Below are 144,179 nucleotides of genomic sequence, written 5' to 3'. Positions count from 1 at the left end.
CCCCTTTAACCATCAAAAGACAAAAAGTTATGGCAGGATGACCTTTGTTAAGTTGCTTATATATCATAGGGGCTACTCTATTTGCACAAGGTGGGGTGAGTCCGGGTGGTCAGGTGACTGAGGCTCTGCTGGTAAGGGGCTCCTATGAGGTTGGGCAGGGAAGATGTTGGCCAGGACCTAAATGGTGTAGTCTCTGGCCGCAACCATTTCCAAAATGCTCTTGAACAATGCATCGAATTCTTCCTTGTCTCGAGCTGACCTTTCTGCCTTTGAGCACCTGGTGCCCGAGCGTCTGTTGGGGGCTCGTGCAACTGGTGTTGCCACGCCTTATGTGCTTCTTTGAGCTTCTATTCCTCTGGCATGGGGATTCTTCGGCCTACTTCCAGGGCGGTGTCGCTTGGGACCTCACTTCTTTGCATACCTTTTGAGGCTAGGCACGTAGCGCACCGGCGGAGGAGCTTGTGCTACATGTTCCCTTCGTCGGTAGAGAGCGTCTTTACAAGCCAGCTGCCCTGGGTGCTCCATGTCGTCCATGTAAGGGGACCTGCAAAATGTGAACCCAGGATTAGGCCTTGAGACAGGATAAAACCATTCGCATGGAAGGGATTTATGCAGTGGGTTATCAAGCGCATATGACAAGGAGGGAAGAGGTGAGGCATGCAGTGGTTGTAGTAGAGGGATGGCCCCTATGATGATGTTCGTTTGGCCTCCAGCCATTAGCAGATCTCAGCTTATGCTAAGTTGCGTGGACTGGTTGTCAGGGAGTGGGGCACGGCTTATCCTCGAAAGGATAGACCATCAAGGGGAAAGGTGTATGGGAAGGGACGATACCCTATCCACGCCCTCAGAGATGTTGGTCAGAGCTTCCTCTCGTGGTAATGAGGGTTGCATGCCCTCCACTTGGAGGCGGTAATGGTCACACTTCTAAATGTGTGATGAGAGGAGGATCTGAGGAGCTTAGCCCGTTGAACCCAACTCTTCTCCCTGCGCTTGACTATCATTGCTTGTGTGTATTGGCATTGTCTATACAGGGTCACAAAAGTCATTGTTTATTTATATAAATATCTACGAATCCCTGTCAGTTTATGAGGATAAAAGCCAATTGTAGAACTCTAGTTCGTACTGGAGCGTGGCACAGGCATCTAGTACTCGTGGTAGCTTACTCAATACTGATAGATATTTGGCAACATCGAGTAGCATGGAACCTTGTCCGAGTCTACTGGCAACATGTAACTCCTCCTCAGTGAGAACCTTATCAGACAGAGAGTTCTCTTGGCTAGTTTCAGCTAAGTTCGTACCTCGGATGGCAGTCAGCACTCGAAAGGAAGTTGGTGCCATATAGGTTGGGTCTCGTTGAGACTGCCATTTGGCCAATCGCTCCTCTGAGACTGTCATGATCTAGGCTCCTAGTTCGACCAGTGCAACGCGGTTTTCACACCAACATTGTTCAAATTGACTTCGACCCTCTGATAGTCGCTTTAGTTGCTCTATCTCTAAGAGATTTGGTCGGCAGAGCACATCATTGAATGTGGCAGTTAAGTGTAGTTTGTCGGTCTCCTCATCAGAGATGAGTCGCATGCATTCATACATGAGCATATTATAGTGCTCGTCAAGATGTTCTTGCTCTTTCCAGGATAAGGGAAATGGCAAGTTTTCTTCAAGCTGCTCTTTAGGGAATGCGCCCATGTCTACCAGGACATAGACACGTGGGAACACTTTGAGCTTAGCATCCAACTCGGTTAAGCATTCTGTGACACTTCTATGTTCAACGAGGGCTTGCTCGGTTGCTATCTCATGCAAGGTTCTAGGGGTTTTCCTAGGCCTTAGCCTAGCTGGGGGCCTAGGCCTAGAAGAGCAAGTTTGGCCAACGCTAGGATTTCTTATGCTCTTGGGGTTTCCATGATTCTCCTGAGGCTTCATTATTGCATCATGGTTCTCCTTGGATGTGACTGGTATAGATTTGTTACCTTGTGACAGCATTGTATCCACTCTTGATTGGTCAAGGCAAGTTCTATTGTTGGTGGATAGAGTGTTGCAAGCAGCCATTGATGGTAACGACTGCTTTGATTTTTCAAAGCACACGGATGTGTCTGAAGTTTGACTGCTATTAGGAGAGGCATCAATGGGTTCATTGGTGGATGGACTCGATGCTTTATTCCTCAGCTCTCCAGCACTCTTGGTGTCAATGTTCTTGGGATCCACAACCACCTGTGACTGTTGTTGTCTTCGTTGTTTTCTCCTCTTTTTCTTGGTCAGTGAAGGTGCATCTCTCAATGACTCAGGACCCTGGACTAGGTTAACCGTTGATGTGCTTGGTTGGCCCTCAGCATTCTCTTTCTCTAGTGTGTCCTCATGGGACATAGCCGCGGCCTGCTGAATAGCCTTGCTAGGTTGTGAGGGTACACCTGCCTCCCTTTTTGGAGAGTCTAGCTCTTCAGCCAATTCCCTTGTGTTTAACTCCTCCAGCCTAGGCTTTAGGCACTTTGGAAGTGCTAGAGTTATCAAGGAAGTTGGTTGTGACACCTCCTCCACAGGTAAACTACTAAGGACAGGTTCCGCAAGGGGCATTGTCACGGCCAAGGGCTGTGACTGCTGTGATCCTTGATTGGAAGTAGTAACGGCTAGTCCAGTGGGCTGGCTACACTTGGTGAATTTCAGTGTCAAGTCCCTAGGGTGATCGGAAGTGGTCGTGTCTTTTGTTGCCCTTTGAGCACTCGCTTGCGTAGATCGAGCATGAGTTGATCTAGTCACATTAGGTTGCACAAGCGTACCGTTGGACTAAGAGCTATAGATGGTGTCACGTCCCACCTCTTAGACATTTGGAAGCTTAGATGGAGATAGAGATTGGGAGTGAGCAACCGCCCTTGACGACCACTGTTGTGCTTCCTGCGTCTGTTTGGAAAAAGAGGGTGTAGGAGATCTAGGACTCTTAGGTGGGCTGGGCACTAGCTGAATGATTTGCTCAAGGCTATTAGACGATTGTGCCATTTGCTTTGTTGAGCGATCAGCCTTGCCATGAGCAATGTTGTGCCTATGATGCTTGTTATCCTCTTGGAAAATCAAAGGCTTTTTGGGCACTAATGACTTTTGTGCACGCTCAATGGTTACATACGACATCTGCTTATTAAGCATGCTAGGCTGAGGCTCTTTCTTTCGAATACTTATGTTTGGTTTCTTGCCTTGAGACTTGGAGTTTCTCTTAGATTTCCTCCTATGCTTCGTTGCTTTTGATACGATCTGGCCTTCAACTGATAGAGGCGGTTTAGAAGGGGGTTTTGTATCTAAATCCATCGGTTACTTGCGTAATACCCTTGAGCACGTAGCAACGCTTTGGATATCCATCGCGGCGTTGTGCTGACCCTCCATCGATGCCTTTGTCTATAAGGCTTGGGCTTCTTTTGGGGTCTTTTATGATATTTATAAGTCCAAAGCCCGTCCTTGGCATTGTCTCTTGACCTTCTTATTTTAGGCATGGCCTCACTCACTGGTTCTCGTTGTTCGACCTGTGCTTATATCAACTCTTCCAACAAGTCCTTGCTCTCATTAGTAGGCTTGACAGTTATGTCAGCACCTTTCTTGCCTTTCCCTCGAGGTTCGATGAGGCCACCCTTGCTAAAGGTTGTGACTATCCTCACACTCGATAGTGTCAGGTGTATCCTTTGTGATACATAGTCAGCCTCACACTTGGTCGCCCTTTTGAAGAGTCTTCCTAGGAGGGTTTCCTTCTCGTAATTAGCACTATTTGGAGGAACATGAAATAGGATAGGCAAGCTTTCAGTTTCAATTTTCGCAAGGATTTTGCACTTCCCTACGAGTGCTTGTGAGTGTCCCCCATAAGGGCTAAGAGTTGCATTAGTCGATGTGAGCTCTGGTTGGCCTAGTAGGGTCCATGATTCATAGGTCAAGATATTAAAATCTGCTCCTTCATCAATCAGAGCATCGATAGTATACTCTCTTTTTGCGGTGAGTTTGACCCTAAGATAAGCAGGTGGTACTATGTCTTCGTCTTCCGCGTCTTGGCTTGTAAATTTTAGCCTTCTGATAAATGCCCTTGAGTCCCCAACTGCACAACCAGATGTGGATTCTCCACCGATGTCTTGGGTCATCTGAGCAGTGCTGCTCAAGGTACATCTCTCATCAAGAGTGTCATGTCTAGTCATCTTCGCATTTGTAGCTTACTAATGTTGCATTTTGCTCTGACTAGACACGGTCTGAACACAATGTCTTTGTGTTCTCGTGGTGTGGCCTTTTTTCCCTTGATGGCTAGATTGGCATGTTGAGGTTCTAGGGTCTCTTTTTGTCTTTGTTTGGGTGTGGGCTTCTCTTTGCTGCTTTGTAAGTGAAGATCTATGCTTGTGTAGAGCCATTACTACACTAGGGCCTAATCCAGAGGACCTGTCACGACGCATGTTTTCCCTCCAACCTACTTGGGGGAGGTGCGGAGAGAGCAGAGCCCCCTCTGGGGGGGAGGGGGGCAGTCCCCCCAGCCCACAGGGTCGTTACGGTAAACACCAGGTGCAATTTGGAGGATCGTTTATAGCCAAATTTTGAACTACTTGCTCTAAGTTTCAGCCCAATGATGGACCCGTGATGTGCTTTTAGCTCTACGTAGCCTTTGGGTCAATTTCGGAGTTTAGATGTGTCAAAATTTGTGTCCTAGATACCTGTCCGATTCTCAGATGTCCGATTTTCAACGGTCCGATTATCAGAATCGGACGTCCAATTTTGGGTTGGTCCGATCGGCCCGGTGGTCTGATTTTGGTCACGTCCCATTTCTGGAATCAGACGTCCAATTTTGACAGGCGTCTAATTCTGAGTGGTCCGATTCCTTGTGTCCGATTTCCAAGGTCCGAGTGTTCGATTTTCAAAATCGAACCGATCAGACAGGCAAAGATGGTCCGATTCTGGGATTGGTCCGATTCTCGGATTGGTCTGATTCTGGGACTGGATTAGAAAGGTGGTCCGATTTTCAGAGTCGGACGGTTTTCGGAGAGGTCCGATTTTCGAGGTCGTACAGTCTAACTCCAAAGATAGGGCAATCCTATTCTGGGACTCGGACTACTTCTCACGCCTATGAATGAAGAAGAAGCCAAAAGCCCACATATTGGTATGTTTGCCATCTTGCTCCTACTTTATGCAGATTATGTGGTCTTCTTTACATATACTGGGGAACGTATGCAGCAGTTCATAGGGATTCTCAAACAGTTTTGTCAAGATAGTGGTTTGACAATGAATGTAACAAAAACAAAGCTAATGGTTGTGCGCACCAAGCAATCAAAGACCCCACCAAAAGTACATTATGTGGGATAGTCTATAGAGGTAGTATCTACTTTCAAATACTTGGGGATTGAGATACTTGCAAACCATAGATGGCATACATGTGTGGAGTGGCGATTAGCAGTAGGAAAAAGCAAGTATTATCACTTTGAAAATGATTGCAGCCATACAGATACTAAATGCTGGAAAATATGTTGTATGTTTTTCGATGCATATGTTCTACAGACGGTATTATATGGAGTGGAAGTGTGTGTTGGGGGGGGGGGGGCATCTCCTCATCTACATGGAACGACTTTGAGAAGCTATAGAAAGCTTTTATTCGTAGACATTTGGGCATCAAAAGCACCACACCATATGTACTTATGCTTTTGGAAACTGGTCGTCGGCCAATTGAGGTACATGCTATGATTCGAGTACTAAGATATGCCACCCGAGTACGTCAAATGGATGACAGTAGGCTCCCCAAATGGGCATGGGATGCTAGCACACGCCTACAGAAAATATGGAAAAGTAAAGTGCTTTCAATAGGATGGGTGCTAGATATGCAAAAATGGTTTAAAGAGTGGGGAGTGGATAGATATCTCGATATGGCATCCAAAGATATATGCATGGACATATTTCAATCAGACCTCTTACAAGTATACCAAGCAAAACATCAAAGCAAGGGAGCAAATGGCAAACTTGCTTATTACAATATGCATATATATCCTTCATGTTTGGAATCCTACAATGCAGGCAGAGGCACATGCGCAGCCATACATAGCCAACCCACTCTCAGTGGTATTTAGACGGAGTATTGCACAACTTCGAACTCGATCACACACTTTATTGATCAAGACAAGTGCATGGAGTGGATAGGAAAGGTGGACAGGCAAGAGAGACGAGGTTATGCAAGTTGTGTGGACTACAAAGTGTAGAATCAGAGGAGCACATGATTACGACATGCCCAACATATGCACACATACGAGCTGACTTTGATATCCCTTTATAGGGGCCACTTCACCAGTTTCTGACCACTACTCCTATATTGAAGTAAGGGACTCTCATCACCCGCATGTTACACTTTCGAGAGAACCATGCTGCATAGATCATTCTTTCACTGTAGCTATCCTTTCCTACCATAGGAGAGGAGAATCATTCTATATCTGGAAAGGTCCCATGGGTCATAATTTGGCCTTTCGACGTGGATGATAATAAACTACTCTACTCTCTCTCTCTCTCTCTCTCTCTCTCTCTCTCTCTCTCTCTCTCTCTCTCTCTCTCTCTCTCTCTCTCTCTCTCTCTCTCTCTCTCTCTCTCTCTCTCTCTCTCTCTCTCTCTCTCTCTCTCTCTCTCTCTCTCTCTCTCTCTCTCTCTCTCTCTCTCACCCTTTTTCATAGATACACAATAAATAAAATAAACAAAATTAAGCAAACAAACCATAAGCATTTATAATTTTTCTCTACCCCCTCTGTCATATAATTTACACAATTAGGGAGCGAGAATTTGAGTAAAACAACATACATTGTCATTTTTTATCTTCCTCTATCACCTTCAAGCCATGGTTTTTTGCAAGAAGAGTGTGTGTAGAAGAAAACCAATAAAAAACTCAAAAAACATGAAAATAGATGGAAGGCACTCTTATCTCAATGATTTGGCCACATTCATTTGCTCTATTCATTCTAGAATGAGCAAATAGAGTGAAATTTTTAGTTGTAAGTATTTTTAGCATTGTCGATACTAGCATTGGAATCATTTGTTCTAGTGTACTATTATTGTGTATTGATGTACAAGCGTGATATATGAGACACATGTAGATGGAAAGTATGAATTTTTAAAATAAATAATGCATAAAATATGCTCATTAATAAAGAAAATATGGAGCATTATCGTGTACATCCAAGCACTGAGTCAAAGAACATAGCTTTTTGCAAAATAGTTTGATAATCCAATGGATTTCCTCTATCTTCCCTAAAAATGCTAGAATTTGAAATCTGAGACCAAGGATATTATCCATTGGTGAGGACCATTTGCACAGCTTGAATATGGAATTGTTCCTATGCCACCGATATGCTTGAGAGTCACTACTCTCAAAGAGTTAAATAGGACTAAAGTAGCTTCATCTTTCATTGCTTGGTCTCCAAAAAGCATTGTCTTCATAGTGATGGATTCTTTAAGGTTGCCATTCTTTAGCCATTGCTTCACATGGTTCCAAACCAATCTTAGCACCATATACAAACTGGAGGTGCCTTAACAATCTGGAGGCACCATATACAATATGGAGATGGGTTATGGTTTCTTCTTTGCTCTTGCACCATATACAATATGGAGGTGCCTTAACAATCTTAGCAACCCACTCTCTAATAGGGAGTTTGCTCAATGTTATTCTCCACGACAGGCTATTGAGCTTATTGGATTTAGTGGCCTTTCAGACCTACTTAAGTTGCCTCCTCCATGTCTTCACACGAATCTATAGAAATTGCTTCCTCCATGATGCCTAGGTCTTCATTGAAACATGGGATGACGACCTTTGGATTTATATGTTCTTTCTATAATGCCAAACACTAATTCTTGTTTTTGTGACAAGATATTTAGCAATATGATTAGGTTGAGGCATTACTAAAGTTGGGTGATTTCATTTGAGTCAATCGATCAATACGAGGAGCCATTCCACCTCGTGATCATTCTGTCCAATCAAGCCTTAGGTCCTCTCTAATAATTTTGGGTTGTATCCCAAAGTTTAAGCCAAGTCTTCACCCCTTTTGCATAGATCCTTCTGGCCAATCTAGGCTTCTCCAACATCAAAGTAATCATGGGATCATAGGGGGAAGGAGAAAGCCAATTATTTCATAGAAGGGACATCTCTCCCCTTGTTTGGGATTCTTTTGTCCATTGTAGCTCCTTATTTAGGGAATTCAAAGCTTTGATTGAGTCTTGTGCCACTTGTGACTAACGCATTTTCACATTGAGGTCACCCCCAATGACATCATACTAGTTGGCTCCTTGCCATATGGCATCATAGATGTAAGCAACAGTGAGCCATTCTCTTAGCGGCATAGCCCATGGTTGACCAACCATAATTATTTTGAAGATACCATGGCACAAATTTTGAGACATCGAGAGCATTGACTCAAGCTTATAACCTCCATCGCTTCTATTAGCTGTGAGTATGGTCCATGGGATTTAGACTATGGTTTTCTTGTTTTCTTACCTCCAAACGAATCTTTTGAATATTTTGTCAAATTGCTCCTCGGAGGAGATGCCAAACAGAAGCATTGATGCCATTTAAAATGTCAATGAGGTGAGCACAGATTTGACTATGACTAACCTCCCAATTAATGTAAACTATGCCTTTTGCCACTGGAAGGAGAGGGAGAGAGAGAAGAAGAAGAGGAGGAGAAGAAGAGAAAAAGAGAAGAAAAAGGAGGAGAAAAAGGAGAGAGAGAGAGAGAGAGTTGGTGAGTAGAGAAGGTGTCGAGGGCCGTGTTCTAGAAGCCACTTTTCAAGCCACCCCCTCATCGGCGAAGGTCACCTTACTCATGACCTTTCCTTTCCCAAGCCTATCATCTTGAAGGTCCGTTAAGGACAGGACTATCCAAATTCCGCGTGGTAAATGGCTCCCAAAAAGAGAGTTGCAAGAAGTGTAAGTGCTAGAGCTACCAATGGTACCGGTAATGCGGGAGAGGCAAGCGGAGCGACCAACGCAACAAATGCCCCTATGATCACGAATTAAACCCAGGTTCTTTTGATATTCTAGGCTTATAATTAATTTTGGTTAAGCATATTCCGTATTATTTCAAGAAGAAGAAATAAAGGGGTAGCTACATGCATGGAACAAGAACAAGCCTTAGGATTTTTTTTTTACTCCAAGTGATAGGTTGCATGCATGAAATGGTAGAGCGTGGAGTTCGCATAAGTTTATATGCATAGAATGATAGCTTTTACACACATAGAATGATAAGGTTTTCACATTATTTCACATAAAATAATAGTTTTTGATCCATTTCAATGCATGAATAGTCATCTAGAATTCATGCTTCGCAATCATGATTAAAATAAACACATGAAATGTTAGTTTCCGTTCATAGGATGCAATTGTACCGATGGATAGAAACCTAGACTTTCATATACGCAAGTCACATGAGATTCGGTGCATTAGGATTAAGTATTCGTTGCCAGGTATGAAGAGGGTTAAAGGTCGCTTAGGATATACTAATATATTAAACACACCATGTGCGTGATGGGTAAGTTTGATTGGAAACCTCTGCATAGTACCGCACTAAGAGGGATGGAAGGGACGCATGCATCTAGACTATATCTCGAAGGCCTAGATGAAGAGTCTTGCATTGTCGAGTGTGTTAACTGAACTTGGCTGGAGGGAGATGAGTAAAGAATTGGGTGAATAAAAGACCCTTGATTGGGTTGCGAATAAGGCATGTCCGTTGCCTTGGTTGACTAGTTAATGCTTTAAGTTAGGGTTAAGATACCATAAGGTAAAACCCAAAGGGGAAGAGCAAGTCAAAATAAGTTAACTTACCAAGAACATTTTCTTGCATGTTCTTGTTTGAGATTATTGGGATCTCACCAAGTCGCGAACGATCCAGGATCGGATGCTGGGAGCATCCAAGAAAAATGAATCACATCTTAGCAGTTGGTCGTACAAACAGCCTCTGAAATGTTCATGATTATACACTTAGGTACATTATTTGTACTCCTTTGCTCAAGGAACTAATTCAAGGAAAAACACTTAATGATTTGGGTTAAAAGCCTAGAGGAAGAGGCAAGAACAATTACCCCCGACTATCTGCCTGGCCCTATCCAAGGGGGTTGTTAGCCGCGCCGGGTATATGAACCTAACCCACCGCAAGAGATCTCTCTGTGGGTGTTGCTTGGAGCGGGAGGACACTTGGGTGCCAGGGGAGGCTCTGGCTATAAATTCCTTGCCTCCGGATCCCGCACAAGAGGCCGACATGACTCGAGATGGGATCTCGAGGCCCGTGTACTAGTCTACAGGTAGAACTTGGAGCAACAATCCTGTAGATTGCTGGGATAGCCATCGGGCATGATACTTGATGTACTCCAGGATTATGATAAATAAAGATCATATATTTGAGAAAAAGAAACTTGCTTGACATTGTTTTTGTGTCAATGCCCAAGTTACGTGAAGAAACCAGTGATTAAATTGATTAATTAAGGAAGTTGTTTTTGCATGTCAAATGTAATGTGGTAGGTAATTAGATAACTAAGCAAACTAAGAAAGTGCGGTGGACGTGACTTGGGTCTGTCCTATGAAAGGGTGGTCCCGGTTAGCTGGGAACTTTTCTCAAAAGACGAGATAACGAGACTATGAAGACCTAGCATCAGTAGAGTTAGAATCCCGATTTATGATGTTTTAGGGGAAAGGAATGGGACTATGCCTTATGGCAAAGAGGTTGAGCTTCACATCCCTCTCGTTTCCCATTCTCCATGAACCAAGTGCAGCATGAATCCGCTTCGACTCTGTTGTTCCTACGCAAACTGGTTCATCTGGAGCTCAACGCTAGCTACTTCCCAGAGACCTTGCTGATAGGAAAGGAACCCTGACTTCAGGTCGATTCTAAGTGGGAACGACCGAACACTTCCGCTCGGGGCAGACTCGGGAAGACCTAGATCGCAAACCCTGTGACATTCCTTGTGAGTGCCAGGCGAAGCATTCTAGGCCCTCTTCCCGACGGGCTGCTAAGACCTGTCCCACAAGTGGACGAGCGGACACGTTACAGTTGGTATCAGAGCAAACCAACGAGATCTAAAGATTACAAGGGAATTTAATGGAGGGGAAAAAAAGGGAATAAGGGGATAAACAAGGAGCGGTGAGTAGAATGGTCGGAGTAGTGTTTTCTGTTGAAAACATTTCTTTACTCACTTATGGATGCTGGGTTGCAGAGTCACAAAGCATGGAGCAAGTTCTTGGTGTTCTAGGTCATGTTCATGACTGAAATGCATGCTTCGAATTATCGCCAGAGGCTTGGCATGATGGATATTCTGGATCGCATCTACAATCCTTTGCCCCTGTATACGGAACGGAGATGGACGGGAGACTCAGGAATATATTACATAGCAGCCCACCGACTTGCGTACCTTCAGACCAACTTGAAGAGAATCAAGTGGATGGAGGATTTAAAGATCGTGAAACTGATCATCTTTGTCAAAGCTCACGTAAACGCAACTTTGCATTTAGCGGTCAGCAAGTCAAGCAGAATAAGTATGTCTATGAAGAAGTGACCCGGGTAATCTCTGTCAACAAAATCAAAGTGTTAGGGCACTATGAGAAGAACAATATCAAAGGAAGGGATACCCCAGGCTTCCTATGACTTATTGTTTCCTGAAAATCTATGACCCCACTCCATATTACTATTCCGTCCATGTAGCCGATTGTAACACAATCCTATTTTCCCCAAACTGATGTATCAATCAACTTGTTCTACTTATCCAAAATGAATGTACTCAAAGGGTTATGCCCTCATGAATAAATAAGATGTTTACAATTGTCTATCTTGATTGTAAATGTTAGCTAAGGTGTTAAGTGATTAAATCGCTTGGCTAAAAGTTGTGCTAGTCGTATTAACGTGATATGGGGAACGTTTGATAAGATGTTAACATAAAGAATCTTATTGTCCAAACGCAACCCCAAGTGCAGGTTCCAAGTCCGACTCCTGCACTAAGTCCAGCTGTAGTTTAAGAGAAGAAGTTCCTTCTCAAACAAATTAAGCCACTTGAGTTTGATGGCAAGGGAATGACTGTTCAAGCCAACGCCGAGATTTGGATTGAGTCCATGGAGGACTATTTTGAGGTATCAAGAACTGCACCTGCTAACCAAGCCATGCTCACCAAACTTAAGCTTACAGGCGAAGCGAGACTTTGGTGGAAACAGTGGTGCAGAGACCAAGCGATCTCGAAGGGGACAGTCACTTAGGATAAGCTTAAGGAAGCTGTGTGAGGGAGGTATCTGCCACCTGCCTACTGCACACAAAAGATAAATGAATTCTATGACTTGAACCAACTAGGGTTATCCTTGGAAGCATATTATTCAAAGTTCGTTTCACTCCTAAAGTACACGCCTCCAATGGATATGACATAACAGGTGTCAAAATTCTGTACTCGGTTGAATCCACCCATAAACACGTGATTGGAATCAATGCGCCCAACGAACCTACAAGATGCACTCATTCGAGCTGCTCCAATAATACAGGAGGTGCAAACCAAACCAATGAACAACATGATTTGGCCTTACAAAGATCAAAATAAGGGTATGTCTAAGGCTCAGACTAAGAGAGTGCAGAGTCAGAATCAGGGCCAAAGAAAGAAAGATAGGGCCAATGTTGTCAATAACTTTGTTCCTACACAAAGTAATGATCGCAACCCACGTTGCTTCCATTGCAAGAAGCCCGGACACTTCAAGAGGGAGTGTCCCAAGCTTAGAAGAAGGCATCGCCAAGGGCAATTCCAAGGTCAAAATAGACGCTCATAGCAAGGAGCCAGCGTTATGGCCAGAGGGAGAACCTCCAGTGTTTCCAACAAAGAGCTAGACGATGAAGAAGATCCATCCATGGATGCTGACATTGAGAGGGCAACGATTCACGTCACTCTTCACAAGAAGGATCCGAATCGCCAATTCTCGGTGATTCAAACTCCATCAGATTATCAAGGTAAAAGCTTCAAAACCCTAATTGACTGTGGCAGTAACCATTCCTTCATTTCACCAATCTGTGCAAAAAGATTAGGGATAGCCACAATAGATGCACCTACTTTACTTGTGGAATTAGCAAATGGTCGTGAGGTCACTTGTACTAGGCAAACTGCTAAGGTGAAATTCCTATTGGGTAGGAAGCCAACTTCGATGAGATTCAAGGTAATGAACCTAGGTGTCCATAAATGTTTACTCGGAATAGATTGGCTAATACACAATGATGCCCACATCCACTGTGGGAAGGGCCAAGTCTCCTTCCAAAATTCTGAAGGGGAACTAGTCACGACTTAAGGAGAGGCTGGTAAGCCAAAAATACAGTTGGCAAAAGCAACACAGATAATAAAAGGTGTTAGAAAGGGCCTACCTGTCTATCTAATTAAACTGAATAAGCTAGATCAAAATCAGGAGTCTGGGGAAGAACCTTCATGGTTAAAGGAATACGCAGACATATTTCCTGAAGATCTGACAGAACTTCCTCCTCAAAGGGAAGTCAACCACGAAATCAAACTTGTGCCAGGAGTTGCGCCAGTCGCAAAGAGGCTGTATAAGATGTCCATTCTGGAAGCTATCGAGCTGAAAGAGCAATTCAAGCAACTGTTAGACCAAGGCTACATCCATCCTAGTAGTTCACCATGGGGAGCTCCAGTGCTGTTTCAAAAGAAGAAAGATGGAACGCTTCGTCTGCATTGACTGCAGAGGGTTGAATCAATCAACCATAAAAAATAAAACCCCATTCCAAGAATAGATGAATTACTTGACCGTCTTCAAGGAGCGAAGATCTTCTCTAAGATAGATCTCATATCTGGATATTATCACATAAGGATCAAAGAAGAAGATATCCCGAAGATTGCATTCAGTACAAGGTATGGACACTTCGAGTTCCTAGTGATGTCATTCGGGCTAACGAATGCTCCTACTATCTTCAACAGGTTAATGCAGGATATTTTTAGGCCTTATCTTGATGACTTCGTACTCGTCTTCTTTGATGATACCCTAGTCTACTCAAAACAGGAAAAGGATTATGAATCCAGCTTCGCATTGTTCTTGAAACAATGAGAGCACACGAGCTTTGTGCCAAGAAGAAGAAGTGCATATTTTTCAGGCGACAGATTGAATATATGGGATTCATTGTATCAGCGGAAGGAATTTCAGTAGATTTAGCTAAGGTCAAAGACGTTCTGGAATGGCCAACACCAACTTCTATCAAAGAAATACGTAGTTTTCTTGGGTTGATAGGATGATACAGGATTTTCATCAAAGATTATGCTTTGATTGCAGCACCTCTGATGACTGATCTACTAAAGAAGCAAGTAGCAATTGTATGGTCACCTGCCGAACAGACCAACTTTGACAAACTAAAGCAAAGCTTGGTATCAGCACCCATCCTAAAACTTCCTGATCTTAGTAAGGAGTTTGAAGTGGTAACTCATGCTAGCACACTTGCTTTAGGATGTGTACTTATGCAAGAAGGTCATCTTGTAGCATATTCTTCAAGAAAGTTAAAGAGCCATGAAAGGAATTATGCTACCCACGATCTAGAGCTGTTGGCTGTCATCACCCAGAATGAGCTCAATATGAGGCAACGCCGATGGATTGAAGTGTTGGAAGAATATGATTTTGAAATCAAATATAGACCTGGAAAAGAGAATGTAGTTGTCGATGCACTCAGTCGCAAGGCATTTCTAAACTCTCTTATTTTGCAAGATCCATCAACTGCAAGGTCTCTAGCCACAAAGGTATCAATGCCAAACAACCCGATTCTTGAGCTAGCAAAAGAAGGGGCATATCATGACCTAGTCTATCAGAAAATGCTAAGGAAAATTCCCATCAAGGATCAAGACCCAAAGCTAAAGATGAAGTATCAAAAATTCTCTGTCAGTAGTGAACTTGTCTACTTTAGGACAAGATTATGTATCCCTGCAGGTCAAACTCTCAAGTAGAAGATACTGTGGCAAGCCCATGACTCCCCTTTCTCATGACATCCTAGTTATGCCAAGACCCTTAATGCGGTCAGAAAAAGCTATTATTGGGAAAGGCTCAAGGGTGACGTACTCAAATATGTCACGGAATGTTTGTCTTGTCAACGCATTAAGGCAAAACATGTTAAAATGCCTCGGAAATTGCAACCACTTGACATTTTCCAAATGAAATGGGAATTCATTAGCATGGACTTTATTGTTGGCCTACCCCAAGTTCAAGGAGGATATAACTCTATTATGGTTGTAGTGGATATGCTCACCAAGGTCGCACATCTCATCCCTGTAAAGACAAACTATAAAGCTTCAGACATCGCAAGATTATTCATCAAGGACATATTCAAACTGCATGGGTTACCCAAAAGAATCATTAGTGATCGTGACTCTCTCTTCACATCACACTTCTGGAGGGCTATCTTTGAGGCTATTTGAACTCAACTCTGTTTCAGTACAACTTACCATTCCCAAACTGATGGTCAAACAGAATGAGTCAATCAAGTCATTGAAGATATACTTAGGGCATACTGCTATCGCGAACCCAAAAAGTGGATTCAATACTTACCACTGGTTGAGTTTGCCTACAATGCTTCTTACCAATAGAGTATTCAGATGATCCCTTTTCAAGCATTGTATGGGCATGATTGTCGTACCCCTTTGAACTTCTCAGACCCAAATTTTAGGGTTGAAGCTTCAAAACAGATGCTGGAAGACATGGACAATCAAATCAAATCAATAAGACAAGACATTCAAGCTGCTAAGGATAGACAGAAGGCTTACTCTAACTTTAAAAACGGCAAGACAGATCCTTCGTCAAAGGTGATATGGTCTTCATTCGCATATTCCCTAAAAAGAGTTCATTGTCCTTGGGAGAGTACAAGAAGCTAAGTTCGAGGTATTGTGGACCTTATAAGATCACTAAGTGCCTAGGGCCTAATGCTTACAAACTATAGTTGTCCACAACCCTAAAGATTCATAATGTATTCCACATTAGCCTATTGAAAAAGTATCTACCTAATCTGAATCATGTACTTGATGACCAGCAAATTGTAATGCCTAGCCAAGGAGTCCTTGAGCTACGGCCTGATAGAATCCTGGATGTTAGGGAGAGGCATTTGAGGTCAAGGACCTTGAGAGAATGCCTCATCCAGTGGAAAGATTATCTGGAAGAGGATGCCACCTGGATAGATGAAGATACTCTCAATCAACAATACCCCCAGGTCTTCTCGAGATGAGAACACTCCGATTCCTCTAAGAGGGAGAGGATGTAATATACCCCCCCTTTAAAAAGAATTTAATTTTAAAGCAAATTTTTTTATCCCTCTCTCTCTCCCCGCTGACAATACGTCAGGGAGAGAGAGAGAGGGAGTGAAGTGAAGTGATAGGGGGCATGCAGCCCCCCAAGTGGGAGGGGTGGTGGCCATACCACCCTCCTCCCTCTCCTTTAAAGGATAGCCCCCCCCCCCCCCCCCCATCGACTGGCACAGCGTAGCCCCCCTCCGCCCTGGTGATCACGCCGCCCTGCCTTCCCTCATGGCCCGTACAGTGTAACCCCCCCTCCAGCTTCGCGGCAGGCAACAGTAGCTCCCCTTGTGGCCATCGTCTGAAACCCCCCTGACCGTGATCAGAGAAATCCCTCCCCCCCCCCCCCCCCCCCCCCCCCCCGTGTTTAGCAAAGGAGAGAGAGAAGAATGAGAAGGAGAGAAAGAGGGAGAGAGAGAGAGAGAGAAGGAGAAATAGAGAGGAAGAAGAGGGAGAGAGAGAAGGAGAGGAAGAGAAGAACAGAGAGAGGGAGAGAGAGAGAGAGAAGAAGAGAAGAAAAAGAAGGAAGAAGAGGGAGAGAGAGAGAGGAGAAGAAGAGAAGAAAAAGAAGGAAGAAGAGGGAGAGAGAGAGAGGAGAAGAAGAGAAGAAAAAGAAGGAAGAAGAGGGAGAGAGAGAAGGAGAATAAGAGAAGAAGAGGGAGAGGGAGAGAGAGAGAAGGAGAAGAAGAGGAAGAGAGAGAGGAGAAGAAGAGAAGAAAAAGAAGGAGAGGGAGAGTGAGAAGGAGAAGAGGAGAAGAAGAGAAGAAAAAGAAGGAGAGGAAGGAGAGGGAGAGAGAGAAGGAGAAGAGGAGAAGAAAAGAAAAAGGAGGAGAAGAAGGAGAGAGAGAGAGGGAAAGAGAAGAGGAGGAGAAGAAGAAGAGAGAGAGAGTTGGTGAGTAGAAAAGGTATCGAGGGCCGTGTTCAAGAAGCCACTTTTCAAGCCACCCTCTCATCGGCGAAGGTCACCTTACTCACGACCTTTCCTTTCCCAAGCCTATCATCTTGAAGGTCCGTTAAGGACAGGACTATCCAAATTCCGTGTGGTAAACGGCTCCCAAAAAGAGAGTTGCGGGAAGTGTAAGTGCCAGAGCTACCAATGGTACCGATAATGCGGGAGAGACAAGCGGAGCGACCAACGCAACAAATGCCCCTACGATCACGAATCAAACCCAGGTTCTTTTGATATTCTAGGCTTATAATTACTTTTAGTTAAGCATATTCTGTATTATTTCAAGAAGAAGAAATAAAGGGGTAGCTACATGCATGGAACAAGAACAAGCCTTAGGATTTTTTTTTTACTCCAAGTGATAGGTTGCATGCATGAAATGATAGAGCATGGAGTTCGCATAAGTTTATATGCATAGAATGATAGCTTTTACACATATAAAATGATAAGGTTTTCACATTATTTCACATAAAATAATAGTTTTTGATCCATTTCAATGCATGAATAGTCATCTAGAATTCATGCTTCACAATCATGATTAAAATAAACACATGAAATGTTAGTTTCCGTTCATAGGATGCAATTGTACCGATGGATAGAAACCTAGACTTTCATATACGCAAGTCACATGAGATTCGGTGCATTAGGATTAAGTATTCGTTGCCAGATATGAAGAGGGTTAAAGGTCGCTTAGGATATACTAATATATTAAACACACCATGTGCATGATGGGTAAGTTTGATTGGAAACCTCTGCATAGTACTGCACTAAGAGGGATGGAAGGGACGCATGCATCTAGACTGTATCCTGAAGGCCTAGATGAAGAGACTTGCATTGTCGAGTGTGTTAACTGAACTTGGCTGGAGGGAGATGAGTAAAGAACTGGGTGAATAAAAGACCCTTGGTTGGGTTGCGAATAAGGCATGTCCATTGCCTTGGTTGACCAGTTAATGCTTTAAGTTAGGGTTAAGATACCATAAGGTAAAATCCAAAGGGGAAGAGGAAGTCAATATAAGTTAACTTACCAAGAACATTTGCTTGCATGTTCTTGTTTGAGATTATTGGGATCTCACCAAGTCGCAAACAATCCAGGATCGGATGCTGGGAGCATCCGGGAAAAAGGAATCACACCTTAGTAGTTGGTCGTACAAACGGCCTCCGAAATGTTCGTGATTGTACACTTAGGTACATTATTTGTACTCCTTTGCTCAATGAACTAATTCAAGGAAAAACACTTAATGCTTCAGGTTAAAAGCCTAGAGGGAGAGGCAATAACAATTACCTCCGACTGTCTGCCTAGTCCTATCCAAGGGGGTTGTTAGCCGCGCCGGGTATATGGACCTAACCTGCCGCGAGAGGTCTCTCCGTGGGTGCTGCTTGGAGCGGGAGGACACTTGGGTGCCAGGGGAGGCTCTGGCTATAAATTCCTTGCCTCTGGATCCTGCATAAGAGGTCGATGTGACTCAAGATGGGATCTCGAGGCCCATATACTAGTCTACGGGCATAACTTGGAGCAGCAATCATGTAGATTACTGGGATAGCCATCGGGCATGATACTTGATGTACTCCGGGATTATGATAAATAAAGATCAGATATTTGAGAAAAAGGAACTTGCTTGACATTGTTTTTGTGTCAATGCCCAAGTTGCGTGAAGGAACCAGTGATTAAATTGATTAATTAAGGAAGTTGCTTTTGCATGTCAAACGTAATGTGGTAGGTAATTAGTTAACTAAGCAAACTGAGGAAAGTGTGGTGGATGTGACTTGGGTCCGTCCTACGGAAGGGTGGTCCCAGTTAGCTGGGAACTTTTCTCAAAAGACGAGATAACGAGACTATGAAGACCTAGCATCAGTAGAGTTAGAATCTCGATTTATGTTGTTTTAGGGGAAAGGAATGGGACTATGCCTTATGGCAAAGAGGTTGAGCTTCGCATCCCTCTCGTTTCCCATTCTCCATGAACCAAGTGCAACATGAATCCGCTTCAACTCTGTTGTTCCTACGCAAAGTGGTTCATCTGGAGCTCGATGCTAACTACTTCCCGGAGACCTTGTTGATAGGAAAGGAACCCTAACTTCAGGTCGATCCTAAGTGGGAACGGTCGGACACTTCTAGTCGGGGCAGACTCAGGAAGACCTAGATTGCAAACCCTGTGACATTCCTTGCGAGTGCCAGGCGGAGCTTTCTAGTCCCTCTTTCCGATGGGCTGCTAAGACCTATCCCACAAGCGGACGAGCGGACACATTACACTAATCCATTCACCATTACAGAAGCTATGTCATTATTGAAAAGAGGTCTTACCATATTGATGAATATAAGACCAAAACTAAATGCCTAGAGTGTTGAAATGATGAAGCGCTAACTGATCCTATCATAGGCCTTGTCAAGGTCCATATTGACTAGCATAAAATTTGCATCTAATGTAAGGGCGTGATCAATTGACATTACAAGATTGAGGGCACCATCTTGAATATTCTTGCAAAAAAAAAAAACCAAATTGATGGGGCTGGATGACTTTAGCCAAGAGAAATTTGATTCTCAATGCAAGTACTTTAAAGAAGATTTTGTAGGTGAAGGAGAGCATCATGAGTGGCCTCTAGTGTCATTTAGTTTTGTTCAGAGACTTTGGCACAAGTTGGATTGATCTAATGTTACATTCATTGGGTAAGGCTCCAATTTTCCTTACATAGTTAAGTAAGTCTAGGAGATCATTAGAGCAAGTATTCCATGTATCCTAAAAGAGTTTTGGTAGTAGTTCATCCATCCTTGGTGTCTTACCTCTCTTTAGAGCATCTAGGGCAAGCTTTGATTCCATCTTTGGTGAAGGGTCTCTCAAGCAAGAGAGCCTCATTAGTCTAAATTAGCATCACCATTCCTTGCAGAAATTGGGAGGCTCTCTTGTTCTAGTCCTCCCCTTCATCCGATTTGCTCCCCATGATCAGGGATAGATGCTCCTTAAAAACTTGCACAATTCCCTAGTCATATGCAATTATGTCCCCTTGTTGATTTTCAATGTCAGCAATAAGTTCTTTTCTTCATTTGTTTTTTAAGGCCTAGGGAAACAAAGGGGAATGTCCATCACCAAGGAGTTCCCATGATCATGTAAATTGTATCTTGGCAACAACAGTTCTACTCTCTTCAAGCTCCTTATATGGTGCTCTACCAACATCAATGTTCTTTGCATTTACTGATCGTCCAAGTTGTTGTGTAGGGTAACTAATAGTGAAGCTCTAGCTTGGATAGCAAGATTATTCTCTTGCTTTCTCTAGGATGCTTTTCCTTACCATGTCTTATAGTAAGATAAGTCACTACTACATGCATTTAACCCACTTGAAGTCTAGAGAGGTTGCCTCATCAATTGCACATGACCATACCTATTTGACATTAGTAAGGAATCTTCTATCATCCAAGAATGATGTATTCAACTTGAAAATTTTGGTTTGGGGGGGGGGGGGGGGGGGGGGGGGGGGGGGGGGTCGAGTACTAGTTCTACCTACAGTGGTCATCTTAAAGATGAAAATAATTTGGTGAGTGATTCAATGTTGCCTCTTGGACAAGTGTTCTAATCTAGTGTTGTTGCCTAGCGCCCACCAGACATCCAAGTTGGCATAGACCCTATTGAGTTTGCTTGCCTTTTGAGTTTGTCCAGAGTGCCTATTAGGCCAAGTGAAGGGGATTGCGTCTATTTGTTGAAAAGCTAGTGCTAAATCTCTTAAATCATCAGAGATTTCAAGCTCCATGCATCTTTTTGTGTAGTGATCATCGTGCATCCTCCATGAGATTTGTTAGCCTAGCTAGATGTCATGTTCCAGTCTCCCACCAATAAGGTGGAAGCATTATCTAGCTAATTTTTTAAGGAGCCCCATGGCTATTCCTTTTAGCAAAAATATTCGATGCATAGATTGACACTAGGGTAAGTTCTTCCCCATAGATGGTGATCTTGACAGTTGCAGTGGTATCGTCTTCTTTCTTCTAGCACAACTTCAAATGGAGTTCCTCTTTGACTGCAATAAGGGCTCCCCCTTTGCCTTTGCAACATGCATTTGGAAATTATTGAAATCTAGGTGGTGAGAATATACTCAACCCATCCACATTCAATTTAATTTCTTGTAAAGCTATGGCTACTAGCTTGTGTATCCTATAGCATGCTTTTTCACTAGCATCAAAGGCAAGTCCCCTTGACATACCAGGAAAGTAGGGTTGTCTTAATGGACTATTTGTGAACTACAATGCTATTCATCCACTTCAACAACAAGATCCCCAACTCCTTCAAAAGCCACATAGACATTGTGGTCCAAGAGTAGTGTTTGAGTAAGTTGCTTAAGCAATATCTTTTGCTGCTTCTTCTTGCTCTTGCTACTAATCCATCCATCATTGGGGGGAACATTCTCTTTGTGGGGAAGTTTTCTTTGCCATGTTTCATTCTTCTTCATGGGATTATTCTCTTTCTTGTTGTTGTTGTTGTCAATTGACTAATTTTTTTTCGAAGTAGATGCTTGTGGAGTTGATTCTTGCTTTCCTTTATCCATCTCCTTGGCTTTGGTTGGCACTTGTAGCCCATTTGAAGTGGAGCAGAGGGAGCTTCCTTTGGTTTCTAAAGGTCACCACACTCTTCATCAGTATCATGTACCTAAGACCTCTTGGGGCAATCTCTTGCCTAGTGACCATTTTCCTGACAATGGTAGCAAGCGTCAAGGAAGGGAGAAAAACAAACTTCCACCACAATCTCAAAGCCATTTGGGTCTTGGATTTCCAGAAACATGGGGGTTTGTTTTTGCAATCTCAAAGGACACAAGCCCTTTGTTCTACTTTGAGCTTGCCTAAAAGGGTGGTGGGTGTTGGTATGTACAAAACCTTACCAAGTGCATGTGCAAGCTTATCAACTTCTTCATCCAATCATACTAGAAGGTTGGCAAATGTGACCAACACTGGGCATTCATGTTGCAGTACACCTTCAAAAGTGCATGAGATTACCTCTATGGCCAACAACAAATGCCAATGTTTAGGTATTCTTTGTGTGAGAGCCCACCAGCACAAGCTACTCCCTCTTGCATGTGTGCAAGTTGGGAGAGAGAAGGCATGTGTTGGCATTTGCTCCCTTGTGACAATAGTAAATACGTTCCTCAATGGTTCACATGTGGGAGACTCTAGCTCGCCTCCTTCTCTTCTCCTCTAGCCAAGTTTCTCAAGAGCTAGAAAGTAGAAATTAATGGTAATTTGTTGAAGTGGATCAATCATTTGATTTTAGCCAAATAAAAGAAAGTTATTGAAGAAAATAATTAAAGTATTCATCTCAAATAAGCCAATAAGTTAACAAACAAGGCTTTCTATCTAAAATTTTAATGAGTTATTCTCTTCAAGGTCATAGAGATTAGAAGATAGCCCTTCTCCAAACATATGCCTATAGCATATCATGGCTTTGATTTGATTCTCTATTCTCATGAAAAGTCTACTTAAATAAACACTTTTCCAATTTGATTAGATGCAAAACCAGGTTACTTGGTATATTTTAAGATGTAGTTCTCTGTCACATTTGCACGTTAAATATTATTTACAACCATGGCCATTTTGGTTACTATCAAATTCTCAATATATTGCATTCATGTTCTTAAAGACAAGCTATGTCTTAGTACACGTTGGGGACACAATGCATCTCTAAGTTGAGTTAGAGGACCTATAATACTTAAAACTTCAAGCACCAACCTAAGCAATAAGTAATGGATTCGAAATATATCCTATATCTTTGTTTGACACAGAAGGGTAATTAGTAGGTCTCAATTGAAGCATAAACAAGTAAGGTGAATGCTAACTAAGAAGCCTCTATAAATAATTTTCAAGTCCCTTATTGCATATGGAAGATTAACATTACATCAATAGCCTTTTTAGCAAGCGTCTACTTTTGATAAGGTCATGTAAGAGAGAAACATGGATACACTTTGGTGTGTGTGCATGCATGGACACACACATGCACACACACATACACATGCATACCACCACAATCTCAAAGCCATTTGGGTCTTGGATTTCCAGAAACACGGGGGTTTGTTTTTGCAGTCTCAAAGGACACGACCCCTTCATTCTACTTTGAGCTTGCCTAAAAGGGTGGTGGGTGTTGGTATGTACAAAATCTTACCAAGTGCATGTGCAAGCTTATCAACTTCTTCATCTAGTCATACTGGAAGGTCGGCAAATGTGACCGACACTAGGCATTCATAGTGCAATAGACCTTCCAAAGTGCATGAGATTACCTCTATGGCCAACAACAAATGCCAATATTTAGTTACGCTCTGTGCGAGAGCCCACCAGCACAAGCTACTCCCTCTTGCATGCATGCAAGTTGGGAGAGAGAAGGCAGGTGTTGGCATTTGCTCCCATGTGACAATAGTAAATAAGTTCCTCAATGGTTCACATGTGGGAGACTCTAGCTCGCCTCCTTCTCTTCTCCTCTAGCCAAGTTTCTCAAGAGCTGGAAAGTAGAAATTAATGGTAGTTTGTTGAAGTGGATCAATCATTTGATTTTAGCCAAATAAAAGAAAGTTGTCGAAGAAAATAATTAAAGTATTTATCTCAAATAAGCCAATAAGTTAACAAAGGCTTTCTATCTAAAATTTTAATGAGCTATTCTCTTCAAGGTCATAGAGATTAGAAGATAGCCCTTCTCCAAACATATGCCAATAACATATCATGGCTTTGACGTTATTCTCTATTCTCATGAAAAGTCTACTTAAATACACACTTTTCCAATTCGATTAGATGCAAAACCAAGTTACTTGGTGTATTTTAAGACATAGTTCTCTGTCACATTTGCAGGTTAAATATTATTTACAACCATGGCCATTTTGGTTACTATCAATCTCCCAATAAATAGCATTCATGTTCTTAAAGATAAGCTATGTTTTAGTACATGTTGGGGACACAATGCATCTCTAAGTTGAGTTAGAGGACCTATAATACTTAAAACTTCAAGCACCAACCTAAGCAATAAGTAATGGATTCGAAATATATCCTATATATTTGTTTGACACAAAAGGGTAATTAGTAGGTTTGAACTGAAGCATAACCAAGTAAGGTGAATGCTAACTAACAAGCCTCTACAAATAAATTTCAAGTCCCTTATTGCATATGGAAGGTTAACTTTACATCAATAGCCTTTTTAGCAAGCGTCTACTTTTTATAAGGTCATGTAAGAGAGAAACATGGATACACTTTGGTGTGTGTGCATGCATGGACACACACATGCACACACACACACACACATGCATGCCACCATAATCTCAAAGCCATTGGGGTCTTGGATTTCCAGAAACACGGGGGTTTGTTTCTACAATCTCAAAGGACACAAGCCCTTCGTTCTACTTTGAGCTTGCCTAAAAGGGTGGTGCGTGTTGGTATGTACAAAACCTTACCAAGTGCATGTGCAAGCTTATCAACTTCTTCATCTAGTCATACTGGAAGGTCGGCAAAGGTGATCGACACTGGGCATTCATGTTGCAGTACACCTTCCAAAGTGCAGGAGATTACCTCTATGGCCAACAACAAATGCCAATATTTAGTTACGCTTTGTGCGAGAGCCCACCAGCACAAGCTGCTCCCTCCTGCATGCATGCAAGCTGGGAGAGAGAAGGCACGTGTTGGCATTTGCTCCCTTGTGAAAATAGTAAATAAGTTCCTCAATGGTTCACATGTGGGAGACTCTAGCTCGCCTCCTTCTCTTCTCCTCTAGCCAAGTTTCTTAAGAGCTAGAAAGTAGAAATTAATGGTAGTTTGTTGAAGTGGACCAGTCATTTGATTTTAGCCAAATAAAAGAAAGTTTCTAAATAAAATAATTAAAGTATTCATCTCAAATAAGCCAATAAGTTAACAAACAAGGCTTTCTATCTAAAATTTTAACGAGTTATTCTCTTCAAGGTGATAGAGATTAGAAGAAAGCCCTTCTCCAAACATATGCCTATAGCATATCATGGCTTTGACTTGATTCTCTATTCTCACGGAAAGTCTACTTAAATACACTTTTCCAAATTGATTAGATGCAAAACCAAGTTACTTGGTGTATTTTAAGACGTAGTTCTCTATCACATTAGCAGGTTAAATATTATTTACAACCATGGCCATTTTGGTTACTATCACATTCCCAATAAATAGCATTCATGTTCTTAAAGATAAGCTATGTTTTAGTCCATGTTGGGGATACAATGCATACTTAAAACTTCAAGCACTAGCCTAAGCAATAAGTAATGGATTTGAAATATATCCTATATATTTGTTTGACACAAAAGGGTAATTAGTAGGTCTCAATTGAAGCATAAACAAGTAAGGTGAATGCTAACTAACAAGCCTCTACAAATAATTTTCAAGTCCCTTATTGCATATGGAATGTTAACTTTACATCAATAGCCTTTTTAGTAAGCATCTACTTTTGATAAGGTCATGTAAGAGAGAAACATGGATACACTTTGGTGTGTGTGCATACATGGACACACACATGCACACACATGCACATGTGTGCATGCATGCTCACACACATACACATGCATGTGCATGCGCATGTGCGCAAAGAGAGAGAGAGAGAGAGAGAGAGAGAGAGAGAGAGAGAGAGAGAGAGAGAGAGAGAGAGAATGCAATTACCCTCCTAAGCAAGTAATAATGGACTAGTGTTCCATGTTCATGAAGGCGAAACGCTAGGCCATTGCACGGTAGCTTTGCTGCCTTAAAGCAGCAAGCGAAGTTGGGGTGGGCTACATCTTCGCTCAACAATCCATTTCTCATCTTTCTCTCTCCTCTTTTCCCTCTTTGTTTCTAATTTTTTATTTACTCTCTCTCTCTCTCCCCCCAAATTCCCTATGTCTAATTCTGTCTCTTTCTCTCTCTCCTTTTTTCTCTTCCTTCTTTTCTCTCTCTTTCTCTCTCTCTGTTCCCTTTTCTTCTCCCCTTTCTCCTAATTTTCCTTTTTTTCTTCTCTCCCTCTCTCTTTTAAATTTTATATTTTTCTTCTCTCCTTCTCTCTTTTAAATTTTATATTCTCTCTCTCTTTCCCCCTCTATCCTCTCTCCCTTCCTCTCTCACTCAAAAAATATTTAAATTTTAAAAAGACTTTTCTCTTTTCTCTTTTTCCCCATCTCTTTTCCTCTTTTCCTCTTTTCCTCTCTCTTATTCTTATTCTTATTCTCTCTCTCTCTCTCTCCTCTCTTTTTCTTCTCTCCTCTTTTTTATTATTATCTCTTTAAATTTTTTTCTTTTCTCTTTCTTTTAAATTTAATCTTTCCTCTCTATAAATTTCTCACTGTGTTTAAATTCTTTCTTATTTTTCTCTCTCTCCCCCTCTCTCCTCTCTTTTCCTCACTCACTCTCTCTTAAATTTTATATTTTCTCTCTCTCTAATTCTCTTTCTCTATGTTCCCCCTCTCTCTTTTCCCTGTCTCTTCATCTTTTTTCTTTCTTCTTCTTCTTCTATCTCCCTCTCAAAGTGTGTGAAAAACTATATCAAAAAAACTTTAAATTAAAAAAACTTTTAAAATATTAAATAAAATATTTAATCAGAGAGAGAGAGAGAGAGAGAGAGAGAGAGAGAGAGAGAGAGAGAGAGAGAGAACCTAGGGGGAAGGGGGGAGGAATTTAATTAAAAAGGGGAGGGGGAAAAGAAAGAGAGAGATTATAAGTGCGAGAGAGGGGAGGGGGTCTTAATTAAAAAAGAAAGGGGGGGAGGGAGCTTTAATGAAAAAAGGGAGGGGGTAGAGAAAATGAGAGATTACAAGTGAAAAAGAGGGGAAGAGAATGGGTTTTGATTGAAAAAGGGAGGTTTGAAAAAGGGGTAGATTCGGGAAGCCCTTTGGAGGTTTGGGGCCTTTTGAACCTACAATGAAAATAATATAGTAGTAAGAGAGGGGGAGGGGAAGAAAAAATATTTAATAAAAAAAAGTGTGTGTGAAAAATTATGTTTAATTTTTTTTAATTGAAAATAATAATAATTTAAGAGAGAGAGAGAGAACCTAGGCCCTACAAATGAGAGAGAGAGGGGGGAAAAATAAAAATATTTAATTAAAAAAGACTATTCTCTTTCCTCTTTCCCTCCCTTTTCTCTCCATCTTCTTCTTCTTCTTCTTTCTCTCTCTCTCTCTCTCTCTCTCTCAATGTGTGAAAAACTATGTTTGAGAAACTTTAAATTAAAAATTTATTTTTAAAATATTTATTTGAAAAAATATTTAAATTAAAAAGTTGAGAGAGAGAGAGAGAGAGAGAGAACCTAGGGGGAGGGGGGAGGAATTTAATTAAAAAGGGGAGGGGAAAAAGAAAGAGAGAGATTATAAGGAGAGAGAGGCGAGGGGGTTTTAATTAAAAAATGAGGGAAGGGGGAGCTTTAATAAAAAAAGGGAGGGGGTAGAGAAAAGGAGAGATTACGTGTGAGAAAGAGGGAAAGGGAAGGGGTTTTGATTGAAAAAGGGAGGTTTGGAAAAGGGGTAGGTTTGGGAAGCTCTCTAGATGTTCGAGGCCTTCAAAACCTACAACGAAAATAATATAGTAGTAAGATGTAACACATATCATGTATAGCTATTTGACATAGAAAAGGTAATTAATGGGCCTTTAACTAAGCATGACTTGCAAGGTAAATGGTAGTTAATGAGTATTTGGAGATAACTTCAAAGTCCATCATTAGATGTACAAGGTTAAGTTTACCTTGAGTCTTTTTGAAAAGAGTTCATTTAATGTGAGAGAAAATTTGCAGATGATTTTGCACATCATTGCACGAGTGCCATATTTATGTTTCCTCCTCACTATGCATTATGAATCATTGGAAGGTGAGGTTTTTTGGGTCAAGAAACAAATCTTTTGATCAATTTCAAAAATTTAGAGCAAAGAAGCTATGAAGGCACAACCAAATTCGCAATCATGCATTTTCACAAAAAGCATGATTAATAATGAGCAGCCATTTTAATGACACTAAATCATGCGCCGTTTAAATGCTTTAGTACAGTTAAGATAAAATCTGTGTTCAATATCTAATAAATTATACCGTAATTTTAAGTAACCTAATAAAATACATAATTAAGCACATAGCATGTCATTTGTTGCATGTAAACACATTATTTGATTAAAGTTTTACTCAAAAAATTATGAAGTAAGTGAAGCGTAGCGTAGCCTCACAAGCTTTGAAAGGATGCCAACAACTGTGCAAAGTATGAGTATAATAACACACACAGAACGCTAGGCCACTTCGCGGCAGCTTTGTGGCAAGCGAAGTTGCACGGCCGTGCTATTGTACATCAACTTTGCTCAATAATCCATTTCTCATCTTTCTCTCTCCTCTTTTTCCTCTCTCTCTCTCTCTCTTCCCCCCTAAAAATTCCCTATGTCTAATTTTCTATCTCTATTTCTCTCTCTCTCTCTCTCTTTCTTTGCCTTCTATTTTAGTTTTTTTTTCCTCTCGGTTCTCTCTCTCTCTCTCCTTTTTTCTCTCCCCGCTTTTAATCTCTCTCTCTCTCTCTCTATCCTTTTATTCTCCCCCCTCTCTCCTCTCTTTTCCTTCTCTCCCCCTCTCCTCTTTTTTCATTTTTTCTCTCTCTCTCTCTCTCTCTTCATTCTCTTTTAATTTTTTTTTATTTTCTCTCTCTCTCTCTCTCTCCTTTTCTTCTCTTTGCACTTTTTTTTTCTCTCTCTCTCTCTCCTCTCTTTTCCTTCTCTCTTTCTCCTCTACTTTATATTCTCTTTCTCTTTTTAAATTTTAAATTTTTCTCTCTCTATAATTCTCTCTCTCTTCTTCTTCTTCTTTCACTTTCTTTCCCCCTCTCAATCTCTCTTAAAGTATGTAAATTTTATCTTTTCCTTATATACAATTCTCTCTTTATGTTTATATTCTCTCTCTTCTCCTCTCTCTCTCTCTTTGTCCCCTTTTCTTCTTCTCCCCTTTCTCCTAATTTTCATTTTTTTCTTCTCTCCCTTTCTCTTTTAAATTTTATATTTTTATTCTCTCCTCTCTTTTAAATTTTATATTCTCTCTCTCTCTCTCTTCCCCCCTCTCCTTCTCTCTCCCTTCCTCTCTCTCTCTCTCTCTCTCAAAAAATATTTAAATTTTAAAAAGACTTTTCTCTTTTTCTCTTTTCCTCTTTTCCTCTCTCTTATTCTTATTCTCTCTTTCTCTCTCTCTCTCTCTCTCTCCCTCCCCTCCTCTCCTTTCCTTCTCTCTCCTTTTTTTTCTTTTTTTCAAATATTCTCTCTTTAACATTTTTTCTTTTCTCTTTCTTTTAAATTTTATCTTTCCTCTCTCTATAATTCTCTGTGTTCAAATTCTCTCTCTTCTTCTTTTTTTTATTTTCTCTCTCTCATTTTCTTATCTCTGTCTCTATCTCCCCTCTCTCATCTCTTTTCTTTTTTTCTTTTCCTCTCTCTCTCTCTCTTAAATTTTATATTTCCTCTCTCTATAATTCTCTTTCTCTCTGTTCCCTTCCTCTTCTCTTCTTTCTTTTTTGCTCTTTATACATTTCTCTCTCTCTCTCTCTCTCTCTCTCTCTCCTTATTTTAATTAAAAAGAAAGTTTTTTTTTAAATTTTATATTTCTTTTCTCTATAATTCTCTCTCTGTGTTCAAATTCTTTCTCTTCTTCTTATTTTCTCTTTGTGTCTCTCTCCCCCCCTCTCTCCTCTCTTTTTCTTTTTTCTTTTCCTCTCTTTCTTTCTCTCTCTCTTGAATTTAATATTTTCTCTCTATAATTCTCTTTCTTTCTTTTAAATTTTATCTTTTCTCTCTCTAAAATTCTCTCACTATGTTCAAATTCTTTCTCTCTCTTATTTTCATATCTGTCTCTCTCCCCCTCTCTCCTCTCTTTTCCTCTCTCTCTTAAATTTTATATTTTCTCTATAATTCTCTTTCTCTCTGTTCCCCCCTCTCTCTCTCTCCCTCCCTCTCCTTTTCTTTCTTTTTTGCTCTTTGTATATATATATATATATATATATATATATAAACTTTTTAATGTAAACTTTTTGTTTAATTAAAATAAGAAGAGAGAGAGAGAGAGAGAGAGAGAGAGAGAGAGAGAGAGAGAGAGAGAGAGAGAACCTAAGCCCTACGCATGGAGGGGAGGTGTGTGAAAAAGTATGTTCGAAAAATTTTAAATTAAAAAAGCTTTTAAAATATTTAATTAAAAAATTTTAAATTAAAAAGTTTAATTTATATGAGAGAGAGAGAGAGAGAGAGAGAGAGAGAGAGAGAACCTAGGCTCTACACATGAGAGAGGGGGGAGGGGAGGCGGGAGGAATTTAATTAAAAAGGAAAGGGGGTTTTAATTTAAAAAAGGGAGGTAAGGAGGGGAGGCTTTAATGAAAAAAAGGAAGGGGAAGAGAAAATGAGATATTACATGTGAGAAAGAGAGGAGGGGAAGGGGTTTTGATGAAAGAAATGAGGTTTGGAAAAGGAAGTAGAGGCGGGAGGAATTTAATTAAAAAAGAAAAGGGGTTTTAATTTAAAAAAGGGAGGTGAGGAAGGGAGGCTTTAATGAAAAAAAGGAAGGGGAAAAGAAAATGAGATATTACATGTGAGAAAGAGAGGAGGGGAAGGGGTTTTGATGAAAGAAATGAGGTTTGGAAAAGGAAGTAGGTTCGGGAAGCCCTCTGGAAGTTCGGGGCTTTCCGAACCTATAGCTAAAATAATATAATAGTAAAGTAATAGTAATAGTTGTAAGATGGTGAATGGTAAACGTGAAATCACTTGGGTTAAACCTTTTTTTTTGGTAATGTAAGATTATTATATTGAGATGCCATATATATATATATATATGGGACTTACAAGCTGTGTGAAGTATGAGTATAATAAAAGATAGTGGATGATAAATATGAAATCACCTAAGTTAAATGTGTTTTTAGTAATACGAGATTATCATTAAAGTGCCAAGACTGCCCATATGGGACGAAGGAGATAAAGACCGAGATATCCTAGTGATTTGAACTTGGCCCGAACGGCGAACACGGACGCACGCAAGGGGTGCTATGGGTTCATTGGCACCGATTTAAGACGTAAAACGACCACGCCTTAGCTCAAAATCGGAAAAATGAAGATATTCAGAAAGTGCTCTCGATCAGTCTAGTCAACTGAACTTCGCCTCACTCTCTTTCTGACAGGAAACGGCCCTCTTTTAACCCGGTGCCAAAAGGAAAATCCGAGAGAGAGAGAGAGAGAGAGTGTGTGTGTGTCTTTTCTGCCGCGTACATTGGTCCTTTTTTCCTCTCAGGCAGTACGTGTTGTAATTCTGATCCCGCCATTGCTTTGCTACCGTTTCCCCCCTCTCCTGTTGCAACGTTCCGCGGGTGAGGCGCGTGATCGATGCAGTTGGTTCCTGGAGCTTCGAAGCGACATAGCACGCAACGAAATAGCCTTCTCGAGGTTTTTGCTATTCCTCAATTTTGCGAACCACCTACGTCCTTCCATTTAGCTGCGTTCGCTTCTGCCGGTCGATGCATCAAGTAGCTGAATATCGTGCGATTTTCATCTCATGCGCTCAGATTGTAATTTGTGCAAGATACTTTTGAGCCAGTTTCATGACATTTGCCAGGAATCATCTTGTTGAGAGGGTGGACTCGAGAGGGAAAATGGAGTCTCTAGAATCACAGAATGTTCGCATGCTTTCGCACATAAGCAATGCTTCGTGTCCCCAGCAAGAGAACGTAGGAAATTACTTTGATGAGGAGTGCCCCGGAGATGAGAGTGGAACAGAAACACTTTTAAGTGCTTGCTCACAGTCTGAAGGTGTTATCGAGCTGCTCCACGAAGAGGATATGGAAGGGCAGGACTCTCAGGAGGAGCATACCCCTGAGAAAGCTATGATTCAAATTGAATTGCCGGACATGGATACTGTTAATGAAGGTAATCACTTGGGCTGTACCACTATGCCTATGCGTGAGAAGGTTTCTGGTACTGTTGAGAAGAACCAGGTAGTGGCAGACGAAACTGCGTTTGAGAACAATGTTTTTCAGCACAATGCTTTATCAGTGAGGCTGCAAAGGGCACTCTTGCACGAAAGCACGACAGAGTCAAGCTTGGTCAGAATGTTATGGAGGCAACTAGAAAGTCTTGCTCAAAGAGAGAAAGAGGTAGAACGTACTTTGAGTAATGAAAGGATAGAAACATTAGTTTCCAAGGTCGAGGAAGAGGTTGAGTTTGAAGGCATTGTGGAGGACGTGTGCTTAAGGCTAAGAGCAGAAGGTGAATACATGGACATGGAAAGACGTGAGAAGGAATGGGAGAGAGAGAGGCGTGAGGTAAGGCTTGAGGAGGAAGTGGAACTTCTGAGAAACAAGGTTGACTCTTTGGAAGAGGAAATAAAAATAGTCAATGCTGAGAAGGACTTCGCGTTACAGAAAAAGCAGGACGAAATTGATGACCTTTTGTGCAACGTGCAACTACACTCACAAGGAGTTCAGAAAGAAGAAGAGTTCACAGACATACACATGAGACCTAGGGAAGCGTTGAGAGACTCCCAAGAAGATGCACTTGCAGCTCTCAGAAAAATGCTCTGCATAGCTGAAGAGAAAGCGGAGCAAGAACATAAAGCATTAAAGGACCTGGAGGAGACTTTCCAAAATGATGAACAGAGATGGAATGATATGGAGCAACAATATGAAAGTCAGATTTATGCGTTGGAGAAGGAATTGAATGGCATGAAAGTCTGTCTCAAAGAAAAAGAATCTGTCATCAGCATAGAGAGAGAGAGGAGAAGGCAATATGGGTTTGAGATTGACAAGATCCTTGCTTTTTGGAGGGAGGAAAGTTCAGTTTACTACAATGTCTGCCAGAGATTAAAGGTACTTGAAAGCCGCTTAGATGATTTTAAAGAAAGAGCAATGCAGTTGAAGCTGTTGCTCTCAGCAGGGGAAACAGAGATTGAGGTTTTGGTGGCTAACCTACTAAAGGATTTGGAAGAGTTTGAAGCTGAGGATCACAAGTCAGTAGATTCTTCAAAGCAGCAACAGTTGTTTGAATGGGAACTTATTGAGAGGTGGAAAGCACAACGGGATCTTTTGGAGGATGAGAGAGATAAGCTTGAAGAAAAGCTTGATTTGCTGACAAGGCAGAAAAGAGATGATGAGAAAGAAGCTGAAGCAACTTGGCAAGAAAAGGAAAGATTCTTGGTCCAGAAACTCAAAAATGTGGAGGCTAAGCTCAAAAGCCAGGAGTTGGTTTGGAAGAAGAAAAGTGCAACGCTTCTAAAAGAAAGGGGAATGTGGGAGTTAGAGGCTGATGCATACAGGAAGGATTGGGAATTAGAGAGGGAGAAATTACAGGCAATGATGGTGGACAGAGAACATTGGATGGAAGAAAATGCTAAAGAATGGTCAACTCTTCTAGATGCAAAAGAAGAGGAGCTCTGTACATTAAGGTCTTTTCAGAAGAGGTTGGGAGAGATGTTATCCAGTAGTAAACAACATCTTGTTGACATCAAGAAACAGCTCAGGAAAAGAATCCATCGTTCAAAAAGGTTGAGATCAAAGGTTCAAAATGGGTTTGAAAAATCTGAAGAAAGTGAGGATTTGTGCCCAGGTGAAAGTGACGCGGATACAAGCTGCTCCAAGGACAACCGGGGCAATTCTGAAGTGGAAACTGGTGAAATTTATCTTTTGGACATTGAGCAGTTAGCAACTCATGTTGCAAAAGAAATCAGAAACCTTTCAAAGGTCATAGCAAAGGAGCAGGAACAGTTGGAAAAAGAACGAACAGAAGTGAGGATTGGTACGGAGCAGTTGAAGGATGAAAGAAAAGAGTTGGAGCAAAAAGTTTCAGACGCACTAAATCTTATGGAAGACATGAAGATCCAGATTAAATCAACGGAGGGTCAGATGGAGCAGGAGAGAAAACAGATGGAGTTAATTTTAATGGACAAGATAGAAGAGGTGGAATGCTTGAAGAAGACTCTGAGCACAAAGGAGCAGGAGTATGAAACATGCACTAAAAAACTTCAAGATGAAATTCTTCTTATAGAAAAGGAGATTGAGAAAGAGAGAAAAGAGCGGGAAGAGGTCATGGACCTCCACTTTACTTCGAGGAAGAAGCTAATGAAAGAGATGAAAGATAAAGAAGCTAAATGGGAAAAAGAAGTTGAAGCTATGGCACAAGAGATGCAGGATCTAAGAAATAAAATAGAAGAGAAGGACAATCAAATACTACGATTGAGAAAGATGTGTGGTGGATCTGAAAGTCATCAAGAACTGGACTTAACAGAGAGTGCCGGTCAAGAACCAAATCCAGGGTCTGCAGCCATGCTGAGTGGGGATCCAGCTTTGAGTAGCATAGTTAGGTCCAGTGTGGAAATGAAAGTCTGTGGTGATGGATATAGCAGTATATTTTTCAACAGCAGAGATGTTGAATGGCAAGATGTCATAGGTAAAATAGCTGGTTTTGACAAGCAAATAGCAGAGGCCATGGTTGCAATACAGAGTCTGAAAGAAGAGCTGAATGTTAAGGAAAAAGAACTTCAAAGGGCAAGATTGGAGCGGGAGCAGGAAATGAAGGAATCACAGGAGAACCGGCTGTTCGATACACAGAGAGAGTTTGATTGGGGCGAAAGAGAGCGAGTGCTTTTGAGGGACAAGGAAGAGTTGATTAAGTTGCTAGAAGCTGAGAAGGCTGACACTGCTGATGCCATGTCAATACTTCAGGGTGCAGTGCGAGAGCTGCAATGGACATTAAAGCAATACAGAGGAGTAGATGATAATGGTGAGGATCATGGTGATGATGATGCCAGCCCTGAACATGGGACAGAGATAATGTTGGAAACTCAAAAATTTTCAGGTAAAGATGAGTTGGTGAAAGTTCATACTTCTCATTTGGAGGAATTGGACCGCTTTATCCTTGACCTGAAATCACGGGCAGAAGAGGCAGAGAAGAGGGCAAGAGCTGCTGAAGTGGCCCTTGCTGTACAGGCAGTAAAAGAATCTGCAAAAAACACGGGCTCAACTTCAGCGCTAGTCAAGTTTAAAAAAGGGTGGACTGAGAATGATCTATCATCACAATATAAAGGGTCCAGGAGATCTGCTGATAACTTGCCTGACAGTGGTAGTACTAGTTTTCGAATGTCAAGACAGGAGCAAAGGTGGCAATCAGGATCAATAGAGCAAGGGCACCTATGGGATGTGGGCGCTAGCAGGTAACAGGCCTTTTTATACAAAATTCTTCAAACTTTTGGATTCGCCCTCTTAAATTTTGTAGCAAGGAAGCTAAAAAGGTGCATGTTTGATACTGGTTGCCACATAATATAACTGGTGTTTGGAAAGGTGATTTGTTTATCATTTATGTTGCATGTTTGATAACTATTGCACACTACACACTGTGCAACTGTTTGTTTAAATGTGAACGCGAAATATCAAAGACCCACGCATATGAAGCTTTTTAAAGACATCTACAATATGACCTGGCTCTCCCAGACTGGGCAGACTAAGCATCCCCTCTCACCCCAAGATGTCAATGCTGAAGGAGGGAGAAGAAACACCCAAAGAAGAAGAGTGAAGCATGTGTGGAGCTGAAAACATGTAAAATGAATGGCCTCCATGGTGGTCTCATGGAAGGCTGCAACTCAGCCTCAGGAGAAGCAGCCTCCATGGTGATCTGGTAGTGTGAAGCCCAACCGAAGAGATATCACATTGACTGGGAATTCTAACCCATAAACACCTGCTTGGTGGATTTTGGCTCCATCTTATCATGCTCCTTCTTCAAGATGTAGACATATGTGCACACCCAAAAATTGTGGAGTAAGAGATATTAGGCTTTTGACCAAAATATACCTCAAATGGTGGCTTACTGTGTGGATGATCTGTTAGGGATGTGTATAGTTGTGGCCACCATCTTTTCCCATAGAACTTGGGTTACGTTTTGATACTCCAACATACTCCTTGTGCAGGTCAAAGACTCGATGTGGGAGCTTTTGAGGAGATATTTAGAGGGAGAGACATGGTTTTCTATAGAGAGATATATCAAGGGCCACATATCACACTCCCACGAGTGACAACATACAGATGGAAGTCCGCATACAAGAAGGAGACATGCACAAATCATAGCGATCGGGGGTCAGGAGTGGTGATGCTATTTAGAGAGGAGCTTTAGTAGATGATCCACATGGTTCGCAATGATGGGTAGGCCAGGTACATGTGGGTGAGGGTGTATAGTGAGAAGCATACGCTCTATATCGCCATATGTTGCTTTCCCCCTATGATATCAAGATACGCACCACCCAAGGGGCAATCACCTTATGTAGCCCTAGATAAGGATATTTGGGATTTTTCAAGGTAGGGAGATATTGTCCTAGTGGAGGACTTTAATGCTAGGATAGCTCACAACAGGTGCCTTTCTTTGATGCATTTGAGGGGATGTTACAGGAGCAAGATATATCGGAACTGCAAATGGAGAGGACTTCTCAAGACACAAGAGGTGTGACAGAGTATGGGAGATACATAGTGGAGATGGGTAGAGCACATGGACTAGCCATCCTTAACGGCCTAGCTAGATACCCCCTATTAGGCGCCTTCACATGTTACCGCCATCGACGCGGCACTAGCACGGTAGATTATTTGCTTGCACTGTTGACGCTCATACCCTATATTCCGGCCCTTTGAGTCTCGTTAAGTCTTCTTGGAGTTGTAGTAGATGATGTCTATCTATACGATCAATCTCCAATCCATTGAATTACAAACTCAACATACAATACACCGATACTTGAGATATTTCTTCTCCAGGGAGACAAAGGACATCTATGATGTGGAGATCCTTAGACTCTTAACGATGGAGTGGTAGTAGAGCACTAATTCATGCTAGGGACTTGGTGGCAGGGTTTCTAGCTTCCATGTTTAGTAGAGCCATGTGTGACGGCCTCCTAAAGAGCTAGAGCACAAACACTATTGTGCGTATTCTCAAATCAGGGGATCCTACTCTATTGTAATTATTAGACTCTTATGATTGGACATACATTGGCTAAAATATATGCGTCCATTCTTGAGCATGAGTTGTGTGGTTGGGCAAAGAGATGGGGTCTAAGAGCACAAGGAAAGGCTAGCTTTAGGAGAGGGTTTTCTACACTTGATCACTTTCTCACACTTAGAGCGATATCAAGGGGCAAATTAGATTGAAGACTTGTTGGTCATTTTGGATAGCAAGGGAAATTGGAATACTGAAAGGGATTGGGAGAATCCGAGTGTACATTAACTTCTTGTTCAATTAGGTTAAATAAATACCGAAAGGGGTGCCAGTTTTGGGGCCAACAGGGTTTCCATTATCCAAGATTATAAGTAATTTGCATTTTTTAGTTTTTGTAATAAATGTTACTACTGTAACTAAGCTATAATTAGGGAATTACCACCCATCCACACGGAAGAAAGACTGGTTTTAAGGACTATGTGCGTTTGTTGAGGAGAGCTGTCACTTGATCGAGGAACATTGCGTTTGCAATAGAAGACAGTTGCCTCCAGTAGGAGAGGAAGTGGGCAGCAAAACCAGCTTGGGGTGGTCTTCTCCATGAGAAGTCAGCTCTGTGTCTCTTAGACAATGATACCATGCTTTGATACCATGTGAGAGTGCATAATGGAAGGAACTTGGAACACACACACACACACACACACACACACACACACACACACACACACACACAGAGTATATCTGCAACCTTTTACGAAAAAAAAAGAGAGTATCTGCAAGAGAAGAAAAGAAATCTGCATTGAACAAGGAACAAATGCTGAATATAGGAGGAGTGATTAGTCCTTGCACGTAGCCCACAATGTTAGTGAGGGCATCAGATTAGGCTGATGATGACGGCAGCATTGAAGACGGAGGAAGATGGAGTCGGAGAGTGCACCTACCAAGGAAGGAGGGAAGATGATAATCTATGTGATTGCCAAGTGGGAAATGGCTATAAATAGCCAAAAATCCCAAAAACAGGCCAACTTGAAATCTAGGGCAAAAAAATATGGCCTTCCAGCATTTAATGCTGGTAAAAATGTCAGAAATACTCAAAAAAATCCCAAAAAGAATGGACAATGTCCAACAATTGAGGCGGGCTGAAGAATGCAAAAATTGCTCGGGAAATGCACATAAAATCTTGACTGGAGGAGAAAATGCATTGAAATGAGCTACCTCCTCTGTCAAAACAAGCGATAGACAAATCAGAGCTCCTAAAGTCCTCGTCTAGCTCAGACTGAGGCTCATAGACAAGAGATGACAAGGCATGGCAAACATGACTGCTAACAGAGTCTCCATAGGGGTTACAGATAGAGACATTTGGAGGCATTGCATTCTTATGCACTGGATAGTGGGCTCTTAGTGATCCTCGGTAAAACCAATGTGATGGTATCTAACACTACATCATAGTGGGTTAGGAGATTAGCAACGAAATTCACATATGGACAAGATGAGCTGGAATATGTAGACTCTTATATACCTGGAAGTATTATTTATAGATCCCGCTTTCTCTTTGAGAGAGAATAGATACTAGAGTGGCTAGAGGATACATAACACTAGGTGGTTTGGAGAGAATGTGCTCATAGGTACAGTTTTTAGGAACCTTATACTAAGTTGTGGCTCTCTGATACACTAGTCATGTCCACTCGTTTTATGGAGTGCAGGTATGGGGGCCTAGTCTTGATCACTATAGCTGGTCAGGTCACACTCATGATGGATGGAGATCGATGGAGCAGCCACTTGTATGCATAATCTCTAGGCTGTAAGGTCTCGGTCCCACATGAGATCACCCAATCAATCACATATATATACAGCTTGTAGGGCCTATCGAGACAGAGATATGCCTAGCTTGAGTCATCTCAATAGCTTGCTAGAGAGAGTCCTACTGGTATATATAGATGTTAGACTAGTTTTAGCTACATGGCTTTAGTATGGACAGACTACCCCCCTTCCAGTGTTCCCTTGATGCACCATCTCTTACTTTGAGCCACTCAGAGATTGGCCAAATTATTGGAATGGATCTCACTCAGCTGGACACAAGTGAACAGGGCAAGGACCAGTGCAAGAGTTAGGCATGAAGATGGCTTTCTACAGAGAGCATTTTCTACATACTACAAATGATGAATTTATTGTTTGCCCGAAATATATGGACACTCATCCCTCACATGGGATCAAATGTGCTATTGGTCAGTTGCGTACCTCCTCACATTAGTTAGAGATTGAGATTGGTAGATACAGATCCATACTAATAGAGCAGCGCATATGCCAAATATATCAACTTGAGCCAGAGACAGAGAAGCACTATATATGCCGCTCCCTAGCATCCTATGAGATCCAAGGTTGATTTCACTACTTGTTAGAGATGGCTTTGGCCCACTTGCTAGAGTCATGGATTTATTGATCAGCTGTGCCTTGGCCTTTTCCTCCTTGAGATACGGCCACTTTGAGACACTCTTCTTAGGAGTACAATAGCTACAAGACATTGAGGGCCTACCTAGAGGAAGCTTATAGATTTCTTTAGGAGGGAGACCCAAGAGGCTTCAACACAGTCATAGCCCTAGCCATCTACACGTACATGAGGGATACTGATTGATTGTGCTGTCCAGCTGAGCCCATCCAGGTGTCCTAGATCTAGACATAGATGTTGGCGACACCTCCATAGGTGGATACAAGAGATCATTGCTCGGGTTAGAGCTAGGCCCTCTACACCTCCATGAGATTGTATCCGTTAGAGCTCTCTATTTGTTAGTTAGCTTATAGCTTTATTGTGTTGTTCAGTACACTTTTCATTTATTGTTATCTTTGAATAGTTGTATCGTCATGTAGATAATTGTAACTCATGGTTTCATAGGTCACTTTAGCCTTTTACAGATGTTAATATCAAACATGAGACAGCCATGTACAATAGTCACTGGTTGCGTAGGCACTAGCACTAGGGTATGCATTAGAATTTGCAAGTGATGACTGATAGATCGTGGAGGAGGAAGACTACATATATAGCAAGAAATAATGCCAAAAATTGGCCAGCATTTGGCCTGACCATAAATGATGGTTGGCTAGATAAAATGCCAAAAAAGGGCAAAAATAATGGCATAGAAAATGTCAGGCTAAAATGCCACATGCTTAGCCCACTCTAGCATGCATAGACTCACACATGAGCTGGCAATGTTGCTGACATTCCAGGCTATTATGGACTATAAGGTTCACGTGTTATTGGCTCTTTTTGAAGATTAGAAACTTGATGGGGAGAATTACTGAATGTGGTGGGTAATGATGTTTGCCATCTTGGAGTCTTATAATTTGGCATGGCTAGATTGAGGAAATAGACCGTCCTATAGCCTGTGACATATCTAGGCTTTCTTTCGACAAGAAAGCTGAGTTGGCAAAGGTTTAGGCACATTGGGACGAGTTGAATGCCTTCATCCAATTGTTTCTATTTCTCTCATACACACCATCCATGATAGCCCACATAGAGCATTTGACTATTGCTTAGGATATATGACTGGAATTGAATTGGTTGTACAATCAGCACGTTGAATCCAAACAAGTTTGCTTTCATGCAGGATCATGTCAATAAGCTTTAGCAATTGTAGATGCATGTTTAGCATGCAGGGAAGGTGATTGTCTCGTAAGACATGGTGATAACTTTTCTCTCACAGTTATCGCCTTGAGTTAGTGCATTCTAGTCTGCCTTGATTGCTTCATGGCAGATAGACACCCTTAAGTTAAAGGAGTTGTTTCGATGGTCTTGGGTCAGGAGGAACAACTCAAAGGACAGAACACTCCAAAGACGAAGGTATTGATAGGTCAATCTTTCCAAATGAAGGGGAAGAACAATAAGAAGAAGATGGATAAGAAGACCAAGCAAGACAAAGCAAAGGATTCTACTTGCCACATTTGTGGCAAGACAGTTCATTGGAAGAAGGACTGCCTTGAGAAGGACAAGGAGGACACCAAGAAGAAGAGATCTACAAGGACTCAGAAGTGGTGGCTGCTCCTTCATTAGTAGCCTTTTTACATTTGAAGGTGATTGAGGATTCGACACTAATGGCTTTTGATATTGCAATGATGGCCCCAAAACCTCATGATTTATCACAGGGACATAAAGTTTTAAGATGCTTTAATCTTGCTGATAACATTTGATTAAGATATTAATCAAATGTGCAAGGTTGTTTAGCACATGTGATGCATATGGCTGTTATTTTATGGTAACAGGCCAAGGATCGAGGATGGAGTGGGTGCCAAAGGCAAAAGTTGTAATAAGTTATGTCTGGCAGGTACTAGGTGGTACTTGGTGTTAGATTTGGGTCTAGACTAATTTATTGGTCATTAATGTTGGTGGTGACATTAGAGACTAGGCATCGATCAATTAATTAAGGCCGGTCCAAGGGCTAATAATTGCTCAAGGATACTTGGAAGACCAAATGGCCTAGCCAATTTAATTTTTGGTAGGTGAAATTAATTTTTTGAGCACTAGAATAATTATCAAATTAATTTTTAAAAATAATATTTTAAAAATTAATTTAATAAGCTGGATAATGCTGGAAAATGAGATTAGAAGGCTGTCATTTAGCAAAACTTGCCTATGCAAGTGGAAAAAACGTTTTTAGGGGCTAGTGGAGTTTATTCTAGCCATTGTGAGAGAGAAGGAGGCTATTAGAGAGCAAGTAGAGGTTGCTAATGTGATTTGTAGCCACCAGGGATGAGTCCTAGTGCATGTGACAGCAGTGTGGAGAGAGTAGATGACAACAACTTAAGTTCCTTTTGTGCAAATGAATGGCATATAGGATGGGGCAGTAGTCTTTTTGGTGGTCCTAAGCTATAGGTGACAACTTTTCATCCCCTAGCCTTCTTTCAAGTTATCTTAGCATTTTTCAGCAGTTTGAGCCATCAGAGGAAGAGATTTCAGTCAATTTTTGTTGTAAATCCCAATTTACAATGGAAATAGGGTTTTGACAACTGCCTCAGGATATGTGCTCAGAATTGAGGGCCTAGAACTTGAATTCTAACAAGTGAAATTGAGGAATTTTAGGGAGATTCAAGAGGCCAGCTAGCCAATATTAGATTTGGGACTGAATTTGTCTTTCAAGGAGCAGGATCAAGGCCAATCCCTAAACCAAGGGGCAAATTGGTTTGGAGGCTTGTTGGTCAGTTTTGACAGCAAGAGGCACTTGGATTAGTGGAGGAGATTAGAGTGTTTGAGTTGTACTCCTTCCATTTGCAATATAATATAAAGAAATACCACAAGGGATGCTAGTTTTGGGGCCAATAAGGTGCTCAATATCCAAGATCAAAGTGGTAAAGTGTGCATTTTCAGTGTATGTGAATTTTATGCTTGCTGTAATTAGTACTTAATTATGTTATTTACCATCCTATTCAAGATTATTAAGGCTGGTTTTAAGTGGATTGTGGATAGTGGTGCTTTCCACCACACGACTCCTTCTATAGATGATATTGCTCATATATGTCTGATACATGGGCAAATTCTCATTGGTGTCAGCTCTTTGGTTCTTATCAAAGGTAAAGGTGATACGTAGTTGATTCTGGATGGACATGGTGGTGCTTACATGTCGGAGGTTCTCTATGTGTGAGGCTTGGGATATTATTTACTTTCAATGAGCAAGATTTGTGCACTTTGGCCTTATGATTGAGTTCGATAAGGACTTCTTTCGAGTTCTCGATGGAGGTTCGAGACAAGCTCTTTGTGTAGGTCACAAGGAGAATGGAATCTACAAGATGTGGACTTCATTGGCCTTTACCTTTCTTCTTCTTTCCCCACAAACATAGACAGAGCTATGGCATGCTCGGTTTGGCTATCTTAACTATGAGTATCTAAAGAAGCCGGCTCATGGTTAGCTTATTCGTGGATCACCGTAGGTCGAGGTGAGCCGCTTGCCATGTGTGTCTTGCATTTGTGGCAAGTAGCATAGAGATGCAATTGCCAACAAGGCTTTTGTGATGGGCAAAGGAGACCTTAGAGGTTGTTTTGATAGACTTATGTGGACCAATGAGGATGGAGTCCCTTAAGGAGGCTTTGTGTTTTATGCTCATTGTTGATGATTTTAGCAAGATGAAATGGGTATTTTTCTTGAAGTCTGAAGCATTGTCAAATTTCAAGAATTGGTCGATCTTTGAGGAGAATAGGTCGAGTAGGAAACTTAAGACCTTGCAATCAGACAAAGGAGGAGAGTTTATCTCCAATGAGTTTGCGAGGTTTTGTGTAGATCATGGTATTCACCAAGAGTTTGCCAATACAAACACACCTTAGGAGAGGGGCATATTGGAGTGGAAGAATAAGAGCATGTTTGAGATGGTACGGACTATGATGAAGCATTGGTAGACACTAGTGTCTATTTTGTCCACATCCTTAAGTGGTTACCTACATCGGCTGCGGTTGGTGTGATACCTTTTGAGGCTTACTTTGGTCACCTACATCAGCCATGGTTGGTATGATATCTTTTGAGATGGGGGTGAGGAGTATCTTGTACTTGGAGATGTGGGCAATAGTTGGTGATAGTTGGGCACCTAAGTCAGTGCCTTTGACGATAGTTGGGCACCTAAGCTAGTGCCTTTGAAGCCTATGTCTCGTGAGGCTCCCCCATCAGTGGAGAATGAGATTGCTTCACCATTGGATTTATCCATAGAATTAGCACTAGTGGATGTTTTAGAGACTTCATCAGAGAGGTAGAGTGATGAGGGCAGTACTAGCCTCCTTATTGGGCATGTGACACACTTCATGATGTAGGGATTGAGGGAGTTCCTAAGGAGTTGCAACATCAGGATAGTCCATGGCAATCTTGGAGAAACTAGGTAGCTTGTTTGAACTAACTATTGTTTGATGACTCGTGCCATATAGAATTGGGAGCCCACCTCTGTGAAGGAGGCTTTGTAATTACAAGATTGGCAAAAGGCTATGGAATAGGAGCTAGAGGCTATAGAGCTGAATGACAATTGGAATCTTGTGCCGTAAAGACTATTAGAGTAGTGATGGAAGTTTGGATAAGCACAAGGTATGGCTGGTTGCTAAAGGGTTCGCGTAGTGGCCAGGAGTGGATTTCCATGATGCATTTGCATCTATAGCTTAGATGGCTACCGTTAGGGCCATTCTTGCCATAGCCACTTATAGGAGATGGCTGGTTTATCAGCTAGATGTGAAGTTTGCCTTCCTTAATTGTGAGTATTGAGTAGCCTCATGGCTTTTTCTCATTAGATGGCCAAGTTTACAGGTTGAAGAAGGTCCTTTATGGCCTCAAATAGGTTCCATGTGCTTGGAACAGGAAGATAGACTTGTTCCTCCAACCAAGGGAAGTTAGGGTATCAATGTTCCACGATTGATTTTCCAATTATACGTCCGTACATTAGTTGGAGGGCGCACTTTGTTTGTGTTTTATGTGGATGATCACTGTTGATCCCTAATTATATGTTCGTACATTAGTTGGAGGGCGCACTTTGTTTGTGCTTTACGCAGACGATCTCATTTTGATAGGTGACCATACCTAGAAGGTCAAGCAAACAAAGGAGTCACTAATGAGAGATTCGAGATGACGGTTGTGGGGCTTCTCCACTTCTTTCTAGGTCATGAGATTCGGTAGACTTCGAGGGGGATTTTCACCTCTGGGCCGTAGCATGTGCATGAGCTTTTGACCACCTTTTGGCAGAGTGCAACAATGGGGAAGCGTAGGACAAAGATTGAGAGAGAGAGTGAACACAGAGAGGAGAGAGAGAGAAAAGGAGACAGTGTAAACGCAGAAAATCTGTGTAGTATGTTGTATAAGAGTGTAGAGATACACAAGGGGGCAGAGGAAATATCTGCGTATGTCTCTGACTTGATGACCTTGATCTCCGTCAGCCCGAGCACAGCCTGTGTCTCAACCAACAGATCTCAAGATTAGCATCTGAAATCACTGAATAATATGCCAACAATGTGATGGAGGACTGCTATATAAAGTAGACTAAAAGGCATAAAATAAACAGGTCAGCTGCATTAAATGCAGCTGATTGCAATACAATAATGCCAAAAAAACTGTCCGACTGCATTGTAGGCTGCCACGTAGCACCTGCGCAGTCTGCTGACGTGGCACTATACTCTATCTGCTGTTGACGTGGCACTGTACTTTGTCTGTTGCTAACGTGGCTCTGTAATTTGTCTGTTGTACCAAACCCTAACTGTGTAGGAACCCTAACACAGCTTGTCCAGGGGATGACTCAAATGCTAACACCCCCTCTTAGATCCTGGATGAGGCATCAGATTGAGGGATTTGGACATTAATTCCAATCCTTGTTGTACCATCGAGGGTTGACCCAAAACCTTGAGAAGACTCATCACTCGGGCCTTGCCTTGGATGTGAGAGGTATGCTCTCAAGAATCCCCTCTCCCTCTATTGGCCAAGCCAATTTTCCAATGTTTGGATTATCAAGCTGTCCTTTGTAACTGGCAACCACAAAGTTCAATTTGCCCCTTGATTCCACAATCAAGGAGACTCAAATCGAATCCATTCTTGTTGCATGCAAATCCACCCAGATGTAGATCGAGGGTCTCACCCATTTTGTTGTCTACTAACCCATGTTGCCATGCAAACCTTGATCCAGGAAGAGAACCCCATACAATCATGCGAATTAGGCATATAACTCCTTTGTGAATTGGAAGGAAAATAAATATAAATAAATGCAAGTCATTTTGGATTAAAATTTGAGCAAAGAACCCCATAGAATCATGTGATGGAAAGGTCTTAGTGCATGCATGAGCATGGCTAGTATCTAATTCCAACTATCTTTTTATATTTTGTGTTTTATATTTTATTTGATATTTTTATTGATGATTAAATTATTCTTATTTAAGTTTTTATAATGGGATTAAAATCTCTCCTCAATGTAAATCTCGAGGACAATGTGGTTGATGTTGACTGCTTGTGATGGAGTCGCCAAGCATTGGACTCTTGACACATTATTTTTTTGCCCAATGTCGAAGACGAGCGCTCGAGGGGTTGTAGATGTGTCGTTGGATGCCTTGATTGGATGCTAGAGGGTGCCAACATAAAAAACCCCAAATTTGATTGAGTAGACGTTGACGAATTTCGATGCAAGTCGAGATGCCCCAAGTTGCATACACGAACAACTCTTTGTTTTAAAAAAAATGACTTTAACTAACTAAGATTTTGTTAAAAACCTTATTTGTAGATAGTTGTGTCAAGCTTGATTTGACGAGATAATGCAGCTTCAAGATGACCCATTGACGAGTAGTCCCTTGAATAGATGAGGTGGTGGAGTTGCAGGCTATGATAGGTTGGGGGTAGTTCAATGTACTCTAGGTGAGGCGTTTAATACTTGATGTGGGGTGGCAATTGGGCAAACCTTCCAAAGGCTAAACAAGGTGGAGTTGAGATAGGCGATGGGGATTGCAGTAGGAAAAGGCAATGGATAGGGCAGATTTGACAATGTAGCTGAAGACATAGTTGGGGCAGCAGGTTTTATGATGACGCTTCTTGGGCAGCACTTAGTAGGAATGAGTTAGGCTAGTGCATCATCATCATCATCGTTGTCGTCATCGTCGTCCTCTTCTATAGTTGCTGTTACTTCTTTAACAACTTTGTTTAAACTAGACTTTGCAACAACAATATACTTCTTGGGTTCTCTTGCTCTAATACCATTGTTGCGTATGGAGCTTGTGTATGTAACCAACATGCCATGGTGAATGGAAATCTATGGAGACACACACACACACACCCACCCACCCACCCCTATTGGAGTGAGAACGAGGTTCTAAATGTTGATCTTTGTGTCGCTCTTCGCAACAATTTGACCTATGGGACCACCTACTGAAGGAAGACTGAACGGTCTCCTCATCTGAGTGATCAAACCTGTCCAACTGGTACAAATAGGCCTACAAACATATAAAAAACTCTTGCATTTTGGGGTTGGGCTGACCTAAGAGAGGGAAAATCAGCTGCTTCCTGCAAAGAGAAGCTGTAGATGCCCCACACACTTCATAGAAGTCCTGAACAATGTAGAAAATCCGCGTTCGTCGATTGTGATAGATCTGTTCCAAACAATCTGAGTGTGGTCTTCTCTTTGTGGAACCTTTGAGTCCTCACTTTGGCTTTGATACCAATGACCATGTGAGAGTGTGCAATGGAAGAGGAAACATGAACACAAAGAGAGAAGGGAAGAGAAGAAAATCCGCACTAAACTCCAAAACTATGCTGAATGCAAAGAGGATTCATCACTTGGTGCATGCAGCCCAAGGCTTGTTGTGAGGGGGGGGCTGTTTGGTTGTGGTGTTGTTGTCGGTTGAGGAGCTGTTGTTGGTGGTGGATGCTGCTGGCGTAAGGCATGTAGACAATGACGTTGGTGTCGTGTTAGAGGGTGCGGAGGAGGAATTCGATCTGGATCTTGGTGAGGTGACGTATTTTTATGTCTGTTTGTGTGTGTAGCTCTGTGTGTGTGTGTGTGTGTAGCATCAGGACCAGCCACTATGGAATGACTATAAATAAATAGCCAATAAATGCTGAAATTGGTCGATTGCTCTTCTGCCAATTGGTGTACTAGATGTTGGCCGGCTTGAATAAGATAATGAGAAAATGGTGTTGCCTACAATGCTGGAAAATAAGTCAATCAGCGTGAACACACCTAAAACCGATTGAAAAAGAAATGCATGCTCTAAATAGAGCTGCTTCCTCCATCAAAACACACAATAGACTGAGTGTTGGAGCTCCTAATCTCCTTGTTTGACTTAGATTGAGGCTCACAGGCAGGAGATGGTTGTGCGTGACACATGACTGTGAATACACCACCCCTTCACAATTCCTCTTTGGCAGTAGAGAGTCATGAGGGATGATAACACCACAAGGGCTAGAAAGCTGAAGAGGCCAGTGTGATCTTGAGAGAGGTGCCTACTTGATTGATGGGTATCATTTGCACCATTGAGGTTGTGCATGCTTTGTGATTCCCTTCTTTTGTGATTGTAGCTATGTGTTTTTTGTAGCCTTTTGACTCATGATGTTGTTTTCTACCCATCTTTGAGTCGGCTTGGTTGGCCAAAAGGCCCTTTCTAAATACTTCAATTTGTTAGTTAAATTGCAGAGAGAGAGAGAGAGAGAGAGAGAGAGAGAGAGAGAGAGAGAGAGAGAGAGAGAGAGAGTGTGTGTGTGTTCAAGGACACATATCTAGGCTCAAGGGTCTTTTGCATTTGCAGTTAGATCTTGTTCAGCATGTTGACATCCTCCCTAGGGAGGACTTGGTTTCTTGGCACATGGCAAATTCTTCTGTTCCTTTGCCATGACTTTTGTATTCCTTATGTGATTTGGTATTATATAAAGAGAGAGAGAGTGTGTGTGTCTTCTTTCTTGGCACACAGTTGTTTCCTTGGTTCCCTTGTTGGTCATATGACCATTTGTTCTTGTAGCCATGTTGTACTTTTGAATTTATATTTTATTTATTAATAAAAATACCCTTCACGAGAGAGAGAGAGAGAGAGAGAGAGAGAGAGAGAGAGAGAGAGAGAGAGAGAGAGAGAGAGAGAGAGAAGTGATGGCGTTGTCTGCGAGCCTAGCCTTGCCACCGGTCGTCTGACCTGCGGGTCGTGGTCACAGCCATCGCCCGTCAGTCCTACGGGTCCGGGTCCCTGCTGTCGCTATTAGACCTATGGGTCGTGGTCCCTGCAGTTGCATGTTAGACCTGCGAGTCGTGGTCTTGAATGCCCTGTTGGATGGTGCGGTGTTTTGTTGCGCCTATTTGCTGCCCCGTCACTTTGCCACGCTGCAAACGCCCACTTTGATTCGATTATTGTGCTGTCCTTTGGCCCTGCTGCTCGCGTTTGTTCATTTCTGTAGAGGCGTTGAGCTGCTGTAAACCCTAATCTCGACGGTCATCAAAGAAACAGAGTCTCGATCAGACTGTGGTAGCAGGTCTGTCATTGTGAACGTGACTGCAAACTGAAGACACCTGTGACACAAGATGACAATAGACTATTGATCTGTACCTATTTGTATTTACGCACAGAGAGAGAGAGAGCGCCCTGCAAATAGCTTCAGATCTCTTGTTAAAGTGGTGATACAACATGGCTGGTCTGGACATGGCCTTTATTGACCAAACGGTGGTAGCCCTTGGTCTGGATTTTGAAATAGAGAAACCAGAGGATATGGTTCCTTGCACATAGGAGATACCACTTGGTCTTGACTTCCAGCTTGTGGGCAAACGCACTAAGCATACTTCGGAAGATACAATGGATCATCAGGAATGTTCTTATGCTCAGGTTGCTTCTGATTGTGTGGATTCTCAGGATGTTGACTGGGAGCATTTGTTGGAGTTTGCCAACACTTTGCTTGGTGATTATGTTCAACATAATCATGAAGCGTTTTCTAACTCTAAAACTGAAGATATTCTGGAAGCCACTGTGGATTCTAAAAATGTTTTGCACTCATTCGCAGTGTTTTATGAACGTGCTATTATACTTTTCTTCACTGGTAGGATCCCAGTGCTTTTCTATATTCGCCAGTGGCTGCAAAGTCTACTATAAGGGGAGTGTGTTGAAGAGATTTTTGTTGGGCCCCGAGGCTTTTATGAGGTACTGTTGAAATCCGAGAAGCATCGTGCCGATCTGTTGACTAAACTGCCATTGTTCTTTGATCGCTGTTTGGTCCATGTTGTGCCATGGTGCCCAATGGCAGATGTTCAACGCTTGCTTCAACACGAATGCCCGATGTGGGTTGAAGTGGAAAACTGTCCGGCTGTCTATTGGCCACTGTTAAAGGATGCCATGGCCGTTGTGGGCATTGTTTTGGTTCCCCCGAGCCTAAGGGCCACGAATCGTAACCATTTGTGTATGTTATGGGACACTGCTCGGAAAAGGCCTGCTTGGTTACGTCTTAATTGCTTTGGCATGCATCCTTTGCACTTTCGTTTGAAATGGGGTAACTTTGCAGGGCATTGTTTTTCGTGTGGAAAATTGGGGCATTTTATGGCCGAATGTCCAGCGTAGCAACCGACTTCAGATGCTGAGCATGTTTTGCCTCCCATGGAAGATGTGGTGCTTGATGCTCTGTCGCATGATGCGACCCAACCACCTAAAGTTTTGGATAAAGGCAAACATGTTTTGGGTTTGGATTCCCGTGACAATGACTGGGTATATGTACGTGCCATAAAAGGTAAAAGGCTTGATGCTGGTATGGCGGATACTATGCCTAATGCTTCACAAGATTTCTTGCGTATTTATATGCGCAGGAAAGACATGTTGTCTTCAGAGCACACTGCTCATGCTATGGTTTCTTCTGCTCCTCGCAATCAGTCCACTAGGAAAGTATATACGGATGGTTCGAAGGGCCCACCTGCTAAGTTGGCTTGTGATACTAGAAGTAAGGTGATTACCCCATGGGATTGTCGTTATCCCTTTTCCATCCCCAAGACAATGGATACACCGTCTACCTCTAAATCTGGTCGTCAGAACTCTTTTGCTGTGTTAGCTGATTTTTTGGATGAGGGAGTCCTTGACATTCTAGCAAAAAAGGTTAAATCGAGGCAAGCTTTGCCTTGTTCCTGATTTTATTTTTTGAATACACATGAAGATAGCCACGTGGAATGTGCGAGGCATTTGTTCTCGCAATAAGCAACATGCCATGTGGAGTTTATTGCATGAGAATCAGTGGGATGTCTTGTGTGTTGTTGAGCGTAAGAGTCACGGTGAAGCAGGAAAAGTTGTGGATTGCCGTGGGTTTTGCTTGTTTTATGCAGGGACACATTTCGTGCATTATTCTGGTGTGCTTATGATTGTACATGACAAATATCAGCCTGTTCTTATTAAAAATGATGTACATGGTCGTTTTGTGGTGATTGAAGTTTTATTTGAAGGAGAGATTTTATGGTTACTTGGGCTCTATGCTCCAAATGACCCTTTATCCCGACGGGATCTTTGGAATACTTTAAAATCCTCCTTGTCACTTGGCAGACGGGGTTTTTTGATCAAGGATTTTAATATGTGTGTTGATCCTTCACAGTCCACATCAGAGCATTCGGTGATGGACGCTCCAGAAAGCCGTGCGTGGAATGCGTTTGCTCTTGCCGTACTTAAGCAAGACCTCTGGTCATGGCTACACCCTTCTTCTACAGGGTTTACTTTTCATTCTGCGCGGTATACAGCTACATGGTCGCGGTTGGACCGCATGTACATCATGCAGGATGATGCTTTTCTTCCTGAGATGCTGGAAATGAAAGTGTTGCAGCAATATGCCTTGTTGGACCATTTTCCTCTACAGCTTGAGATGCTTGTACAACCCATTGCACCTTTTAAGCAATTTTTGGATAGACTCCCTTTGCGTTTCAACTCGTCTTATTTGAAGCATTCAATCTTTCAGGGTTATATGCAGCAATTGATTGATAGATTTTTATTGGACTTCTCCTCTGAGGGCAATGCTTCTTTTGAACGATTGCTCTCTAATGTGCAGCGGGTTGTTCGGGAGTATGGGATCCATCATGCCTCTCTTTGTTGACGGCGTCGACAAGCAGCGGAGGAATTACTGGCTTTGGTTTGTTCTCTACTGGTGGAGACTCCAGATGATGTTTCTGGTGCCATTAGCTATGCGTTTGGCTGATCTTATTAAAGAGTTTCAGCTGAAATCTTATCAGCAGGCCAAATTGTAAAATTTGACTGAGAATTTGCAAGATAGTGCTTGTCAGACTCATAAGTTCTTTCAAGTTCTCCATGCATCTCCTGCTTGAGAGAATATGACTGGACTCCAGGATGCAGAAGGTCAAATGGTCATTGATCCTCAGACTATTGTGAATATGTGTAGGAATTATTTTCTAGACCTTCTTGGTTCTACTCCTTCACCTTCTGACCAAATTACTCATGCCCGCTCAGTTTTCTATGATTTGGTCCGCAATCAGGTTCCACATGACATGCAAACTACTTTGGAGACAGATATTCGTGAGGCGGAGGTTATGGATATCTTGTTACACTTGCCCAAGGATAAAAGTCCTGGTTAGGATGGTCTCACCAATGAATTCTTTGAGGTTTTTGCTACCCGATTGATGAAACCATTGACAGCTATGTTTCAGTAGGTTTGGGAAACGCGGTTCATGCCTTCCTCATGGAAAGGACTTATCAAATTGCTTCCAAAAGTTTCTTCACCGTCTATGTTGAAACATTGGCGACCAATTTCTTTGATGGGTTCTATGTATAAAATCTTTTCCAAAGTGATGGCGAATCGGCTCCATAAACATCTTCGTGCCATTGTGCATCCTCTTCAATATGGTTTCATTAAGGGCTGAAACATTTTGCATAATGTCTTAAATGTGCAAATGGCTATTGACTATGCAAGGCACTCTAATCAGGAGGTGGTGTTGATTCAATTGGACGTGGAAAAGGCTTTTGATTATTTAGACTGGTCTTTCATTGCAGAACTTATGTCTACTATGGGCTTTGGTACTCGGATGTCTCGTTTGATCTACACCATTAGTGCTGCGGCTTCTTCGCGAGTTATGTTGAATGGTGGTGTTACTGAGCCATTTGTCCTTGCATGCTCTGTGAGATAGGGTTGCCCTTTGAGTCCTCTCTTTTTGGCCCTTGCTCATCCGGTTCTTTTGATGTTATCTCATATGGCAGCTTCTACTCAGTTGGTTGGATTGTCTCTTCCTTTTGGACAGCACTTCATTAGTCAATCCTTGGCTGATGATAGCTTTATGATTTTGCGTGCGGACAAGGATAATCTTCGCAAAGGATTAGATGTTTGGACTCTCTTTGGTCATGCTTTTGGTCTTCATATCAATGCTTTGAAATCAGCCATTCTCAGTTGCATGGAGTTAGATTTGCAGTCATTGGACTAGCAGGGAATGGTTGTTCCCCGTGGTTTCATTGTCAGGCATCTTGGGTACCCTTTGGGTGTTGATGTTCGGCCCAAGCAACTACTGGAGTGGATTTTACAAAAACTAGTTGCTAAGTTTCTGTATTGGAAGTCACAGGCTTGGCCCTTCCATGTTCGTCTCAAAGTGGCTCAAACAATTATGTTGCCAATGCTCACATATTTCTTGCCATTGCTGCCTTGGACTACTACTACATTGAATGCTCTTACTCAGTACATTCGTTTCATGTTATGGAAGAAGGACTCCTTGCATGCAGGCATTTCATGGATTTCTTGGTTGCATGCATGTACCCCCAAACACATGGGTGGTGGGGCTATTTTGGATGCCGAAACTCATATGTTGGCACTCCGTTGGTCTCTTTTTCGTGCCATGTGCTTGGATCATCACCCGTGGGTCTTTATAGCCCATTATTTTCTTGAGGATCATGGGCTTGTGCATGGTAATACCCAAATTTGGAGCTCCTGGTGGCATGTTCTTAATGCAGACTCTTGGTTTTCTAGTCCTTCATCCTCCTTGCTTGCTTATTTGGTATGTTCCTGGAAATTGGTTCTCCAGAAGGCTCAGTGGCATCCAACGGAGGACCTCTTAGCTACTAACTCTTTTCAACTGGAATTGTTGGCAGCCTCGCGATTACTTTCTTGGGAAGGCAAACATGAGCTCAGACCAAAATCTAACCGCGTGGCACGTTTGGGCTTGACTTCAGTTAGATGCCACCCTTGCCTGTCGCAATGTGTTGATGTCATTTCGTACAACCAGGAGGCTTTTCAGGATCCCTCGTGAATACCGTGATATATAGGGACAGCTTTTGATGGTGCTCTATTGTAGACAACCCTTTCCTGCCCTTGCTTCGGATCGTCCCTGGCAGGATTGGGACCTTGCAAGCCGGCTGAATTTGGAAAAGGCCTTAGCTAACCAGGTGTATCATCTTTTGATTAAGGATCATCAATGGTTGGTTACTAAAGCTAATATTGTATGGGGATTGCGTAAATCTCAGTCATGGTGGAAGGTAACTATGATGGAGGGCTGGTTGAACAAGACACCTTTCAAATGCAAGGTCTTTCTTTGGAGGGTGATGATTGGTGGTCTTCCTCTTGCTTCAGCCTTTTCCAAGCGTCGAATATTCAACGCCAATTGTTTCTTTTGCACCACTAGTGTGGAATTGGCCCGTCATCGATTTATTTCTTGCCCTCTTGCTAAGAAAATCTGGTCACTCTTGCCAGCGGTTTGGCGAGTAGTGGTTGGTTCCTCGCTAAGCCCTTTTGATTGGGTTTTTGTGCGACCCAAATACCCCACACCGGCACAGTTGCATATGAAGATCTTGTTTCACTTTCTCAAATACTGGGGCTGTTGGCACAATTGGACCATTCGGAATGCTTTTCTTTTTGATTCAGCCTCTAATGTTTAGGGACATATTGCTAGGCTTAAAGGTCTCTTGCATTGGCAGATAGATCTCATTCAGCACTCTGACTTACTCCCTCGGGAGGACTTACTTCCCTGGCATATGGCAATTTCCTCTGCGTCTTTGCCATGACTTTTGTAACTCTTTTGTCGCTTAGTACTTTATAAATATAACATCCATTACGAAAAAGAGAGAGAGAGAGAGAGAGAGAGAGAGAGAGAGAGAGAGAGAGAGAGAGAGAGAGAGAGAGAGAGAGAGAGAGAGTGTGATGACGGGCTGTTGCTCCCGCGCCGTGCCGCCCTGCCATCGCTAGGTCTGGCGCGACCTGCGGGCGCGTTTTCCTGCGCCGCCGCCGCCTGCAAAACCCTACCTGTCGCCACCCCGCGTTTGCCTCAGGCGCGTCGTCGCCCCTGTTCGCCAGGCGTTCGAGTTCGTCACCGACATCCCAGCCTGTCCCGTCCTGATGTGGAGACCACCTGGCCTGTGTTTCGCCTGTCTGCCCCTGCACGGAGACAGGTAAACCTCGGTTTTCATTAGCTCTCCTTGCTGAGTGCACCCCTGGACAGCGCCTCGGTACAGGAAAAAGGGAAAGCGAGAGAGACGGCAAAACAGAGGGTCAGTCCTCATTCGAGAGCAAATCATCATCTACGATGGCTGGTTTGGATCTGGACTTCATAGATCAAACAGTGGCAGCACTGGGCCCGGATTCTGATGCGGAGGAACCCGAGGATATGGTTCCATGCAATGAAGAGATGCCCCCTGGTCCTGACATCCAGCCTGCGGGGAAACGTACCAAGCATGCTTCGGAAGAGATAGGCGTTTCTCAGGATCGGTCTTATGCCCAGGTTGCTTCGGATTCGGTGGACTCTCAGGAAGTGGACTGGGAACACTTGCTGGAATTTGCAAACACTTTGCTGGGCGATTATGTTCAACATAATCAGGAAGCCTTTCCCGACTCTGCAACTGACGATGTGCTGGATGCCACCGTGGACCCAAAAACGGTCCTACGCTTCTTTTCGGTATTCTATGATCGCGCTGTGATACTTTTCTTCACTGGTCGAATCCCGTTGCTTTCTCGTATTCGCCAGTGGTTGCAACATCTGCTGCAAGGGGACTGTGTTGAAGAGATTTTTATTGGCTCCCGGGGTTTTTTTGAGGTCCTGTTGAAATCAGAGACGCACCGTGCTGCTCTCCTGTCGAAACTGCCTTTGTTTTTTGAACGCCGATTGGTTCATGTGGTTCCATGGCGTCCAATGGCAGATTTTCAGCGTCTGCTGCAACGTGAATGCCCGGTCTGGGTCGAGGTGGAAAACTGTCCGGCTGTTTATTGGCCGCTATTGAAGGATGCTATGGCCGCTGTGGGCACTGTTCTGGTCCCTCCCAGTCTCCGGGCTGTGAATCGCAGCCGCTTGTGTATGCTATGGGACACTGCAAGAAAAAGGCCTGCCTGGTTACGCCTCAATTGCCCTGGCATGCACCCGTTACACTTTCGATTGAAATGGGGCAATTTTGCAGGGCATTGCTTCTCCTGTGGACAATTGGGGCACTTTATGGCCGAGTGCCCGGAACAGCAACACACTTCCCATAATGGCCATGCTGTGCCGCCCATGGAGGAGATGGTGTGTGATGCTCCATCACTGGATGCTACTCATCAGCCCCAAGCTTTGGCCAAAGGTAAACAACAGGTTGCGGGTCTGGATTCTAGCGCCAATAATTGGGTGGAAGTAGGTGCAAAAAAAGGCAACAGGGTTGTTGCGGCCATGCAGAACAATGTACCTACTACATCTCAAGATTCCATGCGTACATACATGCGAAGGAAGGAAATGCAGTCGGCTGAGCGCTCGGCTCCTGCTATGGTTTCCTCTGGCCCCCGTTATCAGTCCGCCAGGAAAATGTCTTCGGATCGTTCTAAGGGTCCCTCTGCGAAGCTCGCATTTGATACCAGAGGTAATGTCATTACCCCGTGGGACCGTCGTTATCCCCGGTCCATCCCAAAGCCAGCAGATATGCCGTCTACTTCCAAATCTGGTCCGCAGAACTCTTTTGCAGTGTTGGCAGATTTCTTGGACGAGGGAGTCCTGGACATGCTCGCTGACAAAGTCCAATCGAGGCAAGCAGTGCCTCGCACCTGATTTTGCTTGGAGTATACATGAAAATCGCCACGTGGAATGTGCGTGGAATTTGTTCTCGCCACAAGCAACATGCTATGTGGACTGTGTTGCATGAAAATCAGTGGGATGTCCTGTGCGCTGTTGAGCACAAGAGTCACGATGAAGCCGGAAAAGTGGTAGATTGCCAGGGCTTTAGACTGTTTTATGCTGGGTCACAGGCCATGCATTATTCGGGTGTGCTCATGATTGTCCATGATAAATATCAGCCTGTTCTGATTAAAAATGATGTTCATGGCCGTTTTTTGGTGATTGAAATTATATTCGAAGGCGAAATCTTATGGCTACTTGGCCTCTATGCTCCGAATGATTCCATATCTCGTCGGGCGCTTTGGCAAACTTTGCAGGCCTCCTTGGCGCTTGGTAGACGGGGCTTCTTCATGGGGGATTTCAATATGTGTGTGGATTCCTCCCAGTCCACATCGGAGCATTCGGTGATGGATATGCCGGAAAGTCGTATGTGGCAGGCGTTGGCTCTTGACGTCCTCAAGCAAGATCTCTGGTCCTGGTTACACCCGTCCTCTACAGGGTTTACTTTCCACTCTGCCCAGTATGCAACAACATGGTCGAGATTGGATCGTATATATATCATGCAGAATGATGATTTTCTTTCTGAGCTGCTCGAAATAAAAGTATTGCAGCAATATGCCCTGTCGGACCATTTCCCTCTACAGCTTGAGCTGCTTGCACAACCCATTGCCCCATTCAAGCAATTTCTAGAGAGACTCCCTTTGCGTTTCAATTCGTCTTACCTGAAGCATGCCCTCTTTCAGGGCTATATGCAGCAATTGATCGACAGATTTCTCTTCGACTTCTCTTCTCAAGGCACTGCGTCATTTGACCGATTGCTCGCTAATGTGCAGCGGGTTGCGCGGCAGTATGGGATCCACCATGCCTCTCTTTGTCGGCAGCGTCGCAAGGCAGCTAAGGACATGCTGGCTTTGGTTCGTTCTTTGCTGGGGGACACTCCGGATGATGCCTTTCTGCTCGCACTGGCCATGCGACTGGCGGATCTTATTAAAGAATTCCAATTGAAATCATATCAGCAGGCCAAACTGCAACATCTGACAGAGACGTTGCAAGATAATGCATGTCAAACCCATAAGTTCTTTCGAGCTCTTCACGCCTCTCCTGCTAGAGAAAATATGACCAGACTTGAGGATGCAGAAGGTCACCTTATCATGGATCCGCAGACTATTGTGCAGATGTGCAGGAATTATTTCCGTGACCTTCTCGGCACCACTTCTCCACCCTCAGATCAAATCACTCAGGCCCGTTCGGATTTTTATGACCTGGTCCGCAATCAGATACCGCAGCACATGCAAGCTATTATGGAGTCGGATATTGGCGAGGCAGAGGTTATGGACGTCTTGTTACATTTGCCCAAGGATAAAAGCCCGGGTTGGGATGGTCTCACCAATGAGTTCTTCGAAGCTTTTGCTACCCAACTGGCGAAACCATTGCAGGCCTTGTTTCAGCAGGTGTGGCAAACCGGGATCATGCCTTCCTCATGGAAAGAAGGCCTTATTAAACTGCTTCCAAAAGTTCCTTCGCCATCTACGTTGACACAGTGGCGCCCCATTTCTTTGATGGGTTCAATGTACAAAATCTTTTCCAAAATAATGGCGAATCGGCTTCATAAGCATCTCCCGGCCATTGTGCATCCTCTACAGTATGGTTTCATTAAGGGCCGAAATATTCTGCACAATGTATTGAATGCTCAACTAGCTATTGATTATGCAAGGCATTCTAACCAGGAGGTAGTACTGATTCAATTGGACCTGGAAAAGGCTTTCGACTATCTGGATTGGTCTTTCGTCGCTGAACTTATGTCGGCTATGGGCTTTGGTCCCCGGATGTCTCGTCTAATCTACACCGTTAGTGCTGCGGCATCTTCGCGAGTCATGCTGAACGGAGGTGTTACTGAGCCATTTGTACTTGCCCGCTCCGTCAGACAAGGATGCCCTTTGAGCCCGCTATTCTTTGCCCTCGCAACACATCCAGTTCTTTCCATGTTATCCCATATGGTAGCCTCTTCTCAGTTGGCCGGTCTGTCGCTTCCTTCAGGCCAGCACTTCATTTGACAAGGACAACCTCAAGCGCGCATTGGATGTTTGGGGCATCTTTGGGCAAGCCTCCGGCCTTCGCATCAATGCGCTCAAATCAGCCATTCTCAGCTGCACGGAGTCGGATTTGCAGTCCTTAGACTGGCAGGGTCTGGTTGTTCCTCGTGGCTCCATTGTCAGGCACCTTGGGTATCCTTTGGGTGTCGACGTTCCACCAAAGCAGCTTCTGCAGTGGATTTCTCAGAAAATGGTGGCCAAGTTTATGTATTGGAAATCTCAAGCCTGGCCCTTCCATATTCGTCTCAAAGTGGCCCAGACAATTATGCTGCCAATGCTGATATATTTTTTGCCATTATTGCCCTGGACTACTACCACTCTCAATGCTCTTACTCAGTCTATTCGCTTCATGCTATGGAAGAAGGACTCATTGCATGCAGGTATCTCCTGGATTTCGTGGTCGCATGCCTGCACCCCTAAATGCATGGGTGGCGGAGCTATTTTAGATGCCCAAGTTCACATGCAGGCACTCCGTTGGTCTCTCTTCCGCGCCATGTGTTCGGATCATCATCCATGGGTCGATATAGCCCGTCATCTCCTTGAGAGCCATGGGCTTCTACATGGCAATACCCAAATCCGGACTTCTTGGTGGCATGTTCTTAATGCTGATTCGAGGTTCTCCAGTTCCTCTTCGTCGCTGCTCAATCATTTGGTATTTTCCTGGAAACGGGTCCTTCTAAAGGCTCAGTGGCATCCAGCGGAGGATCGCTTGACTACGAATTCTTTTCAATTGGAATTATTGGCAGTCTCGCGTTTACTTGCATGGGAAGGTAAAAATGAGCTTAGACCACAATTCAACCGGATGGCTCGTTTGGGCTTGTCTTCGGTCGCGGATGCCACCCTTGCTAGTCGCAATGTGCTTATCTCATTTCGTACAGCTAGGAGGCTTTACAGGATTCCGCGGGGATATAGGCCTTTATGGGAACAGCTTTTGCGGATGCTCCAGAGCAGACAACCCTTTCCTGCCCTTGCTTCAGATCATCCCTGGCAGGATTGGGACCTACAAGGCCGGCTGCCTTTAAGCAAAGCTTCTGCTAATCAAGTTTATCATATTCTGATCAAAGATCAACAATGGTTACTTACCAAAGCCAATGCTTTATGGGGCCTACGAAAATCCCGGTCCTGGTGGAGGGCAACTGTGATGGAGGGCTGGTTGAACAAGACCCCCTTCAAATGTAAAGTATTTCTTTGGAGAGTGATGATTGGTGGTCTTCCGCTTGCGTCGGCTCTTTCCAAGCGACGAATTTCCAATGGCAACTGTTTCTTTTGCACCACTGCGGTGGAATCAGCCCGCCACAGATTTATTTCTTGCCCTGTCGCAAAAAAAATCTGGTTCTTTTTGTCGGTTGTTTGGCAAGGAGCGGTTGGAGTCACGCTGCGCCCCTTTGATTGGGTTTTCGGGCAGCCCAAATACCCCACTCCTGCACAGCCACATATGAAGCTCATGTATCATTTTCTTCGATATTGGGGCTGTTGGCATAACTGGACAATTAGGAATGCTTTTCTTTTTGACTCCGCCTATAATGTTCAGCGACATATTGCGAGGCTTAAGGGCCTTTTGTATTGGCAGTTAGATCTTCTCCGGCATTCTGATTTGCTCTCTAGGGAGGACTTCCGTCCCTGGCTTATGGCTATTTCATCTGCCCCCTTGCCATAACTTTGTAACATGTAGCACTTAGCCCCTCTTTACATGATGGCCTGGATTGGCGTCATGTATCTTGTAATCAAGCTATCTTGTACCTTTTTTCGTAATTAATACAATTACCTTTTACGAAAAAAAAAAGAGAGAGAGTCTTATGTGCTTATTACATAACTTGTCTTTGGGTCTGCTTGGTTGGCCTAATATTTCAATTCATTAGTTGAAAATTCTTCATGAAATAAAGAAAGAAAGTTGTACACACTTATTGCATTACCAGTCTTCTAGTCTCTTGGAATTACAGCAATATTGACTTGCTTACAGACAGACATCCTTGAATTAATCACTAAATTTTAAACCTAAAAGTAGGATTAGGGGAATGTCTCTGTGAAGGTGGAAGGAAAGCCATGTCATTAATGCATTTGTATGTGGATTTTGAATTGAGATGCTTGAATTTCAGTCCTCTGTTATTGCATTGGTATTAGTTTTGTCATGTTTGTAGGTGTCTCAAAGGCAGCATTAGACCTTGGAGATTGTCAAATGAAGAAAGAGTTTTTTCCAGGTTCAAGTGTATGGATGGCTTAAGTCAGTTTTGGCATTACAGTTGTAGTTCATTATAGAATACACTGTCGATTTTCTATCTAACTCTTTTCATTTACAGTCCAGGAATTGATGGCACCTCAAGCAGTGGTTCAAGCAGTTGGATGACTGTTAGAGGTTCTGCCGATGACAACTTTGTCATGCACGACCCATTTCAGCAAGGAGCTCTTACCCTTGCAGTGTCTACACCTCCACCTAGAAGTCAAAGGAGGTGGCTGGTAGATGCATCATGGCTGGAAAATGTTCGAAAGGTAATTCAAGACTTTACATGATATGCACAAATCAAGCTTCGGAACAAACAGTCTTTATATAGAGATTCTTGCAAATGAATTAAAAGAAACATACCTAGTGTAAAGGTTTCTATAGCTGAAAATGTACCAATGCCATAGCTTGTATGAAGAGGTAGGAATGTAGAACACTAAAGGGACTAATGCTATAACTTGTATGAAGAGGTAGGAACACAGATAGATTGCATACGTAGGAATGCAGAAATATATAGCAGAACTTGTTTTGTGTTTCTTTAAATAAATCAGGCTTTTATGGAGTTTAATTTGATGATTCAGGCATCTTGCATAAAGTAATGATACTGTTGAATGAACTGGCAAGGCCAGTCTGGGTGTGCTTCTTGCTTACCTAGTCCTGTAGTATTTCTGGGCATGCTTCTTGCTCACCTAGTCCAGTGTGGGTGTGCTTCTTGCTTATCTAGTCTAGTATTTCTGGCCATTAGTTTTCAAATAAAGTTTATGTTTTCTACACAAAAATATCTCTGGCATTAGTTTCCAAAGAGACCAGGCTTTTATGGAGTCTTAATTGATGATTCAAAAAGTTTGCCATAGTCACAGGGGACGGCTGTCCTGACCCTTGGGACACGGAAACACTGTCCCTGACTCTTTTTTTTTTTTGGGGGGGGGGATGCTCATGTCCTGAATGGAGGGGATGATCCCTATCCTGATGTCCCTCACAACTGTCCCTCCGTCCCACGTCCCGCGCATCGTTGTTGTGAGGGATGCCTTATAGCCTATAGGGGACAGAAGTTTGTTTTGTTTTTAAAAGAAATTTATAAATATTGGGGAGTTTTAAAAAATTCAAGAAATTTTCTCAAAGAAAAAGTTTCAATTTGTCTTCTTCTTGTCATACAGACACATACACATGTACTCAAGTCCCACACCCCTACAAAATCAGACCACATCTTATAATCACACATACAAAATCAGCAGTTGAGCAAACATCTCTCTTATAAGAAAATTGTACACTTTTTTGCTGCACAAATGTGCACGTACAAAGACACTTTCTGTGTGATCGTTGATAGACCATATTGTAACAATAAATTGTAGATATATACATATGAAAGAATAGTACAATCTCTAACAGTCCACATCATAAATGGCAAACGATAGACATCTGGTGAATATAAAATGCTATTTATGCATGCTCTCCCATCCTGCTGTCCCCATTTCCTGCTTTTGCCTGTCCTTGTCCCCATCTTGGTTTCTGTCGTCGTCCCCCATCTCATGTGACTGTGTAGTCTGCATACAAATAATTATAGAATGAACTGACAATGCAAGTGTGGGTGTGCTTCTTGCTAAGCTAGTCTGTAGTATTTGTGGCGCCCATGCTTGAGTGAACTTTGACTGTCAGTTGGAGACTGGAGTAACTTCTCTTAACTTCACGTTTGAATCTGTTACATACATTCACTCACCCTTTTCACTGTTACATCCTGTAGTGTTACTTTTATCGTGAAGGATCTAATCTAGGAAGTGACTATTTGGGGTGTGATTATGTAAGTAATGGCCTTACAGCTTTATTGTGCATAAAAATGTCCTGGCACTTCTATACAAAAGATTGTAATATGCAAAAATGTAATATGATTAAACTGAACTTGAGACACATGCACTCACCATGAACATATGCTGACTGCATACCTAGAATGACTAGTGAGCGCTAGTGTTATGCAATACTAGCATCAGACATTGTCCATGATTATATAGGATGCCAAGATGGTTCGACATTTGATCTTTGATCTTGAGAATTTCTGCACTTGCCACAGTGACTCCAGTGCATATGTCCATGTATTCTACAATTGAGGAGTCATTGCCTGAGGAAAGCAAAATTTTCAATATCCTTTGGCATTTTTATTGTGTATTTAAAGTGGATTAGCTCATAATGGGAGTAGTGACGTGCCCATGGCATCATTGGAAACTCCAATAAAAGAAGTATTACAGTGATGAGTATGCTTCAGCCATGGATGTTAAGATGGTCCCATGTGTTCTTTCTTTACTTCTCCCATATGGTTTTATACTCAGGAGCAGGCATCATTGAGGCAACAGTTGGAGCTGGAGCGACAACAGGTGTCTTCACTGAGACAGGTAAATGTACATGATGATGCACTTTGTTTATGCTTGCTGAGCTTCAGGTGCTACCTCAATATCTCTGGATTTGTGTATTCGCAATGTATTTGGCATTTGCCAAGCCACTCTGTTTTTCCAACTCTCTGTTTTCTAGCAGGCATAATATGTCATTTCTAGTAAAGTGCAATGGTATTTTCAAAAACCTTGGCTTGAGTTTGTGACATTTTAGATTTTTCTCCTTGCCAAGGCAAAATACACCACAACTTCAGATTTAGCAATAAGCAAACCACTTATAATGAGAGGTGGTTTCAATGTGGGAGGTGGTGGCTTTGACACAGAAGAGTGAGAAAGAAGGGACTTTCTAGAAATGAGAGTGATCTAATGTGACGTCTAAGATGAGTTACTCGTAGTTTGTTTCAGGCATCTGAGTGCACAATAGTTTGTATATTTGGCTGGTTTTTGGTAACTTTGTAGAAGTATGAAATGCCAACAGACATTTTGCACTATGCCTGGTTCACTTGATTCTTGATTCATTGTTATGATATTTTGCATGTATTGTAATCATGTTTTTTTTGTCTCAGGTAGAAGTAGAAAATAGGTGGATAAAAGAGACAATAATGCAAGCATTGGAGCAGAAAAGAGAGAGTGACACCAGAGTCTTAGAACTTGAAAGAAAGGTTTGTGCTTTGGTCATAGAGAAGAGCTTGGCCTTGCTTCTCAAGGCTGTTTTCAGTTGTTTTGTTCAACAGGTTGCAACTTACAATAAATGAATAATTTATGGGATCAGGTTGCTTTCTTGGAAGCCATGATCACCAAGAAGGGTGGAAAAGACCGGTCACCTTTGTCAAGTCCCTTTTACAAGGGTCTGAAAAGCTAAAGCACTCTTTCAAGTAAGTGAAACATCTTGTTTCAGTTCTTTACATGATTTCCTTTCCAAACTATTTTATGTTAAAAAAGGACTTGCCACCACTATTCTCCTTATGGCTGTGGACTTGATATGAGGGAGTTTCATTTCTGGCTTCTATTCTAGTGTTTTCTGCTATGCATCCTTCTCATCCAAGTTGAGGCATGCTAATACATAATCTATTACCTTGATGATCAGTCATTGAAATGCAAAAACATGGAAGAATTTCAAGTAGTAGTTTTGTTGTGTTATCTCGCCTTTAAAATTTGTGGGGAGAGTCACTAAAGAATGAGATAAACTGAAACAAGGTTCTAGCTTTGTAAAGGTTTACATTCAGGATTTGAAAAGGTAAACTCTTCCTGATGCCTTCAAAGGAGCTGTTTAAGAGTGAGCAAGTAAGTTCATTGTAATTTGTTTGTTGAGAAATATATAGACTTATATCTGCTTTTCAGCTAACCAATGGATTCAACTTGTATGCTTTGAAGACTCAGTGTTACACTTATTGTGTTCCTCTTGGTCGTTCTAGTGGAATGGAGAGCAAACCCCATAAACATTCCAAGTGGCAATCTTCATATAGTAGCAAAACAAAAATCAGTTTCGAGGCTGATCCTGCTTCGATTGAACTTTTTCTATTAATGCCTTGAGCACCCCATGGTCTAGAAAATCAGCCAACATTACAAAGGCATTCTGCCCATGATGCTCAGACTTGGATAAAGAGGCCTTATCCTCATTTTTAGAAATGGAGCACGGGTATTGGTGATCGCAAGGAGTAATCACCTTACCTTGCTTATCAAATGCGAGATGTGTAGGTGGATCTTGTGATCACTCAGCATGCAATTGCAAATGTGCAGGGAGCTTAGAATGAGAAGTAGCCTTAGTAAATGCATTTGGCACATGTGAGACTTATCATTTCGATGCACATACGTACAGAAGGAGTCTTAGGAGCATGTCAACTGGACTAGCTGGCCACTCAACAACAACCTCTTGCCTTTTTAATTCTGAACATTAATCCATCGGGATACATAAGGAACCAAAGAGAGTACAGGCTGCTTGCCCTTAGGTAAATCTTTTTGGACATGTTGTTTCTTAATGGCCGTGTCAATTCTTACATCCATTTTTTTTGGGCACTCATCCATGAAGCAACAAGCTTGCTATAGGAGAAATAGTGAGTGACCAGCAAAGCTGTCCCATTTAAGTCTAAGCCACAATAGATGCATAACATTGCAATTGAAATGCGACTGATTGGGCCTTTTCCATGTAGTATCCCATAGCATGCACATGCGATTTCTATTTGCTACCCTCATACTTGGACCTACCATTGCATCCTTTAATAGTGAAACCAACCTTCCTCTTCAGATAGGGTGGTAATAACTTGATTTAACAGTAAGTACAACAAGTAATTAATTCACATAAATTGAAATGCACACTTTACCTCTTAATTCTTAGAAAATGGACAGCTTGTTACTCCCAAAATTGGTGCTCCTTTTGGTATTTTTTAATCTTTTATTGCAAATGGATGGTGTACATTTGAAATTCACTGATCTCCTTCGCTAATTCAAGTGCTACTTGATGTCATTAATGACCAGCGAGCTTTCAAACCAATTTTTCCCTTGGTTTACTCGGGGATGGACTTTCACCCTACTCCTTGCGAGACAAATTTAGTCCCAAATTTGATATCAGTTGGTTGGCCTCTTAAATCTCCTTGAAATTCCTCAACTTTAGTTGCTGGAATTCAAGTCTTAGGCCTTCAATCCTGAACACATTCTGAGGTAGTTGTTAAAACCCTGATTTTTGTTGTAAATCAGGGTTTAAAGCACATATTAACCAAAATCTCCACCTATGATGATTGAAATGGTTGGATTTTGTTGAGATAATTTGAGAGATGGTTGGAGGATAATAGAGAATGCTGAAGAGAGAAAATTCACAGCTCCATCACAAGAAAATAGAAGAAATTAGTGTTGCCATGTCTAGACAACCATACCTTGAATATGATGTAACATGTTGCTTGGCTGAAATAACCCTTAAACGGTTGACATCTAGTGCTGTAGGTGTTCAGATAGCTGTTTCCAATTTCAAGGCAAGTCTCCAATGCTGTAGAAGAGTTCAACAACCTCTCCTCCCTCTTTGATAGTCTCTTCCGCTCTCACAATGGCTGGGATAGACTTCCACCAGTCCCCAAAAACGTTTTTCTCACTTGCATGGGAAAGTTTTGCCAAGTGGTAATCTTCTAGTCGCATTTTTCAGCATTATTCAGCCTATTAAATTAATATTTAAAATCTTAATTTTTATTAATATAATAATAATTATAGTATACAAAAAAATGGTTTCACCAGCCAATAATTAAATTGGCTAGGACAATTTGTCTCCCAAGTGACCTCGAGCAGTTATTAGCCCTTAGATTGGCATTAATTAATTAATTAATGTCTGTCTCTAATGTCACCACTGATATTGGTGGCCAATAAATTGGTCTAAGCTAAAATATGACTCTAGATACATGTTAGGGTTAACTTATTACGGCTTTTATCTTTGGCATCCCAGAGTGTGAAACAATTAACTTGCATCTTACATGTGCAAGTCACATTAGCACATTTGATGAACTTTTAATCAATTGTGAAGCAAAGCAATAAAATTTTACGTCCTTATGATTGACCACCCCCTTGAAATCCTTGCAATCACCCTCGATTGCATTGCAATTTGCTATAAGCATCCATTGCTACTACTAGAAATACATATTGGTATCTTAGTCAAATAATATGTACACCTAGTGCTTGACTATGCTCATGCCCTCTGTATGTCAGAAATTCCAACCACTTAAACCGGTTACGAACCACACATATGAATTATAACCACTGTCAGAACCATAAGGGAAACATCCACATACCAAAATCCAACACTATTCTAACCACCAAGGCATTATAATGCATAAATTGAGCATAAATAATATCTCATAGCAATGGTGTAGCATATGATAGTATATATCAATTGCAAACGACTTATAACTTATGTAATTGTACTTCTCTTGCATTACCCAGAAATGTATAGTGTATACTGTCCATGTATCCTATACATGCCTTGCAAATATACATCCCATTCAAATGTACATTCCATGTATTCCATACATGCTAGCAACCTTGCAAATGTATAGTTTTAGAGCCTAGGTGCAAACCATACACATATACATACCAACTCATAGTGACTAGTACATTGAATAGTGATCCCAATGGTAGAAATACTGTTAGCATACAATACCTTGGATGCAAACCAAGTACATCCGAGATCCACTACATAATTGAGCTTATCATCATTAGGATAGTGGAGGTGCAACCTTCCCCTTGAGCATCCGATGATACTATTATTCATAGGGACGTGAGATATTGAGATACTTTAATCTTACTAATAACATTTGATTAGGTTATTAATCAAATGTGCAAGATTGTTTAGCACATGTGATGCACATGGCAGTTATTTCATGGTAACAGGCCAAGGACCCCAAGGATGCAGTGGGTGTCAAAGGCAAAAGTTGTGATAAGTTATGTTAGTTGGGCTTTGGGGGCTAGTTGGTATCAGTTTTGACCCTAGGATAGTTGTTTGGCCAATAAGTGTTAGTGGTGATACTAGGGACTAGCATGGATTAATAAATTAATGTCAATTTAAGGATCAACAAAAATTGGAGATCACTCCAGGTTGCAAATGGCCTAGCCAATTTAATTATAGATGGACACATTTAATTTTGGGTAGGGTGAGAAGGGTTGAAATTATTTTTTGAGGTTATTTAATTCTAAAAATTAATTAAATGGCTGGATAACTCTGAAAAATGGGTTCAGAAGGTTGCCACTTGGCAAAAATACCCATGTAAACTCAGAAAACGTTTTTGGGGGGTTGGGTCTCAGCCATTCAATTAATTTATACCTTGAGAGAGAGAGAGAGGGGATTGCTTGTCCATTTTCTGATTAGAGAACAACAACTTGCTAGAAGAAGAAGTCATCTTCTATACCTTCGAGACAGCAAGATGCACCGAGGGTAATGCTAAAGCCTTCACTTGAAGTTCCCAAAGATGCTCATGAAGCAAAATGGTTGCTACCTACGGGCAAGGAATGCAAATGCAAGGCTATCATGGAAGTGCCAATCTGATGGATTTCGGGCAGCTAGGCATGCATGCTATGATGGGGCAGCTAGGAGACTTTGGTGGTAGCATATGATTTTTCATGCTATGGTTGGACAAGGACTATATATAAGAATGTTATGGCACAAATCCCTGTGGTATGCAACAGCCAATGCATGGTGTGCAATGCCCAATGTATTCAAGTATGGTTGGAAATATGCAAAATCCTATGCATGGCAGCATTGGCTTGATGCTTGGGGCACAAAATAGCATGTTTGTTTGGTAATGTATCTACACCTCCGAATGTTTATGGGGTTTGAGAAATGAGTGCTGATCAAGCAAATGATTTAGAACCTAGTATACGACAACTTGACACCCAAAGGGGCACAAAAGACTATGATGAGGGTGGAAAAGCAGTGAAGTTTGAGTCCTTTAGTGGCGCACAAGATAGGCTGAAAGCTTTGACTTTCATTCAGTAGTTTGATGCAGCCTATTTAGGGGAAAACTTTATCAAGTCTTTGAAGATTCGAAAGGCAATTGCTTTCTTGAAGGGGAATGCATTGTAGTGGTGGTCCACTCTTTTGATGCAAGATAGAGGTCCATCAATGTGGGTACAATTCAAGTAAATGTTTGCATCAAATTGATTGACAAGTACCTTTGAGGTGGATATCATGACAACTTGGAATAAGCTAGATGCTAAGGAATGTAAGGATTTGGAGCAATACAATAAGAAGTTTTGGGATGTATTGTTGCCTGTTAGTTCCTATTGCTCCGTACCCCTTCATGAGCATGCGGAAAAATAAGTTCATGGGTTGCCTAAACGAATAAGGGATTTTTGCATTAAATCCACCGTCTCTAGCTCATAGAGACTGTTGCTACAATAGATGCTTTGCTGTGGGGAAAGGATTGGGGCTTCCTAGAGAGTGGGAAGAAGCCGAATAAAAAGTTGTTTAAGGTCGAGAAAAGGGATAGATCTGAAAATCAGCCTGAAAAGAGACCAAAACAACAAAGAAAGGGCTTGAAAGCATAGCCACAACGTAGGGAATTGATGGCTGCAAATAAATGTTTTATTTGTGGACAGGAGGGTCATATTGCCCAGATTGTCCCAATAGGCAACAACTGGAAAATCAGAAAATCAAGGAGATCTTAAGGGAAAGAAGCCCAAAACATCAGTGAAATTGGTGCTCGATATTGTTAATGATCAGCCTAATGATGATACTATTGAGTTGTGTAGAGTGTGGAGTAAAATTAGAGATTAGCATGCGTTGTTTTTTTTGATAATGGTGTATGAGCCAACTTTATCTTTGTAGACATGGCAGCCCAGGCTAGGCATCAGAGAGGATGAGAGAGGATCCATGGTGGAGGTTGGAATGGCATGTAAAGGCCATGCAGAGCCTACTACACCACTCATTGGAAAGCTTTGGTTGCATATACAGGGATATGTGGACAGCGAAGAGTTTTTCATTGCTCCACTTAAGAGTTGTGATTTATTGCTTGGAATGCCATGGTGTCATTGTATGCAGGGAGTGATTTATTCTCTTGCAAAAGAGATCACTATTCAGCATAAGGAAAGACACTCACACTTGATGTAAATTGAAAATGAGAATCTATCCTTGTTGTATTTGTAGCTGCTATTTCTAAAGCAATGAAAAATCATATTTCAACGTACTTGGTTTCTACTAAGGATAAAGATGATAGTGAGAATGTTGGGAACATCTCTAAGTTAGAGAAGGATGGCATGCCATTTCTGAAAATGTATGTTGATTGCTTCTCTTAATCACTTCTAGGGTAGCTACCGCTTGAAGATCATGGCATAGTCTTATCCCTAGAAGTAGCCCACCTAATGAGCCACCCTACAAAGTTAGTGCAACCTAGCAGGAGAAGATTATAAGTTAGGTGAATTAGTTGTTAGAAAAAGGGCTGATTTAGCCTAGCTCATCTCCTTTTTGTTCTCTAGTGCTTTGGTGCAGAAAAAAGATGTTTCATAGAGTACGTGCATTGGCTATCGTGCTCTTAACAAGATTATGATAAAGAATCGATTTTTGATTCCTCGGATCAATGATGTTATGGATAGATTATAGGGGGCAACCATATTTGGCCGTAAAGATATGAAAAGTGGGTATCATCAGACACACATTAGCTTGTAGGATGTGTCTAAGACAGTTTTTATGACATCTTTTGGGTTATATGAGGTTTTTGTCATGCCTTTTGGGCTTACGAATGCTCTTGTCACTTTCAATCGGATGATGGATTGCATTTTTAAGTCACATAGAGGATTTGTGGGTACTTTCTTTGATGACATGATCGTCTATTCAAAGAATAAGGCAGAGCATAGAAGACACTTGGACATTGTGTTCAATGAACTACGTAAGGATAGGTTGGTTATCAATGGCAAGAAAAGTGAACTCTTTCTGCATGAAATCCACTTTTTGGGACATATTGTATTAGGTGATGGTATTTGCATTGACCCTGCAAAGGTTGAGGCACTATGATCGTGGCCACCTTTGAGAAATGTACATGAGATCTGTAGCTTCTTGGGTTTATGTTCTTACTACTGGAAGTATGCACACAGTTTGTTGAAATTGCATCTCCGTTACATGCTTTACAGAAGAAGAATGTGCCATTTAGATTGACAACAGTGGAAATTTCAGCATTTGAAAAATTAAAGAAAAAGATGATTTTAGATGCTATGCTTGTGTTGCCCTATCTAAGAAAGTCATTCTTGTTCAGTGTGATGCATGTGGTAATAGCATTGAGATTGTTCTTATGTAGGATGACCGTGTTGTGGCTTATGAGAGCCGAATTCTCCACGGTGCAAAGAAGAATTTGCAGGTCTATGAGAAAGAGCTCTTAGCTGTAATTCATGCACTGTTTACGTGGAAACATTATTTATTGGGGGCTGATTTTATAGTGCAGATAGATCATCAAACATTGAGGTACTTTCTGACGCAGACAAAGTTGTTAAAGAAACATATGAGATGGGCTAATTTTCTCTCCATGTTTCATTCTCAGATTGTACATATTGATAGTAAAAAGAATGTGGTGGTTAATGCACTGTCACGTAAGCTATACATTTTAGGATGACGATATCCTCCCTTTGCGATCTTATGCGCAAGCTCGTATTCGTACCAATGATGGCACTGCCTCGCTCAAGCAAGCGAATGCTGTCGGGAAGCAGTGTTTGCTTGAGTCCGATGCGACACCACCTTTGAGCCGACGCCCAACCTTGGGGTATGGCATCCCTTTGAGGGAACCCGCCTGGATCGGCGGTTTTAGCTGGTGAGAGTCCAGCACTACCTGGACCTTTGCACTGGGGTGCTAGGTGCCTACCCACGCTCCAATCTTTGAGAGGAGTCTTCCAAGAACTTTGGTTCTGAAGGAAGTAGCGAAATCATAAGCTAGTGGCACAGGGTTCCGTCTTTGAGTCTGCTTAGGCACCCGGCTCAAAAAACAAAAACAAAAACAAAACTATAAATTTTAGCCGTCAACATGGTTCATCACACTAAGTTGGATGCCATGAAAGAACAATGTGCTATTGATTTGGACTTTGCTAATGTTTGTGAGCAACTTTGCAATAGCTAGAAGCATGAGCACTTTGTGCTTAGAGATGGATTTTTGATGATGCATGGACGATTGTGTATCACAAAGCAGTTGAGGCCTAGAGTTATCATTGAAAGTCATGCTCCTTTGTAAGTAAGACATAGATGTATTGATGCCACAGTCAAGGCAATGGAGCATTTCTTTTATTGCCAGCTTTGAAGCATGATGTATATCAGTTTCTCCAGACATGCATCATATGTTAAAAAGTAAAGCATGATAGGCACAATATGCTGAGCTTAGGTCTGGGCTTAGGTCTGTCTCATGGGGATGTGAAAGTTTGAGATGCTTTAATCTTGCCAATAACATTTGATTAAGTTATTGAGCAAATGCACATGGCAGTTATTTTAGGGTAATAGGCCAAGGATCTTGAGGGTGTAGTGGGTGTCAAAGGCAAAAGTTGTGAAAAGTTATACCAGTTGGTGTCAATTTTGACCCTAGGACAATTATTTGGCCAATAAGTGACATTGGTAATTAATACTAGTCTAAGGATCAAGAGAGATTGGGGGCCACTCTAGGTTGCAAATGGCCCAACCAATTTAATTATGAATGGGCGCATATAATTTTGGGCAGAGTTAGAAGGGTTGAAATTAATTTTTAGGATTATTTAATTTTGAAACCTAATTAAATGGTTGGATAATGTTGAAAAATGGGTTTAGAAGGCTGCCACTCAGCAAAATGCCCATGTAAATTGAGAAAACTTTTTTGGGGGCTGGGTCTCAGTCATTCAATTTGTTTATAGTCCGGGAGAGAGAGAGAGGGGGGATTGCTAGTCCATTTTCTAATTAGAAAATAGCAATTTGTTGTAGAAGACAATCATTTGGGGGCCTTAGTAAGCAAGGGATAGTAGGGAGACATTCTCTAAGGGTTGTTAACAGCATTGTTAATTAGGTGACATCATTTTAGAGCTGCTTGGAAGTAGTTGACTGCGTTAAATGCAGGTTGGAGCAGGTATCAGACATATTTTGAGGTTTTCTTGTGAAAAAAATCAGATTTCTCTCTCATCTTGGCTTTCTCTGACTTTCTCCAATCAATTCTCAAAAGATCTTAGCATTTCTCAGTCATTCTTAGCAGATGTTAGAGAGATTTGGTGGACAATAGGAGGTTTTTGTTGTAGACCCTAAATTTTTGCAAAGATTAGGGTTTAGTAGCCTCCTCAGGACCCATGCCAACAGGATAAGACATCGTACATTGAAATCACCACCTGCAATTTGCTGTATTAATAGGGATTTTAGATGCCAGGCCATCCATTGTGAGCTGGGGCAGCATTTGGCTAGTTGATGGTTTTGTTTGTGCAAGTCCTGGGTAAAAATCAAGGGGAATTTGGTTGCTTGCTGATTGTTTATATAACAAGGGGCTTTTGGATCAGCCAAAGAGATCGGAGAATCTTAGCTTATAATTGATCCATTGGGCAATTGAAGTTAAGGAAATACCAAAAGAGGCGTTAGTTTTGGGGTCAATAGGGTGTCTATTGTCCAAGATTGTTAAGGTAATGTGTACATTTTAGTTTATGCTCAATTATTTATTGCTGTAATTAAGTGCTTGATCAGGTTTTACCACCCTATACGAGAAGGGAGACTGGTTTCAAATGCTATAGACCTTCTATGCTTTGCTGAGCTTGAAAGAACTCGATCCAAAATTGGCTCTAACTGAAACACATCAAGGTAAAGTGCATCATCGAGGATGATTTCTCACGTCACCCTCCTCCATTTAGCTGCATTCTTTCATAGGTGAAACAATATTAAAGCTTCACCAAGAAACACATGGAAACTTTACCTCTACGTTACTTGCCTTGAAATCTCCACTAGGTTCTAGGTCTCTATCTCTTTGGAGGGCACAGATCCTTGGAGCTTTCACATCGCCACAATTCTATCCAACCAACATGAAGCCTCACATTTGGTTGACTAGCCCCTCATGTATACTTGACATGCTAGGAGCACTAGATGCATTCGGAAACATATTTGTTTGTATGCATTCGGAAAATTTTTGTTTGTATACTTTAGACCATTGTAATTATGATTATGTATGGGAATTTGCATACTACCAGCCATACCAAGATACATTTTTCCATACTTTGATTTTTTCCTCATGACTAGTACTACATGGAGCATTTGTGTAAGCAACATTGATACCACAAGTTCCAAATACAATGGGCTTTATATATGCATTGCCAAACTTTTCACTTTGTGTCTCGACATCATGGCAACATTGCTATACATGGAGCTATGAATATTACTAGCCATACTTGGAAACATTGGGCCTTGCACATTATGCATTGGTTATTGCATACCATAAGGAGTTGTTCCATACATTCCTGTATGTGGTCCCTGACACACCATGGCATGGAAACTAGTGTCACCACCAAAGTACCTTGATTGCCCCATAATTGCATGCATGTCTTGTTGCCCAAAATCCATTCAATTGGCACTACAAAAATGGCCTTGCATATGCATTAATTGCTCCACTGGCATCATTTGTTTATGCTCACTACCCACATTTGGAGCATCATGTTGCTGTATTGGCTCTTCCTTCGGTGCATCTTGGTGTCCCGAAGCTCTTGAATCTTCTTCTCGCCTTTGTTGCCCTCCTTTAAGGGGTTCAAAAAGTGCATGAATTGAGAATCATTTGCCAATTGCACAAACATTTCAATTGTTGTCCTTGGCTGATCTTTAAAGTAGTCCTCAAATTCCTCTTCGTCTTGCTGGTCATTAGCTTCAAGAGACCTAGAAGGACCCCACATTTTGGTCTAAACCAACATTAGCAACTTGCTACCCATACTACGTGCCTTGTCCAAGATGAGGCATTGCATTTCCCCCAACACTTTGTGAATTTTTAGATTGAGAGCCATCATTCTTACTTGATCCTAGCTCACTATCTAATGACATTTTTGGTGTAAATGCTCAGCTGAATGCAATTTCAACACCAGAGCAAAGCTTTTGATCTTCAATCAAGTGCCTTGGGTCCACTAAGTCAAGGGATATGATGGTATCTCAGTGATGGAACCATGAAACTGGTCTTCCTCCTTGGATAGGGTGGTAATAATTTGATTTAATAGTAATTACAACAAGTGATCAATTCACATAAATTGAAATGCACAATTCATCTTTTAATTTTTGGACAATGGACAGCTTTTTTGTCCCAAAATTGGAGTCCCTTTTGGTATTTCTTTATCTTTTATTCCAAAAGGATGGAGTACAAGTGAGATTTACCATTCTCCTCTACTAATCCAAGTGCTACTTGCTGTCATTAATGACTAGCAAGCCTTCAAACCAATTCGCCTCTTGGTTTGCTCGTGGATTGGTCTTCACTCTACTTCTTGCAAGACAAATTTAGCCCCAAATTTGATATTGGTTGGTTAGCCTCCCGAATCTCTTTGAAATTCCTCAATTTCAGCTCAATTTCAACTGTTGGAATTCAAATCTTAGGCCTTTAATTCAGAGCACGTCCCAAGGTAGCTGTCAAAGCCCTAAATTTTGTTATAAACTAGGGTTTATAGTAGAGATTAACCAAAATCTCCACCTCTTATGACTCAAATGGCTGGATTTTTTGAGATAACTTGAGAGATGGTTGGAGGATGAGAGAGAATTTTGAAGAGAGAAAATTCACACTTCCATTGTGAGAAAACGGAATAAATTAGCCGTTGCCGTGCCTAGATGACCATGAAAGTTGTCTCCACTGATGGAACACCTTGAATATGATATTGCTTGTCCGAAACAATCTCCAAACTATTGTTACCTACTGCTGTAGACATTCAGATAGCTGTTTCCAGCTTTTGGGTAGGTCTCCAATGTTTTCTCTTACAATGGTTGGAATAGACTTCCACTATTTCCCAAAAACGTTTTTCCCATTTGCATGGGCAAGTTTTGCTAAGTAGTAGCCTTTTAATCCCATTTTTCAGCGTTATCCAGCTTATTAAATTAATTTTTAAAATATTTATTTTGAAATTAATTTAATAATTATTTAAGTATCCAAAAAAATAATTTTGCCAGCCAATAATTAAATAGGCCAGACCAATTTGTCTCTCAAGTATCATTGAGTAGTTTTTAGCCCTTAGATTGGTATTAACTAAATAATTAATGCCTAGTCTCTAATATCACCACTGACATTAGTGGCCAATAAATTGGTCTAGGTTAAAATCTGACATTGGGTACCACTAGGTACTTGTCAGATATAACTTATTACAACTTTTGCCTTTGGCATCAATGGATATTTGGGGTCATGGGTCCCACAATGTGCAATAATTAACTTGCACCTCACATGTGCAAGTTACATTAGCACATTTGATTAACTTTTAATCAAATGCTAAGCAAAGGAATAAAATTTCACATCCTTGTGGCAAGCAGAGACCAATAAACTACGAGGTAGTTTCCAACCTCAACCCATATCGAACATTCCTCTTTAAGTAAGTGTTGAAAATCAACCATGGATTTTCACGGCACCACATGCACTGATTGTCTATCAAAGGAGAGGCAATGTGCACAAAAGATCATCTTGGTTCTTTATTGATTTTAACATGACCTCATAGAAGCCTTGGGGACCCACAAAGATCTCTTCCACACAATTCTCCTGCAGAATGGAGATCAATGATTGGCAAATCCAAGAAATCTTTGGAATCCTATTAATGAAAAAAAAATTGACTCCATACTTATAGAAGGCAGAGGAGTAGTGAACCACATTCTTTGTGTCCACATGGGTGTCCAAAATATCCTTATCACACGAAGGATGATTATGATGATTATGTTCAACATATTCACTGAGCAAGGTGTTGGCAAATTCTAGTAGGTAATCCCAATCTTGATCTTGGGAACCATTAGATTTGGTAGTGACATGCACACAGGAGGCCTTGAAGGGATAGTATCCTCAGAACCTCCCATGGGTTCATTTGCAACATGTTTGTTGTGTTTAATGGCTGGTTGTACTTTGGTGCATGGAACCATTTCCTCTTGTGCTTCAGAATTCGGTCCCAGGGGTACCACTGCCTGATACACTGCCTGATATACGAAGGACACATCAAAGCTCAGACATGATGTATGAAAATTGGAAAGCTGTCCTAATACTCCACAATCCAGTTGTTCGCAGCTCTGATGGGTTGCACAGGGGGTTTGCCAGGTGGTGTGAATCTGTTTACAGAATTCGTGATGGTTTTGACAGCCCTTGACTCTAGGGCTCCATAGCTGTGAACCTAGAACCACACACCTGCTTGCAGTAAAACCCTAGGTCTCCACGCTGTCAAAAATGTGTGGAATAGGACATTCGTCTTCCTACTCTCTCTCTCTCTCTCTCTCTCTCTCCAGAGTCAACCTGACTGGAAGTCCATGGCACAGGAGAGCTACACGAACATGGCTGCCCATAGAATCACACAGGTTACACAAGTTGAGTTGATCAGCTTGTAGAGTCAGAATCGTTACATTGATCTACCTGCAGGGTCACACAGGGTGTGTCATGCCCGACATGATCTCTCTTTCTCACACACACACACACACACACACACACACACACAGAGTTGTATCTATTGTGTGAGACTTTTGCACCCAATGCCATAGTGGTATTAGAGCACTTACCTAGTCATCTAGTTGCCTGTCTTCATGTGCTTTCAGCCCATGCATTGAAGCTCACTACAACTCCCATCTGTTGCTTTTGCTGCATAACTGGAAGAAACAAGAAAAGAACAGCCATCGGTCATTGCACATCAAGTGTTGGTGTCAGGCTGGTCAAGAAGTGTGGAATCAAGCCAAGGTATCGGTCTCTAGTTGTTGCATATAGCATGTGGTTTCATCTCTAGTGTGCACACCATGTCATCGATTGAACACTGTGTGTAGATACCCTTTGCTTATCTCCTCCTTGATTTGGCTTACCTCTCCTCTCTATCAATCATCTTTTCACTTATATAGTCTCATTTATAAAAAATCAAACTACTTATCACCCTTTCACATGCAATTAAATCTGCCCCAAAAATTCTTTTCAATTTCCTATCGAATTTCTGTTAAATCTTTGCCAAATTGTCTTATGTATTAGAGACAAAGTTGAGGCGTATAGGCCTAGCTGTGCAACAAAAGCAAGCATCTTCAAGTGGCAAAGAATTAGATGTCACTAGTTGTTTGTCAAGCTCAGCACTTATTGGTCCTTGTGCCCCTAAACCAAATGAGATGGGATGGAAAGGTTGCACAATTACACACATTGATTGCCCTATTGTGCAAGAGGTAGGCCATCCCTCATATTCATTCGCTTTCTATGGCCAAGTAGGCTTGGGATATACTTACATCATCGTATTGGGTGGGCAATGATGTACAGGTCATATACTTGCATGTTTGTGGTTGGAGATAGAGCAGATGGCTTAAAGAGATTCCGTGGATTCCTATATAATGCGAATCAAAGATCTCAAGGAGCATTTGGCCAACATTGATGAGATTATTGTAGATGCATAACTTTTCTTGGGATGACATTGTAGATGATAATTGTCTTGGATGGATTGTCAGATCCTTATCAAAACTTTGCTATTACTCTTCCCATGGTTGCCAAAGCATCAATAATGCATACTCATTTGATGAGTTGGTGTCCTTAACTCCTAAAAGAGGAGCAATCATGTGTTAAACCAACTAGGCATGGTTTTAGAGATCAGGCATCTATAGTCTACCATAGAGGCAAGGGAAAGTCATGTCAACAATCAGGGCAAAAGCTTGAAGGCAAGGCAGCCTTATTCTCAGGCTCGCGTTTTGTAAGGATTAGAAAAACAAAAGGAAGAGATGTGACTATTATAGGAAACTTGGCGAGCCCATTGATGAATGTCGTGAGCGCTTTGCCAATGAGAAAAAAAAGCAAGCAGGTAGGTTATTCATGGAGAGCACATCTAGTGCAAAGGATGAGGCAACAAACATAGCTAGGTTAAATGTACAAATAGATTATGCCGTTGTGGTCACATGCTCTCATCAGCCTTGATTGCATGTAGTACTTGTCAGTGATTGAGGCCAAGAATGCGTAGTACTTTGATAGTGGTGCTTCTAAGCAAATTAACTCTTAGAAACATTGTTTTAATGCAGTATTATGCATCCAAGAAGGGGGGGGGGATCAATTGTTGTGTCATTAATGCATTGTGTGCTACTAAAAGGATTGGAGAGGTTGCACTAATAATAGTTAATGGGGGTACAACGATGTTGAAAGATGTCTTGTATGTGCTAGAGATTAAGAAGAATCTATTATTAGTCTTAGAGATTGCATGTGTTGGTTTCTTGATCCATTTTCATATGGATAGATGCATTGTGCATGATTATTGTTATGGTGATGCAATTGGTGTTACATGCAAGTTGTACCATTGGCTATATAAATAGGATAGCTGTGAGAGGAGTGTATTTGAGGATGCTATGGTAGTTGATGCCTGAGTTGTTGACACTAAGTTGCGACATGCTTGCTTTGGTCATTTTAGCTGTGGCAATTTGTTTCACATGCAAAGGCATGATTTGGTGCATGATTTGCCCTCAAAAATGCCAATCAAGCATGTATCTTGTTAGAAAATGCGACGATGCAGAGACAGTAGGGTTTGTGGGGAGAAACACAAAGTGTGTACGACAAACACTGAGAGAGAAGAGAAACCTAGAAACACAAAAGAACAAGATGATAAAGCACCAAAAACGCAGGTACCTAGGGCTGTAGAAATTGACACCAAGTGTGGAGGTGACATCAGGCAAGAAGTTTGTGATGCCTAGCTAGGGAAGGTGAGGTGAAATGTGGAGGAGGGCTCCAAGCTGAAAAACGCAGGTGAAGGTGGAGCTTGAAGGAGAAGGGTGTTGACGCTAAGCAGAGAGATGGTGATGCCTAGTGGAAGATGCTCCAAACGCAAAGGGCGAGGGTGCCTAAAGTTGAAGGAGAAGATAGTGATGGGGAAAAGCCATGAGCTACGAACTACAATGTCGTCCTGAAGGAGTAGTGGAAGGGCTAGAGAGAAGAAAGTGACCAAGAGATGGAATGAACTATGTGAGGGGTGGCCTATATATAGGCACCCATCTATCTGGGGTGGCACCCCACTGATCACTCTAGGATAGCACCCTAGAATGTGGGTGCCCAGTGCTTTTTGGGGTTGTTTATGATGAAACCCTAATTGAAGCAACTAGACTGAAAGCGTGGTTTCTCAACACTTCCTCTCAAGCCTAAAAAGGGATGAAGAAAGAGAAGTGAAGAGAGGTAAGGAGAAGATGTAGAGGATCTCGGAGATCCAAGATTTCCACTTGAAAGGTAACTTGTAGTAAGGAACAATAGATTGGATGAACTATAGCACCTGACTCCACTTGAAAGAGAAGTGAAGAGAGGTAAGGAGAAGAGGTAGAGGATCTCGAAGATCCAAGATTTCCACTGGAAAGGTAACTTGTAGTAAGGAACAATAGATTGGATGAACTATAGCACATGGTTCCACCTTGGGAGAAAAGCCACTAGCTTCGGAACTCCATGTTGGAAGCAATTCGAAGGCCTCATCACCAAGTTGTGGTTGAACCTCCATGGCCTTGATCTAAGTGATACTTGAAGTTCTTGGGTATCAAGAGGAGAAACAATTGCTCGAAGACAGCCATCCCCAAAGAGTAAATGGTGGGTGAAGAACTTCATGATGAGGAGGGACCCCCTCGGAGGATGGAGGTGTAGGGGTCCCCTTTGAAGCCAAAGAAGAAGTAGGAGCCCTCATAGAGGGCAAGGAAAGTACGTCCCTCTTTGAATCCCTCTTTGCAAGAGAGATAGAATCTAAAAACTCATGGATCATAGACTTCGAATCATTTGATGACGTGAAGGAAGTGCCACCAGTTGTGCCGAAGAAGGTATCTGGGGTGCCAAATGTGTCAAAGAACTCCCAAAGGTAGCCTCTCGAACTTGAGTAGTCAAGGGTGGGGAAAGAGGAGGCTCATGCGGAGTTGAAGGTGGGCAACAGTCGCTGTCTCTCAATCGAGTGGATTGTGGAGCCAAAGTAATGGAAGGTATTGAATAGCTACCGTCTCTCAAAGGAGCGGATTGCCGAGGGGACAGTAGCCAACAATCATTGTCTCTTAGTGGAGCGGACCATAGAACCGTGGGTTATCGAGGTGGCATTCCTAAAATGCTAGAAGAAGTAGAAGTGACCTCCATAGTGCATTGCGGTGGTCGCAAGGAGGTTGAAGTGCCAAGTGATACTTGTTTGGCTTGAAAGGGCTTAGTGTGCATCGAATGTGTCTTATTGCCTTGAGCATAAAAATTTGAAAGCCGGTGTAGAATAACTTGTGTGGCCCAAAAGGAAGAGGTGGCACAACAAGTACTTGGGGGTAGACGCATATACTTCGAGGGTGTAGGGAACAAAAGTCCATGTTGGCAAGCATCGGTGGGAGGTCTAGTGATGCCAGAAGAGGAGCACCTAGTGGTTCATTTGCTTGTGGAGAAGCCATAGTAGTGGAGTGTCAACTTGTAAAAGGGAGGGTGGGAGGGAGAGGAAGAGAAGGGTATCTTTGTCTCTCGATGATGTAGCGAAAACGAAGGGGAAAATTAGGAGATGTTGCCGAACCCGCAACTTGTCTTTGCCTTCTTCGATGAATAGGATCTTTAGCTCTATGAGCTCCTACACTCTGATATCATGTCAAAAGAACAGGTATGCTTTGGTACCATGTTAGAATATGTGGCAATGCAGGAGACAATAGGGTTTGTGGGGAGAAACATGAAGTGTGTATGGCAAACACTAAGAGAGAAGAGAAACTCAAAAACACAAAAGAACAAGATGATGAAGCATTGAATCATGCTATGTGAAGAAAAGATGATATAGTGGAGTTGAAGCTCTAAAGATGATTACAGTGTCTTGTCTAAATTGGGTGATAGTACCTGTAGGGAATCTGCACAGTGAAGGGAGCGAAATGCAGTCCTCCAGGAAGTGGGCTATCAAAGTCATCATTGGAAGGTGAAGGATAGTTGTTGAGAGAGTGAACCGTAGTCCTTAGATGCTGTTAGGAAGGAAGAAGATGATCACAAGCTGTTGGGGGAGCAAAGCGGAGTCCTCGGACGCTAGGAGGTGGGCTAGGGTTGCAAATATAGATGCCAGAGGCCTGTATGAGCTGATGCTTGATGAGGTCAAGGTTGCTAGATGCAAGACCACTTATCAAACCAAAAACGCAGTTACTTAGGGCTGTAGAAACTGATGCTAGGTGCGGAGGTGATGGTAGGTAGGAAGATGCCGATGCTTAGTTGGTGAAGGTGAGGCTAGATGTGGAGGAGGTCTCTAAGCTAAAAAACGTAGGTGAAGGTAGAGCCTAAAGGAGAAGGGTGTTGATGCCAAGCAAAGGGATGGTGACGCTAGTTGGAAGATGCTTTAAATGCAAAGGATGATGGCGCTCAAAGTTGAGGGTGAAGATGATGATGGAGAAGAGCCACGATCCACGTGCCACGTGCCACGAACCGCAATGTCCTCTTGAAGGGGTGTGAGGGTAGCGGAAGGGTTGGAGAGAGGAAAGTGACCAAGAGATGGAATGAATTGAGTTGAGGGGTGGCCTATATATAGGCATCGGTTTGTCTAGGTTCGCCCCATTGATAACTCTAGGATGGTGTCCCAGAATTTGGGTGCCTAGCCCTTTTTGGGCATGTACGTGATGAAACCTTGACTGAAGCGACTAGATTGAGGGAGTGGTTTCTCACATATGTGAGTGTTGGGTAATTGATAGGATGCTTTGGGCTTCATTTCCTAAGGATCGACCTATGCGAGCTTGATGTATTGAGTCAGATATGGATCCCATCATAGTGGGATACTTGCCCTTCATGACTTTCATGAGTGATTTGACCCATTATGATGGGGTTTATCAAACGAAGCACAAATCAGAGGTGTTTGCTTGTTTTGAAAGCTTGGATGTGGCTGAAAATTGCAATTGTTGTAAGCTTGTTACATTGCACACTGATCGAGGGGAGAGTAAATGTCACATGAGTTCAATGCATTTATGGTTGAGTGGGGTGTTCTCCATCAATGTGTACCACCATACACACCTCAAAAGATGGTGTGGCTGAAGGAAAGATTGGTCTTTTATGGAGATGTCAAGATGTATGCCTGCCCCACTAAAGCATTGAATTGAGTTATTTTGAATGAGGCTTGGAATGGACAAAAGCTAGGGGTGTATTGAGCCACAAAAATTAAGGCATTCATTAACCTTACATTGTAATTTATTACTGCCCAATATTGATCCTTAAAAACAGACCTAAGTAGCTTTAGTTATGTTAAAAGGTTGTTTATCTGATAGTAGGACAAATCCCCAAAAATCTTGTATAAAAGGGTTGTTGTTGGTATCCTTCCCATCAGTCATTGATCACTCTCTCAAATCTTTCCCAATACTTTTATTTTCTTCATCACCCTTCACTTCCAGGTGCCCATGTGCTGAACACTGCAGTCGCCAGCCATTCTGGAGGTCATCACCAGCTGGAGAAGGTGCCTCCTGCTACTGTAGTCCAGTTGCCACTGGCCCTGCTATCATCATTGCCCAGCTGATCTGCTGCCTCCCAGCCCAATCTGGATTTACCCAGCCAATTATCTTCACCTGTTGGCTTCTGCCTCCACTGTCCTCTACACTAGCCCATGTTTCCATTCAGTAGTCTGTGTTTTCAGCATAGGGAGGTAGCTAATATTCATCATTGTTAACATCTTTATCATCTGCATCTGCTGATCATGGAGTTTGCAGTTTCGGACAGCAGAACTTGCATTTTGCTGTCCGAAGTCATTGAGGACATCCTGCTGATTTGAAGAACTGCATTTCACTCGCTTCATTGCTGCCCACATCTATCTGGTGTCTTCTTTGACAATCTCATGGCCAAAGGACTACCTTTTACTCCCTTCACAATGTACACTCATTCCTCTATGAGTGTTACTGCTCTTCATCTATGGGAAGTTGGGACAGTGCATTCATCTTGAGCCACTCCAATGTTACTTACTCCTTAGCCTCCTCAGCCCCTATCCTAGAGGCATGGAGGGTTGAGGGCATTATGTTATCATTAAATTTCATTTATCATCATTCACTCTTTGAGTTTCTAAGTTCATTCACTACCATTGTTTGTTGTCCATTCTATTGTCTCCATTGTAAACCTTATTGTTTCTTTATATAGTACTAGACTAGAGGTGGTCTTTGAGTTAAAGATCCTCATGCTCCATGAAGAGCATAGGTCCTTGGGAGTGACAAGACCATTGTTTAGTGTCGCCTCAAATTTCTTCACTCCATTTTGTTGTGACATTTGGAAGACAATTCTGTCTTCTACCCCCATCCCACTTGCCCGTTCAGGACTGCCACACTAGTGCTACGGCTTCAACACCTTGGGTTGCATCACGAGCCATTGGGTGCATCTATTGTGGCAAGACAAGTCACTCCACCTCAGCTTGTCGTTGTCGACCATTGCTTCCCACCCCACTAGAGTATATGTGCACCCTCGAGGCTCAAAGGAACCCCCGTTTTACCAACTTGTTTTGGGATAATGGATTGCTTTGCATTGGTTGTTAATTGCTGACCTCCTATGAGTTCGAGTATGAGTTCTTGCATCACGCAAGATTGCATGATTTAGTCCATAGGAAATCTTCCACACACTTATATTCAGAGAGGGGTCTGGTTGCCTTTTCTTCGCAAGGGAAAACTGGAGGTGGCTAGAATCCACAAAATGTGAAGGTAATTGAAAACAAAGGTGACACCCTGTATATGTAGGCATATTGTATAGAATATATACGCTTCACATTGCTACTCCATCTGCCCCCACAACTACTGGACATATGGCATGTAGCTGGCCTCAGTAGCCTATGCCTTTCAGTTGTCTTGAAGGATTAGTTGATTGGTTTGTTGGCTCTCCATCCATTGCACTCTTTGCATCCATTCCTAGGTTATCCTTTGCACCTTCATCCACGACCACTTCTCCACCTCATCAGGCGGCGTGCTGATGCACATACACGATGGTGGCTCCATCTTTAGTTTTCCCTTCTCAGTCTTCTACTACATTCACTCATCCATACACACACACTCATTGCATTGTTCTTTCATTTAGATTTCCTTTCCATTTTGTTTTGCTTTGGAGCATCTCATTACCAATCTCTGTTTTGAAGATTCTGATATCTCTTGTAGGGTTTTGTATTTTAGCGTAGGGCTAACATGTAGGTTTACACCAGTCTTTCTTGGGCTGGAAATAGTGCTGGAAACATGGGATGTGCCTTGTTCCTTTCATGGTTTCATCTTCCTAGGAGCTTTGCTTTTCTACTACCATGGAGGCTTTCCCTCCCGAGACGGATTGTGCAATGTCTCTCTTGATGCTATCATGGTGTTGTGTTCTACCTTGCTCTTCCAATCAGGGTGCTTCATCCTCATCTTCATTTTCATCTCTCCTCATGGTTCTCAGCACCACATGAAGGTTGACATTAGACTCTTTCTCCTTCGGTATCGATATCTAGGGTTGAGAGGTAGTACCTATCCTTTCATGGTATTCTATAGGTTTTGGCACTTGTCTTCCACATTAGCCTCCCTTCCATGTTGTATCTCTCCTTTGCATTGCATGATTTCATGATCTTTGTAAAGGGTGCTTGGACAAGTGAACAAATTTCCCACGAGGGATACTGTCCAAGTTGCACTTGTTGCGTGAGCGTTCTCAACATATAGCATATTATGCATCTCATTGTGGAGAGCACCCCTGAGCGGATCTTGAGTTGTCTCCATCAACGTTTCTTCCATCCCACCACCTTACTCCTCCATCATCCTTTTCCCTCATCATCGGCACCTTTGAGTGGTTGGGTTAGCTTGTTTGTTTTAAGTTGTGTTGAAATTGACTATCCCTTTTCATTCTTCCATATGGTCATAGTTACTTAATTCACTGCAAACCATCTCTAATCACACATTTTTTAAACTTAAAAAAAAAAAAACATTCATTGTGGTTCTATCCACCTTTGTTAGACTTGATAGGCCATTGGGTAGTCGACATGTACACTTTGTCCCATGCCTTGGCTTCTCTGGGTTGACCAGTTGGACTCCCTTGGTAAGTTAACCATTGCCTTTGTAGTCTTGGTTGGCCCCTACGTAGTCGACGGGCACCCTTTGTTTGATGTGTTGGATGCTTTGGTACGTGATGCCTTAGAGTAAACACAACACCAAACAAATTTTGGGTTGGTCTTCCTTTTTAGCCTTGTTTTGGGTGCGAGAGGGTGTATTGAGCAAAAAAGTGCATTATATGCTGAGTAGCCTCTTAAATATCCCCTAAAACATGCTTAATTAATGAAAAATCCTAAAAGAGGGAGTGGTTCGAGAGAGTTTCTGAAGGGTCCATCCACATCTATAAATAGACAAGCTGCCCACTATTCAGTCTCATCCCTTTTCTATAGGTTTCTCACTGAACCGTGCATACTTCAGTCATCAACCACCTACCAGCTACTATCCAACCATCATCGACTATAGCCCATCACCATCAAGCCCTAGGCGGCTTGTTTCTAACCATCACCCTTTGTTTGGATATCTCCATTTGCTACATCATCATAGCATCTAATCACCTTGCGTTTTCAGCATTTGGTGCTAGGCGATAGGCTGCTGCCATCTCTCCCATCAGGTGACTGCTGTAGTACTTCCGTTTTTGCTGTTCAAGTTGCCACCTACATTAGCAAGCACTCTCCAATTGTTGCCTTACAGTTGTTTGCCTATGATGATCAATCTTCAGCTTCCTTTGGTGCTACTTTGCTGTGTTTACTAGATTGCAGCCTCTGATTGCTATGTTTTGGTGACCAGCCTACTGCCCTTCATAATTCAGCACTCTCTTATCTTTGACTGGTGGTTACAACATTGAGGATCTGTCCTCAATAAATGTCACCTTTCGGCACTCTGCTGCTCTGCCCTTAAGCATTTTGTATAGTCTTACATTCATTTATTGCATTGATTCATTCACTTTAGAGTTCTCCTTCTCTCTTTGCTTGTGTTTGTGTTTTGGTGTTTTGACTTTTGTGTTTAGGGTTTGAGTTTTGGATGTCACTATCTGTGTCTTTATGTCTTTGTTGTGGTTGTACACTCTGTGTTTCCTCAGTGTAGACCCTAAAAGTTTCTTCATAGAGCCACATTGCCTCCATGTCAATTGAACAAAGGGCGTGGTACTCTACTTGTAGAAGAAAACAACCACAATAGGTTGCTTGTTATTGCTCCACAAGGTAGCTCCCAATCCTAGGGAGAAAGCAAAACGTATAGTGGATTGTCTCGAATCCACACCACCCACCCAATCAGAGTCACTCCATCCAGAAAGAGTGGTCCCCTGTCCATAAATGATTCCATAGGATCGAGTCCCTTGTAAATAGTGCAAAAGCAGTTTACGAGTGAGTGTGAGTAGGAGTTTTCGTGAAAGAAGACAGCAATGCCACCACAAAGGAAATATCTGGTTGAGTGTGAATAAGCTAGATCAATGAGTTAACAATGCACATGTATCGGGTAGCATTGGGAAGGGGATCACTTGCTGCCAATAATTTAGTCTCCACGTCCATGGGGAAAGAAATAGGCTAACACTCTGTCATACCAAACTCCTAAAGTACCTCGCAGATGTACATGTGTTGAGAAATGAAGATGTCTTGTGCCATTTGATAAATCTCCAAATCAAGAAAGAAGTGAAGGATCCCAAGATCTGTCATGTTGAACTCCTGTCGCAATATCTTCGGAGTTCGATGAACCTCTTGTGAGTCACTCCCTATGATAATAATGTCATCATCACACAAGATAACCAACACACACCTATCACCCTCAACCTTGTAATAAAGGTTGGGGTCATGATTTGAACGATGGAAGTCGCTCTGGAAGAAGAAGTGATCAATCCTCTAGCACTAAGCTTGAGGAGCTTGCTTTAGGCCATAAAGGGTCTTTCACAACCTTTAAACATGGTCCTTGCATAAGAAAACTAGAAGATTGTGAGACATAAACCTCCTGCTCCAAGAGGCCCTTTAGAAAGGCTGACTTCACGTCCATCTGATAAATCGGCCAATGGTGATGAGCCACTAGAGCCAAGATAGCTCAAATAGTGGATATCCAAGCTATAGGTACAAAGGACTCAAAGTAATCCAAGCTTGCTCATTGAGAAAATCCCTTGGTAACAAGCCTTGTGTTGTCCAAGGATCCATTTACAAGATACTTGGTCTTATAGACCCATTTGATCCCAATCACCTTCCATTTCTTTGGACAAGAAACTGGCTCCCAACCCTAGTTTTACTTGATCGAATTGAGCTCAGCCTACATAGCATTGTACCAAACCTCTTGTGCAAGAGCCTTGTCAACTATAGTAGGCTCATGGTCTTGAAGAATTTGACATAAGGATATAGTTCAAGTAGAGTGAACTATCCCACCAGGCCTAAATCGTGGATGATCTGCGTGGTCCAAGAGGTGTCTGAGGGAACTAAGTAATCCATGAATCTTGCATGAGACGTTGATACCACCTAGGGATGGTGATATGCGCATTTGCTGCGAAGGAGACTGAGAGGCCTCTAGCACTTGTAACGCACATGTCTGTGGAAGGGACTCCCCCTCACTAAGGAATGGTAAATCCTCCTCATCCAATGAAGAAGGATCCCCCTCTAATTGCTCAATCCCCTAGAAGAAACGTGAGGAGAGGGTGAAGGGGTAGAAACACTCGATGACAAGATAGTAGATGAAGAAGTCGTTAAGGGTCAAAGGGAAAAAGGAGAGGGAGAAGAAGAAGGAGAGGGAGGAGTCGTAGACGATGGAGGGGTGCTGAAGAATGGGGAAGGGTTGATGGCCTCAAGGGATGGGTGGGTCAATCGATGAGACAAAGAACCATCTGTAATAGAAGAACCATTAATCGATCTTTGGAGGCTGTAGCCTCATTGAAGATCACATCCCTGCTCACCTCAATCTTTTGAGTCTTTGGGTCATAGAGCTGAAATCCCTTTGTGGTTGTGCTATAGCCTAGGAAGATAAGCTTCTTCGACTTGGGGTCAAGTTTGCTGCCTCTTTTCTTCTTGTCCATATGGACATATGTCTTGTACCCAAAGATGTGAAAGTGGGTTATGGAAGGCTTCTTCCCAAAGGAAGCTCATAGGGAGTCATATCCTTCAATGCCGAAATAGGGGACCTATTGTGGATATGTACCGTGGTAGCCACGGCCTCACCTCAAAGGGAATATAGGCTTCTTCCCAAAGGAAGCCTCATAGGGAGTCATATCCTTCAATGCCAAAATAGGGGACCTATTGTGGATATGTACCGTAGTAGCCCACGGCCTCACCCCAAAGGGAATGGGAGAGACTCCTATGCTTCAACATTGATTGGGCCATTTTGAGCATGGTTCGATTGTCATGCTCCACCACACCATTCTTGGATTGGAACACTCCACTCGAATATCGTGATCCTTGCAAAACTAAGAAAACATGTTAGAAGAAAACTCGCCGCCATGGTCTCCTCATATACCGGGAACTTTGAAAGAAGTTTGTCTCCGCAAACACCTTCCACTTGTAGAAGTGGGAGTACACCTCACTCTTGTACTCCAAGAAATAGGGCTACACATAACTGTTTTAAGTCTTTAATGATCAGCATGAGATACTTGGCCTTCCCAAGGGAGGCTGTGCCCATAGTTCTGCAAAGGTGTATGCTGCTTGCCCCTCAAGCATGTGGGGCATAGATTGTGAATGGGAGGGAAATTTGGAAGTCCCTCCATCATCTTATTTCGAGAAGCTTGTCTAATAGCATCAAGGTTTAAACGCGCATAATGAGCATGCCAAAGCAGTCCAAGCTCGTGTGAAGACTACCTAGCAAGGGTTGTGAGCGTGCAAAGTCCACCTTCTTGTGTACTTGTTCAAAGAGCAGCATGCATCCTCCACGGTGACTGCATGCTGGGTGAAAATGACTCAGGTGCCGAGCTGTGTAAGACTGTAAGACCATAAACAGACAAGAGGCTAAGCCCAAATCATTTGGTACATAAATGACTTTAACTGAAGAAGTATGCTGATCAAGCAATAGGGAAATGGTCCCCACTTCTCGTATGGGGACAAAAGAGTTGTCACCAATGGTGATGGATCTCCCTTTGGATCTCATGTCCTAAAGCTAATCTTGGTGGTAAGTCATGTGGGAAGAGGCCCATTATCCACGAGCCAAGGCTTCTCCTCCTAAGAAGAAGAAGTAAGAGCTATATTCTCCACCTCGAACAAGTCTTTGAAGATGGATTTAGTGGTAGTGGGTATAACCTACAAATCCTTGGACCTCTCCTTGGGCTTCAAATGGGGGTACTTTTGCCAGTAGTTCTCCTTTGGATGAGTGCCCTTGCCACAATGGGGGCTTGGGCCTTCCCCTTCTTCCCGCTCTCCTGAACTTGCTGTAAAAGCCTTTATGGAGCTGTATCCACCGGCACCTATATCTCTAAGCCGCTCGTCATGCTCCTAGACGAGCAGGGCAAGGTCCTCCCAAAGAAGAGTATCTCGGGTCCTCGAAGTTAGAAGATTGTGTAGAATACATCGAACTTTGGAGAGGGAAGCGGAGTCAAAAGAATCATGGCCATGTCCTTGGAAGATATAGTCCGTTCGAGAGATGCAAGCTCATCTCTCACATTTCCAATTTGTTGATGTGGTCCTTCATGGAAGAAGAATCATTGACACTAAGCATCCAAAGACACTAGCTTCTACCACTCCTCTACAACAATCTTCAATCTTCGAATATGCACTAGGATAGAATTCCTTAAGCTCATAAAAAGAAAAGATCTAGCTTGAGAGTTGAGCCAATCCCATAGGGTAGCATGGTCCATTGTTGATTCCACTTTGGTATCCTCCATGGTACGGGGTATAGGATGGGAAACAAACTCCCAAAGGTCAAAGGTTTCGAGAATGCACGCCACCTTACATGATCACAATAAATAGTTAGAACCATCCAAGCAGTCCTCTTTGGGCAAAGAAGGAAGTACGGGCACTTCGCACTGATGGTCTGATAGGAGGCATCTTAAGACCAAGGTGATGAGTTTTTTGGGAAACATGGAGGGAGGGGGAGGAGAGGGCTGTTGTATAAATGGACTTGGTGATCTCAGTTCTTCTTGGTCTTCATGAGAATCATTGCGATATTCTCGCCGCCTTTTAGAGGAATGATGAGAATGCTCATCCTTTGAATCATCAAATCTTGCAAATTGATGATAAGACATCTTCTATGTTTTTTGTAGACAGCCCTTCGAACAGTAGAAATCTGCTATAGGATCTTGATGGAATTGGTGTAGATGGTCCACCTAGGGAGAAGAAGCAATTGCCTGCAGAAAACAGGCTGCATTTGCAGCAAAATGCAAACGTGGAAGGCTGTGTTTTAAGCCTGGAAGGGTTGCCTCAGCACCGGTCACACCTGTGTCCTCTTGTTTGGCGGATACCATGTGAGAGTGCGCAATGGAAGAAGAACACTAACACAGAGAGAAAGGAAGAAAGAGATAGGAGGAGAAGAAAGAAAGAGATCTGCACTGATTAAAAAGAATGCTGAAATCAACAGTGTGGACTGATCAGTCTCTACAGGCAGCCTGAGGTGTCAGTGAGGGCATCGGATTAGGTTAAGAATGATGATGGCAGCAGCACTAGAGACGGAGGAGAATGCAGGAGACAAAGTGTGTTCTTGATACCTGCAGAAGAGAATGATCAGCCAAGTGGAGAGGGGCAGCTATAAATAGCTGAAAAGCCCCAAATTTTGCAGGCCTGCATCTGGCCATAAATATGGCTGATCTGCCAATAAATGCCAACAGGCACCAGTAAATGCAGTCCGATTGCATAGAAATACTGTACAAATGTTGACGTGGCTGTACGGATGCTGATGTGTAATATAAATGCTGACATGGCAGTTTGTAGCATTCACCATGTGCCAAGGAACAATAGAGTGACTGTAAAACCTTAAGAAAACATGGGAAAAGCACACCAAACTGTCAAAGCTCCACTGTCTCCGTCAAGACTTTGACAGGAGGTCACAATGAGGAGGTGATAGACTGACAAACCCCAAAACAGGCAGGCTAACAAAAACTGCTGCAAATGCAAGCTTGATGATGATGCTAGGTGAGGAGGGCTGATGCCAAATGATGTAGGCTACAAAATGCTAGGTGGAGAACGATGCAGAAGCCAAAAAGTGTAATGTCCTCTTAGTGGGGTGTGAACCATGGTGGAGAGGATGGAGAAAGGAGAGAAGAATATGGAAGAGAGTGATAGAGTGTCTAAAGGAATGAATGCGTGGGATGATAGAATGAGGGAAGTTAGTGCCATATTTATAGGCTAAACAACAATCTGGGACAGTTTGGAGTAGTTGCCAGCAGCTGAGAGCTGTCGCCTACAGCAATGGACAGGCTGAAGATGATGTGGCTGTAGTTGATGATGGCTGGACAGCAGATGGAGGCGGGCTGTAGGTTGGAAACTGGGCGCCAACAGTAGCAGAGGGTGTGTGGGCTGGTGTAACTTGCAAACAAGGATGATTGCTGAATGGGAGCAGCCTGTCTATTTATAGATGTGGAAGGGCACCCCAAAAATTAGGGTTTCCACTAAACTTTCTTGAACTGCTCCCCGTTTTAGGATTTAGGGTTTCTACTGAACTCTCTCGAACCGCTTCCCGTTTTAGGGTTTTACTCTAAAAGAGCATTTTTAGTGTGTTTTGGGGCTGTTTAAGAGGCTAATCAGCAAGTAATGCATATTTTAGCTCAACAATCACTCCCACTGCAAAGGCAATGCCAGGACGTGTAGTAACCATAGCATCCATCAAACTGCCAACAGCTGAAGCATATGGTATCTTTGCCATTTCAGCCTTCTCATCATCAAATGTAGGGCTGTCCTTTGCACTGAGTTTCACATATGGAGGCAGAGGTCCCCCTCAAATACCGAAGTATTCTCTGGGTAGGCTACCAATGCACCGTCTGAGGTTCACTCATGAACCCCGCCAAGAGACCAATAGCAAAACAAAGATCAACATGAGTGTTGAGGAGCCAAGTCAATGATCCAATCAACTGACGATAGCGGGAAGCATTCGCCAAGGGAGAATTTGAATGTGAAGTGGCCTTTCAGTTCGAATCCATAGGAGTAGAAATGGTCCGACAATCCTCCATCGCAAAAGAAACCAAGAGCTCCTGTACATATCTCTGGTGAGAGATGAAAATCCCCCTCTGAGACTGATAAATCTCATGGCCCAAGAAGAAGTGGAGTAGACCCAAGTCCATCATCCCGAACGCCTGATGTAAAGCTGCCTTCGTCTCTTTGACCTTCTGTGCATGATCACGTGTGACAATCAAATCGTCAACATATAACACAAAAAGTACACAACTAGCCTCGAAAGTGTGTACATAAAGTTGCGGATCGGCCTGGGAGCGCCGATATCCCAACTGTGACTGAAGGAACGAGTCAATCTTCTCGTTCCATGCACACGGAGCCTGCTTGAGGCCATACAAGGCCGCCTTCAACCTGTAGACTTGCCCGTCTGAAGATCCAAAGCCAGGAGGCTGCTCTACATAGATCTTCTCCTTCAAATCACCATTGAGGAAGGCTGACTTCACATCCAACTGGTAGACAGGCCATCTCCTATGGCCAGCCAAGGCAAGAATAGCTCGAATAGTCGCCATACGAGCAGTGGGGGCAAAAGTGTCGTGACAATCAATCCTTGGGCGCTGTGCAAAACCTTTAGCAACAAGGTGAGCCTTGTGCTTGTCCAAAGAACCATCGCTAAGGTACTTGGTCTTGAAGACACATTTGACGCCAATCACCTTCTTATTCGAGGGGCGAGGCACGAGAGACCAAGTGCCATTCCTCTCAATAGCCTCCAACTCGGCTTCCATAGCTTTCTTCCATGGTGCGGACTGTAAAGCCTCCTTCATGGAGGTGGGCTCTCGATCTTGCATAACACGGGTCATCAAACAATAGTTAGAGCAAACAAGCTCCGTAGAATGTGCTTGGTGCCTCTGTGATCGCCGCGGACCATCCTGCGGTTCCCATTCCTCAGGGACCCCCTCGATCCCTGAATCTCAGAGTATGTCATGGGCCCAACGAGGAGGAGGTCGGACCTCTTCTTGTCTCTCTCCATCAGCTGAAGACTCTGGGATATCCACCAGTGGTAACTCCTCGGGGGTAACCGGTGGAACAGTAGACTCTGTTTCGGAAACAGAATCGGAATCAAAAGACGCTGGCTCCAAAGTAACTGTCTCGGGAGCCCAACTCTCCCCTGGATCTCCAAGAACGAGATGCTCCTCACCCGTTGCTATGGCCGGAACCTCCATGAACCGCACATCTCGAGTGGTGTACACATCCCGCTTGACGGGATCATACAAACGATAGCCTTGGGACTGAGAGCTGTAGCCAACAAACACTTGTCTATGGGAAGCCGCTTCAAATTTATCACGATGAGTCTTGGGAATGTGAACATAGGCATCACACCCAAAAACCCTAAAATAAGAAACATCAGGCTTAGTCCCAAAGTAAGCCTCAAAAGGTGTCATCCCATCAACGGCCGAAGTGAGGGATCGGTTGAGGATATGGACTGCAGTAGCCACAGTCTCGGCCCACAGAAACTGAGGTGTCTGTCGGTGCTCCATCGTGGTGCGCACCATCTCGATCACACTTCGGTTCTTCCGTTTAAGAATGCCATTTTCTTGAGGAGTGTTGGTGTTACCAAACTCCTGGTGAATACCTTTATCTACACAAAAACGAGCAAACTCATTAGAAACAAATTCACCACCCTTGTCGGATTGCAAGGTCTTCAATCGCCGGCCTGATCGGTTCTCCTCAAAGAGAAGCCAATCCTTGAAGTGGGAGAAAGCTTCCGACTTCAATGCCAAGAAATAGGCCCAAGTCATCCTGTTATAGTCATCTACGATCAACATGAAGTACGAGGTCCCTTTCAAGGACTCGTTCCACATAGGGCCACAAAGATCCGTAGATACAAGCTCCATCGGGAAAGTAGACTGCCGCGAAGCTTTGTTGGGAATCGCATCCGTATGCTGTTTCCCACGAATGCAGGAGATGCATGGCTGCTGGCTCACCACTATGTCCGGCAACCCTCGAACAAGCTGTCCATGTGACGCCCTTCGAAGATAATCATAGTTGAGGTGACCAAACTGAGCATGCCATAGCTCTAACTGTGTCTGAGAGGTAAGAAGAAGAGTAGGGAGAGCGGTAGTAGACGTCAATTTGTAGATGCCATTCTCCTTATATCCTGATGAGAGAACCTTCCTTGACCCACGATCAAGGACTCGCACCAAATCACTGTCAAACTCCACCAAAAGTCCAAGTGAACAAATCTTATGAACCGAAAGTAGATGATACCCTAAACTTGGCACATCCAAGACCTCTGAGGTATGAGTACCACCATGTCCATCGGGAATAAGCTGCATCTCACCCCATCCTGCAATAGACACCGAAGAGCTATCTCCGATGAGAATCTGCCCATGCGAAGGTCGCAACTGGGCAACACCAACTGATGAAGGAGTCATGTGCCGGGAGGCACCACTGTCAATGATCCACTCTCGAGCCTGAGGAGCTGTCATCGCAGCATCAGAAGCCTTCGGTGTAGAGTCCTCAATGATTGCTAGATGAAGAAACGCAGTTGATGAGGGTGCATCCACTGCTCCAGAATCCTTCGTATCCTTCTTGTTGGTGTCCTTCTTGTCTTTGTCGGGGCAATCCTTCTTCCAATGGCCGGTCTTACCACAAATATGGCATGTGGATTCTTTTTACCTTCAGTTGTTCCTCTTGGTTCAAGACTATAGGAACCAACTCTTCCCATTGAAAAGTAGACTCACGCCCCGAAGCAATAAGGGCAGAGTAAAAAGCACCGAATCGTGGCGGCAATTGGGACAGTAGTGTGATCACCATGTCTTCGGAGAAAATCGGCTTCCCCACATTCTGAACCTGCATCTGAAGTTGTCTAAGCTTGTTGATGTGCTCCCGCAACGAAGAAGACTTGTTCACGGACAAGGTCCGCATCTGCACCTCCAAAGAAACCCGCTTCATAAGGGTCATCCGGTTATACATCTGGTCAAGCTCCAGCCATATCTCCCGAGCCACTGTCAAGTGCTCGATATGGGCGATGACGGCTGTAGTACAAGACAGAAAAAGAAAAGAACGAATCCGGGCATTCAGTTTATCCTAGTGAAACTGAGCCTTGGCCAACTCCGCAGGAGCATCAGAAGAGAGTTTGGACTCATCTCTCACCGAGGGCCGGTCGATCTCCTCCTGTACAAGCTCCGCCAAATCGTAAGACTCAAGGGTGGCCAACATCATTACGCGCCAGATGCGGTAATTGTCGCTATCGAGCTTTTGATCTGCGGGAAGAGCCGGTAAGACAGGCACCTTCCGATCCATGATCGTCTGGAACTCCAAGTCAATCTCTGTAGACATCTTCACCTGTAATGCCTTCACAAACGCAAAGCAGTCCCCTCTGACTGTGAAAACGCATCCTGCTAGGGCTCTTTCTTTCGTGTACCGAGCCTTCTTCACCCGCCGGAGGCGATGAAAAAGTAAAACCTACACTTGAAAGCTGAAAACCCAGCCTTCCTCCTCTTCAAACAGCAGTAAACAGCAGCAAATCCACCAACTGAACTCCTTTCCCGCGCGCCCACGCTCGTTTCAGCCTTGTTCCGATGCGCAGCCCTCCCGCTCGCCCTCGAATGTTGGAAACGCAGCCTTGTGTCGCGATAGAATCTCCTCTTCAGGAAGGTTCTTCACTCAGTCAGCCCTTCTTCATTGCTCTGATACCATGTCAGAGTGCAGCGATGCGGAAGCGTGGGACCAAGACTGAGAGAGAGAGTGAACGCAGAGAGAAGAGAGAGAGAAAGAGACAATGGAAGATGAAGATCTGCTATATAAAGTGTGCTGTATACAAAGATATGCAGATATGTACACGAGCGCAGTAAAGCAAGAATGTAGCCTTAAATTCTTCATCAATCAAGAACTTCAAGGCAACCAGCTGGCTGAAAATAGAGTTAAACTCACTCAAGTGAGTAGACATTGATGTACCCTCTTTCATACGTAAATCCATAAGCTTTTTCAGCCAATAGACTTTGCTTGCAACACTTTTCTGTGCATACAATTTTTCTAGTCGAGTCCATATAGCATATGCAGAATCCAAACCTTCAATGTTAAACAGCAAGGCATTAGAAATTGATAGCTCGATGGTTGAGCGTGCAAGCTCATTTAACTCATCCCAATCTTCGTGTTCCATATCTGCGGGCTTTGCCCCTTTGGTTTTAATCGGCTTTGCCTGCTTCTTTTGCAACAGGATATTGTAGCACTGTTTTACCCAAATTGCAAAGTTATGTGCTCCTTCAAGCTTCTTTATGTGCATGAGATTACTGCTGTCACTGCTACCAGCCATGATTTTCAGCCCAAATGTGACAAAAAAATTCAGCAAAATGTAGGTCCAAACTCTCACCCTAGTGTCCAAGGTACAAACAAGTACCAACCAGCAATAATGACTACGTAGAAGTAGAGATTTCGGATCTGTAAATAAATTTTCAGAAGCACCAAACCATGTGCTACAGCATTCCACAACTGATTACAATTGTTCCAAGGGCATATACATCATATTACATGAGAAATCCCAAATTTTAGCTGCAATTTCTGTTGTACATGTACCCATGAGTATAAAATTTGACATGCACGGTCAAAAGCCCCAAAATTTTGTGCTCAAAGCATCAACCACACATCCGCATTTTCTCTGTCATGCATAGAATAGGCAAATCCTTCCAAAATAGAGCAATTTCAGCAAAACCCCCAAAATTTCCTAGTGTTGGATGTCCAAAATTACATGGAATTGAACTTGTATGTACATAAAATGACCAAATGGTGCACAAATTTTGCCCAAACTGCAAAAGCCCCAAATTGCATGGGGTCCAATGTGCATCAATGTTGAGAAATTGGGTAAATTTCAGCCCAATTTGTGCATGTACATGAAAAGCCCTAAATGTCGGGCACAAAATATCATAAATTCCTGCAATTCACTGTTGTATCTTGCTCGCACCAAATCTAGATAAATCCCCAAATTTTCCAAGTCGTGTGTGCACTAATTTCAGTGAAATTGAAAGAATTTCACTAAAATGTGAAAAACCCCAAAGTTCTCGGGCAAATGTGCACCGACTTTGCAATTTGTGAGTTAGATTGTGGAGTTCTGCGTCCAGTTCTGCGTTAAGATCCCCAAATTGAGGAAAAGTCCCAAATTTCTAGGCATGATTCTACCCAAAATCTTGACTGTGCCTACACGTACAAACGCGCGTCAGTGACAAAGGACTTGTTTGCAAGAAACCTTTGAAAAAATTAAAATTTTGCAAATGAAAAATGATGGATCTATTCCCGTTGACTAGCCGCAGTCGTCGTGACCTGTTGTTTGTAGTCGCGTTCTAGAAAAAGTGCCGCCTGATGCCATGCCTACAGCTCCCACCAGTTGCTTGCAGTCATGTTTGTCGTCAGCACTGCAGTCGTTGTGTACAATTGGTTGCCTGTTGTTCGTTAGCTGGAGCCTGGACCTGTCGCACACTCTCCATAAGCCACCTTCTGCAGCTCACGACCTGTCGTTTGTCTATAGAGATGACGTTTTTGTCCTGTGCCTGCACCTTAAAACTATCACCTGACAGAGACGTGACTTGTTGACTTGCACGAACTCTGAAAAGTACAAAAGGTCTCAACCACAGCTCTGATATGAGTTTGTAGTGATGGGGAGGCACGAAGATTGAGACAGTCGTTGTTCCTTAGGTGCGGAGAGACAGAGAGAGTGAGAGAGAGCAGAGTAGAGAGTGTGCTTGATTTGTGGGTACAATGACGAGTGTACCACTTTAGGTTTTTTAGATAGATATATATATGTAAGTACAAGTGCTAAGGGTGTGTTCACACTCGAGCACATTTAAAGGCACGAGGGCCTTTATTCCCAACATCATCATCATTTGAGTGTTCATCAAGAGAGTCTGAAGGTGACCCCTTGTCATCGGATGATGAGAGTCTCGTACTCATCTCACTGATGAGGTTACCAACATCATCAAATGATGGCTCCCGAGGCAATGGTTGTGTAGCTATAGGCAAGGGGGGGGTGTCATCATTAGGCATGGGATGAGAGCTACTAGAGCGCCCTCTCACATGTTTGCAAACCACTCGAACCACCCCTCATCAATCTCGGAGATTGCCGAATGACTATGCGCTTGCTAGCAATTGCTGCAACTCAAATTGCTTGAACTAGTCGAACTCCTTGCCCATGAGCATGTTGACTGCGAGTGTCTACTACTGTGAGCTCTCTATAGAGCTCCGCAAAGATCTGCTCCTCCTCCGCATCAACCTCTTGGTGTACATTGGGAAGAGGGTCACTCGTCAACTTGAATGTATTAACATTCGCCTACACAATGCACATAAGATTATAAATATTAAATCGTCAAGTATAAAATCGAAAACAACAAATTCAAACTTGACGTAAGTCTTAACCAAAACGATAAGTGTTTACTTACTTTGGACTACCCATGGTCATTATGGCCTTCATCATGCGCAAGTTAGTGCGGCAATAGACTAGCCGCTCTAACTATCGTGTGCTACGCCGATTGCGAATCTTCATGTGAATGAGAGAATAGGCACTCCAATTTCTCTCACATGTACTTGAAGAGCAATCCTAAGCAAGGACTCTCATGGCCAAGGGTTGAAGAGTTTGTAGCACATATTCAAAATTTTGCCACCAAAAGAGAGGCTTCACAAGCGACTCTCTTTTCCAACAAGTGGGATAAGCAAAATCCACATGCCCTTTTTGATCTGCATAGCATCCAAGCTCTTCTAGAATCGTGTTGCGATCATCCACGGGGACGGCATGAGTGATATATACAAGTTGGTCAGAATGCAACTCTCTATCATCCATGATTGTTGGAGACTTGTAGGCTTCCTACAAATCCATGGATAGGCTTATATATCTATGCCCATCTCTTCTCTGCTATGTTCATGATGTGTGCATGCTGTGACTTCATGATCACCATACAAGCCCGTGCCTGCACCAATGCTACTCTAAAGAAGTGAACGAGAAGGCCCATGGTGGATCCCTCACAATCACTCGTACATAACATCCTATAAAAGGGAGTCACGACAATCATAATCCCACGAACTCTCTACGAGAATTGCTCATCGAGGCATAAGCGCTGCATGGCTTCGCCTCCTCTATCTCATGCTCTTTCCACTCATTGCATAGAGTGGACACCACCATTGGCATAGGACGGACTGCACCTCATAAAGGTGGTCCAATAGCAACCACATATAAGCAAAGCGAGTTGAAGAGGGCTTCTTTAACTCTAGCATTATGCACCACTCTTTACCCATTTCAGCTTCCTGATGTCCTCCATGAGCAAGTCCAAACAATGACTTGCACATGGAGTCCACACTATTGAAGGAAAATCGGCCTCAAGCAAACAACCCATGTGTTGACAATTGGATGCATTGTCAATAACAACTTGCACCACATATTGAAGGAAAATCGGCCTCAAGCAAACAGCCCATGTGTTGACAATTGGATGCATTGTCAATAACAACTTGCACCACATTGGACGGGCCCACCTACAACCACATTGTACATAGCACAAATTCAAAATTATGATAAGAAAAGCTTCAGGGGGACATGAATTCAACATTATAATAATGAAAACAACTTTGAAGACAATGTATACCTCAATGATAGCTTGCTAAATGTGGCGGTTGTTTTGCTTCGCTTCTTGCCGGTGTCTACAGCCCGCGAAAAATTATGTGCTGAGTGGACATGAAACGAGTATGCTGAGGATGCCCCGTTTCCTATGGTCTCTCCATCTGTTGGTGAGAATGGAGCAACCATATTTTGTCCATGTAGCTCGAATAGGATCAACGGCTTTATCAATCCTCTCCTTCTCTTCATCAATATTCTTTGTCCTTATGCCATTGTATGTAGCACTACTCCATCCTTCACATGGACCCACATTGGCGATGGTTCTCGCCATCTTTCTCCATTGCTTGTGCTTTAGGACATTGAATGCAAGATTGCACTCAATCACCGTGTGTGCAATATCAATGTTTGCTTGTCGTTGCCTTTTTGTTAGAAAGGCAACCAATCCAAGCATATGATTGGGAGCTTGAGAGAGAGAGGATTGCCTTGGTGGTGCCGCATGAGCCTTAAACCTTTACCTTTTGCCAATGTCGGAGTCGGAAGCGAATGCGGAGTTGGCACCACCAATGGTGGAGGCCTCATGCACATCAGTTGAAGATATGCCTACATTTGAGGCTTTCTCATGAGCAAACATATATGTGGGTGCCGTCGTCAATGCGCCACTTCCTCCTCTAGTGGATTCCTCTCTCATCTTGGTGAGAATCTCCTCTTTGCAATATGTTGAGGGATTGCCTTGCATGTAGCAACTTGCCCCCTCGTCTTGGAAAGATCTTGAAGAAGCCGGGTCGCACCACTTGTGTAGCGCTTCTTGCAATACAGTTAACTATGCCATTCTTAAACCATGTTCCAATGAAGCGTTGTGCAGAGAATGTGAAGAGTGAAGTGTTGAATGAGCATGGTTGCAGAGAGTTTGTTGCTAGTCATTTAGCTAATTGTGAAAAGATTTTGGTTTGCTTAGAGGAAGTGCATTTGACTCTTTTGGGCCAAAAGTTTTTGTTTGGAGTTAAAGAGGTATTGGTTGTGGGTCATATGTGTGGGTCCTATGGTAGGAAGCCTTTACCAATGAAGGTAGATGGGATTGATAGGATGCAAGATACTTGTTTCAACATTTTAGAGGTTAGATGGTTTTTAAGGGCACGTGCCTTTTACCTCTTTGTATTAGTTATGTCTGAAGGGACAAAATTTCCAATGGGATAGAAAGCATACCAAAGCCTTGAGGAAACTAAAGAAATTGCTAAAATCTGCACCAACATCAAGGAAGATTGATTATTCAAGGGAAAGCCTATTATCATTATAGTGGACACTAGCCTGATCGGTACTGGATGGGAGATTGGGCAAGATAATGAGGAAGGAAATAGATACGCAATCGGATTTGGAGTAAAAATGTAAAATGAAAGGCAAAGGAGGTATCGATAAGTAAAGGGGGAGTTACGGGGCGTCGTGACAGACCTTAAATGTGACAAAGAGTACTTTATAGGTGCTAATGTGGTTGTTGAAACATATTGTTTGACATTATTGGGGATGATTGCTGGTTGTGCTACTTCGGATATTGCCATGCTAAGGTGGATTACATGTATAAAGTCACTAAATTCTGAATTGCAGCATATTGCAAGGAGAAATAATCTGGTTGCAGACTTGTTGTCTAGAGCACACTTTGAGGATGGAGATGGGATGATGGATGATGAAAAAGAGGGTGAATTTACTGCTAAAAATACATATACTTTTGTTAGGGCTAAATTGTCAGCTGTTGTAATTGCAAGTGCATCACTCATTAATGTAGGGACAGCATTAAATACAGTAAGTACAATAGATAAAGTGACAAGGACAACTGCTGAAACTTTGAATATAGTAGTAAATAAAGTGTGTAGTGATGGATAAAACTTGGACAGTACAGAAAAAGCACTTCAGGTATTATGTTTCAGCTTTAAAGGTATTCTTGGAAGACTTGTATGTAAGGGAATGGTTGAAAATGGGGCAATATCTTAGCACATTGTCCAAGAGAGATGAATGGTTTGAAGAGGAATACAAAAAAAATTAGAAGAAAGGTATATGGATTTCTTTTTGAAAGATGGGTATCTTTGAAAACATGCAAAGAAGAAGAAAGGTACTCCACTGCAAGTCATAAGTGATAGAGCTGCACAATTGTAGGTAATGAGGGGATTTCATGAGAGTTTGTTGGCTTACCCTAGGGGTTTTTGTGGTGTATTTGAGAAGATTAAGGAAAGGTATTGATGGTAGGGAATGTATAAGAATGTTTGACATTTTCTGGAATCATGCAGTACTTGTCAAATATATTCAATAGTGAAACATAGAGACAGGTTGCAACCAACCTATCCTTAGTCTCTTCATTACAAATGGGTGGTAGATTTGGTCACCATGCCTATAGGGCTTTTGGAGATGAGATACCTCGTGCTTGCATGTGAGGATTTGACTAATCAGGTGGAAGGAAGAGCTCTATGCAGTAAGACAATGCAAGCAATATGCAAATTTCTCTTGGAAGAGGTCTTCTACTGCTATGGTTGTGCATGCAAGATTACATTTGGAGAGGGGAACTAAAAGCAGATGAGGAGGCTCGTGTGTTCTTCTCTCAATTGGGAATTAACCTTGCATTAACTTCAGCATATAATCTAGAGGATAATGGTAAGAGTGAGAGGGGCCATTTGTCTATCATGGAGGCATTGGTAAACTTAATGTAAAGGCAGAGTAAAACAGTGGCCACTATTATTACCATAAGCATTATGGGCTAATTAGATGATACACAGTGCAGTGACTTGGTGTATGCCTATTGAATTAATGTATGGATAAAAAATTATTATGCCTATTGAGAAGGTAGTCGCTACATGGAGTGTGTTACCTTGGAAAGAAGGGTTGAGTAGAGAAGAACTGCTTGCTGTATGCATTCGACAGTTAGAGAAGAGATCAGAAGACATTGAGACAAATAGTTTCAAAATTGAGGGCAGCAAGGCTTCATAATAAGAAAAGATTTGACAAGAAGCACAGACTCATGTCAGGGCTGGTAGAGGAAGGAGATAGGGTGCTAGTTTATGACAACAGTTTAGATAACCAACATAGCACTATTCGAAAGCTCTCAAAACGATGGTTTGGTCCGTATGTGGTGAGACATGTGCATGATAATGCTACCTATTCTCTTGGTGAGTTTGATGGGATAACATTGAGGATTCCTATTGTGGGGAAGCGGATCAAAATCTTTAAAAGATGTAAGTTTGATATATATGAAGTAGAGGAGCTGGATACATGTACTTCCCAAGACAATGTTGAGGAGGATGATATTGGAGTGGATGGAGAAGGCAGTGAACTTGTAGAAGAATAATAGTCTTGGCATATGCCAGAGGACGTGCAAATTTGGAGGGGGTGGATATCATATGATTTTATGTCCATATTATGAAGGTGGATGAGAACCAATAACTTCATGCATTCAGAGGTTTGTGCATAGGACATGACAATATAGGTTATATGAGAGTTGGAGACACTGTATGGTCTTGATTCATTGAATTAGTTACAAGACATAAAGTTGGACTCCACAGGAGAAGAGGAAGTCAAATAAATCATTGACCAAGATTTCATATGCATGTGACCTTATGCAGGTACTAAATTGGAACTTAGGAGACTATTGTGGACAAGGGAAAGTGGAGAAAAGTGGGCAGCAAGCAGGCAACCTGTCTTGGAAGGTCTTGCATAAAAATTGGAGAGAGAGAGAGGGCAAGAGGGCATGCAAACTGAAGGTTTTGGTAAAGAGGAACATGGTTGAATACTCTTTGACCTTCCAGGTATTGATTCGGGCAGCAAAATAGTGATTTGGTGACTGAGATGAATTGTATGGAATAGGGAAAAACAGAGTATTCAGGCTGAATAGTGCTGTCTTGAATTTTCAGCATGAATCGTTGATCACCGGGTTTAAGAATTGATGCATATGGTTGTCTACAGTAAGCGTATGCTTGGATTATACAAAGAACCCTCAATAGGGTGATTTTGGGGCAACATAAATGTGTTTTTTTATTGCTGTATATAACAGTACAACAGGGTTGAATTCATATAATTAAGCCCATACAGGGATTTCATAGGATTAGGGGCTTCCCGTCGCTTGGTAACATGCTTGGTTGATCGTAGCTACTATATGCTACATATTTTCTTGGATTAGAGATGAGTTTTGAAGCTTTTGTGGTTGCATAAAGCCTATGTAGAGCAAGGTTTTGTCCTACAGCAGGGTTATCCTTGAGTTCTCATCTCAAAACTTTTGGGTAATCGTCCCATCAAGGGTATTATGATGCTCATACAGTGAGTGTGTGTATTGGACTTATTTTGTTGTGCATATGAATCAAAGGCTTTGGGACAGCTTCAACAAGTCCGTCTCTATTCTTAAAGTGAATCAATCTTTGCTTTTCTTTTTCTTGCTTGACCCTACTCTCTCCATCCTTCTCTCTTAAACCGCCGCGGTTAAAGGCCTTCGACTTATTACCCCCCGACAATGTATCTTGTCAAGCATGGGGATGGGGAAAGTGCTTTCTCTCTTGAGGCCCAAGACCACATGCACCATTTGTATAGAAACGATTCAACTGCAAGATTGCCACATTTGTGTTATGGCTTGAACCCCTTTGGTTGTGTCCCGAACCATTGGATGCACCTCTTAAGAAGGCACACTACCACAGCATTCCACTCATTTGTGCAGATGGTGAAAGTTGAAGATCTTAAACCTTATTGGTAGCGTGGTTCTAGACCTGTGTACGCCACCTTTACCTTCACTGGGAAGTAGATCTGAGTTATGAAGTCTTGTTTATCATCTTCTTGGCTGATTTTGCTTCATTTTGTACATACATACCTCTTTTTTAATATTCATAGGCATGTTTTTTTAAATATGTTTGTAATTTTAGCCCAAATCTTTGGTAAATATAATTGATATTTTTTTGTTATACTCCCAAGGCCAAATGTTAGCCAAAGGTGAATAAATATCACGATCTTAGCTCATTATGAGATTCCTCTTTGTGCAAATGGCTTGTCGGGCATGGAGGTAACAATGTTAACCCTCACCTAACTGAAGATAAGTGCAATACCATTAATATGCAATAGAATTGGGATCAATGCTCGATATAGTAGAGATCTTGGTCTCCCAGGACCCATCTGGTTGATAAAGTGATTTGATGATGTAGTCCAAGGAGTTGGATGAGAAGGGCAGCATTACTTCAAACCAATTGTGCTTTGGATTATTGAGACATCCTTGGGGCCTATTATCACAACATCCCTATACCCTGATTCAATGCACCAGCTTGGCCTGTATGACTATGTTAAAGGCCTCGGGAGAATTCCCATCAAGTAACAACATATCTTTATTTGCATACCAAAAATCCTCAATGGTTGTCTTTGTTAACAATGCCATAAAATGCATTTTATGTAAGGAACTTAAAGCATGTAAAGGAATTGGCTACTCTTAAACTACTAATATGTGTTTGCAAGACCAGCATATACCCATAAGCTAGCTTTGTATGATTTTCTTTAAATATATTTCTGTATATCCAATACTCTTAAAAGTCACTTTTAAAGAGTGAGCGTGTGTGTGGTTTTCAAAGGGAAAAGGAAATGAAACTGATGTATTGGGACTCTGAAGATTTTATAGATATTTTGGTAATCATCGTAGGAGAGATGGCCAAAACAGAGCCAACTTCTAGCCTGGAAGCATGAATCTTTGGGAAATTATACCTTCTTCAAGATAATTTATTTGTGACACGATTCTTTCTGCTTCCATCTGAAAGGGTAGCCACTCGATTACAGGAAAAAAAAAGAGATTGATTTTTATATCTTTGCAGTAATTAATAAGATTACCCTTTATGAGAGAGAGAGAGAGAGAGAGAGAGAGAGAGAGAGAGAGGGGAGATTTTGATTTTTAATCTTTGCAGGGACATACGTGCTAATGCCATCTCGCTGTGCCTGTCTTAAGCAAAATTTTGAGCTCACATCGAGGTAAAAGAAAAAATTATCTTGTGTCATTCGAAAACGTCTGAATTTGCACCACAATCGACATTTTCAATGGAGCCTGCAACCTCAATAGCCTGTTTGTATCAGTTGTTTATAAAAGTAGCATGTTTAATAGAGTTATATTCACATGTACAATCTATATACCCTGGAAAATGTTGTTGCATTGCAGCTATAAAAGAAGTGACAGAAGGCATTTGAAGGAAACTCCACTCCAGCAAGCAGCTGCTCAATGCTTTCCCGTAGCATTCGTGTATTATTACAATTTTGGCATACGCACATGAGGTGCTGTACAGCAGTCACGATCTAGGATTAGGTGGACATCTTGGTGCTTGCTTGTGTAATAGTGGGTGGCTTGTTGCTGTGCCCCAATGATAAGAGCAGAGGGCAGCATCATTAGGTTGGAGGTTTATTACTCCCTCCTTTTGTATATATTCAATCATGCTAAGAGGCATCGTGTTCTGCTAACATAACAAACGGTGCATCGTGTTACCTTCTCATTGTGATCCATCATCCTCGATGTAAGTAGCCAAACAGTGGGAGAAGCAAAAGCGTAGCAGTTCCATTGGTAAACGTATCGAAAGGTACCTTTATTGAGATCGATTAGGAGACACAGCAGAGAGCACCGACTTCCCCAGAACCTGTTTTAAGGAGGTCGAATGCAATGTAGGGCATTATTATGGGCGTGTCAGCGGACGGACTGTGACTAGAGTATTTTGACTTCACTTTTTTGAGTTCGAGAGGCATCTCCTCTGCGGTCAGTGGTATGGTTGTCGTCTATCGACCGGCTTCTCACCGCGCATTTCACAACTGCACCTCCAACGACTTGAACGTCACACCAAGGAATGGTCGAGAGCTGGCTTCGTTCATGTTTCCACGAGCTTGTTTTGAGGGGTTCTGCTCAACACACACACAGGTTATGGGATGCTGCGCCGGGACCTGCCTGGGCCCTGTCATCGTGTTTGCCAACACACCGTGGGAATGGTCCTTGGTAGTGGTGGTCAAACTTGACGTCTGTCTGCTTTACAAGGCCATTCTTTGGACGTGCGCGTGCATACATAGAGGTGTGTTCGGAGTGTCTCAAGCTACCCTCGTCTTTGTGGAAACTAAGGTTGGTTACACACCACATGGCAGACAGCCACCAAGTATTAACCGATCAAAATACTTGTTTAGAGGTTGGGTGTACTCAACTTGTTACACACCGAAGAGGACACGACATGTTTACTTGCTAAACAGATGAACTCCTCGCTCACTTTTGCACAGGGTGTCTCTCATAACCGGTTTGTAAAGTGATAGGGTGTATTTTTTGCATTTGTAGACTATCAAAAGAATAATAAATATTCACTTTTTTGCAAAACGCGTCCTTTTTTGTGTAGAGGCTTTGTGCCCATGTCCATACCTAGTTTCAAAAATTACATATCCACACTCTGGGCAAGGTTGGTGGGCATCTATAATTTGGTGTGTAACCAGTATACAGGTGCTAGATAGATTTGGCTATGGGTCAAGGATAATGGATGTTTCCCAAGAGTTTTGCCATGTGGCAAAATCTTGTAATCATTTTTACCTTAATAGAAAGGGGTTGCTTATCATGCAACAAGGCGGACTCATTCTTGCCCCAACTTGTATTCACCATTTGGTGGAGATGGCGAGCAAACACTTGCATGCAATTTCTCGATCTTCACTTTCATGCCTCCTCTTTCCTTGCTAAGCTATGGTGTTTTCGTTAGAGCCAGACTAGGTTTCTCTCTCCTTTATCTTTTTCTTGTAGAAAAGCATCTTGGTTTGTTAGATAGGCGCCATGAAGGCCACCAAAGCAGGGGCAATCACAAGAAGAGACGACACTCACTACACTTGCATGGAATTTCTTCCCCATTGAGAGCAGATTGGGCATAGTTGTGTAGGGCATGTGGCCATAGCCATTGCTTGATCAAATTTTTGCATCCTTTCATTCATTTTCTCCACTCTTGAAGCATCTTTTGTGTTTGTTGGTCTTTGTCAGCCTTAACTTTTGGCATCAAATACCTCCAATGGGGATTCCATCTTGATATCTTTTATGGGAGGAATCCAAATTATACACGGTGACCTTGAGAAGCACAAGCATGTGTATCGAAAAATCCAAGTGAGCTTAGAATGACCACAAGATCTTCGTCAAAGTGAATTGGTGTAGGTTGAAGGAAACTATTGAGGAAATTCTTAAGAACAACAAAGGTATGTATTTCCAAAATTTGCCTAATCCTAGCCTCCTTTTTGCCATGCTTCTCAAAATAGGCCTATTGTAAGTTTGTGCGGCCTCATCCTTGGCTTAAGATCAAGTCCACATGCAAGTTCATCATGCATAACAACCACGATATTGCCTCAATTAAGGCCCTCAAGGAGTTAGCACAATTGTAAGAGGCCCAAGGTCATCAAGGGCAATAACAATATAGCTAAAATAATGTTCATGGAAGTAAAGGGCACCATTGCTAGCCCTTCGTACCTTGCTCGCCTCCTTTATAGTTGCAATGATGACCATGGCTCCATCTACTGACATATGAGAGCCTTGAATGCTTGTGCTTGAGCATAGAGTTTGCTCCAAGGGCTCTAGAGAAGCATCAATCATATTTGCAATTCGTGTGAATAAGCTTCAAAGATTTTGAAATCGCTCTCATACATTGGAATAATTCAAACACTTGATTCAAATTAGATCAATTTGGTGGAGGACATTTTGGTGGCTATGTTTGGAATCCCTTTGTTTTCAAAACACGATGACAACACTTAAATTCTTGTAGATTAGATTGATATGTTAGTTGAATGCAATGATAACAAGCAAGGGATTGCTTAGTCTCTCAAAACATTGTGATGGGCAAAGCAATATTGTTAATTGAATAAAAACTTCTTTTGGGAGGGATGTATGTCAAACATGGTAAAATTCTTCAACTCCAACCATTACACACCCATGAAGTATACCCTGAATGGTCAAATGCATGGGATAGCAACCCAATGCATAATCCGAGTTGAGATGTTTTACTATGCTTTGGTCTCATATGCATGAGTGGACCTAGCCAACCAACTTTGTGTCATCCATATTTGGCATGTTAGCCCTTTTCAATCATGTCGGGTCATGTTCAAGTAGTTTCAATCCCAAAGTTTGGGTGTATGATATGGAATTAGTATCTCAAAGAATTTGGGATATCAAAGTAAAAGAGTCCCAATTGATTGTGTCAGGACATTAGTATAGTGTTACTAGCAAAACTATTCCCTATTCTAATGTATAGTAGGAGAGAGAGGGATTCGATCTCCTAACATGCCAAAACTTGCAGTCACCACTTGTGGTGGGATAAGTAAGAATTGAAATATATAACAACTTATTTTGGATCTGATGAATTTGTAGAGCGGAAAATATCTTTTTCCAATGAATTGTCTCCCATAAGAAAAACAGATTTTCCGTTGACTATTTCAAGATAATCTTTTAGGCTATCCCAAATGGTAGAATCTGAAGATGGTACAGTAGGCATCACTTTGAATTTAGAATCTAATAATGTTGGTGTTGTACTGATGGGTGATGGTTTGACCATACAGGAAGGGGGTTCTGTAAAAGCAAGGGGAAAAATTGTGCAAATACCAGTTAGTAATTCTTTCTTAGGTCTCACTATAAATGCTTTGAACGATTCAAGAAGAAAAAATGATTTAAGTAAATAGAGATTCCTTCGAAAAAGGGCCATGGTTTTTGCACGTAACCCAAAAGATTATCTCAAATCATAGAACTTATTAGGTATTGATGACCATAGTATGGTGCCTAATAAGTTTTACCTACTATTGGATTCAAAGCAATGACTCTCATTGTATGAAAGTGACACTCTTAAGTTGTTTTAACCCGTATGATGCGATGGCCTTCCCCCCACATGTGACATTAACATACAAGTGCTAGATAGGTGTGTCTATGGGCCAAGATTTATGGGCATTGCCCAAGTAGTTATGTCTCATGTATCTAGCATATGGGTGTTAGGCAGGTGTGTTTATGGGTCGAGGATAGCATATGGGTGTTAGATAGGTGTGTCTATGGGTCAAGGATAATGGGTGTTACCAAGTAGTTATGCAGCATGGCAAGTTATATAAATGTTTCCACCATGTTATGATGGGACTTCCTATCATACAAGAGGGTAGATATTCTTGGCGCAACCTGTGTGCGCCACAATATTCTTGCTTGGTATTTGAAAACCTATTATTTGCCAAATTTTCTTTAAGAAAGCAAGCTTTCTTGCTAAGAAAAATCTTAGTGAAAATGAAAGAGGCAAGAAAAACAGCCCTGGGAAGGTTGATGAAATCACATTTGATGTTATTTATACCATGTTATAATTGAGTGAATTGAATCTTATGGTTAAACGAATTAGACAAGAAAAACACCCTTGGAAGGGTGATGAAATCACATTTGATGTCATTTATACCATGCTATAATTGAGTGAATTAAAGTAGAACTATATGTAAACTAGGTTGCCCCAATGTTTGAAAGCTAAGTTGCCATTATACCATTTGGACTTATCACACTCTCTTGTCCATTTTCTTTGTTAGTTACAATTTCTCTATCCATACTTTTGAGCTCTACCCGTGTAGCATAACTACCCACCCATAAAGATTTCCTAAAGACATGCAATTTGTAATTAGTAGAAGCCACATAGGGATAGTTGGACATTACATCTACCATACTTGTAATTACTTTTTATCCTACATTTGATGCTTTTTCTACTACATTTACTACTTTTTCCAACACATTTCTTATTTCCGATGGTTGTGATTGTGATGGTGTCCCTATTATGGTTGTTAACAATACTACCTTTCCAAACGAGTTTATTGAAGAAGATGAGTTTTTCGAAGAAAGATGGACACAACCTTTTCTAAATTAGTTAGTTGGGAATCTCTTTCATGTGGTAGGAGTCACTAATAATAATGCATTGATCTTTGTTTCATTTTCATTTTGAAGATGAATGCCATAACCTTTTGAACATTCATGAACGTGTATCGGCTAGAGATTTTCCCATTCTAATAATATTCTTTGAGCTAAAGCCACCTTGGACTATCAAGTAAGTGGAATCATGTTCAAATTATGGTTGACATTGATGCTTGTGGTCAATGGTATTTGAAACATTGTGAACTACTTGGTAGACTGCAAAGGACATGTGCATGCTACAAGAACGACAAATAGTATGGGGTCAAGGCATGCAAATCAAGTCTGTGGATTGGAAAGTATGCATATCATGTTGCTTCAAGCTTATCTAAATCTTGTAAACCTTGTCAATTGTCATGGTTGAGATAATTGATGATGTTATCTAGATTGATGAACATGCTATATTAGGGAAAACTTAGGCTCGTATTTGGGCCTTTTACTTCTAGAGAGAGAAGGACCTCAACCAATAGAAAGAGAGCTACCATAATGATAAAAATGGGTTTTTTCATTTCTAATATCTTATTTCAGTTTTTCAATTTTCAATATAAAGCATTTCCAAATATTTTTGAGGGGGAACCATGTTTCCTTAAAATCTTAGCGTGCATCTACTATTCTTCTCACTTCTTGCTTTGTTCTTGCATATTCTTTTGCTCCATCTTCTTTGCATGCTAGGGTTGTGCAATAAGCTCTTCTAGAGGCTACAATCAAAATCTCTCTCCTCTTATTACTTCATAGCAATAATCAATATAATTTCTTCAATCATCAATTTATTACTTTTATCCATAGTCCCACCATCCTCCTCGGGTAAGTAGTGCCAATTAGTTCTTATATTGCTCTTTTATCAATCTCCAAAACTTATTCCTGGAGGATTTGCTAGTACAATATGTGATTGTGGTCCTAGGTGTGGAGGTACATAACTAAGTTGTAGAAGGAAAGGTTTTGAATATTAATGATGGCATTTTGAGTGCTAAGGGAGAAACCTCAAATGGTAATCAAGAGATTCATTTAATAAAAAGCGTTGCATTTTGTGAAATCCCCCCTCAACACGTGCCCATTTTTGAAACCATACACACAAATATTTTGTTATACTCAACGATTCCCATCTTACACGGTGACCTTAGTAAGCATAGAAAAGTATGTTATCTAAGAGTTAAAAATTTAAGCGAGCAAATTTTGGCAATCCTTATGATTGTAATGAGGCAAGATTAAAGTAGTGATATCACTAATCTTAAAACTACATTCATCAATTAATTTTTGACTTCCTTTAATGGATCAGACATAAGGCCAATTGCCTCAAAGTCAAACAGGGAATGTCTGTTAGCATTTCATACCACAAGCTTGATGTCAAATGGCAAATGTAGAATGATCCAAACATTACACTTACATACTATATTATCTTGAAATTTGTACTAAGCCATCCTTGTTTTTTTAGAAGATGCACAACATGATATGGGCCATTTAGCATAATTGGAAAGCAAAGCATTGTGTTAGGTTTAGGTATGGTTAAGAACCATCACAACACAATATGGAGGCCTTGTCATCGTTTAGAACCCCTATTCACGTTGTGTTGGCTTTAGGCACAATGCAGGCTGAAGACTTGGTGCGAGAGCATTACAACATATGGAGACATCGTTCATTGTTGAGACCCCTAATTGCATTGTGTTGGCTCTAGGGCGGTTTAGGCTCACGATTGAATTTAGAACCAACATAATGCAAGGTATGAGAGCATTGTTACCATTGGAAACCCCTAATTTCATCATGTTGGGGTCTAAGTATGGCCTAGGCTCATGACTCACCTTAGGACCAACATCAACATGATTAGGGAGTCTTGTCAACCTTAAGACTCCTTGATCACATTGTGTTTACTCTAGGCATAGTTTAGGCTCCTGGCTTGATTTAGGACTAGCATAATATGATATGCGAGCCTTGATATTATTACAAATCCCTGATTGCATTGTGTTGGTTTAGGACTAGCACAACATTATAAGGATGCTTGGCTAATTTTGGGGATTGTCTATCATGCTGTGTAGGCCTAAGAGTCAAATTTCTTATTAAGACCAACATAACATGATAGTAGATATTTTATGCCATCGAGGACCCTTTATTGCATTGTGGTGATCTTGTGTTTAATTATTTGAATAGGACCAAAGCAAAATAATGAAGACAACTTTTGATGGTGGAGAGTAGGCTACAATGCTTCAAAATCTATATTTTTAGTGTAGAACTAGGCCCAAATCCCTAGTTAGAGTTAAGGTAAAAATGGACATTAAGAGGTCAATTTACAAAGAAATTGGGAAGATACCCATGTTTACCAACATGGGCCCTATTACAATATATGATGATGAACATGGGCATCTCTTGAAATTCTTTGTAATTTGACCACTTGATCTCTATTTTCAATGTTTTTCAAATATTGATGGAAATTTTGGGCTACTTTAGACACAATGGCATCACCAATTTCTGGCACATTTGCATTAAAAATGTAGATTGTGATGCCATAAATCTTGATAGTATAAAGGAATACCATAATAACCTAGACCAACACAATGTGATTAGAGACCATGGAAACATCATAAAATCTTTCATGGTGTTATGTTGGTTCACGCACACCTTAGGTCAACACACTATGATTATTATGATGGGAATGCCTAGCAATCCCTTATCACATTGCATTGGTGTAATTTTGCCCTAGACTTGTTAGAATATAAGCATGGGAATTCATCCTAAGCAAGGGTCTGTGAGGGGAGATGGATATGAATGGCCTTAAGGGGTAGGGGAAACCCTAACCCTAGCTTGGCAGAGGCTATATAAACAGCCTATGGGTCACTATCAAGTGAGAGAGAGTGTACCCAAGTTGTACTCTAAGCAACTTAGTAAGCAATATTTTGTTCTTGTACTTTGAACTCTCATCTCCCTCTTGTGCACATTCTTCTTACTGCAAACTCTAATTTCCCACATGGTATCAAAGCCTCCTCTGATCCTTTTAGCTTCCTCTATCCTCAACTTCACTAAGTGCACATGATTTTCCATCATCTTCATCTTTTCCTTCTTACCTCCATAGCCAAACCTTGACCCCATGACCTTGGAGGACCCTGGGAAGCCAAAGGAGAGCATTTCAACTCGTGACTTCTAATGAAAACTTCTTGCAACACAAGGCGACTTGGCGTGGCACATTAGAGGGCAACATAATGCGTCGTGGAGGGCAACATTGCAGAAATTATAAATCTAGCGTAGATTTCGCAACCTCCTGTTCAGCTCCTTGGCGCGGCCTATAGAAGGCACAATCATGGCAGGCATCTTGGGGAAATGATAGCCCCCCAAGTGGCTTCCTGACCCTAAAAGGGTTTGACAAAATTCCATCTGTGCTGGCCACACAAAGGCAAACCCTAACTACATGTCTTTTGGTAGCCATAGGCAGAAAGCTTCAAGCTTTTCCATTCTTCAAAATTTTCAATTTCTAAGCACTAACAGTGATTCTAATCACTGATTAATCTTCTCCAAAGTTATTTGAAGATTTGAAAGCTCTATTTCAAAGTCTCTTACCCTCGATGGACCTCCTTAGTTCATTAAACAATCCACATTTCACATCTTAAGTGGCATAAAACTTTGAGATGAGTGCTTGTAAGCACTAATGTGGTATTTTACAATCATGTTGCTACCTGGATATTGACTCAATCTGGCATTTTTATCATAAAATTAAATCCATCAAGTGCTTTATGTCATTAACCTCTTCTTAATTGGTTGTAAGGCTATATGTACAACTATAAACACATAGACCATATATCCTAATATCAATTTGCTGCTGGTGCATCAGAGATATGAGTTTTATTGTACTCTCCTCTTATTCATCCCATAGCATAGAGCTGATTGATAAGCCATGCTTCACCAAGAACTCCTCTAATAGGCCACATTATTAGGAAGACCTTGAAGTCCAAGTCAAAGCTCACCTCGTTGAAACCTAGGAAAACAGTAAAGCTTAAATTAAGAGTTGTTCAAAGAACAAGACCTCCTAAATTTTATCTTGAGATATTGCATATGTATGATTTTCAACCGTTTTCAACTCTACAACTTTAAAAGTTGGCTATTAGTTCTGCTATTCGGTTGTACTTGGCCACATGTAAAGGACTAGACATTGCCATTGCTTAAGGCAATATGTAAGACCTTCCTATAATGGCCATGGCCTATGCAGATGCAAGGCCTCAAATTCGCAAGTTCAATGGAAAAGATTTATATCCTTGGAAAATCTTGATAAAATACAAAATGATGGAAAGAGGCTACTGGCCCTTCATAAAAGGGACCAAAGTTATTGACTCGTTCAATCCCCTTGATGTAGAAGATGATGAAACAGCTCAGGCCATCATCATGCTTCATTTAGATGAATCTTTAATTCATCATATTGACCAACTTTCCACTGCCAAGGAGAAGTGGGATGAACTTGAAAGACTCCACGTTGCTACAGGGAAGAACTCCAAGATATTTCTCAAGATTGAGTTTTTTAGCCTGGAGTACAAACAGGGAGAAGATCTAAGCAAGTTTATTTCACATATGAAGGGGCTTATGGTACAGCTTGCCTTCATTCAAGAACCCATCCATGATGAAGATGCCATTGCCATCCTTTTGAAGTTTGTGAAGAAGGTTTTTCCAACCCTTGTGACTACCCTAACTAATATCCCGAACCCAACCTTGGCAAGTACCATCCAGTCTTGCCTGGATGAAGAGAAGAGAAACCATACTGAAGGGACTTCAACATTTACTTCCCATGAGCAAGTGTTAGTTCATACTGCTTCTACTAAGTGCTCCTTCTATCACAAAAGATGGCATATTGTAAGCAATTGCTGAAAGAAATATCCTGACAAAATGAAGTGCAATAAATGCAAAAAGACCGGGCATATCACTAGTAAGTGTCCCAGTGTTTCACAAGTACCTAAGGAATTAGAGACCAACTTTACCTCCCAATCCACAAATGACCGACTCTTTTGAGTCTTGTAACATCCTCTACCTATGAATATCCTTGTAGCTTGATTTATAAAGGCATCCCATTTGATTGAGGGGGAGAACTTTAACATGTCTTGTGATGCAATGCCACCCTGGCATTGAGGGGGGGTGTTAGAATATAGGCATGGGAATTCACCCTAAGCAAAGGTCTATGAGGGCATATGGATGTGAATAGCCTTAAGGGGTAGGGGAAACCCTAACCCTAACTTGGCAGAGGCTATATAAACAACCTATGGGTCACTATCAAGTGAGAGAGAGTTGTACTCTAAGCAAGTAAGCAAGATTTTGTTCTTGTACTTTGAGCTCTCATCTCCCTCTCTTGTGCACATTCTTCTTGTTGCAAACTCTGATTTTCCACAAGACCAACATAATGTGATTGCGGCTCATATCAAAGTTTAGGATCAACATAACACAACATGGAGGCCTTGTCACAATCGAGAGACCCTTATCACGTTTTCTTGATTCTAGGATAATTTAGGATCATGGTTTGATTTAGTACTAATACAGTCCTAAGTGAGAGCTTTGTCACCATTGGGAACCCTAAACACATTGTGTTAGCTCCCAATATGTCTTAGGCTCACGGCTTGGTTTGGGACCAACACAATGTGATATAGAGGTCTCATAAGTGCCAAGAATCCATAATTACATTATGTTCACTATTGGTTTTGGGACAAAATAATGTAATATGGGAGCCTTGTCACTATTGGGAACCCCTAATTGCAATGTGTTGATTTAGGGCCAACACAGTGTGATAAGGTTCATTGGACAAATTTGGGGACCCTCTATTGTGTTGCGTTAGTGTGGGGTTCAAGTTTCTTACAATTGAACACTCAATAAGAGACTTTGGATGCCATTTGGAACCTCTATTGCATTGTGATGACTTATGCTCAATGCATTGATCAATGCAAATGCAAGAGGATTAGAATAATGTCAAATGGAGAGTAAGCTACAATGCTTTATACTACATTTGAAATGGCCCAAAACCTTGATAAGGCCTCAAAAACACTCAAAATAGATGCAAGAAGCTCAAATTACAAAGAAATGACTTATCATGCTGTGCTAGTCTACATGGGTGTTTTTTCAATTTCTTTATAATTTGACCTCTTAGTGTCCATTTTAAACATTTATAACATCATGGACCAATGTGAGCATCCTAAAATTGCTCAATCCATGTTGTTGGTCAAGGCATACTCTAGACCAACACAACACAATTAGGCACTATAGGAACCATTCCACAATCCCTTATCACATTGTTTCAGTCTAGTCCTACCTTTATTTATATTTAGTTAGCTGACAACTTTAGAAGAGTTTTGGTATAATTAACTGAGTCATCATTTAATAGCTTATGGTATATGGTTATAGCTTTATTGGTTGTGGAATTGATAAACAAAAGGGAGATTTTAAGTATGTACATTGCATTGTCAAAATAAGTTAAACATTTTTAATGGATGTTTTAAATTTGTGCTATGATTCCATACTTCTTTGCCTCTTTGAATGCTCCATTTTTTTCTTAATCTTAAACTAAAATTTTTACACACCTTTTAAGTTTTTCTTGTAGTGATTGCAAGTTCCATTATCATCTCTATGCCTTTTTGCCTTATTAGTATCTCTCTAACCTTTTGAAAATACCTCTTGGATCTTAGTCACTTGTGATAATCTTTGACCTTGAGTTGTATTTCAACCAAAAAGGCATATTTAAGTGTGCTAACACCACCTTGGATATATAAGTACACTACTAAATAATTACATTTTGACTAAGTCTACTAGTAGTAGGTGGTAGACAATAAACCTTCTTTGAAGTAAATGTTACTTGACTAAGATCTATTGCCTAATGGCGGATTAAAAACATTTCTTTGAAGTAGATGTTAGTTTTATGGAGATGTTTGATCAGAACTTTTTGAGTGGGCAAGTTTTTGTACAAAAGAAAAACATTAGTTTCAAAAGAAAGAGACGTGGAGTAGGTTGTGAAGGTGTACATCATCTCCTTTGGTGTAGTTTTGATTCATGGTCACAACTTAATCACATGGATTGCAAATTTTTATTATAAATAGTTTAGCATGATGAAATAATATTTGGAATATTCATGGATTTGTAGGATAAAATTATGAAGAAACAATTTGACATTTAACTTATTATCTTAACCAAAATCCAAATTGATAGCAAATAGAGTCAATGGCATTGTGAATACGTTGAAGTGATATAAATTAACAATAAATGCACAACGCGATCAATGTTTTTCTTATACAAGGCCATTGGTGATAATACACATATGCATATTGCTATTCATAAATATTTAGACAAGTAGATTTTTCTCCTCTTTTGGAATAGTTTAATTTTGTAGTTAACACAACCCTGAAGCTATCAAGCAAAGTTGTTGGAGCTACGCATCAAAATGTAATTTGCATTATGCATGCAGGTTGATGTTGTGTACTAATAAGTAGAATTAGGAGTCAAAGAGGATCTAGCACAAATTCATTTATCATTGGGGGGGTACATGCATGAGCTAGCATATATGTAGTATCCAAACTCTTGTTCAAGGATTTATATGCTCATCCAATGTCTTAGGAGCAATGCAGGGAGCTACATTCCATCACTTATCCTTTATGAGAGTTCACAATTAAAAATTGTATTTTACTGTGTTTTTCCAAACTAAATTTCTAAAAATTTGATTGAAATTGAAGTTTATCTTCTATACCTATAAACAAGAGGTTATGGGGAGTCTCATGTGGCAGTGTCTTAGCCCCCCCACCTCTCTCTCTCTCTCTCTCTCTCTCTCTCTCTCTCTCTCTCTCTCTCTCTCTCTCTCTCTCTCTCTCTCTCTCTCTCTCTCTCTCTCTCTCTCTCTCTCTTTACACACACACACACACACACATTAGCATTTTGCGCGCATGGAATGCTACGCCACTTTGTGATAACATCACTTCTCTCTCCTCTTTTCCCTCTCTATTTCTTATTTGTTTATGCTCTCTCTCCTCTCTCTCTTCTCACCTCTCCCACTTGATTTTTCCTTCTCTCTCTCTCCCTCTCGATTTTTCCTCTCTCAAGTCTTTTTCTCTTATTCTCTCTCTTCTCACCTCTCTTTTATTCCTCTCTCCCTCTCTCTCTCTCTCATTTCTTCTCACTTCTCTTTTGCATCCTCTCTCTCATATTTTTTCTCTCTTTCTTCCTTTTTCTCTCTCATCTTTTCCCTCCCTCTCTCTCTCTCTCTCTCTCTCTCTCTCTCTCCTTTTTTTCCTTTGCCTTTCTCTTCTCTCTTTCTCCTTCCTCTCCCCTTTTTTTCTTTTCTCTCTCCTATTTTTTCTTGTCTCTTTGCTCTCTCTCTTTCTCTCTCTCATTCTCTCCCCCAAATTTTTTTCCTTTTTTTCTTTTCTCACCCCCTCTCTCAATCTTTTTCCTCCCTCCTTCTCACTCTTCCCTCTTTTCTCTCTCTTTTTTTCCCTCTCATTTTCTCTCCCTCTCTTTCTTTTTCTCTCCCCTCTTTTCCTCCCTCTATCACTCTTTTCTTCTCTCTCTCTCTCCCCTTTTCTCTTTCTCTCTCTCATATTTTTTTCTCACTCTCTCTTCCCTCTTTTTTCTCCCCTCTCTCTCCTTTTTTCTTTTCTTCTTCTTGTCTCTCTCTCTCCTCTATTTTCTTTGCCTTTCCCTCCCCTCTTTCTCCTCTCTCCCTCCTCTCTTTTCTTTTTATTTTCTCTCTCCTACATTTTCCATATTTCTTTGCTATATATATGCATATATATATAGCTCTTTTTTCTCTTTCTCTCTCTCTCTCTCTCTCTCCCTCCCCTTCTTCTTTTTTCTCTTCCTTCCCTCCTCTCTCTTAAAAAAATTACATTGAAAAACTCTTTTAAAAATATATAAAAAAGAGGGATTTTTTAATTAAAAAGTTTAATTTAGTTAAACACTTTTAATTAAGAGAGAGAGAGAGAGATTACTAATTAAAAGGGAAAGAAAATTTTTTAGCACCTCTTAAAAATATTTAATTAAAAGAGAAGGGAATGATTTAAAAAATGATAAAAGTTTAAATTAAAAATTTTAACTTAATTTAAAAATTTTAATTGAGAGAGAGAGAGAGAGAGAGAGAGAGAGAGAGAGAGAGAGAGAGAGAGAGAGAGATGATTAATTAAAAGGGGAGAAAGAGATCCTACACATGAGAGGGGGGGTTAATTAAAAAGAGGAGAGGGGAGAGAGAGGGAGAGATTACATGTGAGAGGAGGGGAGCTAACTAAAAAAGAGAGGTTTGAGAAGCCCTCTGAAGGTTCAGGCTTCTCGAACCTACAACCAATATAATAAATTAGTATAGATATGTGTGTGTATATACTTGATCTGTGAGTCATAGTCCGTGGGACAAGGATACTCAAAGCACCAGGAGAAAGGTACATAGGCATGGTGGTGGGCAACACTATAAGCATAGTAGAAGCAAGGATTTCAATGGGGCCTTGACAAGCATTAGAGGATGGTGGGGGATAGAACAAGATATGAGTCTCTCCCTCTCTCTCAGAAGCAAGCATGCATAAGTGGGGGCTCTTTGCATCCCCCCTCTCTCTCACACAAAGTGCCAATGGGAGGGTGTAGAGGTATGGTAGTAGGCAAGATAATAAGTGAAGCAGTAGCATGGGTTTCAACAGGGCCTTGATAATCATGGTAGGATGGTGGGGGTGAGTCAAGATGGGACTCTCTCTCTCTCTCTCTCTCTCTCTCTCTCTCTCTCTCTCTCTCTCTCTCTCTCTCTCTCTCTCTGGGGACACACAAGCAAGTAGGCATAGGATTGGGAACTCTTTGCCCCCCCATCACACACACACGCACGAAGGGTATGGGCAAGATAGCAAGCACATCAATAGCATGGATTTTGGTAGGGTATTGGTAATCCCAACAAGATGATGGGGGCAAGCAAGGTGGGACTCTCTCTCTCTCTCTCTCTCACTCTCACTCTCTCTCCTTTTGATGGTTGGCAACAATGGCAACTAGTGGTGGCCAAACTAAGAGTTGGGCTGGTGGCAATAACAAATAGAATGGGTAGTTGGTTGCTCGAGTGCAAGCATGTGTGCACAATGGAGTAGCCAACATAGAGGGAGGAAGGGTAGGGGGTGAGGAAGGGAGGGAGGGAGGGAAAGGTGAAGGGGAGGGAGAGAGAGAGAGAGACCATGGTGGATAGAGAAAGAAGAAGAAGAAGAAGAAGAAGAAGAAGAAGAAGAGGGAAAAGAAATGGAGAGAGAGAGATAGAGAAGAAAAGATTCCAAAATGCCATCTTTATCTCCTATCTCACTCATATTTGGATATCTTAGTAGAACATCTTTCAACTTAGAGTCATACCATTATATAGACTTGAATGGTAAAATCTAAAATCATGGTGATGTCACACCCATCTCGACTCACTCCACCTCACTTGACCAATTTGTGACAAACTCTAAAGTGGAGTTTGATGTGCAATCAATAGGGATCATTAATCAATGATTGTGATGGTGAATACACATAGGTTCCCACTTGATGAGTTAGGTAACTTGCATGTGTCCATCCAATGATTGACTTTGAAGGTAACGAGTTTGGAGTTGTAACATTGTGCCACATGATAAACAATTGCATTGCTCGACTTACATGAAGTTGAACAGCTCTATTCATGGCGCCACCACATACATACATTCCATATCATGTGGCATTTTTTCATCCCATTTAATGATCGTGCAAGTGGGTTTGATACATAATAATTACATTTACTAGGGTTTTGTAAAGTAGCATCTACCTACGTATAAATGTGAGTGACACTTTTAAACTATTGACTTGGATCAATCTTCTATTGCATTATTGTTATATACAAGTTTGATGTTTGGCAATTGGGTTTTTTTTATATACCGATAGGTGAGAGAAAGAGGAAGAGATTAACACTATGTGTAAAGTGCCTACTTTTAAATGCATGCACACACACACACACACACACACAAAGATGGTAGGGGTTAAAAGCTGCTTGTGCCTAGCCGCCTACATTTACTTTGTATACAATGCATGCACATCTATACACTGAGCAGGTTGTTGTGACCGCCCATCACTATTACTTTTTTCTTTTTTCTTTCTATGACAATAGAATAAGGAAAGGCAAGTCACACATTCTAACTATTGGAGTTCCCACATATCCTCTTTCTCTCTCTTTCTTGAACCACCATAGCCTTTGCATCCTCTTGCTTCTTCTACTCGTGCTCTCACTTTTTCTCCATCTTTCAACTAATATCAGAGTAGGTATTCAAGGAGCTTCACCAACATTCACTTCAGCCCATAAAGAGAGCTTTATTTTCACTTTTCATGGTAACCACTCATTGAAGTATGCATCAATCTTCTTGCTCCCTCAACCTCTTCTATACCTTCTAGGCTTGTTGACTTTCCACTGATCTTTTTCCAAATGGTCATTGAGCTCACCATAGCAATAGAAAACTAGCAGCCATTAGCATGATTTGTGCTTGTTTGGTTGCCCCTATCCCTAAGTGAATCACCTCTTCTAGCTCATATTGAGCCCTAAGATCCTTGCTCATCGTTTGACATTCTCCTCGGCATTGAAGGCTTCCATCTTAAGAAGTGTCTCAAGTATTTGTGGTCGATCACCATTGACCTCATATTCAAGCATTGAATGCTTCCATTTTTAGCATTATCCTTAGTATTTGAGGTCAGCCATTCATTGTTTGGGTAGCAAGTTGGTTATGTCCCGATGATGTATTGATTATGCTACTATTTTATTTGGGATTGCCTCCATGTATCTAACATCTTTGGGTCTTTGATAGCATTTAGTACCTTGGTGGTTGCATGATCTATCTTGCACTCCTAGTTGCATTGTATATCTCAATCGCTACTGGATATCCCTGGTAGTGGGAGCTTAACATTTTGATCTTTTGCCTAGAGTTATACACTTATTTACTACAATTTTATAGATGGCCATGCTGAAATTTAATTTTGAGTAGTTTCTTTGATAGTAGATGCTTGTATTGGGTGCTTCCTTCTTGTGGATAGTAGTATATTCACATAGTCCTCATCATGTAGCGTAGAATGGCCATTGTCTAGTAACAACATTTTGCACATGTATAGCACAAAAATTTTGGCAGACATATTAAACTCTATGAAGCCAAGCATTGGCTCAAAGAATGTACATCTAAGTCAATTCATACCTATTTCAATTTTTGAGCATATGTTCAATGAATGTAAGGGTTTGAGACGCACTAAAAGCTCGTACATCATGAAAAGTGCATCAAAGGATTATATAATAAGGATTCTAGGTAAAACTTGGATGCCAAAAATCACTCATAGTCTTAACACAATAGATTATTGAGTCACAATAGGGGACATGGCTTTCAAGTAAAATTTTACTCTCTTGGTTGGCGATTTTGTTACATTGGAATGGCTTATCTTGCTTTCCTTCCCAATTGTAGGTACTTTGTTGCACAATTTTTTGGTTCAATTTTGGGGCTGGGCTACTATTATTACAGTAGCTTTCTCTTTGGTTGGTAGACATAATGGCAAGTGTTTCAAATGCTTGCTATGATAGTGCTATCTTCAACATAGAGAAGTTGGATGGCAATGACTTCTAGTATTGGAAGACTTAAGATTTGGTAGATATTGATGGAAAAGAAGCAAGTGAGATCATCAAAAACCAAAGGAATAAAGCTAAAGGATTGGAATAGAGATGATTGGGAAAATATTGATAAGGTATGAAAGTCCATCATTATCTTGTCTTTATCTAAGCAAGTTTATTTCAATAGTATTACTACTGAAGATGATGCTTATGATTTATGAAAAAAGATACATGATCTTTATGACAAGCAAATCATTGCTTCACACTTGTATTGGTTGAAGAAGCTTGTGAACCTTCGTATAAAGAAGGCAACTCCCATTTTCACTCATTTGAATGAGTTCCACCCATTTTCAACTAGCTAATCTTGCAAGGCATTTAGTTTGAGGATAACATAAAGTCTTTGTTCTTGCTTGTTACACCGACTCGGTCTTGGGATACATTTTGTACTGTTATGAGAGCTATTCCTCTTTACGATGGCTTTAAATGCTCTGATATAGAGAGCACTATGCTTACAAAGGAAGTGAATAGGAAAAACATTGATATAGCATATACTTCTCATGCACTTATAGTTAGAGATAGATATGATGATAAGGAAACAATAAGACTCATAGTCCAATGGGAATAACTCTAAGTCTCTAGGTAGTTACATAGTAAATCTTGTGGTCCTAAGTCCTCTCTACTTAACATTATTATGGGAAACAGAGTCATATAAGACCATATCATAAAATGCATAGTTAGGCATGAAAAAGGCCAAGGAAAAGTATAAGATATTACCAAGTCTTCTTATGTGTGATCACATTGTTCCTATGTCCCACTATTAAGATTGAGGATATAAATGCCTTGGAGTATAGCACAGATAATTACATACTTGATACTTCTTTACTTGATGCTACTCAATTGACTAACGTTCAATCCACTTACTCTCAATGTTGTCTTCTTGATTTGGGGGCTTCTTTTCATGTTACCTTGCATCATCATTGTTTTTATACTTACTACATTGCTACAAGTTCAGTTAGATTGGGTGATGATCATGATCGTTAACATAGGTGATGTGAGATTACAATTTGCTATCGATGCTCCATTTGTTCTACATGATGTATGTCATGTCTCGGCTTTGACCAAAAGTCTTATCTCAGCTAGACGGTTGGATGATAGCAAGTATCATGTATCTTTTGTAATTTTGCATGGAAGATTATATGTGGCAATCTCATTTTTACTAGAGGTGTCAAGGATGGTAGCTTGTATCTAGATTTGTTGATCATGTTTTAGTCGTGACTGATCTTCCATTCATATCTCTTTGTCATTGCCATATCGGGCATATATCCCTTAAAGGAATGAAGTCTTGCCTCATTTGCAGTACTTACTACCTCTTGACTACTCATGTTTTGATTCACATTATCATTGTTTATATGGCAAGCATACTCATAACTCACACAAAAATTCTGGTTCTACCCGTGTGGACGAGCCTTGTCTCATGCATTCATATGCTTATGATCCCATGCCCTTCTATCATTAGGTGGTTCAAAGTATTTTACTAAATCAATTATGGTTATTCACATAAGGTCTTGGTATATCCCATAAACCAAAACTCTGAAGTAATGCCTACATTTTAGTGCTTTCTTACTATGGTCAAGAACTAGTTTGGAGATAGGAGGCTAAAAGTCTATAATTTAATAGTGGGGGTGAATATGTTTGTACCTTTGAGTAGTTTTGTGATGAGAGGAGTGTTAAGCATTAGCTGACCAACCCTTACACCCCATCCTAGAATGGTGTTACAGAGTGTATGAATAGAACTATTCAAGAGAGAATCCATAGTATGCTCAGCCAAGCAGGCTTATTATTCCATTTTTGGGTTAAGGAAGATATTGTACAACATATAGATCTTGGGCCACTACATTGTTAGTAGCTACATGCTATCCAATTGGTGTTGGTTGTACTATAATAGAAAGCTTCTCTTGAAAGATCACTCTGCATACCTCAACCACATGCTCTGCTCTCATATTCATCTTACCCCATGAAACTTAACATCATGGATGTGGATAATCTTCAAAGCTTGTGGATCCAAAAGCTAATAGCCCATCTCACCTACATTACCATATCCAAGAAAGATATATTTGACGAACTTTGGATTCAACTTATTACATTTGTCTTTGAAAATATGGTAGAAAGCCTCACATCCAAGGACTTGCAAGTGTGTATATGAGGGAGGTTTACCAGAACATACCTCCTCTGCAGCTCCACCACCAAGAGCAATCCATAGGATATGTTAATCAAATGAACTTTTTGAATCCTCTATGGATTATGTCTTGGCGACAAATTTTGATGAGTCTCTTATGAGGCTATGTGGTGCAGAGATGATAGTCACTTTTGGGAGAGCACCATGTAGTCTGAGTTTGATTTGCTACTGTAGAAAAATCATACATGGGACTTAATTTTCTTGCAAGATGCTAAACATGCAAGGCCCTATGGTTAGGCCATCTAACAGTAGACCTTGGTATGACTATGACTCCTACATTAGATTCAAACTCTATAAATGTTATCCAATTGGCAGTATTCCGATCTTTTATGCAAAGACCAAGCATATTGAAACCCTTTACTACTTTATTAAAGAGGAGGTTAATGACAAGAAAATAGAGCTTGTCAACATCTCTACTTACAAGAATCCTACAAATCTACCTAGTAAAAGTTTCCCAATGGAATGTTATGCCTTCCTTAGGAAGCAGATAGTAGGTGTAAGATGAGATGACATCTATTTCTCATCCTATTGTACTTATATGTACACATTGTACTTTGTCACTTTTTTCTTGTTTTCTCCACGCTCAGGTACATTCGCCTTTAAATGGGAGGTTGTCTGAGGGTTAAAGTCCCTCGTTTCCTACATTTACTTTGTACACATTTCCCACACACTTGTACATTACAAATAGTGGTCACCCATCACTATCACTTTATTCTTTATTCTTTCTATGACAACACAATGAGGGAAGGCAAGTCACACATTGTGACTGTTGGAGTTTCCACACATTGTCTGGCTCTATCTTGTTTGAACCTCCAAAGCTATTGTATCCTCTTGCTTTCACTTGCACTCTCACTTTTGCTCCACTTGAGAGAGAGAGAGAGAGAGAGAGAGAGAGAGAGAGAGAGAGAGAGAGAGAGAGAGAGAGAGAGAGAGAGAGAGAGAGAGAGAGAGAGAGAGAATCACCTCTTATAATTTATATTGAGAGGGAGTGATTAAAGTTTAGACATGTATCAATGTAACAATGTTGCTTGAGAGATTGTAAGTTTTTTTGTGAGGCATAAATGGAGAGCCTTAAGAGAAATGAAGTGCCCACGTGTATGCATTTGTGTATACACATACACATTGCACACATACACATGTATGCATGTAAGAGAGAGAGAGAGAGAGAGAGAGAGAGAGAGAGAGAGAGAGAGAGAGAGAGAGAGAGAGAGAGAGAGAGAGAGAGAGAGAAGAAGAAGAAGAAGAAGAAGAAGAAGAAGAAGAAGAAGAAGAAGAAATTCTTGATATAATTTATGAGTTATTAGATTTATGTATTGTTATAGACTCAATGTGTGTGGATAATATGCATGCCATGATATGCTCAATGTGAATAGAAATCACCATTAAATATGCTTATCATTGAGAAATGATCATAAGGATTTTCTAGAGGTATAGCTTAGGCTTAATCTTCTTGACATTGGTCTTCTACTTCCTATATATTAGTAAGTGCCACATCCCCATATATTGCATTTTCATGCATTTAGAATTGTATTAGTTTGTCGCCAAATCTTTCAAAGTTCAAATTATGTTCCTTATATCAACCTCCGATGGACTCCCTTGCCAAATGAAATGTGGCTTTGAACCTTGATGCAAAGCATCGAGAGAATACCGATCTGAAGCATTAGGAGGATCTAGGCATGGAGCAGCTAGTCTCAATGAAAATTGGCAATACTTTTTTGGACTCTTTGGTTTATAAAATCAACACCGATGTGGCTTTGAACCTTGATGCAAAACATCGAGAGAACACCGAGAGAACATTGATGTGAAGCATTAGGAGGATCTAGGCATGGAGAAACTAGTCTCAATGAAAAATGGAAATACTTTTTTGGACTATTTGGTTTATAAAATCAACTAATGTCTTATTTTTTTCTTTGAAAACCCATCACATTTTAATGTCTTCCTTTTTTTCCATTTGTCGGATAAATGTTTTCTATAGATACACTAACCTCAATGAATGAGAATAGACTTTAGTACATGCCTTGTCAATCATGAGTCCATACCTATCGATGGTCAAGCTAAACTCTTGACAACTCTCCATTTCATGAGGTTCTTTCCATTTTCCATTTCATTAAACTTGTTTTTATTAAGTAGCTAAGGTATTATACTTGACCATCAAGTTTTAGTAGTTCCTTCAGTTTTATGGACCCTTCACATTCTTTGACAAAAATTTATGTGTCCATAGACTCTTACAAGTATTGTAATAACTAGCTTGAACATTAGTATTTTTTAACACTCAAATTGCATTAACATGTCCGAAAACTAATTCCTAACAAGAAAAAACTCTTTTAAAAAGCAGACAAGGGAAATGCTTGTATGCACCTATGCACCCTTGTTCTTGAATCCTTTTTTAATTGTATTTTTCAACTTTAGTAAACCCAAGATACCTAGAGTAGGTAGGTGGCCCCTACTTCCTCTCCATGTGGCACAACTTTGAAGGCATGGCTCTTGGCACATCCTCATCGTCCTTCTCATGTAAGCCTTTTCAAGAGATCTCTTTGCGAATCTAAACAATCCACTCATGTATGGATCTCTCATTATAAAATGTTTACATGGCATGTTGGATTCTCTCACTTTGTCACTAATGTGTTTGTCTATTCTTGTCAAGTTGGTGGTAAGCCATTATTATTAGCCTTATGCCACTCTAGAAATAAGTAGCTTTAGCGATGGGGACCTAAAAATTGGTGGTGTTGTATATGCATTACATAGTATGCGTGTTGCATATGTGGCACAAATAAATGTTGCATAAACAATGAAAATTGTGCCATGCTGCTACAATAAAATTTGCAACTCATCTTATGTTGTATACAAATTGACAATTGATGCTTAAGCAACTCTCACAAATTTGCACCATATAAGCAATGCTTTCAATTACAAATGTTGCCATGAGTAGATGCTTTCTCTTTCATTTTGTTTTAGCTACATTCTCTATTCTCTCTTTTTGTTTCTCTTTAGTTGACAATAGACACCAATAAGCAACATTATAAGGACCAATTCCCCAACATGTATTTCTATTTGTTTTGATTGGTGTTACTCCTGGCTCAAAGGTTCCACATTTATTTTGATTAACAATCTTCAATAACTTTGTTAAGGTAGGTGCTTTCAATTCTAGAACACAAGAAAAAATAAATTGACTTATGCAAAAGAGATGCAAGTATTCATTTTAAATAAGAACAATTATGAAGGTAGAAAGAGAGATAGAAGCAATGCTTGTAAACTTTGGTCCCCCACATGAATACAATTGTCTATCTTGACACTACTAGATGGCTTTAGCTAATCATCCTATGTAGGAATAATCGCTTTATCTTTATACTTTACCATCCTATGTGTAAATAGTTGCTTTATCGTTATGCTTCACTAACTACAACCCATCGAATTGCAGTTATTACTCATCAAATTGCAAACCCTTTCCATAGATGTAATGGTATAGATTGAGGTTTTTGTTGGATGAGGCGCTTGATGATGCATGACATTAAGTTTGTTAGGGATGAGGCACTTGATGATGCACGACATTAAGTTTGTTATGTCAACTATTAAAAGTGTTGGGGTGAAAGGCCTCTGGGCCTACCCATGTATACTGTGACCGCCCATTCTTTATTCATATATAATATGATAGTGCAATAGGGCTGTCAGTTCAGTTGGACAGCACCTACATTGTGCGTGCTCTTCTCTCCCGCATCTTCCTCTTCTCCTTCTCCACTAGCGTTGCGTCCCCTTCAATTGGTATTAGAGCGGGTCTTCAAGAGCTCATCCCGGCCTTCCACACGAGGCATGAGATCTTCATTCGCACTCAATGTTCAGCTCAACAGGGTTTTCACAAATTGTGGGCAGCCATAGCTCACACCTCTTGGAGCTTCCTTCACCTACGTCTTGCTTCCAGCCTATCAAGGCTTGCTGAGGCTTGGTGTAGGCCTTCTTTGGACCCCATTGTTAACACGTGGGACAACAGACCCCCCTAGCCAACTCACGTTTTTTTTGCGCTTGTTTCAAAATCTGGCCCAAAAATCACTCTTTTTGTCATATCTCGGGCATTCGGAACCCGATTCAAGCAAGGTAAGAGTCTAAGTTGGGGTTTTGGCACATTCCAGACACGATGGTGATGTCGGATTTGCCAAGTTCTGATGATAGAATATTCTACAGCAAATTTTAGGTCTGAGACAGCATGTATTTCTATGCCTATGGCTTATGTGATGCTTCTACTGATATCTATTGATACTGGATTACTTGTGGATGTTATGCCTCTTATGTGAGACGCATTTGGAGCTGATTTAGCTCAGCCATTGACTATTTTGAACAATCCCAAATCTGTCCAAAACAGGGCAGCCACCTGTTACTTCAATTTTATGCTTACAGGTCTTGGCATTTGATGCTCGATTATGCCCGGTTGGTGTCTATACATACGGGAATGTATGTCTATGGTTTGCCTATGGATTTGAGCTTGGATTGAGCGCTGATTTGCTCAGTTTATAGAGGTTATATGCTGCTAGAAACTTCAGGGCTGAAGCTATTTATGCTACAGTTGGGTTATGCCTATTGGTTACGGGGTGCTCCCATCTACTCGGTATGATGTCATGATGTATTTGGACTATGCCACATGTCTTGTTTATGCTTCGGAATGCTTTTGAGCTGAGATTAGAGCTCGATTTGGGTTTGACTATCACTTCTTTACAACTAGCATTTCATCTATGATATGGTTTATGCCTAGGCTACCCAGTACGGGTTATGATGTCTTGGTGAATGCTTTATGCTTTGGTTGTGGATGCCAGTTGTTTGAGCTCGTCTCGACATTCATTTGAGTATTCCCTTGAGCAGTTGGACATTGACTTGGCTTTTTTCGTTACGACTTGGCTTTTTCCGTTACGACCTTGGATGCTATATGGGATTTGATGCTCCGATTATGGATCTTGGCTATTACTTGGATGCACTTACAGGTATTGAGCAGTGAATTGCTCCCTTGTTTTGGCAGTTGCCTATTGAGTTGTGATTGCTCATTTGCATTTGATATGCAGGATACTTACTGATCAGTGGACTTGGATAGTGCTTGGGATTTACAGTTATGGCTTTCTTGCTCCTCTATTGTATAGCTTCTATGCTAGTTGAGCTCCTGTTGCCCGTCCATGTTAGCGAGCAGATGCTATGTATGCTTACCCGTCTATGCACATGGTCTACTATTATATACCTTACAGAGCCACTTATTTGGATATTGTCTTATAGATGTTTGGGCTTCACCTGGAGCTTGACTTTTGCAGGATGCTTTGCCACTTATCGGTCTTTACTTGACTTGGATGTTCCTTGGTGGCATGGTGTACTGCAGAGGTATGCGTATGCATATGGTTATGGGCTGATTTCATGGCTGAATATCATATGCTCTTATGACACATGTCTTATGCTTTATTGTAATGTGATTGGTTATGTCATGCAATTGGCTACGACTCTTCTTCATGTGGGAGCTTTTGCATCCTTGATTGATGCCTTTATGTCCTCCCATCCATTGAGGTTTCATGAGCATTTGCAGCATGCTTCTACCACTGATGTACTAGCAGATGATTGTCTTTATGAGCAAGTTCCCTATGTTGGGACAGCCCTCAACTACTTGAGCTCCATGGATGCTATGGATAGCCTCATGATGACTTGGATTCCTTGTCATCTTCTATAGGTTCTTCTACTTCAGATGTTGTTTGCTTCCATTGTGGGAAGCTTGGGCATGTTCAAAGAAAATGATTTAGACGGACAGTAGCAGAGACAGAGATGGACTCGACATGAGCAGAGAGTCGGCAATGCAGCAGGTATTACCACTCTTTCTAGTGGTGAGGTACATGCAGTTACCCATGATGATGCAGTTGAGTATGTCCTCCTGTCATCTAGTTTCCCTACATCTTACTTGCTCAATGATCAAGCCCATGCCTTTGATTGGCTTTTTGACTCTATGGCATCTTGTCATGTTACCCCTCATAGAGCATGGTTCTCTTCTTATAGGGAGGTTGATGGATGTATTGATCTGGACCTTGAGCAGAGTTATACTATTGTTGATACAAGGAACATACACCTAGCTTTGCCTAATGGGACTTCTCTTATGCTCAAGGATGTTCTACATGTTCCCATGCTCAGTAAGAGCCTGATTTTTGTCAGTCTGTTGCATGATGCAGGTTACTCTGTTTCTCTTCAAGATAGGTCATGGAAGATCTGTCATGGTTGCTTGGTTTTGGCTAGAGGCTCTCGAGTTGGTTCTCATTACCCAGTGCATGTCTCTCATGTGGGAGATTCTATGGTTGCAGTTATCCGGATACCACATGCATTGTTATGGCATTATTGCCTAGGCCATATGCACCACAGAGAGATGGAGATCTTGTCTCATTCAGACTCATTGTTGCCTCCTATGTCACTTACAGATCTTGATGCTTACCCTGATTGTACTCTTAGTCCTTGCAGAGCCCCCTTGGCTTATGGCAATCGTATGAGACATGCTCCTCTAGATCTTGTTGATCGTGTAGTATATGGACCTATGCCTTCCCAGTCACTTGGTGGAGCATCGTACTTTGTGACCTTTGTTGATCATGCTACCCATCGTGTTTGGGCTTTTCCCTTGGTGTAGATTGAGGATGTTGTAGTTATGCTTGACAGGTTTATGGATTCTGTTGGTAGCAGGCCTAGGTGCTTGCAGATGGATTATGAGAGTCATGCTCTCTCTCCCAGCTTTCGGACCTCTTGTCAGCAGTATGGCATTGATTTCTTGTGCCCAAGGTATTATGGGATTGCTCATGGCAGGTGTCTGACCTTATAGGCAAAGGTTGCTTCTATGCTTACCATAGCTGGGTTGTCTTATGGCTTTTAGGCTGAGGCCCTTATGACAGCAGTCTATTTGGTTAATAGGATGCCATGCTTGACCTTGGATGGTATTACACCCCATGAGGCATGGAGTGGCATGCAACCCTCCTATGATTACTTGAGGATGTTTGCCTGCCAAGCATCTATAGGTATGCCACATGAACCTATGTCACATAGATGTATCCTCCTTGGTTATGGAGATGGTGACTTTAAGGCCTACAGATTATGGGATTTGGATGCCCAGGACGTCATACACAGCCCTCATGCTGTCTTCTATGAGATGTAGACACCTCTTAGCCCTCTTGATGAGCGTTCAGTACGCTTTATGGCTGATTTTACAGTAGCCACAGTGCCATTACAACAAGTTGTTTATGCTGAAAATGAGGCACTTATTGGCCCAGATGACATAGCTATGCATAATAGTCAGGGTCAAGATGCTGGTGGTCAGTTGCTAGACCCCTTGCAGGCTCATGAGAGCCATTTTCTTGTAGTTTTGTAGGCTAGACAGCCAACCATATGTCAGTTTTCCGCTTTGCTGAGACCACATGTAGTCTTGAGACCCCGTTGGACGAGTGTCCGAGATGTTGGCCCTCTTTCAGTGATTGACTCTGGAGAGTTTCACTGCTCTCCGCTGTCTTACATGCGCCACACTGATGCTATGCACAACTATGATGCTTTATAGCAATGCACTGATGATGAGTTGTGCTTGCTTCATGAGAAGCATTCTTGGATTGCTCTGTTGTATGGAGCTGCGGGATCGCTTATCTCCTGGATGTCATGGACTCGGGGATGCTTGACTCTTCTTCTGCAGAGGTTCCCGACACTTCTTGCACAGCTTGCTTTCCGATTGGGCGTTGGGTGAGATGTTATGATTCCTCACCTTGTCTTTTTTTTCTTTTCTTTTCTTTGTTTTCACTCCCTAGCCACATTGGCCTTTTAGTGGGAGGTTGTTGGGGTAAAAGGCCTCTGGGCCTACCCGTGTATACTGTGACCGTCCATTCTTTATTCATATATAATATGATAGTCCAATAAGGCTGTCAGTTCACTTGGACAACACCTACATTGTGTGTGCTCTTCTCTACCGCATCTCCTCTTCTCCTTCTCCACTGCCATTGCATCCCCTTGAAAAAGGCATGTAGCTTTACCGCAAAGCTTTAACATTGTCATATTGAGATAGGAAGAATGCCATGGTGATACAGTCCCCATTGTTGCAACAAAGGCAATCCATGCACAACTTATAACAATGATGCCATATACAATCATGTCTTTACAAAAAACATGAAAAGCTTATTCAAAAAGAAAATGACACATATCAATGCATGGAGATGTGAAGAGCTATTCAAAATAAAAAGGAAAGCTAGTTGTTCCTCTTACTCATGCCATGAGAGAGAGAGAGAGAGAGAGAGAGAGAGAGAGAGAGAGAGAGAGAGAGAGAGAGAGAGAGAGAGAGAGAGAGAGAGAGAGAGAGTAGTCTTCATCCTCTTGAAGCTTCACCCCCATCTCTTTGTTCTATGAAGTAGAATCTATGGCAATTTGCTTGAACTAGTTAATTAATATAATCAGTCTTTTAGCTCATTTGCAAGATGTGGAAGATCTGAGATCATATTCCGTGAGAGGAAAAAAGCCTCAGGTTATCATTGGATGATAACCACCATGTACATGAGTAGACTTTACTTGTAAGGTCCTCATGCCTCTTCAGCATTCTCTCTCCACTTCTTATAGCCAAGAACAAGATATTTTGTCAACAAACCCCCCAAACCCTCATCTCATAGCAAGACATAATAAAACTTGTTAAATGGGAGCATGCCTCGCATTGAAACTATAAAGAGCCACCTCCCACCACATCACTGCTATGATGTCATTATATGCCCTCTTGTTTGTACACTATTTCCTTGCATGTATACCACCAACTACCTTTTTCCAACATGTTTGTTGCTTTTTTTCATCTAACTTGCATGTATGCAATTTTCTACTACCTTTATTCCTATTTCCTACCATCTTTATAGTTGCTCCCCATTGCCTATTAGCTTTAATTTTCCTAAATAAACCCGCATTTTGGATCAACGTTAACTACTTGTTGCCCATTATGAGTACCTTGTTCAATTTCATTTCCCCTAATACTTTATCAATTTTTAGACTAAGAGGTATCATCACACTACTTGATCCCATTTCATTGTATGAAGAGATTCTTGGTATAATGCTCTATTGGTTACAAATTTTATATGACGCATTTTCTAGATTAGCATGATGCCCTCCATCGCTAGAGATGGATTGATAATAGTCCTACAAAGAATCCTATATAGGCAAGGCTTGACACTTGAGAATGTTAATGAGGACATGTAGAGCTATATGATGCTTTGTAATTGTGCATTATTGGAGGCTATGATTGTGTCAAGTGCTGAAATGACTATATTTTTAGCTAGTTTTTGTTAGATTTTGGGGTGATTTTTGTTTGATGTTGATTATTGGTTTTAGGATGGTTCTAAAGTATTTTGGATTATGTTAGAATAGATTGAGTAGGTTTAAAAAGCTCGTGATGGTTTTTAGTCAAGTTATGATGTACTGATTGGTTCTGTGGTGTGTCTATTTGGTTGTGACAGGTTTGTTTTGCTTCTATTTTGATATGTTTCCTTTTTTTTGAGAAGTTATAATTGTGAATGAGTGTTTTGAGGAATGATTGAGAGTGTGTTGGATGGTTTGATTTAGTTTTGGTTTGAGCTCTATGGTTTTTATGCCTTTTTGTAGACCTTCTATAGTGTATTGTTGAGCTTTTGCATGCCTTCTATTGTCTTCTATATGCTTCTATAAGTGTTTTGATGGATGGATATATAGCTTGGGGATGTTTTCTAATATTAGAAAGAGAATAACGGAAGTTCTTAATAGCTCAAAGAAGTAGAATAAGACTTAAGTGAAGGCTAGAGTGACAATGATATTGATGAGCTCCCAAGGGACACTATAGTTGCTCTGGTGCCTCTTTATATCAGACATACCTCTTGGGAGATGTATCCACAACCAAGATAAATTTATTGAGTGTGATTATTTGTTATTCTTATGTACTATATGTGAGAGAGATAGTGTATGAGAGAGCCAATTCCTATTTAAAAAACATTGTATCTATATGAGAGAGATTGAGAGTAAAACTATGAAGACTATGAAAACGATGAAATATGAATACTATGTCATGAATTCCATTAAAATTTAAATATTTATTTATATTATTTTGGTTATTTGATGGTTTCTATGAAGAATATGAAGATTATGTTGAAATTTTATTGTGATGAATCTATGGGATTCCCTACATGATGTTGCATGAAGATTGGTTGTTCTTAGTGTTCTTTTTTTTCTTGTGGTTGATTAAAGTATGAAGAACATGCTTGTTGGTATGATAAGATAAATTTTCTTGCATCAGTTTCTCCGTTTTCTTGGTGTTTCTCTTGAGACTCCATGTTTTCAGTACACAGTCAAGGAAGACTACCATCAACAAGCACCAAAGGCAAAAAATGGAAGTGGTGACATGATTGAAGAGAAAAAATAGCAATGGAACATTGTAGAATTTATGATATTGTTGAAGAATTGGAGATCTTCATCACCAAAGCCACCCTCTACAAGAAGTGTATTTCTCAATGGAGGAAACATGTCACTATCTTGATGTACGCTCTATATGACAGACTGATCCCACTGTCTTCTGAAGCTACAGAAAGTTGTATCACTATAGCCAACTATTTTAAACAAAACCAAAGAGCCAAATAGACAAAATGAGTATTAGTGAAAGTTTTGGCCTTTATTGAATAATTTTCAAATTTCATCAATCGTGGGAGATTGTGAACAAGCTTCAAGAGTCGTGGTCAATGGAGGTTCACAAGAATAAGAAGGAAAAGATTGGGATTTGTTCGTGGATGCACAACAACAAGATACATGAGTCACTTGGTGCATAGATAACCTTCTATTTGTCCAATTGGCAACCCACCAGAAGCTAGTAGACATAGTGTTATTCACAACTTATGCTATTGAGAATCTCCAAAGTTGGTACTATTAGGACAATGGCACTATGGTAATCCTCAAGAGAATAAATTTTGATACCTTCAGAACTAAATATATTTTCGTTTATAGTGGCATGAGAGCAAAATTCAAAGATGTTGAAAAGAAGTAGAATAAATGTTGGCAAGAGAGTCCTCCAAAGACTGAAGACCTCTCTAATTCTCTTTTGTTGAGTATAAATAAACTAGGTGGAGCTAACTCCTTGATTAATGACATGATCAAGAGACAAGCACTAGAACAAATCCAAAAGTATGTGAGAAAAGTGAAGATAAAAATCAAAGTTGAGAATAAGCTAGCAGTAAAGCTTCCTTTGATGCCCTTACGGCACTCTTTACAAAAGTTCCAATGTTGAAACAAGGTCCCCTTCCCAACCAAATCCCCATCCTAGAAATGTGGATGATAGGACAATGAATATAGTCATGTTGCCAATCTCTAAGGGAGAATACAATGAAAACCCCAATCTTCATGTAGTCAAGTTCATAGTAGTATATGTAGCCAACAATGTCAAAACCCCAGAACATTGGTTGACAATCTTCCCCACCACTTTCAAAGGGACAATGTTTCAATGGTATGAGAGATAAGTAACAAGAAATTTTGGCACATGGGATGATGGCCTTTCTCACCAAATTCAAGCATGAAGATTTAGAAGAGAAAATGCGAGAGGAGCTCATGAACTTAAGTCAGTCCTCTAGAGAAAGGGTAGAAGCATGTGTCTCTAGAATGGAATCCATGTTGAAGAGATGGACCAACCATAACTTGGATGAGGGCATCCAAAAGGGAGTTTTTCTAAGAGGCCTACAACTAAAAGTTTGTAAGTTTATGGAGCTAAGAAAACCAATCAACTTACAAGTTGTAGTGGAAGGTGCAAGACTGTATGATGAAGTTGAAGCAAGTTTGTCTATGATCTCAAGAAGAAGAGTCCTACCTCATCCAATGCCAAGAATGGTATACCCACCAAATGCAATCCTAGAGTCTATTCTCTACCCCTATCCTCAGATGCAAATAGTACCCTAGTATAGTGCACCAAATCCACAGTGGCCACAAAGAGTGCCCCAGATGATGGTTCAACCATAACACCAATGGCCTCAAACAATTCCCTAAATGGAAAATCAACAAAAACAGTAGAACCCTACCAACTTGAACCAGCACCAACAGTCCCAACAAGAGCTCCGAACTAGAGTCAGAACAGAGAACTATCTACATCAACCCAACTAGTTTGTGCAATGACTGTAGAGACTCTCCAAAATCCTATTAGAAGTAGTCCAAGAGGAGAAAATTTGAAGGACTGCTTGTCCAATTCAGTTACAAGCATCAAGAAAGAGCTTATGGATGTGATCACATAGCAACTATGGAGACTAAAAGTAAATTTTGCTAGCATATCCAACACTACAAGAGATGGAAAAGATGTAATGAGATCAAATACATAGTGTGGAAAGTGCCATCAAGTGGGACATTTAGCCATTGAATGTACTCAAAGTCAACTATCCTTGGAGCATTTTGTTCTAAGAAAGAACCACATAGAGGACATTTACTTTTTGAAAGAGATGAATGATAAAAGGAATAAATATGAGGAAGCAAGGTTCAACCTACTAGAATCTAAGATAATAGCCCAAGTTATTAGCCAAAGCCTAGAGAGTTTGGTCCTAATTTTGGTCCAAGGAGGTTCCCTGCCCTCAAGTTACAGAGGAAGACAGGGATAGAGATCAGGAGTGGAATGCTACAAATGTGAATAAAATGGTCACATCTCCCCAAATTACCCAAACCCTAAAATGTTAATAGATTACAAGCCTCTCTATAGCTAATGCCAAGGGGAAGGCCATACTACTAAAGATTGTCCCAATCCAACCCCTATCACAGCTAATGCCACATAGATGACCAATAGAAGAATTAGAAGCTTACCTCCAATCTAGTAGAATTAGAGGTAGCTCTATTTAAGAAAATAAAACCAACAGTTCAAAAAGAGAATGTTCCACCTACAAAAGTTGTCAAGTTCAAGCTCCCAACAGAGCCACAAATTAGTACAATATAGTGCACAATAGTCTAGTATCATAGAAGGAGACATAGATAGTCCAAGAGACAGAAGAGATGGATGTATCTCCAGTAATAGATGAAGTGGTGATACATCCCTTGATTGAAAAAAGAGAAAAAATGAAAGTGGATATTGCTCAATTTCCTAGGCAGTTGGAAAAGCATGTGGATCCCATAAAAGAGTATGACTTGGTGAAGGACTTGGATACTTTCTATCCTAATTTGACATTCCCACAACTCTTGATGCTCTCACCAATTTTACAAAAAGAGATTCAAAAGCATTCTCATGTGAAGACATGGACTAAGAATTGCTAGCCCTGCAACTGTTACCAAGAATAATATGGCCCCAAAGCTTGTGAAAGAAGTGGATATGGCCAATGCATTCTTGGATCCTAGCACTCTAGATACTGGCATCTAGATCAAAGGGTACTTCATTGCAAGTGCATTGATAGATGAAGGTTCTTCAGTGAACATTATAATGAATGTGATGATGAAAGATCTAGATTTACAAGGCATGCAATCTACTTAGTGGCTCATCAAACTAGCTGATTAGAGTAGAATCGAGCCTTTAGGCATCCTTCCTTACATAAAGACCGTAGTTTCCAATAGAGATCACTAGATGGCATACCTGGTGGTAAGGCCCCTCTTACCCTTATAGCTCGAAAGACCATGGTTATTTGAAGCTAGAGCAAGGACGGATTGGTTTGAAGAAACCCTAACCTTAGGCAATGGACCCAACAAAGTGGTGCTAAAGTTGTACAATTCACAAAAAGGAAACGGATTTACCTCCATAAAAGTCTCTTCTAACTCCTCCAATGAAGCTGCAAATGGAATATCAGCAAAAGAAGATGTTGTCAAGTAGATTTTGCCAAAGAAAGTAGAGGCACAATCCCTAACAATGCTCATTGTAAGACAACTCCAAAAGAAGCACAGTCTTTATTAATGGGTGAATACCTCCTACCATAACCAAGAACGATTTTTGAAATTACGTTTGACAATAAGATAGAGGCATGGGTGTATTGTTTTCCCTTTTATATGGCCATAGCAGAGCTAGCGAAAGGACTAGAAAATGAAACAAAGAACTTGTTCTTCTCTTATATAGCCCTTACACAAGTTGAGACAGAGTTTGAAGAGGATGATGATGAAAGTGAAGATGCAAATTATGAAAGCAAAGTGGAAGAAGCTATCCAACTAGAAGAGGATATTAATGAGGAGGAAGTCCTAGATGCCATAGAAGCTGAAGATCCCATACTATTGGATAGAATGACTATTGTACCCTTTAGACTGGATTATGATTATGCACCATGCTGCTACCAAGAAGCAACAGGGTATCCCAAACACATGGTCCCTGTTATGTGACATTCATGGATGCATCCTTAAAATATGATTTCTCGAGTGAAGAAGTAATTAACTCTCAAATAAAATCTAAAACAGCTTGATACCATTTCAACATCCCAATGATCCAAACAAGTCCCTATTGAAGGTTGAAAGCTAGTTCTAGCATAGCATCACATGAGGACACCACTCCATTGAAGGAGTCATATTTGTACCCAAAAGCAGTCCACGCAACCTTCATCAAAGAAGTGGAAGGTGAAAAGCAGTTGACTTTTATTGATTTAGATGGCACAAAAAGACATCTCAAAGTAGGTAGCAACCTTTCACAAGAGGAGTTATTAACCCTTCATAATCTACTGAAATAGAAGCTTGACATTTTTTCTTGGTTTTACAAAGACTTAAAGGGGATTGATCCCATTGTATATCAACATCACATCGACCTAGATCCTGATGCTAAACCAGTAGGAAAACATTAGAGATGCTAAATTTATTACCCATTGGCCAATAGTAAATGGGTTTTGCCCATCGTGGTCGTACCTAATAAGAATGGAAAGTTACGGATCTATGTGGACTTTCGAAAGCTAAATTCCAAAATAAAAAAATATCATTTTTCTATCCCCCTCAATGACCAATTGTTAGACATTGTGGTAGGTCATGAACTCTATTCCTTGTTGGATGGTTTTAATAGATACAATCAGGTGCAGATTGTAGAAGAAGACCAATCCAAAATAACCTTCATCATAGAATGGGGGGTATATGCTTACTGGATGATGCCATTTGGACTTTGTCACACCCCTGCTACCTTTCAGTGAGTTATGATGGATGCATTCCAAATGTATGATTTCATTGAGGTGATTTTAGATTATTTATGTGTTTTCCATCTACTCTACAAGGATTGGAGATACTTACAACAATGCTTTGATCAATGCCATGAGTATGGAATCTCTCTCCACCCTGACAAATGCATCTTTGGGGTTTCCTTATGAGTTCTTTTGAGCCACATTATCTTTGCAAAAGGAATAGCAACAAGCCCTGAAAAGATTGAGAAGATTGTAGCCCCAACTACACAACTAATCTTAAGCATCTTAGAGGATTTATTGGCCATGTAGGCTATTATAGGAGGTTCATTAGATACGTTGCAACTAAGGCATCCCCCCTGCACAAGCTCTTGAGGAAAGATGTAGAGTTTATTTGGACAAATGACTATAAAGAAGCCTTTAATACCTTGAAATAGTACATGATTAGAGCACCCATCCTATATCCTCTTGATTGGATGAAGAAATTCCATGTAGGCACAATTTTCCATCATAAAAGATGCCCAAAGTTGGACTAACCAATTTACTATACAAGCCAAAAAGTCACTGATAGAGAGCAAAACTATACATTGTGATAGAGCTTGAGTGCTTGATGATGGTGTTCACTTTGGAGAAGTTTCGGCATTACCTTTTGTCAATACATTTCAATTTTTATATAGATCGTGAGGCTCTATCTTTCCTGATGAACAAGGAAGATGTCAAAGGTAGAATGATGAGATGGCTCCTTCTATTCTAGGAGTTTGATTTTAAACTGGTCACTAAACTTGGTCATCGTTGAGTTCTGTGGGCTGATCATCTATCATGAATCCCTCAGAGTGATGAAGGGGAGCAAGATGATCCAAACCTTCCTAATGCTTGGAGATTGCAACCCCATGGTATGCAAACATTGCTAACCTCTTGGCTACACAATAGTATCCTTCTACTATCTCTAGCAAAGATAACAATAAGCTTTTGTTGGAATCAACCCCCTATAGTTTCCTAGATGGTGCTTTGTATAAAAAAGTTAAAGATGAAGTATTGCATACATGTGTTGCAAGAGATGAGATTGGAATTATCCTAAAGGCATACCATGATGAGCCATGTGGTGGACACTTTGCGAGAGAAGCATCTGCTAAGAAAGCTTGTCTTGCAAGATAAGTAATTGGATGGAGTATTGGTAGACATGAATATGTCCTGAAAAAATTGACACAACAACTTTCAAAATGGACTAGAGATTATTGCTACCGAGACACTTGAGGTGGTGAGAACTTTCTTAGGATCCAAGATTATAGAAGTTTGTTTCTGCAACACCTTGATGATGTTCTCACTTGTTAAGGCTAATGGGTTGTTGTAAAAACCTCTCCATGCGGTAAGAATCAGTTCAATTACCATAAGAGGATAAGAACTCATCACACAAAGCAGGATCATCCGAAATCTGTGGTAATAAAAGAGCCATAAAATTGGAAAGGCTAGCCTTAATAATAAGGCCTGATTTCAATAGTGGAGAATAGTCTCTACAGACCAAATGAACATATTGGATAGATTGAGGTTCCATTCAGATGATTAAAAAAACACACACCACACAAAGAAAATAGATAAGTGATTGTCAACTCATACACATGACCACTAACCCCAAAACAAACCACATCCTACAAATTTAAAAAAATCCACTGAAAATTAAACCTAAACATATTCACTTCTCATTAATCACTAATTTAATGAACACACTACATAAGAGTATGGATGATGTAGTCTACTGGTCCATTGTTTGTTGATATGGTCAGTTCAATCTTGGTTCAGTAGTGTCCATGTATTGTGGTTTGTTTGGGTTTTGGTATTTTGATGGTCATGATATTGTTATTAGGGATATGATATGTATATTTTATTTTATGTTTACTCCGTGATACATGGATTAGGGTGCATGTGTTGCATCTCATGAAGCTTTTGGCCACATACATGTGTAGGTCATATCAAAATTTTAGAAAATGAATGTCTCTTAATTACCCATTACAACAGTTATTAAATTGATTGTTGTATTAAGCGCAACTCATGACTATGATCCCAACTTATAGTGAGCCCCAACATGAGCAATGAGCCCCACGGTACAAACAAAACCTCCACTACCTAATAATAGAAGATGTCATTCCTTTCTTGTGTAAGGATATTCAAAGCTCCATAGAGATATCAATTACTACCTATATTCAACAGTTATATTCTTATTTTTATGAGGAGATGTAGCAGTCCAAGAAGAAGTTATGCAAGGCAACTACAAAGCTTGCCTCTACTAAAAAAACCCTATCTAATTTATTCAAACAAATGGAGCAACACACTAAATTGTTAGAAAGCTAAAAAGTGGAGCTATCTTCTTTGCAAGCCCAATTAGCTGAAGCAAAACCTTAGATAGCTACTATTACTGAGGAAAGAGATCGCCTTTCTAATGAGAACCAAGAGTTCTAAGCTTTAATTACTGCACAGATAATAGAGTTACAGTTTAGCAGACTCTACAATCGATAGTTAGAATACCCAAATCAAGGAGTTGAAAGAACAGTTAGCTCAAGTAGGCTCTGTTTCACCAAGTCCTAGTATACTCCCAATACTTTCTTTGCCAAATACGGACTTAGTTGCTCTCCAATGTTGTGCAATGCTATGTCAACTATTTTAAGCTAAGATGGAGAGGCTACAAGCTAGAATGGAACTTTTGTGGACGTGTTTTGAGTATTTTATGGAATATATCCCACCAAATCACTCCTTTTGTGTGCATTATCAACTATAAAAGCTAGCCTTTTATAGAAAGTTGTCTACCATGGATTTGTGGCATACAGAGGATGGATGGAGTGGTGCTTGGTCCTCTAATATCCTTATGAAAGTGGTTATAATAATCTTTGAAGCCTTTGTTACACCTAACATCATGCTAATGGCTTACATGTATATTCGGTATGATCTTGTGATTCCAAAGAATGAGGATTTGTCTTGGTATGTGGGGAATATTATTTTGCAAGTTGTCATTTTTGTTCGACATGTGGAGATACTGATAGATGAG

General features: G+C 41.4%; 1 protein-coding gene across 4 annotated transcripts; it reads left to right on the top strand.

Moving 5' to 3' along the window:
• Positions 1–31,315: 31,315 nt before the first annotated feature.
• On the top strand, positions 31,316–106,977 carry LOC148031755 (uncharacterized). 4 transcript variants are annotated; one of them, XM_087685404.1, is made up of 9 exons: positions 31,318–31,568; positions 31,738–35,325; positions 60,802–60,861; positions 60,961–61,150; positions 63,203–63,265; positions 63,829–63,924; positions 64,035–64,137; positions 106,307–106,370; positions 106,555–106,977. In XM_087685404.1, exons 2-7 carry the CDS (start codon positions 31,775–31,777, stop codon positions 64,122–64,124), a joined length of 4,050 nt encoding a protein of 1,349 aa, XP_087541530.1. In that variant the 5' UTR covers positions 31,318–31,568; positions 31,738–31,774; the 3' UTR covers positions 64,125–64,137; positions 106,307–106,370; positions 106,555–106,977. The 4 variants fall into 4 exon arrangements, with proteins under 4 accessions (XP_087541532.1, XP_087541530.1, XP_087541529.1 ...); XM_087685403.1 differs by having other exon boundaries at positions 31,318–35,325; XM_087685405.1 differs by lacking the exon at positions 60,802–60,861 and having other exon boundaries at positions 31,321–35,325.
• Positions 106,978–144,179: the final 37,202 nt, after the last annotated feature.

This window comes from Lygodium microphyllum, chromosome 9 (assembly GCF_053477565.2).
Source record: "Lygodium microphyllum isolate KBCC chromosome 9, Lygodium_microphyllum_v1.1.10, whole genome shotgun sequence".
NCBI lineage: Eukaryota > Viridiplantae > Streptophyta > Polypodiopsida > Schizaeales > Lygodiaceae > Lygodium > Lygodium microphyllum.
This window is presented reverse-complemented; position numbering and strand designations above follow the sequence as displayed.

Bases quoted from the DNA above. Each gene is read 5' to 3' on its own strand.
- LOC148031755 (XM_087685403.1), top strand. From the start codon at position 31,724: ATGACATTTGCCAGGAATCATCTTGTTGAGAGGGTGGACTCGAGAGGG. The intron at 61,151-63,202 runs GTAATTCAAGAC...TTTTATACTCAG, and splicing joins GGCTGGAAAATGTTCGAAAG to GAGCAGGCATCATTGAGGCA. The intron at 63,266-63,828 runs GTAAATGTACAT...TTTTTGTCTCAG, and splicing joins AGGTGTCTTCACTGAGACAG to GTAGAAGTAGAAAATAGGTG.